Genomic DNA, 144,179 nt, shown 5'->3' with positions numbered 1-144,179 from the left:
TATATATATATATATATATATATATATATATATATATATAAAAGAAGAAAGTAGAAGAATGCAGGAAAATATGTTGGAGGTTGGATCTCCCTTTGCTGTAGCAACAGAGGGTCAATCCTGCTATATGCAGGTTGATCCTCTCCATTATGCTGTAAAAAGAAAAAAAAAAACTTAAACAAAGCAAGGAAAAGAAATCTGATAATAAAGGATTTCTAAAAAAAATTTAAGTAGTGGAAAGAAGGAGAAAAATCAGAAAAACTTAGAGAGGAATACGATGATCAAATAGGGAATAGGGGGAATGTATCACTTACCTCTCGCTGCAAGGATTCTAAAGAGAGGATTCTCTCTTTTACTGAGTTTTACAGAGACTCTGGCCTGCTTATTTTCTAAGAGAGAATGGGCGGAGGCCTTGGAAGGGATTCTGCCGACGCTATTGACCCTTTACTAATAGCCTTTCACAGGGATGCTGAAGGAGAGAAAAGTCGACCTTATATGGTTTCCAAGGAGAATACCAGAGAGATTAGGAGGGGATTTGGAAAAGAAGAGAAGGGCGTGGATGGAGAAGATGAAGTAAGAGAAATCTTCGTGAAAGAAGGATATGGGGGTAATAACGGATGAAGAAAAATGGATTTCTGGATGTCTTTTTAAGGGAAAACAAGAAGGCTCGAGAAGGGTGAGGCTGTTGAAGATGAGCGGTTGAGGCGAATGACCATGGCGATCGATCGAGTCCGATGGGGAGGAGGCTTCCAGAAGGTTTTGGGGATGGAGGGAAGGAAAGAGGGGAAGATGGCTGAGGGTTTCTTTTGGATGGGAAGAGAAGGAGAAGGCGAGAGTTAGGGTTTTCAAAACCCTAACCCGACTCTTAAACGAAAATAACGTTTTCCCTAAAAGGAGCCTCTTTAAAAAGTCTTTTTCAAAAACGGGTTTATCTTAAAAACCATTTCTATTTTTTGTAATTTTCTTTAATTATTTTTTATTTTTTTGTTCTTTTCTCGGTATTTCTACATTTTTTGTATTTTTGGAATAAAAATCCTAAAATGTACGGCAAAACAAGGATTAAACTAATTTTTGTGTATTTTTGAGAAATATTTACAAAAAGAAGGTTTTCGAGGTTATTTAGAGGAGATTTCTTCAGAAAATGGGTTTGAACCTAGGTTTTGAGAAATGTTCGAGTTTTGACACTCGAATCGAGAAATACAACATGATGGATCCAAACAGATGTCGGATGGACTGTCTGAGCTATTTAAAAACTATTTTTGGTATTTTCTGTAATTTTAATTTAAAAGTTGGACAACGAGGCACATATTTGGATCTGGACAATGGATCCAGATCCGAAATCAATTTAAACATATGAAATGAACTTGAATTTAGATTTGAAATGACTTATTTGCTCAAAAAATGAATTTAGGGGCAAAAACTGAATATTTAAAACATTTTGAAAAATTTGGGGTGTTCACAGACACACACGTGTGCACTTCGGTTCTCCAAAGACATCGTCTTAGGTGCAAACCTATTTTCAAGATGTATAGCTTGTAAAGCAGAGGTAGCGGTCAGACTTCCCAAATCGATGTATTTGGGATAGATGTGTACAACCTTAGTTTGCCTATTCGATACGACTTAGATAACCGTGTTTAGGATCCTGTGCACGAGTAGGGCGGGGATCCTAGCGAGGTACTTGCGCCATCACTAGATCGGCGTTACCTCACCTCTGATACGAGACCTAGTTTCTAGGCTTTCTGGTTCAACCATGTTTGTAGCGCCTTCCTTCGTGAAGGTATTGTTGGATCTCTTACAAAGGATCCATGTTCCTTCTCTTGTAGTAGTACCCTTAGTCACGTATGATATGTTTGGACTACGAAGAGCAGGACGAGTGGTCTATAGAAATCTCTAAGCGTGTATTGACACATTAAGCTAATCCTGTTATATTGTTTTCGCTTAATAGGCAGATTGCTCGCAATTGTCTATAGGATCCGAGCATGATCAGTTGGAACTGGAATGAGTTCACTGTGGGCTTCTATAAAGCAAAAGCATTGGGATTTCCTGCGAGAGATCCATACCCCTCTCATCATGGTTGTACTTTTGAACAGGTACATTGCGTACTACGATGAGTACGATGAGAGGTCTATGTCTGCCTCGAACATGCAATGGCATGTGTTTAAGATCACAATTGTGATGTTTCTACCCTCACTGGGGATTGACCCCTTTCATCGTGATTATACATTTGGATAGGTACGATGCGTACTGCGGTGAGTAGGATGTGAATTGTGTGCTTGCCTCGAACACGCAATGACGCGTATAACTCACCTAAATAATAATCATGTGCCTTCCCAGGCAAGATGCTCGATTGGGTTGAAAGACCAGAGCATGAGAATGAGACGGCGGTTAAGAAGCCCTTCGTCGTGCTCATTCGGGACGGTTCATCAAGAGAGAAGATGGTACAAAACTCTGATGGACAGTCATTAATGGCAATCTCGAGCAAAGATTCGACCTTCGTTGGTCATCGAAGGTTAGGGGAAATCCTTTGGGCCACTTCTGCAGAAGTACGGATGCGCATCCATTGGGCCTTTGTTTGCCTTTGGAGATTTACTCTCTTGGTCACAGACCGTCCCCTTAGGAAGCGGACTCAGTCAGACATTCGGGGTATAATAAAATACATAGCATAATGGACCCCCGAATCGATCTCGGCTGTTTCTACGTTTTGCTTTGTGCATACCCACAACGGCCTACTCAGTAATGAGACAAGATATAACTTATAGACATGATTATGAGATACACATGTTGTGACATGCATTCCTTGCTTGCTTGTTAGCTCGGTAGTTTGGTATACTACTCGTTGAGCTAGGTACGCCTGTCGAGGCATTACCCTTGTTGGTTAAACTGCTTACGTAGTTCCTTGCTTAGTAATAACTAGCTTCTCATACTAGTTGATTGCTTATCCTGTGTAGCTTATGAATTGCTTGTGATGCAATAGCTTGTGCCTCACGATTAATGTAATCACTTGGCGATAGGCTGAACCATATAATGGTACTTGTATATGTATTACGAGTATTATGAATACCTGTCTTATGCAATTGCTTTGCTTGGCTGGTGGATAGAGTTAGTTACTCTTCACCTATTATATCTGTGGGATTGCTATAGTTGTTTGTTTAGCACTTTGCTTTACTAGAGCTTTGCTTACTCCACAACACATTTGGTTAGATCTGCTAGTCTTGCTTGTTTCTGCTTGAGCTAGCGTTTATCTTGCTTATTGTAGCCTTTGCTCTTTCTCTTCCTTTGCACCGCTACTAGTCTGTTGTGAGACTGACCCATTTTCATGGGCAGGTGGTGAACAGGTTGAGACAGCTTGCGATGGCATGATGACGCGATGCATTCAAGGCAGTGCTCTTTCCTGACGTTGCGCGCCTGAGGATACTTTTGATAGATGTGGTATAAGGTTTCTTTAAAAGCATCTATTTTGATTATAACTCTGCATTTCTAAAACTGTATTACCAAAATGTGGTTCTTCTTTTCATTTCAATAAAATATATATTTGAACTGCAAATCGGTTTGTAAGGGGGAATCTGCTTTTGGTTGTAATGCGCCCAAGGTCTAGGGACTTGCTGTTTTGAACCTGATCTTCCGCTGAACTTCTGTTTTAAACTTTGATAAACGATTGATTTCGAAGCTTTCAACCTTTTTCATAAAAGGTTTCAAGTCCACGATTTTGGGGCGTTACAAAAATTGACAAGAAAAAAAAATTTGATAAGGACTGACAAAAGTCTGGGGAAAATTTGGTAAAAATTGGTGGAAAATTTGATGATAAAAGACTTCAGGATTATCCCTTATCCTGAAGGAAGAAGGAGAAATGCCTCGATAAATGAGGTTCAGGTTTATTTTAACCTGAAAGGGAAAAAGAAAATACCTCGAAGGTCGAGGTTCAGGTTTATCCCTTAACCTGAAAAGGGAAAAAAAGGAGAAAGAAATACCTCATGGGAAAGAGGCATCAGGTTTATCACTTAATCTGAAAGGGTAAAGAATAAAATTTATAAAAAGTGGGAAAAGATCGAATAAATTTATGATAATTTGTTTTTGAAAAGAATGCTCACAGATAGCCTTGTTGCTTCTGTGAGGGGTGTCATGATTATCCCTTATCCTGAATGGGAACATCTCGGACAACGAAAGTCAGGTTTATCCCTTAACCTGAAAAGGCAAAGAGTTGATAAAATTGAGGAAAATTTGATAAAACTTGATAAAATTTGATAAAATTGATGTAAATTTGATAAAAATATAAACAAATTGAACGAAACTGATAAAGATAACAAAAATTGACTAAAAATTTATAAGATTTGAGAAAAATTAGTTTTTCTGATCTCGCCTGCATATAGAATCTTGAAAGAAAAAAAAATGTTCATTTAAAAGGTAAGTGAGAAATCATTTTTGGGAAGAAGGTCAACCAAAAGAAGAATGATCAGCGCAAGATCTGATCCTTTAAATCAAACATGAAAGATCATCATGAGGGTCAATTTTTTGAAGATGATGGTTTGAAATCTAATTTTTGAAAAAGAAGATCAACAATAGATCTGATTTCTGAAAATAATAGTTTGAAACTGATAATAAGATTAATACAAGGGTTGATCCTTCAATGCAATGGTTTGAAAACCTATTTTTGAAAACATGATCAACATGAGGGTTGATTTTTCACTGCCATGGTTTGAAAGCCTATTTTTGAAAGATATGATCAACACGAGGGTTGATCTTTCAATGCAATGGTTCGAAAACCTATTTTTTAAAATATGATCAACACGAGGGTTGATCTTTCAATGAAATGGTTCGAAAACCTATTTTTGAAAATATGATCAACACGAAGGTTGATCTTTGACAGAAAAAGAATTTTTGAACTTTTTGTTTATGAAGACTTTCAAAATTTCATGATTTTTGAAAAGACCCTTATAGGTATCATTTCTCTCGTGAATGATGTCTAGATTGTCCCGCATTTTGAAAAAGAACAAGATTTTAATGCGGTTTAAATAGAAGCCGATGACGAAGAAGATTTTTTAAACGAAAATATAAATTTTCAAAAACAAATGCCCTGTGTGGTAGAGGAAGGAAGTATTTTTTATATCAAAGATATGAAGGAAAATTGACATTTCATTGATGAGAAAAACTGATAACAAAAGAGTGAAATATTTATAAGTACTTTAACCAAAAGGTCACAAAAAGACTGGGCTGACTGGCCCCCTACAAGGTGAGGAAAGCAGACAATTCTGGCATGATCAGTCTTCTGAGTAGTCCGGGAGAGGCTTGGTCATGATGGCTAGTTCATCTTCCTCTTCGTCTTCAACAAAGAGACTCTTGTCGACGCAATCCTGAACAATATTTTTGAAGATGAAGCAGTGATCGGTGTCATGCCCCACTGCTCGATGGAACTTGCAGAACTGATTCATGAACCTTCCCATAACTGTAGGAGGATTTGTGACTTTTGGGAGTTTGACCAATTTCTTGGTCAGCATGAATTCAAGGGCTTCTTCGAGCGTTTGCTTCAGAGGAGTGAACTCGCGGTCATTACTCCAACCTTCACGCTTTATCTTTTCCTTTTGTGGAAAGTTAAACTGAGGCGGCTTATTATTCTGCTTGGAAGACTTTTCCCCTTGAGCTGCGTTGTGGTTCTGGCCTCTTTTGCTGTCATTTTTGTTTCTTCTGTTGCTTTCATGATCATTGCTAGAAGTATTAGCTGCATGAGTGAACTGCGCTTTCTTCTTCTGGTCTTGGATGTTTTTGGCCAGAGGCATGCCCTCGTAAAGCTCGCTTTCTATTCATGCCTCGAGCCATTCGGCTCGCTCAATCAATTTGATAAAGGATTTTGTCTGAGAAGTGGCAATGAGGCTTCTCAGGGGCTGAGAGAAATTGTTGAGGATTATTTGCAATGCATGCTCCTCTGGAATGGGAACCTTCATCTTGTTGCAGGTGCTTATCCAACTGTGGATGAATTCTCCTGATCTTTCAGTCTCATTCTGCTTTAAGTTGTAAATGTGATTGAACGTAGGTGCAACCTCAGTATTGAATAAGAAGCGCTCAATGAACAAATTTACTATCTTATCAAACTCTTGTAGTTCGATAGGATTGATGTGGTCGGCATACCATCTGGCTGCTACACCCTCTAGACTGCGGGGAAAACAGATGAACAGAGCTCTGCTGTCTTTTCTGAAACGGCAACATTCTGCATAAAAGGTGGCTAAGTGGGCTTTAGGGTTGCCAGTTCCGTCAAATTTGAGAAACTTGCGAGGAAGATTCTACAGGTTATCATCCCCATCTAGGCCATCGTAAAAATCCTCGCCAGTGTAGGTCTGTTTTCCCTTACTCTTGGCTTGAATGTCCTTGATTGCTCGATTCATCTCCTTCATTTGCTCGCTCATCGGGTCCTCTGCCGGAATCCCAGACTTGGGCTTGTTGACGGATTCAGGCTCTTCTGCAGCGGACTGTCTCGGAGGATTCTGTTTATAGACAATCTACTCTCCTTCTTCTGATTCTTCCTCGACTAACTTTGATTCCTCAGAAGTAGTGTCTGGTTGTACCTTCTTTCTGATGATTTTGACTTGCTTTTTTACAGGCTTCTTCCTCAGTTTGCTTTTAGGAACTGCCTCTTTCAGATTAGCCTCGGCTTGCTCCGACATCATCCTCGCCATCATCTTTTGGAACATACCATACATAGTGGGGTCAATGTCATCTCCTTTGTTCTGACCCTGTCCCTTGACCAACTTAGGAGAGTTCATCCCTTCTGTCTCACTGTCGCTGTGTCGAGGAACTGTTTCTTTTCCTGCTCTTGTCTGAACCATTTTCGGATATCAGCGTTCTCTGTAGAGGAAAGTGGAGGTTTTTAGACCGAAGAAACTTTTGGAGATGTTTTGACAAGAGGAAGGATTAGGTTGAAATTTTGTAAAAAAAATTATATCCCATTACTAAGGATTGAGTCGCCACAAAATTTGTGACAATTGTGTTGTTTACTCTACGAGGGAGAGTAACCAATTAAAATACAAAGAAAATGCTATTTTGAAAAGGATATCTCTTGACGGAAAGAGATTTTATTTATGAAAATATAAACAAGAATATAAAATTAGAAGAAAAATAAGAGAAAAAATGAAATTTGAGAAAGAAATGGTAAAGATTTAAAATTTGAAGAACTTGCAGGCAGGATCAGAAGAATTTGAAGATTTTTTAGAAAAAGAAAAGAAGAAGAAAAACACACCTGGGTTTTAAAAAAAAGAGGAAGTTTTGAATAATATATACCCAGGGTTTTGAAAAATATAAGTAAGATATAAAATATCATACAATCACAGATATACAAGCAAAGATACACAAACAACACTCCCTAATGCTGACTCTAAACACAATATTTGAAATGGCTTGTAGGACCTTAATCCTAACTTTAAGGCTCAGATCATCTGATTCCAATCAAGATACGCCGATATACTTAAGCCGAAGCTCGAAGTACGTGGCATAGAAGTATTTCTCCGGTTCTAAGGTATTGGCTTCCCAACATCCTTGAGCACCTACCGATATACCTCGGACTATGGCCCTTAGGTACGTGGTAGGGGGGCGCGAACACAAATAAGTGGCCTAGTTGTGTGGCTCTCTTCTGAAGTATGGTTCAGTGAGACAGCCCAGCAACGTGAAGACCGGGACAATATAGGTAGGGATGTTTTTTCAAAATATGTTCAACATGCAAGAAAACCAAAAAGCTCTAATGCAAGTCCTAAAGAGATAAAATTTAAATGAATAGAAGCATACACTGTTTTGCATTCAATCCCTAGGATTGAGGAGAGTTGTATTTCAGACCTAGATCTTATGTGAATATGGAATAATCTCCTCAATATGGTCCTACAAAACCATACTTAAATTCTATATGTAATGATGTCAGCTTAGGACAAAGTCTAGGCTCCTAAGGTTTGCATGGAAATGAGGCTGACATATGTTAGAAATAAAGACTTAGATAATATCAAAGCAAAGCAAAGGCATAGATCCGACCGGACGAAGACGATGTCCCATCACGGTCGCCAAAACTCTGATCATCGCAAAAATTTTCCTCTCTTGGTGTTTCCCCTCTCTTTCTTCTGTTTTTCCTTTCTAGCCTCTATTTCCTCCTTTTTGAAGGAAGAAAATAAAAGACAAAAAAAGAAGAGAGAAGAGAAAAGAAAAGAAAGAAGAGAGAGAGGAACTCTTTTGTGGGGTCTCACTTGACCTTGATTTAAAAATATTTAAGAAAATTACTCGCCTCCATTTTAAAATATATTGTGGGAAAATGAAGAGACAGGATTCGCTCGTCAGTACAAGGTTCGATCGTTCCTGGCGCCTTTACCAGGGGTAATCGAACCAATGATCGAATTTATGCCTTTTTGCTTTGCCTAAATACTATCTAAGAATTTATTTTAAGTCTAAATGCACAAAGAATCATGCTTGTGCAATGCAAGGATGTATGCTCTTTTGAGAAAATATTTTGAAAATTTCTAAGTTTTCTGAGATGAACTTGATGATGGAGTGAAGAAATGGTTGAATCTAGTTTTAGAACTTGAGATAGATCAGGACAAATATCTTGAAGTTCTAAGTCTTTGAAATAATCAGAGTTGGAAGAATAAATCTTTGGATTTTGGAAAGAATGATTTAAAGCTGAGATAAAAGGAAAAGGAATGAATTTTCAAGGTCAGGAATGGACATTGAATTCAAATTTGTGAACCCAAAGAAGAGATGAATTTTGAGATGGAATTGAATTTCAGATTTTAAAATTTGAAATCAGGATAGAATTTGGATTTGAAATCTAGAATTGGATTTGAAATCTGGGTTTAAAAATGGAGTCTGAATCCTAAATGAAATTTGGATCTGAAGTCTAAGATCCATAATGAAGTTGAATTCTGGGATCCTAAATGAATTTTGGATCTGAAGTCTGAGATCCAAGATGGAATCAGATTCTGGATCTAGGATCCTAAATGGGGATTGGACCTGAAATCTGAGGTCCAAAGATGTGATTTGGTTCTGGATCCTAGAACAGATTTAGGATCTGAAGTTTGAGATTCAAAATGGAGTTGGATTCTGAATTTTAAATGAAATTTGGATCTGAAGTCTGACATCCAAGGTGAAATTGGATTCTGGATCTTATACTGGATTTTGGATCTGAAGTCTGAGATCCAAGGTGGAATTGGATTCAAGATCTGGAATTCAAGATGAGATTGGGTTCTAACTTTAGATTGAGATTTTTGGAGATGAGTCTGGGTTTTGAAAACCCAGATTGAATAAGAAAATAAATCTGGTTCTGAATAAACTTTGATTTTGAAGAATAAACTTGATTCAGAATTTGAAATCAGAAGATGAATCAGAGGTTTAAAATTTAAATTGAACTTTGAAAATGGAATTTTGATATATTGAATTGAATTTGAAATTTGAATTTGAATCTTGACAATGAACTTGAAATTTCAAAGTTGATTTGAGAATTGAATTTTGAATAAATATAGGAATTTCAAAGTCAAATTGGACTTTGAAAAATGAGATAGAATTGACGAATTGAAAATAGAAAAAGATATTCAAGATCACTTGGATTTTTGAAGAAGCATTTTTGAAAATATGATGCAATTCTATCCTAAATGTGAATGAATTTAAAGAACTTGAATTTTAATTTGTCAATCTTATTTCATTCTTTAAGTGAATAAAAATAAGATTGAGGATATAATACACTCCTGACTATGGTCATTGAATGTATTATATAATAATCTATATTTAAATTCAGGTGAAGAATGAAACATATTTTGGTGCTTTTATAGAGTTTAAAATGAAATTAACTCTCAATATATCCTGACTATTGCCATTGATATATGTATTGAATCAACTTTAGACTAAACTCTGATAAAAGAGGAAAGTATTTAAAGAAAATATGATGAATTTTGAAAAGGACCCAGTGTGGATCCAGTGTTATTTTATAAAAGATAAAAATACTAAGTTTTGTTCACATCCTGACTATGGCCATTGATGTAAATCATCAACTTAGGATTAATTACCTCTTACAAAATGGTGCACGTGCCATTCATGTTTCACCATTGTGAGATTTTCAAAAATAAAGGCAAAAGCATGAAAACAAGCAGTTTATGATATTTACAATGCTCATATATCCTAATCTATGCTTGAAAAAACAAAATTCGCTTTAATATCTAACTATTACAACCCTGAAATTGAAAATGATATGATAGAATCCTAATCTAAGAGAGAATTTCAACAAATTCTAGAGATTTCTGCAAAACAGAGTTAGTATGGAGCAAGATTGCAAAAAAAAAAAAATATGAAAGATGATAGAAGATATTAAACCAAATCTAAGATGCTATGCTCATATGAAAAATATACATAGAGATGCCCTTATTCAAAATAAAAAGGTGATACTTACCTCAACCGGTGGAGCATACTTGTGGAAGATGGGTAATGTTGCTGTATATAGAGAGTATATAAAAAAAATGGATGAGTAACATGTGGGTGGTATGTTGAAAATGCAATCTGTGAAGCAGTGGAGGTGTTTATGACTATATGTACAGCTATAGATGCAAACATAGAGTAGATATGTGCTGTATTGAATTGGGTAACAAGGTGTGAAGAATGGCAACAAGAGCTAATGGGGATATGGTGGATTGATAGGGTGTCGCGGCAGGAAGTGGAAGATGGTAGTGTAGAGTGGATGCATATGAAACTACTGTAATGCTGCAAAAGGGCTAATATACTAGTACAACAATATAGGTGTGTGTGCTTGCAAGTATTGCTTCTAGGAGCCCCTAGAATGCTTTTGTATGTATTTAAATATGTCACTGCAAAATAAGCACCAAAATAATTTATCCTGCAAGAGCTATGAAATTATGCATGCTTGATTAAATACAAATACAATTTCTTCAATGAGCCAATTAGGCAGATTGCTTGCGATTGTCTAAAGGACCCAAGCACGATCAGTTGGAACTGGAATGAGTTCACTGTAGGATTCTATAAAGTAGAAGCATTGGGATTTCCTGCGAGAGATCCATACCCCTCTCATCGTGGTTGTACTTTTGAACAGATACGTTGCATACCACGATGAGTAGGATGAGAGGCCTATGTCTGCCTCGAACATGCAATGGCATGTGTTTGAGATCACAAGTCCACGATGGGCCTTTGTTTGCCTTTGGGGATTTACTCTCTTGGTTACAGACCGTCCCCTTAGGAAGCGGACTCAGTCAGTCATTCGGGGTATAATAAAATACATAGCATAATGAACCTCCGAATTGATCTCGGCTGTTTCTACGTTTTTCCTTGTGCGTACCCACAACGACCTGCTCAGTAATGAGACAAGATATAACTTATACATATGATCATGAGATATGCATGTTGTGACGTGCATTGCTTGCTTGCTTGTTAGCTCGGTAGTTCGGTATGCTACTCGTTGAGCTAGGTATGCCTGTCGAGGCGTTACCCTTGTTGGTTAAACTACTTACGCAGTTTCTTGCTTAGTAATAACTAGCTTCTCCTACTAGTTGATTGCTTATCCTGTGTAGCTTATGAATTGCTTGTGATGCAATAGCTTGTGCCTCACGATTAATGTAATCACTTGTCGATGGACTGAGCCATCCTATGATACTTGTATTATGAGTGTTGTCATGAATACTTGTCTTATGCAATTGCTTTGCTTGGCTGGTGGATAGAGTTAGTTACTCTTCACCTATTATATACGTGGGATTGCTATAGTTGTTTGTTTAGCACTTTGATCCTTCCTGCTCTTGTGTGTAGCTGTTTGCTTTACTAGAGCTTTGCTTACTCCACAACACATTTGGTTAGATCTGCTAGTCTTGCTTGTTTCTGCTTGAGCTAGCGTTTATCTTGCTTATTGTAGCCTTTGCTCTTTCTCTTCCTTTGCACCGCTACTAGTCTGTTGTGAGACTGACCCATTTTCATGGGCAGGTGGTGAACAGGTTGAGACAGCTTGCGATGGCATGATGACGCGATGCATTCAAGGCAGTGCTCTTTCCTGACGTTGCGCGCCTGAGGATACTTTTGATAGATGTGGTATAAGGTTTCTTTAAAAGCATCTATTTTGATTATAACTCTGCATTTCTAAAACTGTATTACCAAAATGTGGTTCTTCTTTTCATTTCAATAAAATATATATTTGAACTGCAAATCGGTTTGTAAGGGGGAATCTACTTTTGGTTGTAATGCGCCCAAGGTGTAGGGACTTGTTGTTTTGAACCTGATCTTCCGCTGAACTTCTGTTTTAAACTTTGATAAATGATTGATTTCAAAGCTTTCAACCTTTTTCATAAAAGGTTTTCAAGTCCACGATTTTGGGGCGTTACAAAAAGGCCGAAAGAAGTTGATCGATTATCCCAGCAACTAGGAGTCTCTGCAAATCAGGAACCTCCAACAACTGGAAGTCGATCAGCCATTGCAGAAGTGCCTCTTTCTCCTAACTGGAGTATAGACTGCGATAGCAGAGGATATTGAAAGACCAAATCCAACCATCTGCAATCGGATTTTCATCCAATCACGATAGGTAGCCCCTTTCCTTTCCCACTCTTTACATTGCTCACTGCTGTTCCGATTTTGCATTATTCCTTTTGAAGTTCTCCTTCTGAGTTTCTTTCTGTTTTTGGTTTTAATCTTCTATAGAAATTTTACTTTTATCATTTTTATCCTCCCATCTCATTTTATCAAGATGCATAAAAGGATTGGGTCGACCTGCATATAGCAGGATCAAACCATCTAGTGCAGTATCAACAGGAATCATCATATTCTGACATCTTCTTTCTTTTAAGGCAAAAACGCATTTTCCCTAATCTCTCGCATTCTCTCTTTCTTTAGATCGCCTTTTACATATCTGTGTTGTTTGTTATAGTGTTTCTGTTGTTTTCTTTTTTTTTCTTTTTCTTTTTGTTTTGTTTCTCTTTTCTTTCCCCTGTTCCCATCTTATGGCATTTTCATTTTAACCCTCTTTTGCTACAATCCTTTCATTTTGAGTTTCTCGTCGATTATCGACTGCCTGTTTAAACCTCGGTTTTCCCTCTAAATCCTGATTTTACATCTTGGCATTTCGGACTGCATGATACCCATATCATCAACATCTGTATACTCATTCGGTTTATCATCGTATTGTGCATTGTAACTTTGATCTGAATCATGTTTTCATCATGGCCTTTTATTCCGTTCTCCTGTTTATGTTTGACTTTTGATCCTGTTTTGATTGCATATTGCATTACATGAACACATTTAATCATCATATTGTTGCTTTGCTCCTTAAACATCGTGTTCACCCTGTGTTAGATTAGTCCAATTTCTTTGTAAATTTCAGTTAACAATTTTGTCATGTTTTGTGTCATCACCTCCCAATTCAGCATTGGGGTCCATCCCCATAGCATTAGTACCTCACAACAAATGTTTCCCATCAAGTCAAACATTACACAGAGTTAAAACTTTGGAGCAGAAAGGTTACGCAGGGAGTCTTTGATTGAACCTGCATCTGTTACACTGATAGATATAATCCCCGATAAGGAAACTAAGAATGACTAGTTTTTTTTTCTGGAATTTCGCTTTAAATTAATGCATTGTGTGTCCTTTTCTTCTTTTTTTCATTTTCACCACTTAGCATGCTAATGGACAGGTCTGTCGTGGAAACAGATTCAGGTATGTGATCTGTGTTGTTGTAGTTGTGTTTACCTCCAATCGTTTCATGCCACCTTTTACTTTCGCATATCTAATGGGTTAGAAAGTCTTGTTTTAAAAATGTTGTGAAAATAATAGTGAGGTTGGCGTTCTCAATGTTATATGTCCTTGTCATCTCGCTCATGTTAACGGGTGTATTCATCATCTGGGTAATCTTACATTTGTAAATGAACCCTGTTGATTGTTCTCGGTATAGTTATGTTGCCTACGACCCTCTGATTGAATGAGGATGAACAGAGGTGTTGGTCACAGCATAAGAAGGGATGGAAAACATGCATCTTCTGATCATCGACCTCTTCAAGATGAGTGTCTGTGAGCTTGTTAGGTTCTTAAAGAGGAAGTAGCAGTATGATCCATAGGAGGCATTCACCTCATGCCTTTTTCATTCTATCAACTCTTGATTAGTATTATGTCATCTCTGCACATCTATTTTGTTAACATTTGCAATACCTGCAAAGTGTTATTGAATATACAACTCAGGCTGCTAAATCACAGTATGGTATGACTTCATTCGGGAAGGTTGGAAACTTGAATCATGGGTATCATGAAAGTCCTGCTTTTTGGTCGTGGCCTGCCTTGTCCTAGAAATCCACTGTCTGGTTCATTAAACCCTGCAAGTCCTAACAGGCAGATTGATAGAAATCCACATATTCTTTCTTCGATGAGGGGCTCAAATGGGCATATGGGATCTTAGTATTATGAAAATGATGGGAACATGGAGGGTGATTTTGTCTCCTCATTATTGGAAGAGTTCAAGAGTAACGGGACCAAATGTTTTGGACCTTCAGAAACTGCAAATCATGTAGTTGAATGTAATGCAGATCAGCATAGGAGTTGATTCGTTCAATGGAAACTGGGAACGGCTACTGATGAAGAGAAAAACATGGTTTTCTATGAGATCGCCTCTCATAGCCATTCTCTAAATTCGCCTTGTGCTAATTAATCTAAGCTAAATGACTTCGCGATGTCTGTTTGTCTTGCAGGTATTCTATTTAAATTTCGTGGTGCTGGACGCCACCTGTTCGCAAATGAACTACTAATGCTGAGCTGTTAATTCCTCATTCCATCACTGCACTCATCTGTGTATTTCTGCAGCACCAACACGACAGCTACACCCGCTGCACCTGTCATGGGTTAAATTTTCTGGTGGGTATTTTTGATGGTGAAATTCTCTCTAAAGCAATAAAGTGCGTTGGGAGCATCAACCAATGTTTGGGACAAAGCTACTGCCTTCCATGAATCACTGGCTGGTCCTCTTTATATTTCTCTCGACTGCGTCTTGTCTTATGTCGTGAAGGATCACTATACCAAAAGCATGGAACAGCATGCCTGCATGAGCTGGTGAAGGTATTTGTGCTAATAGTTGAGCATATTTTGCTTATATGACTTTAGGTTTTTCACTTAATTTATTCTATGCTGATAAAAGATCTCATTTCGTGCCTTGTTATCTTTTAATTGTATCTTACTGTCATATTTGTTGATAAGATTGAAATGACTGATATTTTCCCAAAATAAATTATGACTCCGTTCTTTCATTTTATCCACAAACTCTCGGCATGCTAGCATCTTCAAACATTTGTTATATTTGTTAATAACTACTTCATACTTTACTGTTATATCTTCTTGCCCACCCACCTCTTATTATACATTCAGGCCAGTTTGAGATATTATTATATCTCAGCCTCATTTCTGCTAAAGGATTTCAACCAGGTTGTCAAGCCTGTGTTATCATCGCAAAATTTTACTTTTGCAAATCAAACTGACCTTTGAAAAAGATTTTGAAAATAACTCGTCTCCGTTTTTAAAATGCGGGATTATTCCGAAGAATGGGACTCGCCTGTCGGTACGAGATTCAACCGTTCCTGGCGCCTTTACCAGGGGTAATTGAACCAAGGATCAATCTACTGCTCTGCTCTATTCAACTTGTCTAAACCATATTCTAATTCCTAAATGCACAGAGAATCAGGCATGTGCTATGAATTTTCTGAAAATGCACATTTGAAAACATGATGTTTGCTTCAAAGATTGGAAAATATTTGGAAAATAAACCCTTTTGAAATCATGAATCATGATTGAGATACTGTATTTGAGAAAGTGAAAATCGATTTCTGAAGTATTCAAGAGATTTTTGTGAAAATCGATTTTGAGAAATGTGAAATAACTTTGAAAAACTTGATTTCTTTGAATTCAAACTTTGAAATTGAAAATCTAACTTAGAAAATCGAATTTGGAACTTGGGAAATACTTGAAATATCATTGGCAAATCCATATTTTGAGAAAATCAATTTTTGAATAAGACTTAGAGAATTTTGAGAAAATAAACTTCTTTGAATTGAGATTTGAATTGGAATTGGCAAATGCATAAAATGAATGAATATGGATTTGAGGAATTGAGAAATACTTTTTGTATTTTTGAAAAATGCAGTGCATTTTGAAGTTAGCCTAAGAGTGTAGGCTGAATGTGGCTAATGTGAAGATCATAAATCTGGGTATCATTCATATTCTGACTATGGCCATAAATACAAACTCCACCAAGTTTATAAACTTCATAAAAGCTAGTGTATGTGTCATTCGTGTAGACCATAGTGAGTTTGAATATGCATGAATCATCATCCATCACACATTAACATTATTTAAAAAAATAAACTATATGCAATGCTGCCTAAGCTAAGCAGAAAATGTAAATTCTTATTCCAAAGTTTAATTTAGTTTACATCACTATTGAAATTTAAATACATGAAAAATAAAGTCTTCAATGTACCTTCAAAACTAGAAAAACTTGGTTAATGAATATATGTTGGCTTTTCTAGATTTATCCAGCAATATCAGGAAATTACTGGATTTTGCTAGATATAAGCCTTTTTGTCATGATTCCCTTAAATCAAAATTGATAAAATATGAAATAAAATTGAATGAATAAGGAAGATAAGATATGAAATTTCGAAATTGGGGTCAAAATGACCAAAATACCCCTAATAACAAGACTATGCCCTTGAAATTAGGGTTTCCAGAAAGATATTTGGTAAATGCAAGTTTTGAAATACAAATAAAAATAAATCAAACTAAATATGCTATGACATGATTAAAAATATGAAAATTAGGGTTAGGGATTTCGAAATTTAGGTCAAATGACCAAATTGCCCCCGATAGCAAGACTATGGCCTTGAAATCAGGGTTTTTAGAAAATATTTTGGTAAAAACTTAGGTTTTATGCACTAAATGAAATCAAATGAACATCAAATTTAACCTAAAGTATTCTAATATGATTATGAATATGATTAAACCCTAAAAATATATGCTTATACACGAAAATCCAAGAATATCACAAATTTTGTGATTTTTGCAGTGTTTTGGAATTCTTCGGGTGCCCTGTTTTGCAATTCAAGCCATTCAAACATCAAACAGATTGTAAAAATCCTCAAAATTGGTACCTGAATTTGTTATAACCCTAATATCAAATTGGAATTATAAAAATAATTTTTTGGCATTAAATGAATCCGAAAATAGCATCGAACCCTAAAAATATGCTATTTTTGACCTAGTTCACCAACCAGTCTCAGTCCAGGACCTGAACCAGGGGTCAAACCTCCATGGAAATCTATGAAATTTTACAAAGAACAAACATACAAGAAAACAGAACTTTTACTTTTTACAGATCTGAAAAAGCCTTTAAAACCAGGGAGATACCCATCCGACAATCCGGACTTGAATATATTGATTTTAACTTTGGTCCTGACTGATACTTTCAATTGAAAATTACGGGATAAATAGCATAACGCATTCAAAATATCTGATATTTTAACAGTGAATAGTTGACAGAAAAATAATAATACTCACTTTTTACATATCATGAATCAGATCTGTGGTTTGGGATTTATAAACAACACAAGTCTGATTAGGGTTTTGGAAAACCCTAACGAGTTTTAAATTGAAAATCAGAGTTTCTGACAGAGGAAAAATACTAAACAGTAATAAAAAATTCTGAAAATTTCACAGTAGCTATATCTAATCAATATGAATCCATGGCACTTTACATAACTAAAATCGAATATAAGATGAGAAAAATATCATAACAGCAAGTTACCTTCTTGATTTTAACAACGATTTTAAAGTTTTAAAAACCCGATTTGATGTCTGATTTTTCTGACAGGGTTCCCGAGGTCCAAAACCTCTGATTTTTTTACAGTAGTTTCTTTAGATATGCATGCATCACATATAAAAAAATCAGGAATAAACAATGAATATTTCAATCCAAAACAGCATGCTTTTTACTGTTCTAAAATAAAAAACACACAGAAATCTAAGAAACTTAAGAAATCATGTCTTAACTAATGAAAAACAATAAAACAAACCATAAAACAGTAAATAAAAATTATTTCTATGCTGGAAAACGTAAAATAAACATAAATAAACAAATAAATAAAATAAAATCAAGGAATCAATGGCTAGAATTTGATTTTACCTTTAAAGACATGGATTTAACCCATAAAAAGGGTAAATCACGTTTTATTGGTTAATAATAAAAAGAATAGTGCTAAAATCAATTCTAATGGATTAGAATCCCTGGAAAACACTAAAAACAGTGTTATATCATCTTCTTGGACCGTTCTTGATGGTTCTTGAGGTTGAATCATGGTTGAATCCATGAAATAGATGGTACCAATGGTTAAACTAGCATTAAATCATGAAAAATATTAAATAAAACTAAAGAAATTAATAAAATTTCTCACCTTGGAGTTGCAACAATGGAGGAAGGGCTGGAGAGAAGAGAGAAGCTCCAAGATTTGCTCTAAAGGTGGCTGGAAAAATCGACCCCCTATGGGTCTCAATTTATAGAAACTTTTTAGGTTTTGAAAATTAGCAATTTTGAAATTTTTGGACTTCTAAAGGGGGGGGGGGGCGATTTTGGTGTGGAATGACCTATATACCCCTAGCCTAAATTATCCTAAACAATGCCTAATTAACCCCTAGCTAATCCTAAAAAATCCCCAAATGTGATGCCACTTGGCATTTTCCACATTTGGGTTTTTAAAGTTCTTTAAAAACCTTTTAAAACCTTTTAAAACACTAGTTTTAAAATCCAAACTTCAAAATGAGTTTTTAAAATAACTTTTGACCCATCTAAACCTCTAACACTAACCAAGACACTGACTAACCCTAGTCTAGCCCTGACTTACTCGAATATGGCACCACCCCGAGTGGGCCCTACTTGAGTTTCAAAAAAAAATGATTTTAAAACTTGAAATTGAGAAAGTTTTCAAAAGATTTTCAAAAGTAAGCTTGAAATTAAAAGTTTTGAAATGACATAGAGTTCCAACTGGGTTAGAACTCCTCTGGATGTGGCGCCGACTGAGTGGGCCCACATCAGGTTTTGAGAAATTTGAAATAAACACTAAAAATAACTTTGAAAAGGGGTTAAAATCAATAATTGAAATTCAGAATCTTTGAAAATAGGGTCTCAAGCGAACTGGAACTCCGAGTTAGAGTCCTGAACTCTCAGGACTCTGAGATTTTAGATTTTAAAAAGCCAAATGAAAGGTTTTTGAAAGATTTTATCAGAAAATGGTGAAATGAGTCAAAAAAACACAGTCAGGGTTAGACTCCTAACTCGATCAGAACTCTGAAATAGAATCCTGAACTAACTGGACTCTGCAAAATGACCTAATTTTTTAAAACAAATGGAAATAAATGAAAATGGAATAAAAATAGACTTCAAAACAGACTCCTGACTGGACTAGGACTCCGGGACAGAGTCCTGATCGGATTAAAACTCTAGATTTTTTTTTGGTATTTTCTAAAAAAATAGTTAAAAGAACTTGTGAAAACAGTTAAAATAATAACAAATATTGGAATAAACCAGAGTTCTGATTCAACTGAGACTCTGAGAACAGAGTCCTGATTGAACTAGGACTCTTATATTGTTGGATTTTCTGATAAGTAAGTGATGGAATTTAAGCAAAGCTTTTGAAAACCAATGAAAATGAAGTGAGAAAATCAATTTTGGATAGAATCCTACTTCGATCAGGACTCTAGGGTAGAGTCTTGATTTGATCAGGACTCTGAGATAAAACCTCAGAATTTTAAAATTCTTTGATAAAAGCGCAACAATTTTGATAGATGAAAAGATTTTTGAAAGATTCTTTCAAAGTTTGAAATCAGGATCGGAGTCCTGATCCAACTAGGACTCTCTGAACAGAGTCTTGTTTTGACTAAAACTCTGAGTTTCTGACTCATTTTGAAAGATTTGATTGAAAATGGTTGTGAAAGATTAGAGTTCTAATCCGATTAAAACTCTGAAGAAGAGTCCTGATCCGACTGGACTCTTGAAGAAGAGTCCTGATCCAACCAGGACTCTGGGATTTTGGCCAAAACAGAAGATTTTAAAAGGTTTTCTTCAAAGACAGATAAAAAGGTAGTGAAAAGTAGAGTTTTGATCCGACTAGGACTCTGGAAAAAGAGTCCTGATCCAATTAGGACTCTAAGATTTTTGATAAGTGAAGGAATCCAGAAGCGACACCACCTAAATGGGTCTCATCTGAGAATTGAAATCAATTGAAATTGAGTTTGAAATGAATCCAGATTGTTTTCTGAGAAAATACTTCAAAATATAAGGTCCTGGGGGTTGGCAAATGACACAATGTTGATTAAAAACCCAAGTTTTAAAATTGAATTTTGAAAGAAAAGTTTTAAAACTCAAATCTGGATTGAATATTTTGAAAACAGGAGTGTTGGATCTCGAAGATGAGATGTAATGACATGCAATGCAATGATATGCTAAATTCATGCAATGATAAGCAATGACACATGAAATGTAAGCACTGGATAAGGGTGAAAATTTGGGGTGTTTACAGATGCCCCTCTTTGCTACTAAGCTGGTTGTAAGCCGAGCTTAGTGGCAAAGAAAAACACACCAAATTCAGACTATAAAAATGCCCCAGTTAGATAGATTTGACTGGGTATGAAAGAATTAGTTCAAATGATGGTAGTAGATATGGCATAAAGAATAAAGAAGAAGATTCACCTCATCGAAATGAGGCTCAGGCTTAGCCCTTAACCTGGATGGGATGACAAATGAAATACCTCATCAGAATGAGGCTCAGGTTTAACCCCTTGACCTGAAAGGGGACGATACCTCGTGGAAAAACGAGGCTCAGGCTTAATGTTTAACCTGAAAGGGGACAATACCTCATGGAAAAACGAGGCTCAAGCTTAACCCTTAACCTGAAAGGGGACAATACCTCGTGGAAAAATGAGGTTCAGGCTTGACCCTTAACCTGAAAGGGGACAATACCTCGTGGAAAAACGAGGCTCAGGCTTAACCCTTAACCTGAAAGGGGACGATACCTCGTGGAAAAACGAGGCTCAGGCTTAACCCTTAACCTGAAAGGGGACGATATACGGAGTCCTCGAATGAAGAAACCATGATGGGACCTTCGAATTTTGCACAATAAATCCGAGAGGGGTTTGCAAAAAGAGGAAAGGGGGTTCCCTAAAGCTTGAAAAGGGATTGATCTTGGGCGTCTCATCGTTGAGACTGAATGGCTTTTAAGACAGATGACCTTTTTGCAGAAAATTCAGGTTTAACCCTTAACCTGAACGGGAACTGTCTATGGTGGGACAGTGGGGAGCACAGAGAAGTGTGCGGATCTGAGAGCCCAGGCGCTTAGATCAAAACAAGAAGGGAAGGATCTTGGACAACTCCCATCATCCGATCCTAAAAGGGATAACAACAACGCCTGGATACATCAAAATAAACATCAAGTTCTCACTTCATGTCAGGATAATTTGAAAAGATTGCCAATAAGATAAAAAATTGTAGTTAATTCAAGAATGATAAGCACATATATGTATGAAAAATATTCCCTCTTTTCTACCTGAAGTATTACCTCCGAATGGGCTTAACTCCGTAGAATCAAGATTCGAATTCAAATGACTTGCAATTGACTTTCCTTCAAGGAGGCTATCAATTTCCTTGATATGGACGGAAAAAAATGTATTCTTGATATTGCGAGAGCTATTAGCGAAAGGATATTGATAAAAGAATTTCACAAAATTAAAAAAGATTCTTGATAAATTCGGCAGTCTGATATCCTGGGATTCTTTTGTCATGATGATCTTTCTGCACTCCTTTTTTTTTTTAGCAGATTGGAGCTCTCTTGGATTTTCCGGAAATTACATCATCCTTCATTTTGGAGATGTCCTGACTTGTCTCTCTCCTTTTTTTTTTGGAAGGGTACGTCACAAACTCCTTCATCTCAGAGATGTTCCGATCCTTCTTTTCTCTCAGAGATTATATTGACGGTTATTGGCTCATTGGTTGGAAATCTCTTGATGATAGCTGGAATTAAATATCTTTTAGGGTTTGTCGGTAGGCTCATCACACTCGCCTTCATCTCGACGGTGATCTGAACTTTCCCTGGAAGGATCCGTCACAAACTCCGTCATCTTGGAGATGATCCAAATCTTCTTTGGCCCCGGGGGTCGACTCATCTAATTCGCCTTCATCTTGACGACAGTTGAGAGATCCCTTTTGCAGATATTTAATTGCAGCTTAGGTGATTGAGGAGATATAGAGATGGTATGGATTTTTCTGTGTCACCCAGGATATTTCGACTGCTTTTATTTTCCAAGAATGGTCTTTAAAAATGTGCCATTGATTGCGATCAATATCAATCATTCATGGCTTTGCAACAACATTGAATTTTCTTTGCTGGCCATATCGCGGATTTATTCTTCATCCTTTTGGTTGGCCAATAGAAAGATTTTGAATTTTGAATCCTTTTTCGCAAAAGCTTTGTCCTTTTGGAAGTAATACTAAAGGTATTCTGAGGTACAATTTTATGCGATAAAATTTTTGAAATCAACAACTATTTTTCATGACAAATTGGCAAAATATTCCTGAAATCCTTGGTGAAAGAAATCACTTGAGATCTAAATGACACATCTGTGGCTAGATTCTCCTCTCCTTTCCCCAAAGGAGAGACTGAGGCTTGACCCTTACCTGAACGGGTAACAAAAGATACTCCTCTCTTCCCTAAAGAGGAGGTGTTTGCAAAACGAACTTTCGAAGAGAAATAGAGTTTTCGTCAAAACTCCCTATTTCTAGGCTTCTCTTATGGAAAGGGGGCCGCTAACAAAGATTGAAAGGATATCATAGAGGAACGAGTCCATCACACTATCCCTGGAAAAAGGGTCCTCGACGACGGGGGTGGCCTAACAAAAGACATTTAGGGTTACAAGGAGGACGAGCTTCCGTCGAAACTCTCCCTGGAAAAAGGGTTCCTTGTGTGATAATAAAGATTGTTTTGCAAACTGTTCGTGAAGCACGAGTCCCTTCAAACTCTCCCTAGAAAAAGGGGTTCAACGAACGAACAATAAAGACATGCGAAAAGAAACGAGCTCCCTCGAACTCTCCCTGGAAAAAGGGTCCCTCGCAAGAGAAATACTTGACGATTGATTTCGATAGCTTTTGATAACTCAAAGAACTGCTTGATAACACGAATGACTAGAGGTCTGACAAAATCGGCAACCCGAATGTCAGATTAACAGAATGGAACGACCCAAGGGTCTGATACAGATTGTTTGGTTCGCAGGTTTGAAGATTAACATCGAGTCTGAACCTCAATGTGAGAGTCATGTTGCGACCAGTATGAAGACCGAATTAAAATACCAGTACGAGTACTGGGTTTTAAAGGATTACCAATACGAGCACTGGATTTTGGAAGATCACTAATACAAGCATTGGATTTCAAAAGATTTACCAGTACGAGCGCTAGATTTAAAAAGATTACCAGTACGAGCACTGGATTTTAAAAGATTACCAATACGAGATTTGGTAAAGCAACCAAGGCAAGATTGGATTTCATAAAAGGACCAATTTTGAAAATTGGATTTAACCAGACCGGTGTAAGACTGGGTTCGGTTTGAAGGTTCGAATCGAAATTCAAATCTTCAAGGAAAGACTAGATGAATTGGATTTTGAAAGACAATTCGAGTCGGAACTCTGATTTTCTAGACCAATTCTGAATTGGATTTGGAAGAAGATTCAAATCGGAACTCGACTCTTCTACACCAATTCTAGAATCTAGAGGAAAGAAAATTATACGAATTGGATTTGTAAGAAAATTCAAGTCGGGACTTGGATTTTCTAGACCAATTCTGAATTGGATTTGGAAGAAGATTCGAATCGGAACTCGACTCTTCTAGACCAATTCTAGAATCTAGAGGAAAGAAAATTATACGAATTGGATTTGTAAGAAAATTCAAGTCGGGACTTGGATTTTCTAGACCAATTCTGAATTGGATTTGGAAGAAGATTCGAATCGGAACTCGACTCTTCTAGACCAATTCTAGAATCTAGAGGAAAAAAAATTATACGAATTGGATTTGTAAGAAAATTCAAGTCGGGACTTGGATTTTCTAGACCAATTCTGAATTGGATTTGGAAGAAGATTCAAATCGGAACAGGAATCTTCTACACCAATTCTAGACATTTAAAGGAAAGAAAAGTTGATAAGTATAAAGATGACATTTGGGACTAGTTTTACTAGTACGAGCATCAGATTTTGAAAGAGTACCAGTACGAGCACTGGATTTTGGAAGATTACCAGTACGAACACTGGGTTTTAAAAGGTTACCAGTACGAGCACTAGGTTTTTTTTTTTTTTTTAAAGATTACCAGTACGAGTACTGGGTTTTAAAGATTACCAGTACGAGCACTGGGTTTTAAAAGATTACCAGTACGAGCGCTGGGTTTTAAAAAATTACCAGTACGAGCACTGGGTTTTAAAAGATTACCAGTACGAGCACTGGGTTTTAAAAGGTTACCAGTACGAGCACTGGATTTTAAAAGGTTACCAGTACGAGCACTGGGTCTTAAAAGGTTACCAGTACGAGCACTGGGTTTTAAAGGGTCATCAATTGATGATGACTTGGATGACTTGCCGGGGTCTCAGGATTTATCCCTTATCCTGAATGGGTGATTCAATGCAAATTGATGCAGATGAATGCGAATGAATGCATGCAAATGCAAATGCAAATGCAAATGGATGCAACTGAGTGCACATGCGTGCAAAATGAGAGATTTATTAGATCCTGCCTGCACACAGATTGTTTTGGATAAAAGGCAACTTTAACAAGAATGCCCCAGTATATTCTGAGGAAGAGAGATATTTTGACAAAAGAATAATTGATCATTTATTGAAAGAAATTTTTGAAGAATACAAAAGATAGAATAGAGATTTTCTAGGTATAGAATTTCTTCAGATGTCGAGCATTAATGGGGTCGGATAGTTCTACCCCGTCTGCATTAATCAGACGATATGAATTACGGGGCAACGCTTCTTTCACCACGTAGGGACCTTCCCAGTTTGGTGACCATTTGCCACGTGGACGATGCTTGAGATGAGTCGTTGATCTAAGGACCGAGTCATTAACTTGGAAGCTCCTTTCGATGACTGACTTGGCATATTGCCTTGCTATCCTTTGACGATAAGACTGAGCGTGCTCTGCTGCTTTGAGTCTTTTCTCATCGAGTAAATCTAACTGTACCAATCTCTGTTGTTGATACTGATCGAGTGGTAACTCTAAAAGAGATGCGAACTTAAGGACGGGCTTCTGAACATGAAGGGGTAACACCACCTCAGTCCCATAAACAAGTTCTGAAGGAGTCGCATTGGTTGGGGTTCGAATGGTAGTTCGATATGCCCAAAGTGCATCATGGATTTTCTCGTGCCAATCACGACCCGTCTTAACGGTTCTTTCCAAGATGCGAATCAAACTCTTGTTTGTTGCTTCTGCCTGACCATTTCCTTGTGGATAATAAGGAGCTGAAAAATGATGATGAATTCTGAATTTTGAACAAAAGATCTTCATTCTCTCATTCTTGAAATGAGTACCATTATCTGACACGATGTCGTGCGGTATACCGAAACGACAAAGAATGTTCTTATGAATGAACGAAACTACATGTTGACCTTCCACTGTACGCAGAGTGACGATTTCAACCCATTTAGTGAAATACTCTGTTGCGGCAAGGAAATATTTATGACCATTAGAAGCTGAAGGAGAGATGGGTCCTACAACGTCGAAGGCCCACATAGAAAATGGCCATGGAGACACAACTGATTGTAAGTACGTGGCTGGCGCATGAATGGAAGGTGCGTGTATCTGACACTGAATGCACTTCTTCACAAAACGGTAGCAGTCTTGCTGCATGGTTCTCCAATAGTATCCTGCCCGAATGATTTGTTTAACAAGGGTTTGGTAGCCGACATGACCACCGCAAATACCTTCATGCGCTTCTCGCACGATTTCTTTGGCTTCTTCTTCGTCTAAGCACCTGGAATACTCAGAACTGAACCCACGATGATAAAGAACATTGGCAAGGATAAAATAGCGGGCAGACATATGCTGAATTGCTTTTTGCTCCTTCTTTGATAGTTCTGGTGGAAGCTCACCAGTTTCAATAAAGTTTTTGATATCTTGATACCAAGGCTTCTTTTTCTGTTCCGCCTGGTTGACTTGCATTACCGGAACGAAGGTAGGTTGGTCAAGTCTACCGATTTCAAAAGAGCGACAGGATTCTCCATTTCTGAAAGACATAATGGAGCCCAAACTGGCCAAACCATCAGCTATTTGATTAAACTCTCTTTTGATATGGAAAAGCTGAAATTCCTCGAAATTGTTGATAAGGGCTAAAACGATCTTTTGGTAAGGGAGCAACTTCTGATCTTTTACCTGCCATTCAGCTTTGACTTGGCTAACTACGATCAATGAATCACCGAAAGTGTGTACCCTCTTAACATTGAAGTCTTGCAAAATTCTCATACCTTGTATTAAAGCTTCATACTCAGCCATATTATGGGTACATTGAAAATCTAGTTTCAGAGAAAAGGGGATCATCTCTTTCTCTGGTGTGATCAGCAAGATTCCGACCCCTATGTCGGCCATGTTCTTGGATCCATCGAAAAATAGATTCTAAACTGGGGATTGTTGAACATTACAGATCCGCTCATCGGGAAAACTATCCTCGATTTTAACATCTTCTGCTAAAGGAAAATCTGCCAATTGGTCTGCAATTGCTTGACCTTTGATAGATTGCTGAGAAACATACCCCAGATCATACTGCATTAACAGGACTTTCCACTTAGCAATCCGTCCACTGAGAAATGGTTGTTCGAGAATATACTTGAGAGGATTAAGTTTTGAGAGAATCTTAACTTCTGATGCTAACAAGTAATGTCTCAACTTCTGACACATCCATACTAGTGCTAGGCATGTCTTTTCTATCTGAGAATATTTCTTCTCGTAATCAATGAAGGTCTTGCTTACATAATAGATGGCATGTTCAATCAAACTGCCTTCCTCATACTGTGCCAAGAATCCACCACAAGCGGCTTGGTTAACTGAAACATATAGCAAGAGAGGCTTTCCCAATTCTGGTGGCTTCAGAACGGGCGGATTAAGAAGATATTTCTTGATACGTTCAAACGATTGCTGACACTCTGGTCCCCACTCAAATTTCACTCCTTTTCTGAGTAGATGATTGAAAGGTTCACATCTCATGGCAAGGTTGGATATGAATCTCTGAATTGATTGCATACGTCCCTGAAGACTACGCAATTCCTTAAGAGTAGTTGGAGGTGGCATGTCAATGATGGCCTTTGCTTTAGCGGGATCCATTTCTATACCCTTTTTGCTGACCAAGAAGCCTAGCAATTTGCCTGATTCAACCCCGAAGACACATTTCTGAGGATTGAGTCTCATTTTGTAAAGAATGAGTCACTTGAAGACTTGACTTAAAGCATCGATATGATCTTCTTCTTCTTTGGATTTGACCAGGATGTCATCAACATATGCATCCATAGTCTTGTGCATCTGATCATGGAAAATGGCAGCCATTGCACGCTGATAGGTTGCCCCAGCATTCTTGAGCCCAAACGGCATGACTGTATAACAGAAAGTGCCCCATGGCGTAGTGAAGGATGTTTTGGATTGATCACGAGCGACCAACTTGATCTGATTATATCCGGAGTATCCGTCCATGAAGGAGAACATGGCATGCCCAGCCGTGCTATCAACTAGGAGATCAATATTTGGGAGTGGATAGTCATCCTTCGGCGTAGCTTTATTGAGATCGCGAAAGTCGATACAAATTCGCACTTTGTCGTTTTTCTTGGGAACTGCAACGATATTCGCCAACCAGTCTGGATAATCTATTGCTCGAATGAATCCTGCTTTAAGCAAGTCCTCAAGTCCTTCCTTGACCTGTTGCTCGATTCGAGGATCCATTTTTCTTAACTTCTGCTTAACAGGTTTCGCATCAGGCTTCAGAACGAGTCGATGTTCCACCAATTTAGGATTTAAACCTGGCATATCTTTATAAGTCCATGCGAACACTTCTTGGTACTGCTTGAGAAAGTCAATGAGCCTTTCCTTCTCATTTGTACTTAGGCTGGTGCCGATCTTGAGAATTTTCGGACTATCTTCTGAACCAATATTGATGTCCTCAGTCGGATCCTGGACTAGGGTCGATGGTTCATCTTGTTTCTGAATCGCTGCAAACTCTGGCAACTCTGGAAGCGACAAATCAAATTCTGTCATTTCTTCTGACTGCTTTGTGACTTTACTGTCCTCTGCTCTTACCCGGACCTGATGTATCTTTGCCGGTTTCGATAGGATTGAAGGATTGGTGACTAATCTTTTTATCGGTTGAGAAGACATTCTGAAATTTTTGAAAAAGAATAGCTTTTAGAAAAAGTTCATTCACTATGACATAAATTGTATGAGAATAAAAAAGATAAGAATAATGAATTTTAAAGACAAATTACAGAGGAATAAGAGAAAGATGACATCCAGATAGACGAGAAAATTGATAACTTTATTGAAGACTTGGAATGAAATAAGGACATTTAAAATGAGCTGAAATGGGACATTGTCCCTACAAACTGCAGAAATAGAAAAGACAGATGGTAGAAAATTTTTAATGGATCCCTTTAATGAAAACAGTATTTTTGTGAGATCTTTTGCCCATGAATCCTAATCCTGCCCTGCGCGGATGATGATCAGGGACCACTGGCTCTAGTCGGCCATCTTCGTTCTTGCCCAATCCTTTGAAAGGCTGATAACCATGCTTCAGTAACAGGTCAAACCCTTTCTTGGTTCTAACAAACTGCGGGAAAAGAGGATGGTCCTTAAAAGTATTGTAATCGAGACGACCTCCGATCTTAAAGAAATGCGGTCCTTGCCATTGGACCATCGCTGTTGTGTGGTTTGTCTTTGATGCTCTCTGCAAGATAGAACTGATTGATTAGGTTTTTGAAGGAAATTTGGTTTGGAGGAAAATATTTATTGAGAATTTTGGTAGACAATTGAAAGAGTATCCCATTACTAGGGATTGAGTCATCGCTGGGATTACGACAATTGCGCTGCTATTCCTTTGCAAAAATAAACAACTGAAAAATATGCCTTGTTACCTAGGTGAGGTCGTCAAACCAAGATAGGATGAAATTTAAAGGAATTTTATTGAAGAAAAAAAAGACATGATTTTATTAATAATAGACTCGACAAAGGGGAGGGGGACACTCGAGGACCAGGAAATCAGAGGACACTCGAGGACCATTTTCCACCACTCCTGATAATCAGAGGACACTCGAGGACCAGGAAAAATAGTAAGAGTAATAAAGGAATCCCAGCTATGTCTGGCAGAATGGTATGCTCCGGACCACTGATCTGATGTGAGATCGAACTCTGGCAAGACCCCCGATAATAGACGAATCTCTACACGTTTTTGCCTCTGAGAGAACTGCCTGACACACCGCTCTGGATGAAAGTATGCGCAGAAGAATGGGCCAAGTAGCCTGAATCGCTTGCCATATGCATAAGTATATCTGAGAGGTGATTCCTGACGATCAAAGTAGTCCCATATGACTTCTTCCTCCTGAAGATTATCGATCAAGAATTGGTATCGCGCAATTGGCAGAAGCTTTTTACCATTGTATCTGAATGAACTGGCTCGAGCTGGCACATGCCGGAGGAACCAAGATTGCAATGCATAGGTGCACCCTTCGACTAAAATGGATTCTCCGAGTGTGAAACGGGTCAACCCTCGGTATAGAAAAGCGAGTGCGGCCATGGCTATCGAGAGGCGGCTGGTCTGTCGACTTCCCCATCTTCGCAGAAGTTGAACTATCCTGATATCCATGTAATTCTGTCCGTCTGGAAAGAGAGCGAATCCCACAGTGCACAGAACCATCGCATGCTGGATTCTCTCTCGAGCTGTCCTGGACAATGAGCTGACCTCTGCAAATGTTCCATACTGTTTGTAGATTTCGAGCAGGTCCACATATTCGTTTCCATCCTCCTCTATCAATGGCCAAGACTTGTGTCCTGTCATGCGAGCTAAAGCGTCTCGGGGGTCTAGACCCTTGACATTGATCAAAAATTGTTTCTCCAATGGATCTCCAGGCTGACCGGCTGGCTCGGGCAATCCCATAATCTCTGAAAATTCATCTATCAGCACCGTCATCTCGCCCCACGGGAACCAGAAGGTAGAAGTGCTCGGATTCCACCGCTCTGCTAGTGCATGGATCAAGTTGTCGTTGACTGTCTGCTTTCCCACTGCGGACGCCAGTTCTAACCCACAATCGTCCAAGTGGTCCGGAAACATACGAGAGAAATTCTTGAACCATAAATAGTACCACCGGGGAAAGAAGGATCCGGTGCTGAGGACTCGATGTTCGGGAAGACTTTGTCGCACCTCGTAGGAGATGTGACCCTCAGGAAAGACTGAATCAAGCTGACTGGATGCCATCAGACTGGAAAACATGGAAAATTGGAATAAGACTTGGGAAAATACAGGAAATTTGAGGAAAATGCAGGCAAGATAAAAATAAAGTAGGAAATTCGAGATCCAGAAGACAGGAAAGATGGAAAATCACCTGGAGTTTTGAAGGAAATTAAGGGAAATTTGGAAAATCGTCCAGGGTTTGATGAAATATGAAGAAATAAATGGAAAATGAAGTATTTGGAAAATTGTCCAAGGTTTAAAACATGGACAGTACATGGACATAGATTGGGGAATTTTGAGAAAATCGTCTAGTATTTTAGAAAATTGGGAAAATATGGAAAATAAAAAGGAAATAACACATTCAATCACATTCTGCATAAACAAGTATGCACATACAGCATTCCCTAAAAGCTGACTCTAGATGCACAAATTTTGAAATAGCTGTAGGACCTTAATCCTAACTCTAAGGTTCAGATCAACTGTGTTCAATCATGCTATGCCTATATACTCAAGCCGAGGCTCGATGTACGTGGCATAAAATCAATTTCTCTGGTTCTAGGTTCAAGTTTTCCAACATCCTTGAGCACCTGCCGATATACGTTGGACTATGGCCCTTGGTACGTGGCAGGGGGGTTTTCACCCAAATAGGTGGCCCAGTTGTGAGGCTCTGTCCCGAACTATGGTTCTGGAAGAGAGCCCAGCAATGTGAAGACCGGGACAATATAGGTAGGGTGGTTTTTGAAAACATGAGCACATGCAATCAAATCAGAAGGCTCTAAAACCTAAAGAGATAGAGATTTTGAAAAATTTGAAGAAGCAAACATTGTTTTCAATCAAACCTAGATTGAGGAGGGTTGTATTAGACCTAAGTCTATGTGAGCATGAATAATTCTCCTCAATATGGTCCTACCAAACCATACTTAGTCTATATGCATTCCATGTCAGCTGGGTTCAAGTCTAGGCTCCTAGGTTCACATGATATCATAAAGCAAAGCTGACATTCCATGGAAATCGATTTTGACAATTTGAACTAAGTAGAGCATTAGATTGATCAGGCGAAGACATGTCCCATCTCGGTCGCCAAACCTGTTATCATCGCAAAATTTTACTTTTGCAAATCAAACTAACCTTTGAAAAAGATTTTGAAAATAACTCGCCTCCGTTTTTAAAATGCGGGATTATTCCGAAGAATGGGACTCGCCTGTCGGTACGAGATTCAACCGTTCCTGGCGCCTTTACCAGGGGTAATTGAACCAAGGATCAATCTACTGCTCTGCTCTATTCAACTTGTCTAAACCATATTCTAATTCCTAAATGCACAGAGAATCAAGCATGTGCTATGAATTTTCTGAAAAGGCACATTTGAAAACATGATGTTTGCTTCAAAGATTGGAAAATATTTGGAAAATAAACCCTTTTGAAATCATGAATCATGATTGAGATACTGTATTTGAGAAAGTGAAAATCGATTTCTGAAGTATTCAAGAGATTTTTGTGAAAATCGATTTTGAGAAATGTGAAATAACTTTGAAAAACTCGATTTCTTTGAATTCAAACTTTGAAATTGAAAATCTAACTTAGAAAATCGAATTTGGAACTTGGGAAATACTTGAAATATCATTGGCAAATCCATATTTTGAGAAAATCGATTTTTGAATAAGACTTAAAGAATTTTGAGAAAATGAACTTCTTTGAATTGAGATTTGAATTGGAATTGGCAAATGCATAAAATGAATGAATATGGATTTGAGGAATTGAGAAATACTTTTTGTATTTTTGAAAAATGCAGTGCATTTTGAAGTTAGCCTAAGAGTGTAGGCTGAATGTGGCTAATGTGAAGATCATAAATCTAGGTCTCATTCATATTCTGACTATGGCCATAAATACAAATTCCACCAAGTTTATAAACTTCATAAAAGCTAGTGTATGTGCCATTCGTGTAGACCATAGTGAGTTTGAATATGCATGAATCATCATCCATCACACATTAACATTATTTAAAAAAATAAACTATATGCAATGCTGCCTAAGCTAAGCAGGAAATGTAAATTCTTATTCCAAAGTTTAATTTAGTTTACATCACTATTGAAATTTAAATACATGAAAAATAAAGTCTTCAATGTACCTGCAAAACTAGAAAAACTTGGTTAATGAATATATGTTGGCTTTTCTAGATTTATCCAGCAATATCAGGAAATTACTGGATTTTGCTAGATATAAGCCTTTTTGCCATGATTCCCTTAAATCAAAATTGATAAAATATGAAATAAAATTGAATGAATAAGGAAGATAAGATATGAAATTTCGAAATTCGGGTCAAAATGACCAAAATACCCCTAATAACAAGACTATGGCCTTGAAATTAGGGTTTTCAGAAAGATATTTGGTAAATGCAAGTTTTGAAATACAAATAAAAATAAATCAAACTAAATATGCTATGACATGATTAAAAATATGAAAATTAGGGTTAGGGATTTCGAAATTTAGGTCAAAGGACCAAATTGCCCCGGTAGCAAGACTATGGCCTTGAAATCAGGGTTTTTAGAAAATATTTTGGTAAAAACTTAGGTTTTATGCACTAAATGAAATCAAATGAACATCAAATTTAACCTAAAGTATTCTAATATGATTATGAATATGATTAAACCCTAAAAATATATGCTTATACACAAAAATCCAAGAATATCACAAATTTTGTGATTTTTGCAGTGTTTTGGAATTCTTCGGATGCCCTGTTTTGCAATTCAAGCCATTCAAACATCAAACAGATTCTAAAAATCCTCAAAATTGGTACCTGCATTTGTTATAACCCTAATATCAAATTGGAATTATAAAAATAAATTTTTTGCATTAAATGAATCCGAAAATAGCATCAAACCCTAAAAATATGCTATTTTTGACCTAGTTCACCAACCAGTCTCAGTCCAGGACCTGAATCAGGGATCAAACCTCCATGGAAATCTATGAAATTTTACAGAGAACAAATATACAAGAAAACAGAAATTTTACTTTTTACAGATCTTAAAAAGCCTTTAAAACCAGGGAGATACCCATCCGACAATCCAGACTTGAATATATTTATTTTAACTTTGGTCCTGACTGATACTTTCAATTGAAAATTCCGGGATAAATAACATAACTCATTCAAAATATCTGATATTTTAACAGTGAATAGTTAACGGAAAAATAACAATACTCACTTTTTACATATCATGAATCGGATCTGTGGTTTGGGATTTATAAACAACACAAGTCTGATTAGGGTTTTGGAAAACCCTAACGAGTTTTAAATTGAAAATCAGAGTTTCTGACAGAAGAAAAATACTAAACAGTAATAAAAAATTCTGAAAATTTCACAGTAGCTATATCTAATCAATATGAATCCATGGCACTTTACATATCTAAAATCGAATATAAGATGAGAAAAATATCATAACAGCAAGTTACCTTCTTGATTTTAACAACGATTTTAAAGTTTTAAAAACCCGATTTGATGTCTGATTTTTCTGACAGGGTTCTCGAGGTCCAAAACCTCTGATTTGTTTACAGTAGTTCCTTTAGATATGCATGCATCACATATAAAAAAATCAGGAATAAACAACGAATATTTCAATCCGAAACATCATGCTTTTTACTGTTCTAAAATAAAAAACACACAGAAATCTAAGAAACTTAAGAAATCATGCCTTAACTAATGAAAAACAATAAAAAAAACCATAAAACAGTAAATAAAAATTATTTCTATGCTGGAAAACGTAAAATAAACATAAATAAACAAATAAATAAAATAAAATAAAGGAATCAATGGCTGGAATTTGATTTTACCTTTAAAGACATGGATTTAACCCATAAAAAGGGTAAATCACATGTTTTATTGGTTAATAATAAAAAGAATAGTGCTAAAATCAATTCTAATGGATTAGAATCCCTGGAAAACACTAAAAACAGTGTTAGATCATCTTATTGGATCGTTCTTGATGGTTCTTGAGGTTGAATCATGGTTGAATCCATGAAATAGATGGTACCAATGGTTAAACTAGCATTAAATCATGAAAAATATTAAATAAAACTAAAGAAATTAATAAAATTTCTCACCTTGGAGTTGCAGCAATGGAGGAAGGGCTGGAGAGGAGAGAGAATCTCCAAGACTTTCTCTAAAGGTGGCTGGAAAAATCGACCCCCTATGGGTCTCAATTTATAGAAACTTTTTAGGTTTTGAAAATTAGCAATTTTGAAATTTTTGGACTTCTAAAGGGGGGGGCGATTTTGGGGTGGAATGACCTATATACCCCTAGCCTAAATTATCCTAAACAATGCCTAATTAACCCCTAGCTAATCCTAAAAAATCCCCAAATGTGATGCCACTTGGCATTTTCCACATTTGGGTTTTTAAAGTTCTTTAAAAACCTTTAAAAACACTAGTTTTAAAATCCAAACTTCAAAATGGGTTTTTAAAATAACTTTTGGCCCTTCTAAACCTCTAACACTAACCAAGACACTGACTAACCCTAGTCTATCCCTGACTTACTCGAATATGGCACCACCCCGAGTGGGCCCTACTTGAGTTTAAAAAAAAATGATTTTAAAACTTGAAATTGAGAAAGTTTTCAAAAGATTTTCAAAAGTAAGCTTGAAATTAAAAGTTTTGAAATGACATAGAGTTCCAACTGGGTTAGAACTCCTCTGGATGTGGCGCCGACTGAGTGGGCCCACATCAGGTTTTGAGAAATTTGAAATAAACACTAAAAATAACTTTGAAAATGGGTTAAAATCAATAATTGAAATTCAGAATCTTTGAAAATAGGGTCTCAAGCGAACTGGAACTCCGAGTTAGAGTCCTGAACTCTAAGGACTCTGAGATTTTAGATTGTTAAAAGCCAAATGAAAGGTTTTTGAAAGATTTTATCAGAAAATGGTGAAATGAGTCAAAAAAACACAGTCAGGGTTAGACTCCTACTCGATCAGAACTCTGAAATAGAATCCTGAACTAACTGGACTCTGCAAAATGACCTAATTTTTTAAAACAAATGGAAATAAATGAAAATGGAATAAAAACAGACTTCAAAACAGACTCCTGACTAGACTAGGACTGCGGGACAGAGTCCTGATCGGATTAAAACTCTAGATTTTTTTTTGGTATTTTCTAAAAAAACAGTTAAAAGAACTTGTGAAAACAGTTAAAATAATAACAAATATTGGAATAAACCAGAGTTCTGATTCAACTGAGACTCTGAGAACAGAGTCCTGATTGAACTAGGACTCTTATATTGTTGGATTTTCTGATAAGTAAGTGATGTAATTTAAGCAAAGCTTTTGAAAACCAGTGAAAATGAAGTGAGAAAATCAATTTTGGATAGAATCCTACTTCGATCAGGACTCTGGGGTAGAGTCTTGATTTGATCAGGACTCTGAGATAAAACCTCAGAATTTTAAAATTCTTTGATAAAAGCGCAACAATTTTGATAGATGAAAAGATTTTTGAAAGATTCTTTCAAAATTTGAAATCAGGATCAGAGTCCTTATCCAACTAGGACTCTCTGAACAGAGTCTTGTTTTGACTAAAACTCTGAGTTTCTGACTCATTTTGAAAGATTTTGAAAGATTTGATTGAAAATGGTTGTGAAAGATTAGAGTTCTAATCCGATTAAAACTCTGAAGAAGAATCCTGATCCGACTGGACTCTTGAAGAAGAGTCCTGATCCAACCAGGACTTTGGGATTTTGGCCAAAACAGAAGATTTTAAAAGGTTTTCTTCAAAGACAGATAAAAAGGTAGTGAAAAGTAGAGTTTTGATCCGACTAGGACTCTGAAAAAAGAGTCCTGATCCAATTAGGACTCTAAGATTTTTGATAAGTGAAGGAATTCAGAAGCGACACCACCTAAATGGGTCTCATCTGAGAATTGAAATCAATTGAAATTGAGTTTGAAATGAATCCAGATTGTTTTCTGAGAAAATACTTCAAAATATAAGGTCCTGGGGTTGGCAAATGACACAATGTTGATTAAAAACCCAGGTTTTAAAATTGAATTTTGAAAGAAAAGTTTTAAAACTCAAATCTGGATTGAATATTTTAAAAACAGGAGTGTTGGATCTCGAAGATGAGATGTAATGACAAGCAATGCTATGCTATGCAATGCAATGATATGCTGAATTCATGCAATGATAAGCAATGACACATGAAATGTAAGCACTGGATAAGGGTGAAAATTTGGGGTGTTTACAGCCCGTTGCTGGTCTAATTGAAAAACAACACCAAGAGTCAGGTGTATAGCAGGGAGGAGAGAAAGAGAGATATTACCCCTTCAAACATGAGAGTTATGATTGTCATCATTGTTATCAAGGTATGCTTCTATCCGATTATGCAGATCTGCAAGGTTTTATTCACTAAATATCTTTAATTTTGGTATAAAATTCCCAAATTTCTCTGTTGCTCCCCATTTGACATAAACACTTTTATTGTTGCAGGGTTGGTTTTACTTTAACTCATCTGGTGCTTGGAATTTGTTTCTTCCTATATAGTAGACCCTCCATATGCTGACCTTTTCATAAAGACTCTAAGAAAAGCAAAACTTTAGGTCCTACAGCGAGAAGGCTGAATCTTTCCAGAGTTTCTGTTTCTGTGAGTTAAATCAGGGTTCAAAAGATTACAAATATTTTGCACCAATTGAAATCAAGATTCCTTCTCAATTCACTTTTAAATGCTAGTGAGAAGACATAGGTTTGTAGCCTAAAATTTCAGCTGGAATTGATTGAAAAACTAAAGCTAAGGTAAATAACCCCATAACATGATTTTGTACCAGTGAGGCCTTGTGCAGAATGTATATATACAACATATATATATATATATATATATATATATATATATATATATATATATTTCTATGTTTTTATGAATATAGATATGCACCACTGACATATCCTATAGATCGTTAATTTTGGTCTTCATATGTATCCATATGTGTCCCTTCTTAGCAAATTCATTTAGTTTCAGTTCAAGACCTAACCTTTCTCTTTATGTTAGATTATTTTGTTTTGCAGCTAACTCAATTCTTGCAGGAAATGTCATTTAGCTTTAAAGACTACAATTTCAAACTCAATTCAAGTTGCAATAATCATATCATAATGATAATTTACATTTCCTATTTTAGATAGAATGAATGAATATTGTAAATATCATAAATTGCTTATTTTCATGCTTTTTGCCTTTATTTCTCAAAATCTCACAATGGAGAAACACGAATGGCACGTGCACCATTTTGTGAGAGGTAATTAATCCTAAGTTGATGATTTACATCAATGGCCATAGTCAGGATGTAAACAAAACTTAGCATTTTTATCTTTTATAAAATAACACTGGATCCACACTGGATCCTTTTAAAAAATCATCATATTTTCTTTAAATATTTTCCTCTTTTATCAGAATTTAATTTAAAATTAATTCAATATATATACCAATGGCCATAGTCAAGGTATATTAAGAGTTAATTTCATTTTAAATTCTATAAAAGCACCAGAATGTACTTTATTCTTCACTTGAATTTAAATGTGGTCATTATATAATATATTCAATGACCATAGTCAGGGATATATTATATCTTCAACCTCATTCTTAATTCATTTAAGGAATGGAATAGCTTTTCAAAAACCAATCTAAAAAATTATTTAAATTCATTCATCATTTAGGATGAAATTGCATCATATTTTCAAATTTTCCTTTTTCAAAATTCCAAGTGATCTCAAATATCTTTCTTCAATCTCTATTTCAATTTATTCTTCTATCTTATTTCAAAGATTTAGATTTCAAATTTCAAAATCCAATTTGACTTTGAGATTTCAAAAATTCAATTTTATATTTAAAATTTCATTTTCAAAGTTCAATTCAACTTTGAAACCTCTGATTCATTTTCTGATTTCAAATTCAAAACCAAGATTATCTTTCTCACCTTCAAAATTCAAAATCAAGGCTTGAGTTTGATCTTAAATCTCAAAACTTAACCCTTCTTAAATTCTATATTTAAATCTGGGTTTTCAAAACCCAGATTCACCTTTGAAGGTCCTATTTAGACTTTTCAGAATCCAAATCCAAAGTTAGATCCTAATCCCAACTTGGATCCAGATTTCCAAATACAATATCCACTTTTGATCTCAGACTTCAGATCCAAATTCAATTTAGAATCCAGAATCCAACTTCATCTTGGATCTCAGACTTCAGATCCAAAAATCCATCTTAGGATCCAGAATCCGATTTCATTTGGATCTTAGATTTCAGATCCAAAATCCATTCTAGGATCTAGAAACCAACCTCATCTTGGATCTCAAATTTCAGATCCAAAACTCATTTTAGGATTCAGAATTCAATTCCATTTTGGATCTTAGACTTCAGATCCAAATTTCATTTAGGATCCAGAATTCATTTTCATTTCGGATCTCAGATTTCAGATCCGAATTCCATTCCTTCGGATCCAATTCCATCCTAGATCTCATATTTCAGATCCAAATTCCCTTTAGGATCCCAAATCCAGAATTTAGTTCATCTTGGATTTCAACTCTATTTAGAGTCCAAACTTTTGATTCAAAATTCCATTCTGAACTCCAAATTTCAAATCAAAATTCTATCTCCGAATCTGAATTCCATTCCAAGTTTACCTTGAATCCAAAAAATCAATTCTATTCCTCAATTCTATTTTGATTTCTCAAATCTTATTTCAATTTCAAGCTTTACAATTGAAATTGAAATTCAAATTACATCTCTATCCTGATTCAAAATCCTAATTCAAAGTCCATTTATGACTTTGAATTTTCCTTTCTTCTCCTTTTATTTCAACTTCAAAAACCATTCTTCTTAAGATCCAGATTTATTTTCCCAAGCTTTGATTATTCTAAAAACTTAGAACTTTAAATTTTAAGTTCTAAAGTTAAAAACCATTTCTTCACTCTATCATCAGATTCATCTCAGGAACACTTGGAAAATTTCCAAAATCATTTTTTGAAAGAGCATACATCCTTACATTTTCACAAGCATGATTCTTTGTGCATTTAGACTTAGGATAAATTCTTAGATAATATTTTAGCAAATCAAAAGGCATGAATTTGACCCTTGGTTCGATTACCCTTGGTAAAGGCACCAGGAACGGTCGAACCTCGTACCGACGTGCAAATCCTGTCTCCCAGTTTTCCCACAAAAATTTCAAAACAGAGGCGAGTTATTTTCTTAAATATCTTCAAAAATTAAGGTCAAGTGAGACCCCGCAAAAGAGTTTCTCTTCTCTTCTTTTCTTTTTCTCTTATCTCTTTCTTTCTGCCTTTTATTTTCTCCCTTCAAAAAGGAGGAAATAGAGGTTAGAAAGGAAAAGAGAAGGAAGAGAGAGAAAATTACGAGAGGAAAAAATTTTGCGATGATCACAAGGTGGAGCCTCAGTATTAAAAAGGAATCTCTCGATGAACAGGTTGATGACTTTGTCAAAGTCTCGCAGTTCAATCAGGTTGATATGATCGGCATACCATCTTGCTGCAATTCCCTCTAGACTGCGCGGAAAGCATAGGAATAAAGCCATGTTGCTCTTTCTGAATTGGTTGCACTCAGCAAAAAATGTAGCCAGATGGGCCTTGGGGTTGCCGGTCCCATCAAATTTTATGAATTTACGAGGAAGATCCTCCCAGTTGTCATCCCCTTCTAAGCCGTCATAAAAGTCTGCATCGGTGTAGGTCTTTTTGCCTTTGTTCTGGGCTTGTAAGTCTTTGATTGCACGAGCTACTTCTCTGAGTTGTTCATGCATCAGATCTTCTGCTGGGATCTAACATTTGGCTTTGCTTGCTGACTCGTGTCCCTCACTGATTTTCTTGGGCCGATACAAGGGGTTATGAAAATATGTCGGCTGCAATTCCTTTGAGTCCTCTTCTGCTGACTCTGAAGTGCTGTCATACTGAACTTGCTTTTTGCTGACTTTTCCCTTGGTTTTGCTTTTAGAAGATATTTTCTCAGGGTTTTCCTCAGCCTGTTCAGACATTATTTTGGCCATCACCCTTTGAAACAACTTGTATGTAGTTGGATCAACATTGTTTTCTGCTTCTTGGCCTTGCTGCTTGGATGACCTGATGGAGTTCATTTCCTCTCCTTCACTGTCGCTTTGCTGTGGAACTATCTCATTTCCAGTCCTTGTCCGAACCATGATGAAATATCAATGCTCTCTTTGTAGGATAAAATGGGATATTTAGAAAAACTTTGGAGGAAGTTTTGATAAAAGAGAAATCAAGTTGATAGAAGATATCCCATTGCTAGGGATTGAGTTGTCACAGGAAATTTATGACAATCGCATTGTTTCTCTATGAGAAAGAATAAACAATTTTGAATATGAACAGATGTTATTTTGAAAAGGATATCTCTCGACAAAAAGAGACTTTATTTGTGAAAAATGTAAAAGAATTCTTGGAATAGAATCAGAAGATTCATTGGAAAGATAAGAGGAAAAAGAATTTTAAAATAGATGGTAAAGATTTAAAATTTAAAGAATTGCAGGCATGATAAAAAAAATTTGAAGAAATCAGAGGAAAAGAAAATACACCTAGGTTTTAAAAATAAAGAGGAAATTTTGAATAATATATACCCAGGTGTGAACACCCCAAATTTTCCAAAAAACCCAAAAATTTCTTCTTTGCCCCTGACCTCCGTCTTCTGAACAATCGGGTCAATTTTCAACCAAAATGCCATTCATTCCTCGGATTCGCTGGAATCCAAACTCAATTTTTATGCTTGACCCAATTTCTGATCCAAATCGGACCCAGATCCATTCTGGAATCCTAATTTTCAAATTTAAACCAATAGTTTCCTAAAACCTCATTTCTCAGAGAATCTTACAATTTCAAAACAAAAATTTTATAAAATTGCTTCAAATGACTCACGTGGATCTCGATTGCTAAAACCCGCACATTTTCGGATTATCTTCAAAAAAATTTAGAAAAAAAGTAGCTTCATTAACTTTTAAAATCCCTTTTTGCTAAAAACCTCATTTGAAAAACTATTTTATGAAAAATCCTTTTTGAAGGAGCCTCTTTTTGGAAAATCAATTTTTTTTTTACAAACAAAGCTTCACAGGAAACCCTCCTCTTTCTTCCAAAACCCTTTCTCTCTTCTCTATCCCTCTCTCAGCTTCCCTTCACGAACCTTCTGAAACCCTCTTTCCCATCGCACCTCTCCACCGCCAATCGCTGATCATCTCCCCTTCATTTCCACCCTCGATCCATAACCGTTGCTCCCCTTCTCAAACCTCCTTCTCCCCTTTAAAGGAATCACGCATGGGAACCCTAAACTCACTGCTTCTTCACCCCAGCATCTTTCTTCCTTTCGATCTCCTCTATTCCCTTTCTTTTCAGCCTTGCTCCCAATCGGCTGAACCAGAGTCGCTTTCAACCTCCAGAGCTCCAAGCAACCACGCAAAACTCTGCAAAAACAAAGAAAATCCTCCTTCCTCCTTCAGAGTTTCTGCAAAACTAAGGTAAGGAATCCCATCTTTCTTTTTCTTCTTTGGATCTCTTTGAAGTTTAACGTATATTCAGAATCGGATTTCTTCCGTTTTCAATTTCTCTATGCCATTCCTAATCTGCATTTTGATTTCTAGTGTTTATTTTTGTAGATCTTAGATTTCTGATTGAACCGCTTTCCTTATATGCTGATGATCGACGATGCCTCGCAATGGCATCGTCGATCTATCCATACTTCAGTTTCATCTATGTATTTGTTTTACTATTTTCATTTATTTTCTCTGATTTATTTTTAAATTTTCTGTTTTCCTCATTAAACGCACCATCAATCCCTCTTGTGCAACAACAAAAGGAATTTCCTAATTTCGAAATTCATTTTCTTCTGCTCTACGATTCATTTTATTGAATTTCTTCAGTTTATGTAAGGATCTATATGTATTCTAACGTTTATTCTTCTATTCTATCGTGATCTGCATTTTTCTTTCTTCTTTTAGATTCAATAGACCATTATTTTTTTTCTCTGCATCTTCTCTTCATTTTTGCTTTGCATAGGCACCAATTTATAGATGGTCATTTATGACTAACAACAGCGGTGGGAATTTAACGTGTCAAGAGCTAATACCCAGCGATAACATTGTAATGCCTCTGGTTCAATCTCATTGAGAATTTCGTCTGCTTTAATTTGCTGTGAGAATCAATATTTGATTCACCTTGAAAATACGTTATTCAGTTTTAAAATCATACTCACGGTCCCTTGGGAATGGCCATGAGATCAACATTTATCAGATTCAAATCAGATCGGTAAGTCTTCCTCTTCCTGTAAGTCTTTGTTATATTCATTATACCAATGATTTTCTGCATCTAAAGGCAAATCAATATCATCTACATCATTTGTCGTGCATCTTGCTGCTATATATATACTATCGATTTCCTGCATTTTTTTTTTTGCATAGCTTCTACTCTAACGTCACAAGATAAGCATTGCTTGGTTTCTCATACATCATTGTATTTTCACATCTTCAGTTGCATTGCATTTTCTCTTGTTGCCATTCTGTATTTCCCACTCGTACTTGGTTTTCTTGCATTTTAGTGGTTAGAATTTTGTATATTTGCGGTTAGTTATTAAAATTTATAACATGTTGCGATCTCATTTTGTCACTTTCTTTGTTGCACTGCATCCCATCTTGCTATAGAATTGAATAAATCAAAATCTACTTATCTACATTCATCATCCATCCCTGCATTTGGTGTTTTATGTGCATCATATTTCCTACAAAACACATCATTCATCCCCTGATATACCTCTCATCTGACCCCAATTGAGTTCGCGGACCATTCATCCAGGCCTACCGAAGTGTGAACCGAGGCCTCTGCAACGCGAATGTGAATTACAGTCACTAGTACTGTATGAATTCAAATCTGTTGGAGGTGATGGCTATAATCGGGCATTGATGTTAACTCGCATTTATGGGTCTTAATTCATGGTGGTCTGATGTATCAGGGTAATTTGATCATGTAAGACCAAGCAATTTGGTCATATAAAACTGTGGTAAAGATTCAATTTAATACCCATCTGATCATGTGTATAGGTATGGCCCAGACTAAGCAATGCACTACATTTAGGTATCTGTTAACTGGAGTTTTTGCAGGAATTCATGAGCATTACAGCAGTTCTGAAATAACTTGTTAGCATTAGATGGCATGATGTCGTATATAGGTTTTGGTTTAGAATGATTGGAGATGGATTAAGTCCATTTCCAATGCTCCATTTCAGCGTGCATATACCCTCATGAAGCCTCTGTTAAAATCTCGTCTGATGCACAACAGTCATCATCCACCTCCATATTTACATCATTGCGTTATTCCGATTCAGCACCTATTGTAGTAGTCTCTAGTATAAAGCATCTCAGCAGCATGACTATAATAATTTTTCTTTCTCTCTCTCACCAGCCAGCAGACTATGAAATGGAGTTTGAGATTTATACTCGTGAACACATCAACTGATTAATTATAGCATCTATGTGCCTCTTCCACTTCTGATTGGTTTTTTCTAATTTACTGTAAAATTATGTATGGTTCTATTCTACTGCTAAAATTTGACTTGATATTGTTTGGTTATATAGGTAAAATCTCAAAGTGCTTTTCAGAAACCAAACACGAAGTGAAGAAATATTTTTTTTTTATACTGTTGTACTGGAGAAGCACTGGAAGCTTCTTGTTAACAATTTATTCTCTTGGCTCACTGATAATTGCCATCTTCGAGGGTGACCCTTCCTTAGATGCTGAGATACAACCATTCGCAGAAGCCTTCCTCTTAATGTATGAGGGGATATTGTGTAAGCATGAAAGGGAGCCTAGTTCCTTGAAAACGCAAAATATGTCCTTCCTGCTAACTTCCTGTAAGTACACCTCTCCCATGGCTCCCTAGGTTCATGATTAAAAGGTTGCAGGATTTTTTTTTTCTTGGTCTTAAAATGGTGTCTTTAGTTCGCTAATGATAGTGTGCTTCTAAGCCAAGCTGCTTGCTTTTTTGTAGTTTAAGAAGCTTGTGTTTCATCAACCAATATATAGTATGTAGTGCTCAGAATTGCTCTATTTGCTGTTTATATCGAAATTTGACTGCTGAATTTCCTTTGCCCATCTCAATTTATTGCTTTTCCTGATTTTCTGTCAAGTTATTCTGCGTGCTCTAACAGTTGCCTTTTGTGTCTCTTCGACGTTCAAGCGTATCCCCTCTGAATTTGTCCATCAAAATCTAGAATGTCATGCTTAGAGCATTAAATACCACAACCACTTCTTAAAGCAAACACCTGAGTTTCAGTACAATAACTGGTCATGTCATTCATTCAGTTAAAGATGAGATATTATTGGGTAGATTTATAATGGATCATGTCTAGTGGAAGCTCTGATCACATTGTTTCTGTTTTACAAGTGGATGTGGCTATGAAAATAAAATAGGATTTGTGGTACAGGATAAGCTACCACCTTTGGAATAGCTCTAGAGTGGTTACATGATGTCTTCTTATAGTTTGTGTTGCAGCAATATACTATAACATGCAGGTGGAAACCTGAGCTTTGTGCATGATGTACGTTGTTGCTAGAAACAATAGGAGAGAGAGTGGAACAGAAGCATAAATCGGGAAAAGGAAATCTAGTGGTGTTGCTATTGTAAAATCTTTTCGGTCTGCTGTCTGGATGCCAGGTAAAGCCGTTTTCACTGTCTTCATCTTTTCACCTGTCAACCCCAACATAGTGTAGTTGTCACTCATGTCAAACAAACTGGAAATTCTCTAGTAGGTTCAGTAACAGATACTGAAATTATAACTGTTGTCTCAAGACTGATCGTTCCTTAATGTTTGGTATGTAATATCAAGTAAAGCACCATGGTGCAAAACCCCCAACTAGTTCACTGCTGTCATAGGGACCTCGTAACACATTACCCACTGTCATACATTCACTGCTATCTTTAGCACACTCCATCTACGCCACCCATTCTCAACACCCCATGTATGCTCACAACAGTGGTAAACACTGTTGCGATTCCCTATACACCACCAATGCTCAGCACCCTGCTACAATACTATTTGCAGCAACATCATCGTGCTTACAGCAGTAGGTACAAGGTCATCTTCACTCCCATTTCAAACACAGCCACTACTCATTGCTTTGCAAAGTGATAGACAATCCACTTTTCACTGAAAGTCGTTTCATATGAAAATTATGTTTAGGCAATATGTGGATAATCCTTCATTAAACATGTACATATGTTTAGGCAGATATCCATGGATTTCTATTTTTAAGTTGTGAATATGTTTTTCCTATATGTGGGTTTTCATTAGCATAATATATATTCATTTCCTCCTACGTATATATATTTCATCATTGACATGAGTACAAATCTTCTAGCATTTGCCTTATAAATTCAAGATTATATCTTACAAACCTCTTTTTATATGCATCTTTTACTTTGTGTTAACTTACATTTTGCAGGAATTAGGCTATTTTCCTTCTTAAATTAAGAACGTGAATCTCAATTTCATTCTGGTAAATAGCTTGATATTAATGCAAACCTTACATTTCCAGTTCTAGATTAGAATGAATGAGAGTTATAAATATCATAAATTACTTGTTCGCATATCATTTTACCCTTTATTCCAAAAATTCACGAATGGGAACACAAATGGCACGTGCACCATTCTAATAAGAGGTAATTAATTCTAAGCAAATGACCCACATTGATGGCCATAGTCAAAATGTGGACAATGCTTAGGATTTTTATCTTTTATGGAATAACACTGGATCCACACCGGATTGCTTTTAAAAAATCATTAGATTTTTCTAAATATTTTTCTCTTTTATGAGAGTTTAACTTAAAATTAACTCAAAACATATATCAATGGCCATAGTCAGGATATATTGAGAGCTAATTTCATTTTAAACTCTATAAAGGCACTGAAATGTGTTTTATTCTTCATATGAATTTAAATATAGATTATTATATAATACATTCAATGACCATAGTCAGGAATGTATTATGTCTTCAATCTTATTTCCATTCATTTAAAGAATTGAATATCCTTTTCAAAAACCAGATTTCAAATTCTTTCATTTCATCATTTAGGATAGAACTATATCATATTTTCAATATTCTTATGATAATTCTTCAAATACCTTCTTCATTTCTTAAATCAATTCTCATTTATAAATTCAATTTTTTTTTCTCAATTTTATCTCATTTTTAAATTCAATTTTCAATTTCAAAGTCCAATTTGACTTTGAAATTTCAAGTTCATTTTTTTACATTTAAAAATTCAATTTCTCATTCAAATCGAATTTCAAAGTTCACTTCAACTTTGAAATTCCAAATTCATCTTCAGAATTCGAATTCAAATTTGATTCAACATTTCAGATCAAAACCAAAAGATCAATTTAACTTTGCAATTTTTCAGATTCATGGCCTAATTCAAAGTTTTATTCTCTGTCCTTCCTTTCAAAATTTCAAAAGATAACTTAGATCTCACAGATCCAATTCCAGGTTTCATCCGAGTTATCGAAAACTAATTCTATTCTCAAAACCCATCTAGATGCCCTAGGTCCAGATCCATCTTCTAATTTCATATTTGATTCAGAATTCAACTTTTATTTTAGATTCCAGACTTCAGATCCAATTCCCTTTAGTGTCCTAGACTCCAGATTCAACTCCATTATGGATTCCAGACATTGGATTCAACTCTATCTAGGACTCTAAATTTTAGATATAATTCTATTTCTTTAAAATCCCATCTTAAATTCTAGAACCAATTCCATCTCAGGTTTTAGATTTCAGATCCAATTTCGTCATGGATTCCAGATCTCACACCCAATTTTAAATTCCAAATCCCATCTAGATTTCTTCCATCTTTTATTCTGATTTCAAAATTTTTAATATAGAGTTTCACTCTATCCTCAAATTCCATCTTGACTCTCAATTCTAGATCCATTTTGAAGTCCATATTCAACTTTCAACTCTTATTTCTTAAACTCCCTTCTTCAAATTCAGGTTCATCTCAATCTATGATTATTTCAAAACCCAAGATCTATTCTAAATCCTAAAGTTTGAAAATCTAACTTCTCCAAGCCTGTCTTCAACTTTCAAAACCCATCTCTTCATCATATTCTTCATAAATTTCAAAATCACTTGAAAATTTCTAAATCATCTTCTCAAAAGAGCATGCATCTTTGCATTTGCACAAGCATGATTCTTTGTGCATTTAGACTTAGAATAAATTCTTAGATAATCTTTTAGCAAAGCAAAGAGGCATAAATTCGACCCTTGGTTCGATTACCTCTGGTAAAGGTGTTAGGAACGGTCGAACCTCGTACCGACGAGTGAATCCCGTCTCCCGATTTTCCCGAAAATATTTCAAAAACGGAGGTGAGTTATTTTCTTAAACATTTTAAAAAATTAAGGTCAAGTGAGACCTCACAAAAGAGTTCCTCTCTCTTCTTCCTTTTCTCATTCTCTCTTCTTTTCTATCTTTCATTCTCCTTCAAAAGAGGGGAATAGAGGTTAGAAAGGCAATGAGAAAAGAAAAGAGGAATGAGAGGAAAATTTTTTGCGATGATCACAGTTTTGGCGACTGAGATGAGACTCGTCTTCGTCCGGTTGGATTTATGCTTTTGCTTTGCTTTGATATTATCTAAGTCTTTATTGTAACAAATGTCAGCTTCATTTTCATGAAAAACTTAGCAGCCTAGACTCTGTCCTAAGCTGACATCATTGCATATAGGATTTAAGTATGGTTTGGTAGGACCATATTAAGGAGATTATTCCATGTTCACATTAGACTTAGGTCTGAAATACAACTCTCCTCAATTCTAGGGATTGAATGTAAACCATGTATGCAAGTGTATGCTTCTCTTTATTTTAAATCTATCTCTTTTGGACTTGCATTAGAGACATCTGATTTTTTTCATGTTGAGCATGTTTTTGAAAACCTCCCTGCCTATATTATCCTGGTCTTCATGTTGTTGGGTTGTCTCACTGAACTATAGTTCGGGAGAAAGCCTCACAATTGGGCCACTTATTTGGGTTCGTGCCCCCCTACCACGTACCTAAGGGCCATATTCTGAGGTATATCGGTAGATGCTCAAGGATGTTGGGAAGCCATTACCTTAGAACTGGAGAAATACTTCTATGCCACGTACTTCGAGCTTTGACTTGAGTATATTGGCATATCTTGATTGGAATCAGATGATCTAAACCTTAGAGTTAGGATTAAGGTCCTACGAGCCTTTTCAAATATTGCATTTAGAGTCAGCTTCTAGAGAGTGCTATTTTGTGCATCATTGCTTGTATAAATTGATTCTTTTGTAGATATTATCTTGAAAATTTTTATTTTTCAAAACCCTGGATGTTTATTTCACAAAAATTCTTTTATTTTCTCAAAATCAGAATTGTATATTTCTCATTTCTTTATTCTTTCATAAAATTCTTAAACCCTGGACATTCTCTATCTTTCAAAGTCCAGGCGTATTTTTCTTTTTCCTTTTTCTAATTTATTCAATTCTACTGATCCTGCCTGCTTTTTCAAAATATTCAGGTCTTGTCATCAATTTTTCAAAAATATGTCTTTTTAAATTCTATCTTCCCATCCAAGATCCCTTTTTATCAAAGAGATCTCTTCTCAGAACCTTTTAAAAATCTTCTTCATCGTCTCTTTTTCCCAAAAAACTCATCGAGTTTTAATCCTTTCTTTATTCTACAGAAAGCATCAACATTTCATCATGGTTCAAACAAGAGCAGGAAGAAGGGCAGCTCAGCAGCACAATGGCAGCGAAGTGGAAGAAATGAACTCTTCCAGGTTGTCCCGAAAATATGATTCAGAGAAAGATGATGTTGACCCGGCGATGTATAAGATCTTTCAAAAGATGATGGCAAAAATGATGTCTGAACAAGCTGAGGCAGGTTCAAAGAAAACATCCTCTAAAAATAAAATCAAGAGAAAGCCAGTAAAGAAACATGTCAGGATCAACAAGAAGAAAATTCAACAAGACAGCACCTCAGAGGGTTCAGAATCAACAGGAGAGGATTCCGAAGAAGAGCAGTTTGTATTCGTCCCAAAACATCTGCGACAGCCCAAGAAGGTGACAGAAGAACCTGATTCAGTCAAGAACCCTAAAGATGGGGTCCCGACAGAAGATTCAATTCAAGTATTGACAAAGATGGTCAAAGATCTGCATATTCGAGATAAGGGAAATAAGGTATATACCAGACAAGATTTCTACCTCGGTCTAGATGGGGACAACAGCCTGAAAGATCTCCCCCAAAAGTTTATTAAGTTCGATGGGTCCGGCAACCCAAAGGCTCATCTTGCAATATTTTTCGCAAAATATGCCAGATTCAGTGAAGACAATCGGGCCCTCTTTTTGTTCTTTCCTCGTAGTTTAGAAGGCGTAGCAACAAAATGGTACGCAGAGCATATCAACCCCGTTGAGCTACAAAATTTTGATAAAGTTGTTAATCTGTTTATAGAACGGTTCATGTTCAACACTGAGGCACTGCCAACCCTCAATCACTTATACAACCTGAAACAAGAAGATAAGGAGAAGGCCGTAGACTTCATTCGGAAGTGGAGAGATACCTGCAACAAGATGAGAACCCCCACTTCAGAAGAGCATGCGCTCCAGGTCATTCTGAACAATTTCTCTCAACCTCTCAGGAGCCTTATTTCCACTTACCCATCAAAATCATTCATAGAGCTTATTGAACGAGCTGAGTGGCTCAAGATGAGGATGGACAATGGAAATTATGAGGGCATCACTCTCATCAAGAGCGGTCAAGACCTCAAAAAGAAGGCAAATTATACCTTCTCAGCTAACTCTGGGGGCAGTAGCAGCAAGGACAACAAGAACAAGCAGACCGATCAGCGAGATAAACCCTTCAAACAGAATGACAAGCCAGTTCCAGCCAAGCAGAGGGAGAAAATAAAACATGAAAGTTGGGGTTATGACCACCAATTCACTGCTCTTGAACAGTCCCTCGAGCAAGTTTTGGAGTACATGTTAAGCAAAGATATGATTAAACTTCCGAGAGTTGTTGATCCTCCGGTCTCCCTGAGAAAATGGAAGGACAAATTCTGCAAGTTTCACCAAGCAGTGGGGCACGATACCGAGCACTGCTTCGTCCTAAAGAACATCATCCATGATTGCATTGATAAAAACCTTTTGATAGAGGATGAAGATGAAGAGCAGCCCACCGTCATGACCAAGCCTTTCCAAGACCATTCAAAAAACTGACAATGCTAGAGTCCTTTTGCTTTCCTCCATCTCCTTTACCAAACCATCTTGTAAGGGCAAGTCAGCCTGAGTCTTTTGTGAGCTTTTGATTAAGATACTTGTAAATATTTTTAGTTTTTGTTATGAGTTTTGTTGATAAATGAAATGTCAATCTCCTTCTTATCTTTGATTCTTATTTCTTTTAGTGTTAAAATTTCATTTACAACTTCAAAATATTCTTTTACCATCAAATTCTTAAGGAGCAATCCCGACATCATCCATGAGAGAAATGATATTACCTATGAGGGTTTTTCAAAAATCATAAAAATCTGAAAAATTTCTGCAAAGTCTCCGTCATGATCACCAAAAGTTCAAAACTTTGGTCCAACCTTTTTCAAAATCAACCAGCGCATTGATCCTCCTTTCTAAAATCAATTTTTAACCACTATTTTCAAAGAATCGACCCACATGATGATCTCTCCTCAAAGATCAACCCTTGTGTTGATTCTTCTTCAAAGATCAGCTCTCGTGTTGATCATTCTTTGAAATCAACCTCACGGTTGATTCTCTTTTCAAAAATGATTTTCTCATAAACATTCTCATCTCATTTTAAAGATCTCAGATGCAGGCAGGATCAAACAAACTCTTTTTCTCAACTTTTTTTCGTTTATCAATCTTTATCAGTTTTATTTATCTTTATCAATTTTATCAATCTTATTGATTTTTTATCCATTTTTTTAATTCTTCTTGTCATTCTTATTTTAGTTACCCTTTCAGGTTAAAGGATAAACCTGATGCCTCTTTCCCACGAGGTATTCCTTTTTCCTTCTTTTTTTCCCACTCAGGTTAAGGGATAAACCTGAATTTCCCACTCAGGTTAAGGGATAAACCTGAACCTCGTCCTACGAGGTCCTTTTTCCTTCAGAATAAGGGATACTCCTAAAGTCTCTCATCATCTTCCAAGTATCCTCAATTTTTTCACTAAATTTTACCAATTTTTACTAGATCTTCGTCATTCTTTGTCAATTCTTTATTAATCCTTATTCTTTATCAATTTTATTGATTCTTTATCATTTTGTTATCAATTCTTTTAAATTCTTTATCAACCTTTTTATCAATTTTGTTAAATTTGTCAATCTATTCTAGTTCCCTTTCAGGTTAAGGGATAAACCTGAATCATCTTCCATAATTTTTTTAATTTTCATTCATTCTTAATTTTCTTTTTATCTTTTCCTTTTAAAGATTCGGGTTCCGACTCAGGTCTTCCTTTTATCCTCTGTTTTGAAGTTTTGAGTTCTGACTCGGGCTTCCTTTTGGTTCTTATGCTCGCATCGGACCAATGGTTTTCTTTTATCTTTTCCTTTTAAAAGATTCGGGTTCCGACTCGGGTCTTCCTTTTATCTTCTCTTTTGAAGTTTTGAGTTCCGACTCGGGCTTCCCTTTGGTTCTAATTGGACCAATCGTTTTCTTTTATCTTTTATCTTTTATCTTTTAAAGATTCGGGTTTCGACTTGGGTCTTCCTTTTATCTTTTCTTTTGAAGTTTCGAGTTCCGACTCGGGCTTTCCTTTGGTCCTAATGCTCGCATTGGACCGATCGTTTTCTTTTATCTTTTATCTTTTCTTTTTAAAGATTCGGGTTCCGACTCGGGTCTTCCTTTTATCTTTTTGTTTGAAGTTTCGAGTTCCGACTCAGACTTTCTTTTGGATGCAATGCTCGTATTGGAACCAATCGTTGCTTCGAAAATTCGAGTTTTCAAACTCGATTTTCCCTTTTATCCATTATCTTGAAGATCCGAGTTCCGACTCGGGTTTTCCCCCTTTATTCTTTTGTTTGAGGTTCCGAGTTCCGACTCAGACTTCTTTTTGGATCGAATGCTAGTGTTGCAACCAATCGTTGCATCGAAAATTCGAGTTTTCAAACTCAATTTTCTCTTTTATCTTGAAGATCCGAGTTCCGACTCGGGTTTTCTCTTTTATCTTTCGTTTGAAGTTTCGGGTTTTGACTCGAACTTCCTTTTGGATCTAATGCTCGTGTTGGAACCAATCGTTGCTTCGAAAATTCAAGTGTTCAAACTCTATTTTTTATCTTGAAGATCCGGGTTCCGACTCAGGTTTTCCCCTTTATATATTCCATCTTCTTGAATATTCGAATTCAGGTCTATTCTCTTTAAAATTCCTTCATTCCCCTTCAGGTTAAGGAATAAACCTGAGTTTCCCATTCAGGATAAGAGATAATCTTGAAACCATTCATAAAAGCAGCGCAACCTTCTATAATGGTCCTTCCAAATCCAATCTCACACTGGTCCTTCATCAAAATCCAATTCTCACATTAGTCCTTCCAAATCCAGTCTCACACTGGTCTTTCATTAAAATCCAATTCTCACATTGGTCCTTCCAAATCCAGTCTCACACTGGTCCTTCACCAAAATCCAATTATCACATTGGTCCTAACAAATCCGGTCTAACCTTGGTCCTTCATCAAATCCAATTCTCACATTGGTCCTTCCAAATCTAGTCTAACACTGGTCCTCCATCAAAATCCTTCTAAATTCCAATTTCTCAAATTGGTCCTTCAAAATTCCAGTTTTACACTGGTCCTTCAAAATTCCAATGTTTACATTGGTCCTTCAAAATTCCAATTTGCTCAAATTGGTCCTTAAAAGTTCCAGTTTTACACTGATCCTTCAAAATTCCAATGTTTACATTGGTCCTTCCAAATTCCAATTGCTTAAATTGGTCCTTCAAAATTCCAGTTTTACACTGGTCCTTCAAAATTTCAATGTTTTCATTGGTCCTTCCAAATTCCAGTTTTACACTGGTCCTTCAAAATTCCAGTTTTACACTGGTCCTTCAAAATTCCAATGTTTACATTGGTCCTTTCAAATTCCAATTGCTCAAATTTGTCCTTCAAAATTCCAGTTTTACACTGGTCCTTCAAAATTCTAATGTTTTCATTAGTCCTTCCAAATTCCAATTGCTCAAATTGGTCCTTCAATATTCCAGTTTTACACTGGTCCTTCAAAATTCCAATGTTTACATTGGTCCTTCCAAATTCCAATTGCTCAAATTGGTCCTTCAAAATTCCAGTTTTACACTGGTCCTTCAAAATTCCAATGTTTACATTGGTCCTTCAAAAATTCCAATTTTCACAAGTTGGTCCTTCAAATTCCAGTTTTTACACTGGTCCTTCAAAAATTCCAATTTTCACAAGTTGGTCCTTCAAATTCCAGTTTTTACATTGGTCCTTCAAAATTCCAATGTTTACATTGGTCCTTCAAAATTCCAATTTTCTCAAATTGGTCCTTCAATTTTTTTTTTTCCAATCTTACACTGGTCCTTCAAAATTCCAATGTTTACATTGGTCCTTCAAAATTCCAATTTTTTCAAATTGGTCCTTCAAAATGCTAGTTTTACATTGCTCCCTCAAAGATTCCAATTTTCTCCAAATTGATCCTTCAAACTTCAGTTCTTCAAAATTCCAATATGTACCTTGGTCCTTCAAAAATCCCAATCTTCTCAAAATTGATCTTCCAAAATTCCAATTTTTCTCAAATTCATCCTTCAAATTCCAGTTTAACACTGATCCTTTACCAAAATCCTTTACCAAAATCTTTTTACCAAAAATTCCTTTATCAAAATCTTTTTACCAAAGTCCTTTTCCAAAATTCTTTACTTAACCTCATTTTTTAAGTCGATCTTGCAAAATCCAGTTTTACTGATCAAAATTGCCAAAGAATCAAAATTCTTCAGCCCGAAGTCCTGTCAAAATCTATATTGAGTGATTTTTTCACAAAGGATTCTCAAAAACTTTGCCAATCTGTTAAAAATGTGTTGATTCTAATATTTTATTGCATGAAAGAATCACCTCAGATTACCTCTAGTATTCTTTTCAAAAGGGTGAAGCTTTTTGCAAAAAAGAGTAAAATTCAAATCTTCTCTCTGTTGGTCAACCAAGAGGATGTAAGAAATATCCTTGGTATGATTAGCGAAAGAAATATTCAATGATGTTGAAAAGCCAGAAGCAAATCGATATTGATCATAGCTATGACGCATGTTTAAAGACAATTTTCTGGCAATCAGGCAGTGGAAATATCCTGAGCGATAAAAAAAATCCACTCAATCAATATCTCCTCATTCATTCATTTAAGCTTCAATCAAATATCCACAAAGGGGATCTCTCAATTGTCGTCAAAATGAAGACGAATATGCGAGTTCGACCCCCGGGGCCAAAGAAGATTTGGATCATCTTCGAGATGAAAGAGTTTGTGATGGATCCTTCCAGGGAACGTTCAGATCACCGTCAAGATGAAGGCGACTGCGTTGAACCTCTCGACAAACCCTAAAAGATATTTGATTGCCGCTATCATCTAGAGATTTTTACCAACAAGCCAATATCACCCCTATAATTCCTGAGAAAAAGAAGGATCGGAGCATCTTCAAGATAAAGGAGTTTGTGACGTACCCTTCCCCGAAGAAAAAGAGAAAAACCAGGACATCTCCAGAATGAAGGATGATGTAATAAACTTCCCCCTGAAACCTAAGAAAGTTTAATGTCTCAAAAAGAGTGCTAAAAAGATCATTATGGAAAAAGCCTCAGGATATCAAACTGTCAAAATTGCCAGGAATCATCTTTTCTTATGCGAAATCCTTTCATCAATATCTTTTCACTGCTTGCTTTTATGAAATTAAGAGTATTTCTTCTCTATTCATATCAAGGAAATAGATAACTTCATTGAAGAAACTCAACAGCTTTAAAATTTGAATCTGACTCCAGAATTCAGGAAGTTAACTTCATTTTGGAAGAAATACTCTAGGTAAAAAGAGGAAATATCTTTCGCATATACGTGCACATTTTCAAGCATATGGAATTAATTGCAATGTCATCTTATTGGCAAAATTTTCTAGTTATCCAAAAATGAAATAAATGCTCAATATCTATTTTGATTCAACCTAGCATTGTTTGTATTTTTCAAAGAGAATTGCTTCATTCTGGTGAGATATTTCTCCCAGTCCCATCATGGTTTTCCCCATCAAGAAATCCATGCTTTGTATATCCATTCAAATAGGAATTATACCTGAACCTCGTCTCACGAGGTATTTTTCAAAAATGTCCCATCTATGTTAAGGGCTAAACTTGAGTCTTTTCAAAAATTCTTATCTTTGTCTCAACCTTGAGACTTCTTTCAAAAATCTCTCCTTTTTACCATTTCGGGATATTCATCCCAAAGTCCCATTCCGATTTCCTCATTTTCTTCTGTCCAAATTACTTTCTTCTCGAGGATCTCATTTTTTCCCAAAAAAACCTTTCAGGATGAGGTATAAAACCTGAAAAATAAAGCTTTTCAAAGCAAAATTCTTCCACACCCAGTTCATACATTCTGACTGGGGCATTTTTTTAAGAAAATTTGGTGTGTCTTCTTTGTCGCTAAGCTCGGCTTACAACCGGCTTAGCAGCAAAGAGGGGCATCTGTGAACACCTCAAATTTTCCAAAAAACCCAAAAATTCCTTCTTTGCCCCTGACCTCCGCCTTCTGAACAATCGGGTCAATTTTCAACCAAAATTCCATTCATTCCTCGGACTCGCTGGAATCCAAACTCAATTTTTATGCTAGACCCAATTTCTGATCCAAATCGGACCCGGATCCATTCTGGAATCCTAATTTTCAAATTTAAACCAATGGTTTCCGAAGACCTCATTTCTCAAAGAATCATACAATTTCAAAACAAATTTTTTATAAAATTACTTCAAATAATTCATGTGAATCCCGATTGCTAAAACCCGCACATTTTCGGATTATCTTCAAAAAAAATTGAGAAAAAAAGTAGCTTCACTAACTTTTTAAAATCCCTTTTTGCTAAAAACCTCAATTGAAAAACTATTTTATGAAAAATCCTTTTTGAAGGAGGCTCTTTTTGGAAAATCATTTTTTTTTTTACAAACAAAGCTTCGCAGGAAACCCTCCTCTTTCTTCCAAAACCCTTTCTCTCTTCTCTATCACTCTCTCGGCTTCCCTTCACGAACCTTCTGAAACCCTCTTCCCCATCGCACCTCTCCACAACCATCGTCGATCATCTCCCCTTCATTTCCACCCTCGATTCTTAACCGTTGCTCCCCTTCTCAAACCTCCTTCTCCCCCTTTAAAGGAATCACGCGTGGGAACCCTAAACTCACCGCTTCTTCACCCCAACATCTACCTTCCTTTCGATCTCCTCTATTCCCTTTCTTTTCGGCCTTCCTCCCAATCGGCTGAACCAGAGTCGCTTTCAACCTCCAAAGCTCCAAGCAACCACGCAAAACTCTGCAAAAACAAAGAAAATCCTCCTTTCTCCTTTAGAGTTTCTGCAAAACTAAGGTAAGGAATCCCATCTTTCTTTTTCTTCTTTGGATCTCTTTGAAGTTTAACATATATTCAGAATCGAATTTCTTCTGTTTTCAATTTCTCTATGCCATTCCTAATCTGCATTTTGATTTCTAGTGTTTATTTTTATAGATCTTAGATTTCTGATTGAACTGCTTTCCTTATATGCTGATGATCGACGATGCCTCACAATGGCATCGTCGATCCATTCAGACTTCAGTTTCATCTTCGTATTTGTTTTACTATTTTCATTTATTTTCTCTGTTTTATTTTTAAATTTTCTATTTTCCCCATTAAACGCACCATCGAGTTGCAATTGGGTTGCTTATAGCACAATCAATACCTCTTGTGCAACAGCAAAAGGAATTTCCTAATTACGAAATTCATTTTCTTCTGCTCTGCGATTCATTTTATTGAATTTCTTCAGTTTATGTAAGGATCTATATGTATTTTAACGTTTATTCTTCTATTCTACTGAGATCTGCATTTTTCCTTCTTCTTTTAGATTCAATAGACCATCATTTTTTTTCTCTGCATCTTCGCTTCCTTTTTGTTTTGCATCGACACCAATCCACAGATGGTCATTTATGACTAACAACAGCGGTGGGAATTTAACGTGTCAAGAGCTAATACCCAACGATAACATTGTAATGCCTCTGGTTCAATCTCATTGAGAATTCTGTCTGCTTTAATTTGCTGTGAGAATCAATATTTGATTCACCTTGAAAATACGTTATTCAGTTTTAAAATCATACTCACGGTCCCTTGGGAATGGCCATGAGATCAACATTTATCAGATTCATATCAGATCGGTAAGTCTTCCTCTTCCTGTAAGTCTTTGTTATCTTCGTTATACTGGTGTGAGTTTTATGAAAACACTTTTTAAAACAATATTTTTGATAAAATCTAAGTGAAAGCCAGACACCAAAAATATAAAAACCGCTCACACAAGTGGTGGAGTCCGGGTCGATCTCAGGGAACGAAAAATACTTCGTATTCAAACACACAATCTACACTACTCTTTATTGCCTTGATGAATAAAAAATAAATTAAATAAGATAACTAAGGGAGTATGGCCCTATGCAGAGGGCTTAAACAAAATAAATAAATGATTTTATTACAAACCTAATTAAATAAATAAATATCAGAAATAAAGCCCTAATCTAAAAAGAAAAGAAAATGCTTCAGTGCTTGTGTCCTTTTGAATTGATTTGTTTCCCTTTATCCTTCCCTCTGTGTACCCTTTAGGTACTTAGGTTGAACACTTTTGTATGGTTTGCTAAAGGGCTTCCTGAGGGCACTTCTGGGGGCTTGAGGGAACCTCTGAGGTACTTTGATGGCACGAAAAGGGCTCTACTGCACATTCCAACGCTTCCCTGCAAAACACAAAACACAAAACACAAAACACAAAACAAACAGAACCACAAAAAGATGCACTACTAAAATCTAATAATTTAATTAAGCAAAATCAAGAAATTAACTCTAACAAACTTTAACAAACTAAGAACTAACATGTGACAAACTAAAGTACTAAATCACAAAATAGCAAAACTAATTAACAATCAAGAAAATAATCAATGTAACAAACTAACGATGGTAACTTCCTAACTACAAAATAGGTCAAAACAACTCTAATTAAGTGTCAAAAATAAAAGTAACAACCTAACGTTAAATCAACATGCTAACCTAAGGTAGTAAAATAACTTCTAGTCTAATCTAATTAACCCAAAAAGCAAGAGTAGACTTATCTATTTGACTACTTACGTACTAAAAAAATCGAAGTCACACTAACCGAATACACAAGGCAAAAAAAAATATTTCTGATCTAAACTATTGACTTTTTTTTGTTTTTAAATCATTAACTAACTGCCTCATCAAAGACTAATTACCAACTAGGATACTAAAATTATTGACACATTTAAACTATGCTAAACTGGTTAATTGGTGCACACTTGTTGTTAAAAAAAACTTTTACCAATGTCAACCATATGCATGAGTAACGTCAACACATGTGGACTGGTCACGGGTAAATATATGATGATGCGTGATCTGGTAGTGCTTCAATTCAGTCGTGCATCCAGCAATCAAAGAAATTACATCTACTCAACGACCGTGATTCTGCTGAATTAGGCAAATCAGATTCTAGTCGGTTTTATAAATTTCTGAACCGACTCTAATCTGATTTGAACTATCTTGCGTGCAAACAAAGCAAATCCGAATGTAGCAAAAACGTGATCTGATAATCAGGCTATTCTGCACTTCAATAACTGAATCAAGTTAGTTGTGGTATTAAATCTGGTAAAACAAAAAATATGATTCTTGGACGTGCAGCTCCACAACACTTGGCTAATGCGAAAATGAAAAGCAAGAAAGAGACACCCTGCTATGCTTATTCAAGTATGATCATGATCCGACCTAGTTTCGCGTTGCTATCACAAGACGATCAGATTTGTCAATGATGATAGATTTGATACTCCTTTCCCACAAGTTTCATTGCAACAACGTGCACCAAGAAGTTAATGAAATAACCTAACTGCGAAAAACAATATCACTATCTACGACTTAAATAAAAAGTTCTCTTTTTTTATGCAATGCACGCCTAATCTACTATGCACGAATCATGAATCAACTACTCTAGATGAAATAAAAGTTACTGAATACGATGCTAGAAAAATATTTTTAAACAATCAATAAAATACTCTAATTTTATCTATATGCAAAACCTTAAAAGAGATGGGAGAGAAGAGACTCACCGAACAGCTCGCCTCTGACGGATGGGTTGAGAGAAGAAGATGGTGAGTCCAGCTGCATCCATACTGCCCCGATGAAGAAGAAGAGGTTGCCAATGACGAAAGGGTTTGAAGCTTGAATTAAAAGAGGAACAAGAAGAAGAAGAGGAGAACAAGAAGAGAAAGAAATCAGTAAAAGAGAGAGGAGAAGCAAGGGAGAGAGAGAAGAGGGAGGCAAGAAGGAGGGGAAGCAAGAAGGCTGCTGGAAAAACAGCCTCCATGGCTGGAAAAGATGAGTTTATAATGATCTAATTAAGTTAAAACAGGCTTTTCAAAAAGAGACCGAAGATTTTTGCTGATTTCCAAAACAAGGTCTCTTATGAAAAATATGTTTTTATAAAAATCAAAACTTACTGAACCAATTAAATTTTAGCTAATACAAGCCTAAACTAATTTAACTACAATTAAAAAAATCTAAATCTAATAAAAACACTAAAACTGCTGGGAAAGCTTTGAAAAACCTGATTTTCTGATAAAATTCAATCCAATGCGGTTTCTCAAAACTAACGATAAAAATGAGTTTTTATAGTAATTTTAACATGGATCATGCATAAATAATGATTATTAAAATGCAAATATTATGCATGATCAAATACCCCCATGCTTATCGTTTGCTAGTCCTCGAGCAAACTGAAGCAAAAACAAAAATACTAAACTAGACACAATAAAAACCTAACTCACTTTCGTAGGAATCACAGTTGAATTTAGCATATGCAACAAGCCCTTTCAACCCCTGGGTTACCTCAGTGGACGAGTAAGGTATCGTGAGGGTTTGCAGTGATGCTACCCACAAATATCTATGTCATGTATGCATAAAAATTTTAAAACACAAAGCATTAGGCAATTAAGGAGTTTATTTTCACAAATATTTCATGCCATTACATTATCAAAACATGATTAGAGTATTTTACCTGCCACCACAGAATAAAATATTTCCTTTCACTATTCTAAATAGCATAATCATTTATGTTTCAGTCTCAGAAATTCACACACATACATGTTATTATTTACTTATCCTCACTCATATGTGTTCTGCACAGGTTTTCTCAATATTTGCTTCTAAGCAGTAAACTTTTCTCTTTTTCGCTCTTTTCTTTTTTTTGATTTTCAATTTTTCACACATTTTCTTTTCTTTTCTTTTATTGAGCACTATATCAAATTTCCAGTTTTCGAGACCCGTGTAACGAGCTTTGAGTCAGTGACTCCCAAGCCAAACGACCTTAGGGCACCATATACAAAGTATCCCTCGAACTTAATGAAATTCCACTAGAGGGGGGTGAATAGTGAAATATGATAATGATCTATAAAATAAAATAATTAAGCAATAAGGCACAACACATAAAACACAGAATTTATACTGGTTCGGTCAGTATCCAGACCTACATCCAGTCCCCAAGCAAACCACTTGAGCTTTCCACTATAACATCCGAGTCACCGGATAAATAGTACAACACCCTCTTCCCCAGAGGTCTTCTTCTCTCAATAGAGAAGGGGCACACCCTCTTCCCAAGAGGTCTTCTTCTCTCAACAGAGAAGGGCAACACCCTCTTTCACAGAGGTCTACTTCTTTCAACAAAGAAGGAATACAGTGAATAACAGAGTTACAATACTTCCTATAGAACCTTCAAAATGATATGAATGCACGAATGAAGGATTCTCAGAATGTTCTGTTTGTCACTCAGAGGATACTCTTTGTCAAAGAGCTGGACTTGACTTTTTCTCTTTTCTTTCTTCCCTTTTTCTCTTTCTTTTTCAAGGCTCTCTTTTCAAATATCGAATAGAAATTTTTCTCGTTGTAAGCTCACACGTCTATTCCATTCCATTATTTGAATAGTTTATTTGAGTGTGTTTATATAGCTTTTAAAAAGTAGTCGTTACATTTTTGGAAATGTAACTTTTTGAAATGTGAAATGTTATGTCATTTCAAAAAATATCTTTTAGATAAATTCGAGAATACCTTTTTCCATAAAAGTAGAATAGAGGGTACACTAGTCGTTGTAATATTTTAGGTAATACATATTTTATGTAAAAAGTCTATTTCTTACAATAGTACATTGAACGTTGGGTTGTAGTTTTGTCTTTATTCTAATTAATGATTTGAGGTACATTAGTACTTCTTTGCTTTAAATGAGTGTAAGTACAATGAGTGCTTTGAGATATTTATTTGTACATAGTCATGTCAAGTGTTTTCTTTATGTTGTGTATTTCAAAGTCTCCAGAGAGAATGAGGACCAAAAGAAGGTCGACATTCTTTGAGAAGGATATTAACAAGGATTTGTTACAGGAGGCATTTAATGCTTTGTAAAGAGAATGATGACTTCAAGTAAGTCGACATTCTATGGTTATGAAAAAAGTAACTAGAGTCCTTTCAAAAACATATTTTATTTGTTTTTCTTTTGTGTAGCCGATTTATGTTTTTGTCTTCTTCTTATATTAAAAAATATTTCTTTAAAGAAGATAACTAAAGTCTTGTTAAAACATATTTTATTTGTTTTTCTTTTGTAGTCGATTTTATGTTTTTGTCTTCTTCTTATATTAAAAATATTTCTAGAGTCTTTTCAAAAACATATTATATTTGTTTTCTCCATGTAGCCGATTTTATGTTTTTGTCTTTTTCCTATATTCCTTTTCATGTTGTCTTGTATATAGTGTAAGGTACAATTATTATATGACAAAATATCTTTTTCATAAAAGGTTGTAAGAAGGTACAATTATTGGTTTTCAAAAAGAAGCTTTTTGAAACTATTGTATACTTTTATGATATAGTGTTTATGAATGAGTATGTAATATGCAATATGCAAGTTCCTGAAGGTTCTGTTACATATGACTCTAAAGAAAAAAAAAGTCTTCAACTTGAGATAGCCGATCTCTTCATTTGAACTTTAGGAATGCATGGCTCATCAAGCTTTTTCTTCAAGGAGTATGATTGCACCATAGTTGTACTTGAACAGGAAGTTTCCATCCTTATTGGGTGAGATATCCTTGCATCAAATACTCGTTAGATTTAAGGCAAAACATATTCAGTCATAATATAACATTTTTCAAGATGACATATTATCATATCATATAAAATCAAATGAGACAGTGTATCATATTATGTGACATCAAAACCGAATTTCTCAACATTCTCCCCCTTTTTTATGATGACAAAATATGCTCCCCCTGTCAAAAAGACATTATGCATAGAAATAATAATATGATAAAAAATTTGAAAAATGTTTTAAAGAAGAGTATTTCTCCAATAATGGAGACAGGTTTTCTCCCCCTTTGTCATGGACAAAAATGAAGGGATCAGAGTAAAAGAGTTATTACAGACCAAATATTACAGTCCAAAAGTAAAAAAAATGAGTTTATCATTGACAAAGAGTTTTAGTCAGAGTCAGTGGGATTGAGCTTGCGGCGGCGGCGACTTGAATCTTGGCCCATTGTCAAGGAGTCAAAGGCCTGTTGAAGAGAGGCTTGATTCCTGAGAAGTAGAGCCTGTGTATTTTGGATGTCGACGAGGGTAGAGAAGATGTCGTGGTCAGAGCTTGCTGGGGGATCAGCTTCACTGGTGCTTTCATCGTCAGAGTGATCTCGAGGGGACCCTTCCTCAGGGAGGTATGAGTCATCGAATGCATGATCAGACCAGTGAATGATGTCTTGGTGGAGAGGCACCTGGAAGTGCTGAAGGATATGGGTGATGAAGTACCCGAAAGGAAGAGAGTGGAAGGTCCGAAAATTGATCATGTTATTGAAAATGATACTGGACCAGTTGATGGGGAAGTTGCAGAAGATTGCATATAGGAGAAGGGAGATTTCGTTTGCCACGAAACCCTTGGAAGGAAACTTTGGAAAGACGTTGGATGAGAGGATGTGTGAGAGTATTAGAGCATGAGGTTTCAGATTGCTCGTATGCCATGGGAAATGGGTGCAGCGAGTGGAGAGAAGGACTTTCTTAAACACAGTTCGATCTATCAGAACTATGTTAGGAAGCTCAATGCCATAGGAAGAAAGGTTTAGAATGCAGCCTAGTTGAGAGATATTGAAGGAGATGAGTTTTCCATGTACCATGGATGTAATGGTGGTGTGGTCACGGTCTACAGAGAGGTTGGTATAGAAAATTTTGATGAGATGAGGATAGTAGGTCATGGAGTTAGTTGTTCCTAAGATGGGAACAAAATCTTGAAGAGAGGTATGAAGGTCAAGGGATGTGAAAGCGTCGAAGTTTACTAGTTTGCCAGTTTGAATTGGCAAGGTGCTAATGTACTGAAAGTGGTGAATAAGGTCTGGGTAACGTAGATCTGCGGAGGTGATCACATTGGTGGAGGAGGAAGCCATTATCGAATGTCTTGAAAATAAAGCACTGGGAGAGAATGGAGCTTGAAACGAAAGAGAGTTTGTATGAGAATAGAGAATTTCGAATGGAATGGTGAGAGATGAACCAATTGATTAAATAGAAAGAAGAAAATAATTGTTGATATGAAATGAATGACATTGGAAGTGGGTGATTTTTAGATTTTAGTCAAATAAGGAAATCCGTGAGAAGTAAGTTAAGAGGCTTGTGAATGACAAATCAAATCAAGTTTGGAGGAAAGTGTATTATATTTGAGAAGAAGTCAAGGAGAACATGGTTTTGAATTATTCTTTTATGTAAGAAAGAATTGTTATGTGAGAGTTTTATCGAGTTGTGAGTTTGTGTCATGTATGGAGTGGCTTGATGTGTGATAAAGCCAAAAGAGTGAATTGTTCTATGGTTTTTAAAGAGAGGTGAAATAATGGCCTAATAAAAACAAATATCCTTTTATAAGATATTTTTACTTTATGGAGAGTATTCGTGAAGAGAGAGAGAGAGAGAAAGTGAGAAATGATGGCCTACTAAAACAAGAAACAAGTGGGAGTTATTAAAATATAGTGCATGAGTTGAAGTGTAGAAGAGTATTATTCGTATGAGGGGTTTTTACAAGAGGACAAAAGGTGATGAAAGGATGTTATGAGATGAGTGATATGAAAGAGTGTCATAATTACTTGTAATTAAAGAAGGTAGTACTCATGGGTATGCGTGGAGGAGGATAGGACAAAGTGTGATTATTAATGTGTACTTGAAAGGTGACATAAAGAATGTGTTGTTATTCATAGAAGTTTTAGTTTGAGGAACAAGGTTTTTGGAGGAATTCGATTGAAGGAGTTCATAGTTTCTTTAGGAGAATAGTAAAGAAGTCAAAGTAATGAATGGAGATTCAAATCGTATGTGTGAGAGAAAGGTAACTAAAGTAACTATATAGTAAAGAGAAAGTCAAGTTATGAGAGACAATAATTGTGAAAGTCATGTAAAAGATGATATGACAAAAATGTACTTTGACATAAAGTTTCAACTTTTAAGGCAGTATGTGGTATTCGAGACCCTTAGAAGTGATTCTATTTAAAAAATGTAAAAGAAAGATACGATTATTAAATTTTTAAGGTTCTTTTAGTATCCTTATTAAGATGAATTTTGTAAATATTATGAACTCGAGTGAACTTAAGTTTTATATATCATTCAATTTACATATTCCTAGTTCTCTTCTTATTCTTATAAAATCTTCATTTTTTAAAGGTTTAGTAAAGATGTCTGCTAGTTGTTTATTGGTGGGTATAAATTCTAGTTTAATTATACTATTTAAGACTTGTTCTCTTAGGAAGTGATGTCTAATTTGAATGTGTTTAGTTCGAGAATGTAAAACAGGATTTTTGAAAAGGTTTATAGCACTTGTGTTATCACATAAAATAGTTGTATTTTCGAATTTTAAACCAAAATCTTTCAAAGTTTGTTTCATCCAGATGACTTGTGTACAGGCTAGGCTAGCAGCAATGTATTCGGCTTCAGTAGTTGATAAGGATACACAGTTTTGTTTCTTACTGAACCATGATACTAGTGAGTGCCCTAGCATGTGACATGTTCCACTTGTGCTTTTTCTGTCAGATTTACTTCCAGCAAAGTCAGCATCGCTGTATGAGATTAGATCAAATGTAGAGGATTTTGAATAGAATAATCCAAAATCAACTGTGTCTTTTAAATATCTCATTATTCTTTTTACAGCTTTAAGATGTGATTCTTTTGGATTTGACTGAAATCTAGCACACAAGCAAACACTAAACATTATATCTGGACGGCTAGCAGTTAAATAAAGAAGTGATCCTATCATACCTCGGTATACCTTTGTATCAACAGACTTACCATCTTCATCTTTGTCCAACACAGTAGTAGTGCTCATAGGAGTAGATTTTGAAGCAGTTGAGTTCATGTTGAACCTCTTCAGAAGTTCACGAGCATACTTAGATTGATTGATGAAAACTCCATCCTTGGTTTGCTTGATATGCAGTCCAAGAAAGTAGGTGAGTTCTCCCATCATACTCATTTCGAATTCCTTCTGCATGGACTTAGAAAAATCTTCACAAAGAGTGCTGTTAGAAGATCCAAAGATGATGTCGTCGACATATATTTGAACAATTAGGGTATGATTATTCACTATTTTAACAAATAATGTAGAGTCTGCTTTGCCAACAGAAAAACCAATTTTTAATAAAAAAGTTTTAAGCCTATCATACCAAGCACGAGGTGCTTGTTTTAAACCATATAAAGCACGTTTGAGTTTAAAAACACGATCTGGGTATTTTTCATTTTCAAATCCTGGAGGTTGTTTTACATAAACTTCTTCATTTATAAAACCATTTAAGAAAGCACTTTTAACATCCATTTGATATAATTTGAAATCCATATAGCTTGCATATGCTAAGAGTATTCTAATAGATTCAAGTCTAGCAACAGGAGCAAATGTTTCATCAAAATCAATACCTTCCTCCTGGTTGTATCCTTGAGCTACTAGTCTGGCCTTGTTTCTTATAACATTACCTGTTTCGTCTAGCTTGTTTCTGAAGATCCATCTTGTCCCAATGATTGGATGATCCTTTGGTCTAGGTACAAGATCCCAAACGTCATTTCTTTGGAATTGATTCAGTTCTTCAGTCATGGCTAGCATCCAGAACTCATCAATGATGGCTTCATCAATCTTCTTTGGTTCAAGTTGAGAAATGAATGCCATGTTTGCAATTCGTTCTAGCTGAGCTCTAGTTTGAACCCCCTTGGTTAGATCTCCCAAAATCTGCTTTTGAGGATGATCTTTGATATCGACAAAGGTTCTTTGCTGATCATCTTCATTAGACTTAGCTGTGTTATCTAAAAGTAAATCTGTACTTTCAACATCATCATCATTAGTTTGTGTATGAACAGATTGATCAATAGATTCAAAAAAAAAACTAACATGCATAGATTCTTCAATAGTATTATGACTCTTATTGAAAACTCTGTATGCTTTACTATGACTTGAATATCCTAAGAATATGCCTTCAACAGATTTAGCATCAAACTTATCCAGGCTATCTTTTGTGTTTAGGATAAAGCATTTACATCCAAAGACTTTGAAATAGTCTATTCTTGGAGTTCTGTCATAGAATAGTTCATAGGGAGTTTTATTTAATAAGGGTCTAATGAGAACTCTATTTGTTATGTAGCATGCAATATTAACAGCTTCTGCCCAAAAAGATTTTGCAAGATTATTGTGTTGGAGCATAGTCCTGGCAGATTCCTGAAAGGTTCTATTCTTTCTTTCTACTACACCATTTTGAGGTGCAGCTCTAGGAAAGGCAAAGTTATGAGAAATACCATGCAAGTTACAAAAATTTTCAAAGAGTTCATTTTCAAATTCTCCTCCATGGTCACTACGGATTTTAACAATAGAACAAGATTTTTCGTTTTGTAATTTTTTATATAAGATTTCAAACTGACAAAACGTCTCACTTTTGTTTTTCAAAAATATTACCCAAGTAAATCTTGAGTAATCATCTACAATGACAAAAGCATATCTATTATGATTAAGGCTAGCTACCCTAGAAGGACCAAAAAGGTCCAGGTGGAGAAGCTCTAAAGGTCTTTTACTTGAAATGACATTTTTTGATTTGAAAGAAGATTTTGACAATTTTCCTAATTGACATGCATCACAAAAATAATCCTTTTTGAAAGATATGTTGGGTAACCCACGTATTAACTTGTCTTTAGCTAGTTTAGACATGTATTTAGAATTGACATGGCCCATTCTCATGTGCCATAGATGTTGAGTGTCATTATTAGCTATGAGGCAATGTTCTGAGATGTTTTCTAGGTATAGTTCATATATATTATTCTTTCTTATACCTTTTAAAATGATGTTTTCATTGGTGTCAGCTATGAGGCATGCATCATGATTAAAGCTAACATTATAACCTGTGTCACACATTTGATTGATACTTAGTAGGTTATGTTTTAAGCCTTTAACAAGGAGAACATCTTTGATAAGAGGTTTATCTATGTTACCAATATTTCCAATACCAATTATCAAACCTTTGTTGTTGTCTCCAAAGGTGACGGTTCCTCCTTCTTTATGATGAAGAACAACAAAAAGGTCTGGATGTCCTGTCATGTGCTTTGAACATCCACTATCTAGTATCCATCTGTTCTTCTTCTTTGGAGCCTGCAAAATATTACGTAAATCTCCTTTTTGGTACCCAATCGGGTCCTTTTTTGTTAGACTTTGGAACCCATATCCATTTGGATTTGGGTTTGTCTATCTCTTTAGAGGAGTTAAAAAGATTATCATTATAATACTCCTTATTTGGTTCAGATGAACTTTTCACAAACGTAGTCTTTTGATTCATACAAGAGGGTTTTTTGAAATGAGAATAGCCAATACCATTCTTGTAAAAAGAGACCTTCTGAGAGGATAAGAGTTTATCCAAGTTCTCTTTACCTTTAGTAAACTTGAAAACCGTTTTCATGAGGTTCTCAGTTTTACTTTTTAGCTCTGAAATTTCTACTTGCATATTTTTAGTTTTGGAGCTAGTAGAAGAAATTTCAGACATAAGCATAAGATTTTTCTTTTTCAACTCAGAATTTTCACTGCTGAGTTTTTCATTCTCTTGGGAAAGCTTTAAATTTTCAGATTTTAAAACTTTATTTTTGAAACTCAATTTTCTAGATTCTTCAAATAGTTCTTGAAACGCATCTAGAAGTTCTTCAAAGGAAAAATCAGAGATTTCACTTACCGAACTTTTGTTTGCCATGAAGCACATATTTGCAGTTTCGGCTTCATCATCACTTGACTCTTCACTAGTGGATGGTTCTGAATCATCCCATTGAGCATGCAGAGCCTTTTTCTTGAAGAACCTCTTTTTTGGTTCCTTAGCTTTGGACTTTCTTTTGAGAAGGGAACAGTCACGTTTTAAGTGGCCTGACTTATTACACTGAAAGCACATGGGATCTTCTTTAAGATCTTTTCTTTCCTTGTGCCTGTTTGGAAGCCGGTTCCTTCTCATGAAGCGCTGGAATTTTCTGGTAAGTAGCGCAATTTCTGATTCTTTATCTCAGTCTTCATTCTCAGATAGGGCTGGGAAAGCTAGAGTTTTCTTTACTGGTTGCTCTTCTTCCCTTCTTTCTTTCATGTGGACTTCATAGGCCATAAGATTGCCTATTAAGTCGTCCAATGTAAGCTTAGATAAATCTTGAGCTTCTTCAATAGCAGTAGTCTTTTTCTCCCAATCAGTTGTGAGAGATCTCAAGATTTTCTTCACCTTTTCAGTCTGAGAATATGTTACACCCAGAGATTTCAGATCATTGGTGATGTTGGTGAATCTGGTAAACATCTCTGTGATGGGTTCATCTTTGTTCATTTTGAACAACTCATATTTTCTAACAAGAGATGAGATTTTGGCTTCTTTTACTTTGTTGGTTCCTTCATGAATAACCTCCAAAGAATGCCAAATGTCATATGCAGATTCACATATAGATATTCTGTTGAATTCATTCTGATCAATGGCACAATATAAGGCATTCATAGCCTTTGCATTTAGGTTTGCCATTTTCTTTTCTTCATCAGTCCATAAGTTATAGTCTGCGGATGGAGATGTGTATGGATGCTCAACAATTTTCCATACAGCAAAGTCTATGGATTTGAGAAAGATAGTCATTCTGCACTTCCAATATCCATAGTTGGAGCCATTGAAGAAAGGAGGAAGAGATGCGTGTTGACCTTCAATATCACGAGCATAAGAGGTAGATGCCATTTGTGCTGGAAGACTTGTTACGTCGAAACCAGCAAACCTGCTCTGATACCAAATGAAATTCCACTAGAGGGGGGGTGAATAGTGAAATATGATAATGATCTATAAAATAAAATAATTAAGCAATAAGGCACAACACATAAAACACAGAATTTATACTGGTTCGGTCAGTATCCAGACCTACATCCAGTCCCCAAGCAAACCACTTGAGCTTTCCACTATAACATCCGAGTCACCGGATAAATAGTACAACACCCTCTTCCCCAGAGGTCTTCTTCTCTCAATAGAGAAGGGGCACACCCTCTTCCCAAGAGGTCTTCTTCTCTCAACAGAGAAGGGCAACACCCTCTTTCACAGAGGTCTACTTCTTTCAACAAAGAAGGAATACAGTGAATAACAGAGTTACAATACTTCCTATAGAACCTTCAAAATGATATGAATGCACGAATGAAGGATTTTCAGAATGTTCTGTTTGTCAATCAGAGGATACTCTTTGTCAAAGAGCTGGACTTGATTTTTTCTCTTTTCTTTCTTCCCTTTTTCTCTTTCTTTTTCAAGGCTCTCTTTTCAAATATCGAATAGAAATTTTTCTCGTTGTAAGCTCACACGTCTATTCCATTCCATTATTTGAATAGTTTATTTGAGTGTGTTTATATAGCTTTTAAAAAGTAGTCGTTACATTTTTGGAATTGTAACTTTTTGAAATGTGAAATGTTATGTCATTTCAAAAAATATCTTTTAGATAAATTCGAGAATACCTTTTTCCATAAAAGTAGAATAGAGGGTACACTAGTCGTTGTAATATTTTAGGTAATACATATTTTATGTAAAAAGTCTATTTCTTACAATAGTACATTGAACGTTGGGTTGTAGTTTTGTCTTTATTCTAATTAATGATTTGAGGTACATTAGTACTTCTTTGCTTTAAATGAGTGTAAGTATAATGAGTGCTTTGAGATATTTATTTGTACATAGTCATGTCAAGTGTTTTCTTTATGTTGTGTATTTCAAAGTCTCCAGAGAGAATGAGGACCAAAAGAAGGTCGACATTCTTTGAGAAGGATATTAACAAGGATTTGTTACAGGAGGCATTTAATGTTTTGTAAAGAGAATGATGACTTCAAGTAAGTCGACATTCTATGGTTATGAAAAAAGTAACTAGAGTCCTTTCAAAAACATATTTTATTTGTTTTTCTTTTGTGTAGCCGATTTATGTTTTTGTCTTCTTCTTATATTAAAAAATATTTCTTTAAAGAAGATAACTAAAGTCTTGTTAAAACATATTTTATTTGTTTTTCTTTTGTAGTCGATTTTATGTTTTTGTCTTCTTCTTATATTAAAAATATTTCTAGAGTCTTTTCAAAAACATATTATATTTGTTTTCTCCATATAGCCGATTTTATGTTTTTGTCTTATTCCTATATTCCTTTTCATGTTGTCTTGTATATAGTGTAAGGTACAATTATTATATGACAAAATATCTTTTTCATAAAAGGTTGTAAGAAGGTACAATTATTGGTTTTCAAAAAGAAGCTTTTTGAAACTATCGTATACTTTTATGATATAGTGTTTATGAATGAGTATGTAATATGCAATATGCAAGTTCCTGAAGGTTCTGTTACATATGACTCTAAAGAAAAAAAAAGTCTTCAACTTGAGATAGCCGATCTCTTCATTTGAACTTTAGGAATGCATGGCTCATCAAGCTTTTTCTTCAAAGAGTATGATTGCACCATAGTTGTACTTGAACAGGAAGTCTCCATCCTTATTGGGTGAGATATCCTTGCATCAAATACTCGTTAGATTTAAGGCAAAACATATTCAGTCATAATATAACATTTTTCAAGATGACATATTATCATATCATATAAAATCAAATGAGACAGTGTATCATATTATGTGACATCAAAACCGAATTTCTCAACACTTAATTGCTCGAGTCACTAGACTTTCAATTTTTTATAGTTTACGTATAGTCTACTTCTCTGTCATGTGCAATGTCATTATCTATTAGGCTCTCTATAAAGTCCATGTAACAGGCTTTCGAGCCGGTGGCTCCCAAACCAGATGGCTTTAGGGCACCAGGTGTAAACACTCCTCAGGCTCTACTTGCTCGAACAAAATAGTCCACATATATTAACGTAGACAAAGAATTGACTTCCTTCGTTAACATTTTCGACATGAAACTCAAACACTTCAACTTGTGTCTAAGCCCAGCTACTAGGAAGTACAAAGATATCAAACAACTAAACATATGCTCTTTTTCACTTTTTGAGCTTATACATGCAATATTGTTCATTTGCTTAGTTTTCAAAAATAAAACTATGCATATTCATACTTGTGATTCAAAATAGACTCTAACATGCATCTATAATCATTTCTTTGAAATCCACATAAACAACTATGGTTTTCTAGATTTGTGTCAGAAAAAAAAATTGTGGGGCCTAAAAAATTCTCTAAAAGTATTAGATTATGTAAAGCATTCATATAAGATCAAACTTAGTTCTTAAAAGCCCATTTTTTATGAGTTGACATAAAAAAATGCAAGTACAAAGATATAAAAAAGTTTAGGTGTGCAAACTACACCCTCCCCCATGCTTGAATGACACTGTCCTCAGTGGCACTCCCTCATGCTTGTATGAAACTAAGGGAATGCATATGAAAACAAAAATAAATGAGAGAAAAAAAAGAGTAGAAGTCACCTGAGTCACTTTGTGGAATCTTACCTGATATGACATGTGAATGAGTTTGCATAGGTTCCACCTGTCTCACAGTTCACAACTCATAGAAATATACAAAAGGATACAATGCATACATGATCTAGGCTTGACGCTCATGAAGAAAAACTACCTAAAAAAAAACAGAAAAATATTAAAGCTACTAATGGTACATCACCATAAAGCGCTAAGTTTTACGTCCCCAGCCAGACGGATCCCTAGAAAAACCTTCATCGTCCATGAGATCAATGGATGTGAAGTCTCGCTCAATCAGGCTCTCTATGAAAAAGAGTGTCATCTATGACACTACGCATTGTGTTTCCGCCCACTCGACTCCTAAAGGTAATATCATGACTCCCACTATAGGAAGAACGGAGGTTAGTCTCCTCTGGGAGATTACTCTCAAAAAGAGAGTCTAGGACCGAATGACTATTGATATATGCAACCTCAAACAAGTGGTGGTCATGATCCTGCTTGACTAGGTCAAGCATTTTTTGCATCTGCACCTCTTGCTTGCTTAAAGCAATTGGCGGTCCGAAAGTCTGGGAGACTGGGGCTCGGTGAATATATGATGACTGTAGAAGCTGTGGGCCTTGCCCCTTCTCCTGGGGCCTAATGGAGGAGATCGACTCATCAGTGCATATGACATTAGGTTCATGAATTGATTCCTGAATGGGGTGACACGCCTTCCCATTCCTAAGGGATGCAACAGATTTGACCTGCGCGGGATGTGAATCTGTGGGGTGTAGGTCAAATGACATGGGATCCTTTCCCTTTGGGTTGACAACAGACTGACTAGATAGGCCCCCCTCTCTTTGCCTACTGAAGGCCTGAGCCAACTGTCCCATTTGAGTCTCTAGCTTGGCTATTGACTGTGTATGAGAACAAAGAGTGACCTTAATATCAGAAAAGGCCTCTAACATCTTATGTTGGAATGATGGACTCGATGTGAGCTCTTGAGGAGAAGGTAGACTAGACTGGGGATGAACCTGTGAAAAAATGGGATGCGAGTAACCTTATGAAGGGTTACTGTGTCTAAACTATGTCTAGGAGGGCTGAGGGGATGGGGCAATGGTATGGTTTTGCCAACTTGGGTTATATGATGGTGTAAATGAATCAGGCATGGGTCTAGCGAAACCTTGGGCAACATTTACCTGCTCCTGAACGAATTCAGGATATAGCGGCACTGCCGAACAATCAGAAACACAGTGTGCAGGACTAGCACAAAGCTCACACACTTTTCCTACTGGACTTTTCGAAGAGTTTGCTAGGAATTGATCTAATTTCCTATTCAACTGGTCAACCTTGGTACGCAAATCTAACTCAGACCCAACTTTGGAAATCCCAACTTTCCTAAGACCACTAGACACAGATGTGGTCCTATCGACCCATAAAGACAAGGCATGATGCATCATGTTCTCACTCAAGGTCTCAAATAAAGACCAAGCCTCATCCTCACTCTTGAGCATAAAAGTGCCCCCACACGACGAATCACCCATTTGACGGTTCTTCTCAGTAAGACCGTCATAGAAATATTGCACCAGTTGCCAGTGAGGCACCTGGTGGTGGGGACACTTGCGGAGAAGATTCTTCATCCTCTCCCAAGTTTCGTGAAATTGTTCTCCCTCAATCTGTGAAAAACTGGTGATGGCTTTGCAAAACTGATTCGTCTTACCAATTGGAAAGTACTTTTTAAGGAATTCATGTTGCATTCCTTCCCAAGTGGTAATCTGAACCATCTCAAGAGCCTTTAGCCAATGCTTGGCTTTATCTTTGAGGGAGAATGGAAACAATGTTAACCTTAACGCGTCATCTCCAAAGTTATTGATTCGCACAGTCGAGCAAATATCGAGGAATTTATCAAGATGATGATAGGGGTCTTCGTTGCTAAGGCCAAAAAATGAAGGTAGCATTTGGATAACGTTGGCGTTAATCTGAAAATGGCTTGCTCCTATATCAGGTCTCGTGATGCAGGAGGCGAGAATATACGTATTTGGCATGAAGTACTCCCTTAAAGGATGGATCAAATTATGATCGTCAGCCATTGCATACACCTTGGAGTAGACCGGTGTAGCACATGTCCTAACTTAAGGTTTTCTACCTAACTAACGCGCTAGCGGCCAAACCACGCAAACCACAAAGCGAGTAAACTAAAAAAACAAGAACTAAACAAACACCACGCAATTGCACACAACAGGGATTATGCAAAGAAAATAAAATATGTGTACGGTACCAATCGTACACAGTCACATCTAAGGGGACCCTAGTGGGTGGGTTGTGCAGAAAAGTAAGCTTGTCTCTACGGTATGCACATACGTGGTTCTAAAACCTAAATGCAAAACAAACACTAGGCAATAAAGTGAATACTCGTATTTCGCCGTTCCCCGGCAACGACGCCAAAATTTGGTGTGAGTTTTATGAAAACACTTTTTAAAACAATATTTTTGATAAAATCTAAGTGAAAGCCAGACACCAAAAATATAAAAACCGGCTCACACTAGTGGTGGAGTCAGGGTCGATCTCAGGGAACGGAAAATACTTCGTATTCAAACACACAATCTACACTACTCTTTATTACCTTGATGAATAAAAAATAAATTAAATAAGATAACTAAGGGAGTATGTCCCAATGCAGAGGGCTTAAACAAAATAAATAAATGATTTTATTACAGACCTAATTAAATGAATAAATATCAGAAATAAAGCCCTAATCTAAAAAGAAAAGAAAATGCTTCAGTGCTTGTGTCCTTTTGAATTGATTTGTTTCTCTTTATTCTTCCCTCTGTGTACCCTTTAGGTACTTAGGTTGAACACTTTTGTATGGTTTGCTAAAGGGCTTCCTGAGGGCACTTCTGGGGTCTTGAGGGAACCTCTGAGGTACTTTGATGGCACGAAAAGGGCTCTACTGCACATTCCAACGCTTCCCTTCAAAACACAAAACACAAAACACAAAACAAGCAGAACCACAAAAAGATGCACTACTAAAATCTAATAATTTAATTAAGCAAAATCAAGAAATTAACTCTAACAAACTTTAACAAACTAAGAACTAACATGTGACAAACTAAAGTACTAAATGACAAAATAGCAAAACTAATTAACAATCAAGAAAATAATCAATGTAACAAACTAACGATGCTAACTTCCTAACTACAAAATAGGTCAAAACAACTCTAATTAAGTGTAAAAAATCAACGTAACAACCTAACGTTAAATCAACATGCTAACCTAAGGTAGTAAAATAACTTCTAGTCTAATCTAATTAACCCAAAAAGCAAGAGTAGACTTATCTTTTTGACTACTTACGTACTAAAAAAATCGAAGTCACACTAACCGAATACACAAGGCAAAAAAAGTATTTCTGATCTAAACTATTGACTTTTTTTTGTTTTTAAATCATTAACTAACTGCCTCATCAAAGACTAATTACCAGCTAGGATACTAAAATTATTGACACATTTAAACTATGCTAAACTGGTTAATTGGTGCACACTTGTTGTTAAAGAAAACTTTTAACAATGTCAACCATATGCATGATTAACGTCAACACATGTGGACTAGTCACGGGTAAATATATGATGATGTGTGATCTGGTAGTGCTTCAATTCAGTCGTGCATCCAGCAATCAAAGAAATTACATATACTTAACGACTGTGATTATGCTGAATTGGGCAAATCAGATTTTAGTCGGTTTTATAAATTTCTGAATCGACTCTAATCTGATTTGAACTATCTTGCGTGCAAACAAAGCAAATCCGAATGTAGCAAAAACGTGATCTGATAATCACGCTATTCTTCACTTCAATGACTGAATCCAGTTAGTTGTGGTATTGAATATGGTAAAACAAAAAATATGATTCTTGGACGTGCAGCTCCACAACACTTGGCTAATGCAAAAATGAAAAGCAAGAAAGAGACACCCTGCTATGCTTATTCAAGTATGATCATGATCCGACCTAGTTTCACGTTGCTACTACAAGACGATTAGATTTGTCAATGATGACAGATTTGATCCTTCTTTCCCACAAGTTTCATTGCAACAACGTGCACCAAGAAGTTAATGAAATAACCTAACTGCGAAAAAAAATATCACTATCTACGACTTAAATAAAAAGTTCTCTTTTTTTTTATGCAATGCACGCCTAATCTACTATGCACGAATCATGAATCAACTACTCTAGATGAAATAAAAGTTACTGAATACGATGCTAGAAAAATATTTTTAAACAATCAATAAAATACTCTAATTTTACCTACATGCAAAACCTTAAAAGAGATGGGAGAGAAGAGACTCACCAAACAGCTCGCCTGTGACGGATGGGTTGAGAGAAGAAGATGGTGAATCCAGCTGCATCCATACTGCCCCAATGAAGAAGAAGAGGTTGCCGATGACGAAAGGGTTCGAAGCTTGAAGAAAAAGAGGAACAAGAAGAAGAAGAGGAGAACAAGAAGAGAAAGAAATCGGCAAAAGAGAGAGGAGAAGCAAGGGAGAGAGAGAAGAGGGAGGCAAGAAGGAGGGGAAGCAAGAAGGCTGCTGGAAAAACAACCTCCATGGCTGGAAAAGATGAGTTTATAATGATCTAATTAGGTTAAAACAGGGTTTTCAAAAAGAGACTGAAGATTTTTGCTAATTTCCAAAACAAGGTCTCTTATGAAAAATATGTTTTTGTAAAAATCAAAACTAACTAAACCAATTAAATTTTAGCTAATACAAGCCTAAACTAATTGAACTACAATTAAAAAAATCTAATAAAAACACTAAAAATGCAGGGAAAGCTTTGAAAAACCTGATTTTCTAATAAAATTCAATTCAATGCGGTTTCTCAAAACTAACGATAAAAATGGGTTTTTATAGTAATTTTAACATGGATCATGCATAAATAATGATTATTAAAATGCAAATATTATGCATGATCATATACCAATGATTTTATGCATCTAAAGGCAAATCAATATCATCTACATCATTTGTCGTGCATCTTGCTGCTATATATATACTATTGATTTCCTGCATTTTTTTTTTTCATAGCTTCTGCTCTAACGTCACAAGATAAACATTGCTTAGTTTCTCATACATCATTCTATTTTCACATCTTCGGTTGCATTGCATTTTCTCTTTTACTTGCTGCCATTCTGTATTTCCCACTCGTACTTGGTTTTCTTGCATTTTAGTGGTTAGAATTCTGTATATTTGCGGTTAGTTATTAAAATTTATAACATGTTGCGATCTCATTTTGTTACTTTCTTTGCTACACTGCATCCCATCTTGCTATAAAATTGAATAAATCACAATCTACTTATCTACATTCATCATCCATCCCTGCATTTGGTGTTTCATGTGCATCATATTTCCTACAAAACACATCATTCATCCCCTGTTGTACCCCTCATCTGACCCCAATTGAGTTCGCGGACCATTCATCCTGGCCTACTGAAGTGTGAATCGAGGCCTCTGCAACGCGAATGTGAATTACATTCACTAGTACTGTATGAATTCAAATATGTTGGAGGTGATGGCTATAATCGGGCATTGATGTTAACTCACATTTATGGGTCTTAATTCATGGTGGTCTGATGTATCAGGGTAATTTGATCATGTAAGACCAAGCAATTTGGTCATATAAAACTGTGGCAAAGATTCAATTTAATACCCATCTGATCATGTGTATACGTATGTCCCAGACTAAGCAACGCACTACATTTAGGTATCTGTTAACTGGAGTTTTTGCAGGAATTCATGAGCATTACAGCAGTTATGAAATAACTTGTTAGCATTACATGGCATGATGTCGTAAGTAGGTTTTGGTTCAGAATGATCGGAGATGGATTAAGTCCTTTTCCAATGCTCCATTTCAGCGTGCATATACCCTCATGAAGCCTCTGTTAAAGTCTTGTCTGATGCACAACAGTCATCATCCACCTCCATATTTAGATCATTGTGTTATTCTGATTCAGCATCTATTGTAGTAGTCTCTAGTATAAAGCATCTCAGCAGCAGGACTATAATAATTTTTCTTTCTCTCTCTCACCAGCCAGCAAGCTATGAAAGGGAGTTTGAGATTTATACTCGTGAACACATCAACTGATTAATTACAGCATCTATGTGCCTCTTCCACTTCTGATTGGTTTTTTCTAATTTATTGTAAAATTATGTATGGTTCTATTCTACTGCTAAAATCTGACTTGATATTGTTTGGTTATATAGGTAAAATCTCAAAGTGTTTTTCAAGAACCAAACACGAAGTGAAGAAATCATTTTTTTATACTGTTGTTATGGAGAAGCACTGGAAGCTTCTTGTTAACAGTTTATTCTCTTGACTCACTGATAATTGCCATCTTCGAGGGTGACCCTTCGTTAGATGCTGAGATACAGCCATTCGCAGAAGCCTTCCTCTTGGTGTATGAGGGGATATTGTGTAAGCATGAAAGGGAGCCTAGTTCCATGAAAACGCAAAATACGTCCTTCCTGCTAACTTCATGTAAGTACACCTCTCCTCTGGCTCCCTAGGTTCATGATTTAAAGGTTGCAGAAATATTTTTTTTTCTTTTGTTTTCTTGGTCTTAAAATGGTGTCTTTAGTTCGCTAATGATAGTGTGCTTCTAAGCCAAGCTGCTTGTTTTTTTTTTGTAGTTTAAGAAACTTGTGTTTCATCGACCAATATATAGTATGTAGTGCTCAGAATTGCTCTATTCGTTGTTTATATTGAAATTTGACTGCTGAATTGCCTTTGCCCATCTCAATTTATTGCTTTCCCTGATTTTCTGTCAAGTTATTCTGCGTGCTCTAACAGGTGCCTTTTGTATCTCTTCGACGTTCAAGCATATCCCCTCTGAATTTGTCCATCAAAATCTAGAATGTCATGCTTAGAGCATTAAATACCACAACCACTTCTTAGAGCAAACACCTGAGTTTCAGTACAATAGCTGGTCATGTCATTCATTCAGTTAAAGATGAGATATTATTGGGTAGATTTATAATGGATCATGTCTAGTGGAAGTTCTGATCACATTGTTTTTGTTTTATAAGTGGATGTGGCTATGAAAATAAAATAGGATTTGCACTACAAGATAAGCTACCACCTTTGGAATAGCTCTAGAGTGGTTATATGATGTCTTCTTATGGTTTGTGTTGCAGCAATATACTATAACATGCAGATGGAAACCTGAGCTTTGTGCATGATGTACATTGTTGCTAGAAACAATAGGAGAGAGAGTCGAACAGAAGCAGAAATCGGGAAAAGGTAATCTAGTGGTGTTTCTATTGTAAAATCTTTTTGGTTTGTTGTCTAGATGCCAGGTAAAGCCGCTTTCACTGTCTTCATCTTTTCACCTGTCAGCCCCAACATAGTGTAGTTGTCACTCATGTCAAACAAACTGGAAATTCTCTAGTAGCTTCAGTAACAGATACTGAAATTATAACTGTTGTCTCAAGACTGATCGTTCCTTAATGTTTGGTATGTAATATCAAGTAAAGCACCATGGTGCAAAACGCCCAACTAGTTCACTGCTGTCATAGGGACCTCGTAACACATTACCCATTGTCATACATCACAGCCCCTTATATATTTAGCACACTCCATCTACGCCACCCATTCTCAACACCCCATGTATGCTCACAACAGTGGTAAACACTGTTGTGGTTCCCTATACACCACCAATGCCCAGCACCCTGCTACAATACTATTTGCAGCAACATCATCGTGCTTACAACAATAGGTACAAGGTCATCTTCACTCCCATTTCAAACACAACCACTACTCATTGCTTTGCAAAGTGATAGACAGTCCACTTTTCACTGAAAGTCGTTTCATATAAAAATTATGTTTAGGCAATATGTGGATAATTCTTTAATAAACATGTACATATGCTTAGGCAGATATCCATGGATTTCTATTTTTAAGTTGTGAATATGTTTTTCCTATATGTGGGTTTTCATTAGCATAATATATATTCATTTCCTCCTACGTATATACATTTCATCATTGACATGAGTACAAATCTTCTAGCATTTGCCTTATAGATTCAAGATTATATCTTACAAACCTCTTTTTATATTTATCTTTTACTCTGTGCTAACTTACATTTTGCAGGAATTAGGCTATTTTCCTTCTTAAATTAAGAACGTGAATCTCAATTTCATTATGGTAAACAGTTAGATATTAATGCAAACCTTACATTTCCAGTTCTAGATTAGAATGAATGAGCATTGTAAATATCATAAATTACTTGTTCTTATATCATTTTACCCTTTATTCAAAAAATACACGAATGGCACGTGCTTCATTCTAATAAGAGGTAATTAATTCTAAGCAAATGACCCACATTGATGGCCATAGTCAAAATGTGGACAATGCTTAGGATTTTTATCTTTTATGGAATAACACTGGATCCACACCGGATCTCTTTTCAAAAATCATCCGATTTTTCTAAATATTTTTCTCTTTTATCAGAGTTTAACTTAAAATTAACTCAAAACATATATCAATGACCATAGTCAGGATATATTGAGAGCTAATTTCATTTTAAACTCTATAAAGGCACTGAAATGTGTTTTATTCTTCATATGAATTTAAATATAGATTATTATATAATACATTCAATGACCATAGTCCGTAATGTATTATGTCTTCAATCTTATTTCCATTCATTTAAAGAATTGAATATCCTTTTCAAAAACCAGATTTCAAATTCTTTCATTTCATCATTTAGGATAGAACTATATCATATTTTCAATATTCTTGTGATAATTCTTCAAATACCTTCTTCATTTCTTAAATCAATTCTCATTTATAAATTCAATTTCTTTTTTTCTCAATTCTATCTCATTTTTAAATTCAAATTTCAATTTCAAAGTCCAATTTGACTTTGAAATTTCAAGTTCATTTTTTTATATTTAAAAATTCAATTTCTCATTCAAATCGAATTTCAAAGTTCAATTCAACTTTGAAATTCCAAATTCATCTTCAGAATTTGAATTCAAATTTGATTCAACATTTTAGATCAAAACCAAAAGTTCAATTTGACTTTGCAAATTTTCAGATTCATGTCCTAATTCAAAGTTTCATTCTCTGTCCTTCCTTTCAAAATTTCAAAAGACAACTTAGATCTCACATATCCAATTCCAGGTTTCATCCGAGTTATCGAAAACCAATTCTATTCTCAAAACCCATCTAGATGCCCTAGGTCCAGATCCATCTTCTAATTCCATATTTGATTCCGGATTCAACTTTTATTTTGGATTCCAGACTTCGGATCCAATTCCCTTTAGGGTCCTAGACTCCAGATTCAACTCCATCTTGGATTTCAGACTTCGGATCCAACTCTATCTAGGACTCTAAATTTTAGATATAATTCTATTTCTTTAAAATCCCATCTTAAATTCTAGATCCAATTCCATCTCAGGTTCCGGATTTCGAATCCAATTTCGTCATGGATTCCAGATCTCACACCCAATTCTAAATTCCAAATCCCATCTAGATTTCTTCCATCTTTTATTCTGATTTCAAAATTTTTAATCTAGAGTTTCATTGTATCCTCAAATTCTATCTTGACTCTCAATTCTAGATCCATTTTGAAGTCCATATTCAACTTTCAACTCTTATTTCTTAAACTCCCTTCTTCAAATTCAGGTTCATCTCAATCTATGATTATTTTAAAACCCAAGATCTATTCTAAATCCTAAAGTTAGAAAATCTAACTTCTCCAAGCCTGTCTTCAACTTTCAAAACCCATCTCTTCATCATATTCTTCATAAACTTCAAAATCACTTTGGAATTTCCAAATCATCTTCTCAAAAGAGCATGCATCTTTGCATTTGCACAAGCATGATTCTTTGTGCATTTAGACTTAGAATAAATTCTTAGATAATCTTTTAGCAAAGCAAAGAGGCATAAATTCGACCCTTGATTCGATTACCTCTGGTAAAGGTGTTAGGAACGGTCGAACCTCGTACCGACGAGCGAATCCCGTCTCCCAATTTTCCCGCAAATATTTAAAAAACGGAGGCAAGTTATTTTCCTAAACATTTTCAAAAATTAAGGTCAAGTGAGACCTCGCAAAAGAGTTCCTCTCTCTTCTTCCTTTTCTCATTCTCTCTTCTTTTCTATCTTTCATTCTCCTTCAAAAGAGGGGAATAGAGGTTAGAAAGGCGAAGAGAAAGGAAAAGAGGAACGAGAGGAAAAAAAATTGCGATGATCATAGAATATATAAGGAAAATATAAAATATCACACAATCACAGATGTACAAACAAGGATGCAAAAACAACACTCCCTAGAGCTGACTCTAAATGCAATGTTTGAAATGGCTGATAGGACCTTAATCCTAACTCTAAGATTTAGATCATTTGATTCCAATCAAGGTATGCCGATATACTCAAGCCGAAGCTCGAAGTACGTGGCATAAAATATTTCTTCGGTTCTAATGTAATGGCTTTCCAACATCCTTGAGCACCTACCGATATACCTCGGACTATGGCCCTTAGGTACGTGGTAGGGGGGCGCGAACCCAAATAAGTGGTCCAGTTGTGAGGCTCTCTCCCGAACTATATTTCAGTGAGACAACCCAGCAACGTGAAGACCAGGACAATATAGGTAGGGATGTTTTTGAAAACATGTTCAACATGCAGATAAAACCTGAAAGCTCTAATGCAAGGCCTAAAGAGATAGATTAAAAATGAAAAAGAAGCACACACTTGCATACATTGTTTTTATTCAATCCCTAAAATTGAGGAGAGTTGTATTTCTAAATCTAATGTGAACATGGAATAATCTCCTTAATATGGTCCTACCAAACCAAACTTAGATTCTATATGCAATGATGTCAACTTAGGACTGAGTCTAGGCTCCTAAGGTTTGCATGGAAATGAAGCTGACATTTATAGAATAAAGACTTAGATAATATCAAAGCAAAGCAAAAGGCAAAAAATCGACCAGACAGAGACGTGTCCCATCACGGTCGCCAAAACTGTGATCATCGCAAAAAAATTTCTCTCTTGTATTTCTCTCTCTTCCTTCTCTTTTCCTTTTCTAACCTCTATTTTCCTTTTTTTGAAGGGGAAAATAAAAGACAGAAAAAGAAGAGAGATGAGAAAAGAAAAGAAGAGAGAAGAGGAACTCTTTTACGGGGTCTCACTTTACCTTAATTTTGAAGATATCTAAGAAAATAACTCACCTCCGTTTTGAAAATATTGCAGGAAAATTGGGAGACGGAATTCGCTCGTCGGTACGAGGTTCGACCGTTCCTGGTGCCTTTACTAGGGGTAATCGAACCAAGGATCGAATTTATGCCTTTTTGCTTTGCTAAAATATTATCTAAGAATTTATTCTAGGTCTAAAAAATGCACAAAGAATCATGCTTGTTCAATGCAAGGATGTATGCTCTTTTGAAAAGAATGATTTTGAAAATCTAAGATTTTCCAAGTAAAAATGTGATGATGAAAGGAAGATGTGATTTCTAAATAATTGAATCTAACTTAGAACTTTGAGATAGATTAGGAAGATAAATTTTGAAAAGAATGATTTTGAAACTGAGATAAAAGCAAAGTCAGAAATGGGCTTTGAATTTTGAATTTTGAATTTAGGAGAGGGAATTGAATTTTATATTTGAAGCTTCAAATCAAAATGAGATTTGAGAAATCCAAGTTAAGTTTGAGAAATAGAATTGGATTTAAGAGATCTAGATGTGAATGTGAAAAATGGAATTGGTTTTTGGAATTTGGGAATCAAGATAAACTGGGATTTGAGATATGATATCCTAAGTGGAGTTTGGATCTGAAGGCTGAGATCTAAGATGGAATTTGGGTCTGAAGTCTGAGATAAAAAATGAAGTTGAATTCTGGAATCCTAAATGGAATTTGATCTGAAGTCTGAGATCCAAAAATGAAGTTGAATTCGAAATCTGAAACCTTAAAAGGGAATTGGATATGAAGTCTGAGATCCAAGATGGATTGGATCCGGAATCTGGAATCCTAAATTGAATTGGAGCCTAATTTTGGAATTGGATTTCGAAAATCTAAATGGGATTTTTGAAGATGGATCTGGGTTTTTGAAAACCTAGTATTTGAATTTAAAACTTGAGAGAAATTGAATTTTGAAATCCAGAATCAATCTCAAACTTTGATTTGTGGACTTTGAGAATCAAAACTTTTGAAGATAAGGAACAAAACTTGATTTTAAATTTTGAATTTAAAATCAGAAAATGAATAAGAAATTTCAAAGTTAAATTAAACTTTGAATTTGATTTTGAGATATTGATTTGAATTTGAATTTTGAATCTTGAAAATGAATTCGGAATCTCAAAGTTGGTTTGAACTTTTGATTTTTTAATACAAAATGAATTGGAAAATTCAAAGTCAATTTGGACTTTGAAATAAAATTTTGAGTCTTGAAGAATGAGATAGAATTGAATTTGAATTGAAATAGAAACTTGAAGAAAGATATTCAAGATCACTTGGGTTTTGAAAAAAAGAATTGTTGAAATATGATGCAACTCTGTCCTAAATGATGAACTGAATTTAAAGAATTTGAAAATCATATTTCATTCTTTAAATGAATTGAAATAAGATTGAAGATATGATACATTCCTGACTATGGTCATTGAATGTATCATATAGTAATCATATTTAAATTCAGGTGAAGAACAAAACATATTTTGGTGCTCTTATAGAGTTTAAAATGAAATTAACTCTCAATACATCCTGACTATGGCCATTGATATATATTTTGAGTTAATTTTAATTTAAGCTCTGATAAAAGAAGAAAAATATTTAAAATATGATGGTTTTTGAAGAGGGATTCAGTGTGGATCCAATGTTATTCCATAAAAGATGAAAATCCTAAGTTTAGTTCACTTCCTGACTATGGCCATTGATGCAAATCATCAACTTAGGATTAATCACCTCCTATTAGAATAGTTCACGTGCCATTCGTGTTCCCATTTGTGAATTTTTCAGAAATAAAGGAGAATAATGAAACAAATGTTATTTACATGCTCATTCATTCTAATCTAAGACTGGAAGTGTAAAATTTTCATTAATATCTAGCTTATTACAACATTGAAAATCTATAATTCAAGCTTTTCTCGTGTTCCTGCGAGATGGGATGAATACAAAAAGAAATTAAAAAAAAAATGTGAATGTAAATGACTATCCCAAATCTTACACAAGGTGCTTTACTCACATTTGAATGAGAAAGGCATATAGCATGCCCTGCTTTTGTTGGCAAATGTGCATATATATAGTTATATATATATATATATACATATATATAGGCAATGCCATAGTCAAATGAAAATCTATATGCAATGGATGAAGGCAAAGGCCAGGATGGTCCAAGGTGAACCATCATGAAATGTGGTAGTTCCTGATGAACCACCATAGAAAGGAAGAGACCCGGTGGTTCATTGTGAACCACTGTGAAACACGGCAGCTATGATAGTTCTTGATGAACTACCATAGAAGAAAGGGGACATAGTGGTTCATTGTGAACCACTGTGAAAACACAGCAACTATGGTGGTTTTTTGCTGAACTTTCATAAAAGAAAAAAGAACACAGTGACTATGTCAGTTTTTGCTGAACTACCATAGAAGAAAAGAGAACACAGTGGTTCATTGTGAACCACTGTGAAAACGCAGCAACTATGGCAGTTTTTGCTAAACTACCATAGAAGAAAAGAGAACACAGTGGTTCATTGTGAACCACTGTGAAAACACAGCAGTGATATATTGGGATGAATATTGCAATTAGCATGCTACGTAGTGGAGCACACATGAGGATAGAAGAGAAACACAGTGTGTTCCAAGCAATTATCAAAGAAGCTAGCCATTCATGAATGGAGGTTACCTCTACTGGTGAAACAAATTCATATTCAGCTAATGTACAACCCTCCTGCTCCCAGATTTTGGCTGTATAACATCATAGGTTGTTGATTCATGCTGACATACCGAAAGTCCACTAAGATAATAACAAGAATGATAACAGTCTCTATATTCTTCAGGTTTGTCCTTGAATCCACCTTCCAAAACCTGAGGAAATATATACTACTGCAATGTAATGGAATCAAACAAGGGGCCAGATTCAGTGCCTTCCTCAAGGAAAGAAAACCCGTCTGTAGGAGTTACCATATCATCTCACAAAAGGCCAACTACCACTTTGCAGTTTCTTTAAAGGAGCAAATGAGCACCCATGAAAATACGAGATGCGCTTTTACAGAAGCCATCGTGGATTAAGATATCCAGGACAACAACCTTCATGCCAGAAACACAAAAAATGGCAGAAACAGAACATCGAAGTAGAGTCAGAAACATGTACGCACGCACCAGACACATGGAAGTGCATACATAAGACACACACCTACACTCGAAAGAATAAACATAGACCACGAAAACTGCTTGATGTTGCTGTAAGATAGTGCTAACAGTGAGAAGTGAAGATGGGTATGTGCATTTGTGAAGGTGCAGAAGGTGGTGATGCACCATGTGATTTGCAGGTGTTTGCAATAAATGAACAAATGCATCAATGAATCAGATCAACACATAAATTAGGCAACTGTCAGATGATTGAAATAATGGGATTAAATCTATAACACGATGTAACACTGCAATATTGTGATAATTACAACTCAGTAAGATGAAATACAAGTGCTTGTTGAAAACCTGCATAAGTACAATGACAAGGCATGATAAGGGGCAATGATTTACAGGAATCTAACATGATATAAAGATGATATTCATTATGCTAAAGAGGTAAAACATACCTTCTAGCAAGCAATTCAGATGACCTGTTTTGATGAATCACCATGCGACTAGATACATCAATAGCTCGACTTCACCAAACCAAATTGTATGAAAGGGTTTTTGGGAATTAACCCAGTCATCTTCAAGAGGATACAGTGATGGATTATGACAGTTTCAGCAGCAACATGGGCTATTTGCTATCAAAACTTAAGGTTGTCATATTGCCCATAACCTTCCCTCAGAATTAGCTCGCTGCCGAATGGGAGTTGGCGAATCCTTTTGTTAGGATTGGGACAACAAGCTTTTTTAAGATTTCTGGGGTCACAACATTAGGATTCTCTCCTCTCTTTACTACATATGAGGCATTTCTGATATGCTCATAAAACCTCCTGAACTAACATGAGAGATGCCTGCACAACGATTGCTAACAGCCCATAAGTAACGAGTTTGAATAAGCAATTGCTATGCAAATGGTAGAAAAACATAATATGCCGGATGCTTAACAGGGGATATGTGACGTGAGATGATAAATGCTAAAATACTCAAGGATGCATAATTGAGTCAAAAGTAATTACATGATAATGACATTGTATAATATAGATGAGAGAAAGCTTGTAACGAGAGTAAAAGCAAAATCAGATCAGACAAAAACAAAAAAAAAATGTGTAGATCAAACACAGAGGCTCAAATCAATATATGAAACAAAATGAAATCAAAGGGGTGTGGTGTTGATGGGGATTTTGCAGTGCAAGCACAGATATACAGGTTCAAAAGTAGCTAACTGATATACCCTTGGCAACTGATCTGTAATTTTCTCATTTCATCAACCTGATGTTACTAGTGGAGTACTAGATGAGTGGGGTTTTCACAAGAAACCCATACCTTATGCACCATTAATTCATTTCCTTGAGAAATCCTGTCCTTCCCAATCACTTATCATGCACCCTTACATCACCATCTACCATATGTTCAACCCACATTTTTATTCTGATCGCCATCCAGATAGCAACAAATTAAAGAAGGGCAGATCAGCACATGGGTCTTAGCAAACCCATGGACACATCGACCAATACTTTTAATCAAAGAATTCCTTACGTTATTGAGATGAATATCACAACATGACCTCAGTTTAACAGGTTGATTTCAGCCAAAGAATCAGCAAACGAAAAGCAAATTGATTTGTCAGGTGGCCTTGCAAACTAATTTCAGAAATAGACATTAATATAACGGAAATACATAGAGACAACTTTAGAAATCAAATGAGAATGGCAATACCTAGATATACCATCTTCATTTTTTTTAATATATTTTGAATCAGGAGCATCAGCACCCATAAAAGAATTAAAACAATCGGGTTAACCCTCAGCTACAAAACTCTAAACCTTCTAACTGAAAAGCAATCTATCCCCTGTAAGGTCTCAACTTAGCATGATAGTGTAGAAGACTTGAAGCAGGATGCACAAGTATCCAACAATTTTTAGCAAAAAAAAAAATGATGCTAACCGAAATGATAATATATCATCATCAAACTCTAACATAGGAGAGTTTGATGATGATATAGGACGAATGATGTAATGAGTGCAAAGGGAATGCATGTGTTTATCTAAAACATGATATAGTAAAAGACGTTGAAAAAGATGTTGCAGGAAATGCTTTAAATGGAACAGGAGATGTGACACTCAGAGCAGCTTTCAAGACCTCTGGTGAGAAAACTGGCTTCACTATGTTGTTCATCTTAACTAGATATTTCTGCAACTTCTTGATCCACCTTATATAGTCCTGATCTTCCACATAGAATGTTGTGATCTTTGAATCAAAGTCCGGACCTTCAAACTGAAGGAGACCAGGGGTCCTGCAAATGTCAGCGCTGCATTTTGCCTCATGTTCCAATTTTGAAACCAGAATTTTAGATTTCCTGTTAAGAGTGAGATGATAATGAATGCCTTTACAACTGAAAATAGGCATCATCCTGTGGCTAGGGCCCTCATGGCACAGAGCTATGCCTTCTCAGGGACACATTGGCTATCTTTTAGGATTCCATAAGACTTTAACACAACAAAGATCTACAGAAACGTTGCTCACTTGGCTGGAACAAAACTCTCGCCTGCTTGATGGGTGCCTCACCGTGATCTCCTTGGTAACCATCGCATCTTGCATGGCATTCACAGACATCTTGGGTCAGTTCGACCCACGGTATCCTTATTTATCAGTGTTATCTCACGTTTCTCACACATAGTGATCAGTTATCTCATTTGCCTTTAGTATAAGAATTGGGAACATAAAAATGGTTTATGATGAACAGCCTGTCTGAATTATAACTTGCAGAAACATATCCCAAAAGGATGGAAATCATCAAAACAGCTTGCAAATCACACCGATGGAATTTTAAAAAACATAAATCACCAAATCAAACGATATCCCCATTCACAAATTACATAAACATCAAAGGAATAACAAAGAGAAATACGTTGGACTAATTAATATTCAAATCATTTTAAACTATGAAAATTTTAAAAGGAAAACAAAATGAATATTGGAATCAGAGATTCCAGTTGCTGTAGCACAGAGGAAGATCAAAGTTGCTACAAGCAACCCAACGTTCACCTGTAGTGCGTTGATGGAGGGGAAAACAAAAAATTTAGAAACAAGACAGAGAAAGTAAATGACAGCGGTAAAACAAATACGAAGATGAGACTGAAGTTTAGATGGGTCGATGATGCCATTGTGAGGCATCGTCGATCATCAGCGTATAAGGAAAGAGATTCAATCAGAAATCTAAGATCTACAGAAATAAACACTAAAATGCAGATCAGGAATTACATAGAGAAATTGAAAATAGAAGAAATCTAGTTCTGAATATACTTTAAAATTCAAAGAGATCCATAAAAGAAGAAAAAAAACAACAAAAAGGAAGAAGGGATTCCTTACCTTAGTTTTGCAGAAACTCTGAAGGATGAAAGAGGATTTTCTTTGTTTTTGCAGAGTTTTGCTAGAGGATTGAGAGGGCTCTCTTTAGTAGAGAGGGGAAAAAGAAAGAGGGATTCGGGTGGAGTGGTCGATAATGGATCATGTGAAGAGCAGAGGGATGCTGGGGTGGAAAGCAGTGCCTGAGCCCTTCCCCTTTGCCCATTTTTAAAGAGGATGAAGAAGAGTCCAGAAGGGGCTTCTGTTGCAGATGGATGGAGGAGAATCGAATGGGTTGGCGATCGACAGTTTGGAGGATGGCCATGGGGGGTTCGGTGATGGAGGGAGAAGGCGATGGAAGCTTCGTGAAGGAGGGTCGAGAGTGTGCGAAAGAGAGAGAGAGAGAGAGGGTTTTGCGAAAAAGGGAGAGAGAGCTGCTGAGGGTTTTTGTTTATGGAGGACTTTTCCGAATTTTTCCAAAAAGGGACCTCTTTAAAAAGTTCTTTCTCAAAACGAGTTTTTTTTAAACCATTTTTTGTAATTTCCTTTATTATTTTGATTTTTTTGTTCTTTTCTCGGCATTTTCTGATTTTTTTTGTTATTTTGGAAATAAGACACTAAAACCTAAGCAAATACGAGAGACAAGACTAATTTTTTTGTATTTTTGAAAAATATTTACAAAAAGAGAGGTTTTCTGAAAATTTGGGTTTTATTTATTCAGAAAATGGGTTTGGATTCAAAATTTTAGAAGTTTTTTGAGTTTTTAACCTCGAATTGAGAAATATAGAGCAATGAATCCAAACGAATGCCGGATGGACTGTCTGAGCCTTTCAACAAGTTACTTTGGTAATTTTGAGAATCTGGTTTAAAAATTCGATGACTAAACTAAGATTTGGATTCTGATATTGAATCCGGATCCGAAATCAAGTCAAATATATAAAATGAATTTAATTTCAGCAAAATTTGAGAAATAAACTGGTATTTAGATTTAAAACTGACTCAATTACCCAAAAAAATAGAGTTATGGGCAAAAAGGGAATATTTACAAAATTTTGAAAATTTTGGGGTGTTCACAAGAGAAGGTGTTTGCAAAATGAAACTTTTGAAGAGAAATTAAGCTTTCATCAAAACTCTCTAATCTTAGGCTTCTCTTATGGAAAGGTGGCCGGTGGGTAAGATTGATGAATATCACAGAGGAACGAGTCCATCACACTCTCCCTGGAAAAAGGGGTCCTCTATGACGGGGAGGCCAAAATGAGAAATTGGGAGCTATAAAAGAAACGAGCTTTCGTCGAAACTCTCTCTAGAAAAAGGGTTCCTTGTGTAAAAATTGATTGTTTTTTTGCAAATAGTTCACGAAGAAACAAGTCCCTTCAAACTCTCCCTAGAAAAAGGATTCTTGCGAACAAAAATTGATTGCATGCAAAAGGAACGAGCTCCCTTGAACTCTCTCTAGAAAAAGAGTCCTTCGCAAGAGAAAATTGATTGATATTTGAAAAGTTTGGCCAATTGGAAAATGAGTTCAACCCGAGGGTCGAATCTTTTGAAAAAGATTGGTATTTGACAAATTGGATTTAATGAAAAAAATATTAGATTAAGAGAGATTCAACCTATAAACCGCATCTTTTCAGAAACAAGATTGGTTCAAGAGGGATTGAACCTAAGAACCGCCAAGAAAACTGGATCAGGAGGGATTCAACCTATAGATCGAATTTTTGAAAATAAGATTGGTTCAAGAGGGATTCAACCTAAGAACCGCCATATTTTTGAGAAAAGAGATTGGTTCAAGAGGGATTCAACCTAAGAACCATATTGGTTCGACAGGGGTTCAACCTATGAATCACATTGGTCCAGCAAAGAACAACATCGGTTCACTGAGAGCAACATTGGTTTACTGGAAACAACATCGGTTCAATTAAGAACAACATCAGTTCACTGAGAACAACATCAGTTCAATTAAGAACAACATCGGTTCTCTGGGAACAACATCGGTTCTCTGGGAACAACATCGATTCAATTAAGAGCATCGGTTCACTGGGAACAACATCGGTTCAATTAAGAACAACATCGGTTCACTAGGAACAACATCGGTTCAATTATGAACAACATTGGTTCAATGAGAACAACATCGGTTCAATTAAGAACAACATCGGTTCATTGGGAACAACATCGGTTCAATTAAGAACAACATCGGTTCAATAAAAAACAACATCGGTTCACTGAGAACAACATCGGTTCAATTAAGAACAACATAGGTTCAATTAAGAACAACATCGGTTCATTGGGAACAATATCGGTTCAGTAGGGGTTCAACCTACAAACTATTGGTTCCATAAGGGTATGATCATGCAAATTTTTTTCTTTCGTTTCTCTTTTCCTTCTCTTTGCCTTTCTAGCCTCTATTCCCTTTTGAAGAGAAATAAAAGATAGAAAAGAAGAGAGAAGAGAAAAGGAAGAAGAGAGAGAAAACTCTTTGCAAGGTCTCATTTGACCAAAGAAATATTTTTTTAAAAATCACTCGCCTCTGTTTTGAAAATTTGCGAGAAAATAGAGAGACGGGGTTTGTTCGTCAGTACGAGATTCGATCATTCCTAGCGCCTTTACCAGGGGTAATCAAACCAAGGATCAAATTTATGCCTTTTTGCTTTGCCTAAACATTATTTAAGAATTTATTCTAAGTCTAAAAATACACAAAGAATCATGCTTGTGCAATGCAAGTGCAGATATGTATGCTTTTGAGAAAATAGATTAGAAATTTGGGGTTTTTCCAAGTGATTATAAAATAAATGGAATAAAAAAATGATTCAAAGGTTTGAAATTGGTTTGAAAAAGTTAGATTTTGAATCTAACTTGAAATTCGAAATAAATCTGGGAGAAAAGACTTGAAATTACAAGTCTTGGAGTGATCAAAATTTGAAAAGATAAGCTTTTAGGTGAAGAGAGAGGAATTTAGAATTGAAATGAATGAATTTTCAAAGTCAGAATGGACTTTGAATTTGGATCAATTTTCAAGAATCGATTTTGAAAAAAAAAAGGAATTTTGAATTCAGAATTAAAACAGGAATTAAATTTGAATTCAGATTTGAGAAATAGATTTGAAATTAGCTTTGGAAATGGAATTAGATTTGAAATCTAGAATGAAATTTTGATCTGAAATCTGGAATGCATTTTTTATCTGAAATCTGGCATCTAAGATGGAAATGAATTCAAAATCTGGAATCCTAAATGGAATTGGATCCGAAGTCTAGGATCCAAAATGGAGTTGAATCTGAAATCTGGAATCCTAAATGGAATTGGATCTGAAGTCTGGAATCCAAAAAATATAGTTTGGATTTAAAAATCTGAATCCAAGGTGGAACTAGGTTCTAAATCTAGAATCCAAGCTGGAATTAGATTTTGAAAATCCAAATGGGACTTTGTTGATGGATCTGGGTTTTGAAAATCCAGATTTGAATTTAAAACTTTAGAAAAAAAATCGAATTTTGAGATTCAGAATCAATCTCAAGACTTTGATTTTGAATTGAGAATCAATACTCAATGAAAAATAAAGGATAATCTTGATTTAAAGCTTGAGTTTTGAAATCAGAAGATGAATCGAGAATTTCAAAGTTAAATTGAACTTTGAAATTTGATTCAAAATGCAAAATTGAATTTGAATATGAATTCTAGAGACGAAAATAAATTTGAATTTTTAAAGTTGAATTGATCTTTGAAATTGGATTTGGATTGAATTTAGAATACAGGAATGAATTTGAAATCTCAAAATCAAATTGGACTTTGAAATTGAAATTTGAATCTTTGAAATAAGATAGAAGGATGAATTCAAATAAGATTTGAAAGATTGATTTGAGAAATGAAGAAGATATTTGAAGAGTTATCTCAAAATCACTTGAGTTTTGGAAAAGAATTTTGAAAATATGATGTAATTTTATCCTAAATGATGAATGAATTAAAAGAATTTAAAATTGGATTTTGAAAAGCTTATTTCATTTTTTAAATGAATTCAAATAAGATTGAAGATATAATACACTCATGACTATGGTCATTGAATGTATTATTTAGTAATCATATTTAAATTCAAATGAAGAATAAAATACATTTTGGTGCCTTCATAGAGTTTAAAATGAAATTAACTCTCAATATATATTTTGAGTTAATTTTAAATTAAACCCTGATAAAGGAAGAAAATATTTGAAAATATATTGATTTTTGAAAAGGGATCCAGTGTTATTCCATAAAAGATGAAAATCCTAAGTTTTGTTCACATTTTGACTAAGGCCATAAATGCAAATCATCAACTTAGGATTTAATCACCTCTTATTAGAATGGTTCATGTGCCATTCATGTTTCACCATTTGTGATTTTCCAAAAAAAGAAAATGAAACAAATGATATTTACATGCTCATCCACTCTAATCTAGTGCAAAGAATGTAAATTTTCATTAATATCTAACTATTACAATCTTCAAATTAAATTTTGAAATTGAAATCAACGTCTCTAAGTTAAGAGGGCAAATAACACTTTCCATATGTTTTCTGCAAAACAAAGTTAATAAAGTAGAGAGAAATAGAAGGTATCATGCAAATGTACATACCTATTCTAATCGAGAATACACATACAAAATACCATCCTCATGTTTTAATTAGAAGGGCAAGATGACACACCTCATGTCAAGGGGAAATTATATGCATGAGAATACTTAGGCTTATGAAAACCTGTATTCGAGAAGGAATCCAACATGTCATAGGTGAATGAAAGTATGCACAATGAATGATGAGTTGTATATTTACATAGCAATTTACTGAGAAAGTGAGTAATTCAAAAAACAATGGAGGACAAATGCTATGAAAATGCAGTGGGTATGTAAGCATAGCCGATGCTTTGTGCTAGTGATAGTACCTAGTGGAGTGGTATGCTGAATATAGGGGGAATGACAGTGATATGATAAGTGGTGTGTGATAAATATGCAGGTGGAAGGGTTTTGCCGAGAATCTGCAATAGATGGTTCAGTAGTAGATAATGGTCAGCAGCATGGGCATTAGGTGACAGTAGGGGCAGAGGATAATTTCCTGCAAGAAGGTAACAACAATGTGGCTGGAAAAGGGTGTTGGCAATCAAGTGAATGTAGGTGGATGAAGTATTTCAGCAGTGTGCTGATGTAAGTGCAGTGAATGTGGGTGGCAATGGACCAAGGCAGCATGTGCACAGTAGGTGCGAGACAGTGAGAGTTGAAAACAATGATATCTCGTTGTATGATTTAATGAAAATAACTAATGGAGATGAGAGCATTAAGGTGGATGGGCAAACAAAGGTTAATGGGTAGTGTTTTACTGTTGTGATATGCATAAGCAAAAACATTGCTGGGGAAGGTGGGTGCTAGTTATGGAGAAAAGGGTGGCTGGGGAGCCATTATAGGGATGGCTGTAGGAAAGATAAACTGAATATTTTCTTTATACAATGAGGATTTTTTTTTTGATAGCCAAGGATTCTTGATAGCAAATTTAGGCTAAATTTGATTTCCCAAAAGAATTTAGGGGAAACAAATTCATGATGAAAGTAACAGAGACTTTCACAGTAGAATCAGAAAACTCTATGATAAAATAAATGTACATTTGATTTTCAAATCAATGGCTTGAAAAATGCAGATGAAGGCAACGAATTAGGCAATATAATACATAATGATGTATAGAACAACTAGCATGATATGATAGACAAAAGAAAGAAATAAAACTTAGACTCAAACCTGACGTTCATTCTACATAAGATGTAGGGAATAAGTGTGAATGCTTGTGAAAGTGATGCGTACTACAGTGTGCTGGAGATGATCATCACCTCTGCAAATGCCCCTAAGGAGACTAGAGCGGTAAGGTAGTGAGGGTTTTTACTGAACCGCGAGTGTAGGATAGGCCACTTGAGGTTGTGGCATGGGTCGTGAGGGAGTAAAGAACAGGGTATGACTAAAGGAAATGGTGATGGTATAGCAATATTTTCACTCAAGTCATAGGTAAAGCTAAAACCCATGGAATTATCAACTATAAGATCTGTAGGTAAACCATGAAGAAGGCAACCTTGCTACCCAAATATTAGCAGACTAAAATCTTTCAAGTCGATGTTGCATCAGTTATCACACCCACTGTCCGTAACTGACATCCCCAAAAAAAATGCAGCATAGCTTAATACTTACCTGTTGGTGATCAACATCTGCTTCTGTGAGGATGCAGCATAGGTATTTGAAGAGTTACAGCAAGAAGGATTTGCAGAAGCCCTATTACTACATGCTTTGACAATTGGAATAGATTCTTTGAATTCCAATGGACAAACCTTGTTGACTTTACATCCAAAAAAAATCTTAAATGCAATATTGGTAGCATCAACAAAGAGATTATTTGAAAACCACACATAAATAACCCCTTTACAACCATTCAAGATATCTATTTCTGAGTTCCCTCCAAGTACGTTGGTATTCGCAAGCAAGACTGAACCACTCAAAGCTAGACGAACTACAACATCAAGGATAGTAGGTTGGTGAACAGGTCTACAACATTCCTTAAGTGGATCAACCATACTGCAAGCATCTAACAACCTAGTTATATTAACAAATTTATGTTTAAATGTGGTCCCACCCTTTACTGATCAAGAATCATCTGTAGGATTGGATAATTTGACAGAGCTAATAGAAGGAATTGTATCATTTACCCCTCTGCTTAGCTAAAATACTCATGATATACTCATCAACTGCAGGATCTTTCAGTACCGATAGGCCAGTATCTATGGTGTAGTTGTAACCAAAATTTTCTGAATTAGACTAGAGGGATACTGAGACAAAATTAAAATGAATGATGTTGGGAAAACAAATGAAATGTCTCAAGATATTGACAGCCACGAACCCAAAACATACAATGTGTTAGGCTATGCTTCTGATGAAGTAGAACACATACAAATGCCATGTTGAATGTGCTAGTCTGATGTAATGGATGTATATGAAAAGAATAGTTCATTGCATAATAGATGCATATATCGTTGAATGGGTATACCATGCACATAAGAATTGATGAAAACCACAACAAATAGAAAATGTAGCTGATGACAATGAATGTGGCTAAGGACATGATCCCAACCTTGGGCCGGATCCCAAGGTAGATGGAGGGGATATACATGAAGGCTAGCTCGATCAAAAAAAAAAATCAAGGGCTATATAACGAGAAACCAGTGCGTATCTGATGAAGCAAACATACAATGAGCAAAATATTACAAAGAAACTGAAATACAATCAGCTAAAAAAAAAAAGATCAAATATTAACAGGTATTCAGAGAAAATCAAAATCGAAATGAGAGATGGCAATGGGATCTGAGTAACAGTTGATCAGCAAAAGGATTAACAATTTTAACAATTAACCAATGAGTGAACAACGTAAGCAAATGAATCAAGGGATGACTCAAACAGTTATCTTCTGAAATCTCCTGTCATAAAATCTGGATTTCTTATGTCTACCAACTAATAGTGATCAAAGTAAACATGGGCGCTCAAAGAAGATGAAATAAAACTGATGGTAATCAAAGCAAACGGCCAAATACCCAAACCAATGGAAATGGATCAAACCAAACATAGTTTGATGCTATGTCACATGGGTGCGGGTGCGGGTGCGACACGGGTGCGACACAATTTTAAAATTTTTGGACACGGGGACTTGGCAAAAAATATATATATATATATATATATATATATATATATATATATATATATATATATTTTATTTTATTTTTAAAATACCACAGCACAGTCTGTGTGACTGTGCACAGTCACAGACTGTGCACTGTGCACAGTCACAGACTGTGCACTGTGCACAGTCACAGACTGTGCACTGTGCACAGTCACAGACTGTGCACTGTGCACACTACACAGATTGTGCACAGTCTGTGACTGCAGCACAGTCATAGTTTGTGACTGCAGCACTGTCACTCTTTTTATATATATTTTTTTAAATAAAAAATATAAAAAATTAGTTTTTTAGGGACATTTTTGGACTCTGTCAAAGTTGACCGAGTCCAAAATGTGGACGGACTCGGTGATGTCTTCTTTTAAATCGTTGTAATTTTGAAAAGATTTTTAAATGAAAAACATGTGAAAACCAGACATCAAATAATAAAAACCGGTTCTCACTAGTAGATGAGACTGGGTCGAACTCAGGGAACGGGAATATATCGTATTCAAGCACACAATTCTAAACTATTCTTTATTGCCGAATTATTGAAATGTAAAAATGTTCAAGAAATGTAAAATCAACTAGCTATTACAACAAATGAATACCCTTCGCAGAGGGCGTAAAGTGCAATATTTACAACCCAATTAAATTCCTAATTCTAAATTGAAAAGTAAAAAGAAACTTTATTCTTCGTACTTCGTGTCATGCAATCACTTCCGCTCTAGTATGGTGCTATCCTGCACAAATCAAATGAACACAAACAGTACCAAAGAAAGAAGAAATAGAATGTACTAAACAAAATATACTAACTAAATGCTAAGAATAAGAAAGAAATCATTAAAGAAATCTAAATGACAATTTTAAATGCAAATGATATATTTTTTTATTTTTATTAAGTCTAACTAACTAATTGCAAAGTAATTGACAATGCTGATTATCTTTTTTTTTTTAACTAAACTATTTTTAATAGCAAAATGATTAGCAACTAAGTAATCTAACAATTAATGAATCAATTAACTAAGTAATCTACTATCAACACACTAAGTAATCTAAGTACTAAGTAATTTTTATCAAAAGAAAACTCAGCAAAGTATTATCATCCTAACAGATAACAAAGGGATAATTTTGACAGACTGATTTTTTTTTTTTAAAAATATCATTACATTGTCAATCCGATGAAAAAAATATGTGGATTCATGATATTATGCAATAGAATCAAATCATGGCTCATTCAATATCAGAGGTCAAATTGATTCACATTCAGATATTATTTCAGTTTCTGATGAATCCCATAAAAAAAAATTGATTCCAATTGACATTCACTGGATATATAACAGGATTTTCAATTTCTGTTCAAATGACTCAGCCGGAATATCCAATTCCGCTCACTTGACTCTGCCGGATGTGAAATTCAGGTAAACTTAAAGTTCAGGTGAAAATAACATTTCATCACTGCTGAAACAAGCGGTGACCTGCAGAATGTGAAATTCCGATATATGATTCCGATGGAATGACCAGAACTTAAAAAAAACGCAGGTCAATTAGAGAACACAATGGTCAAGGTTTTCAATTTAATCTGGAAATCCGATTCAATCAAAGAACTAGTGATCGATTATTATCAACCTATGCCAAATTTCTCTTGAGAATCTTTAAAACTCACCTAACCTCGTTCAGATGAAAATCACACAAATGCTCGCCAGAATTTTAATGAAGTCTTTGCCGGAATGTAGTTTTCACGCTGGATCACATGATTTCATAGAATTATTCTGTGAATATCTTACCTGAACACCGTAGATAGCAATTTCACACAGGAAAAAGAGGATTCACGGTAGAACCGTGGTTCGATTTATGCCTTTTCACCGATTTCAAATATCTTGACAGAGAGGAATCTCGATTCCTCTGTAAATCTTGATGGAAACCCTTGGTTTCACGGTGGATCTTGAAAATATTTCACTGTTTTCCTACTGCCACAGTAATTTTTGAAAATTTAATCCACTTTGTTAACGTTTTTGACAAATCTTCAAAGTCTTTGTGAAATTAACTGGAATGTTGCCGGAATTCAGTTGCAAACTGAAGTTCTTACGCAAGCACAAAGCTCACTGATCGATAACTGTGATCAAAAAAGAAACTTTAATACAACGATCAATCCAGATGATCGATCATTAGTTCTTTTTTTTTTAAACCAAGATCTGATCCAGATGATCAAGCTAAGATCTGATCCAGATGATCAAGCCAAGATCTGATCCAGATGATCAAACATTCTTATTATCTAACAAAGCACTTTATTAAGTTTTCTTTTTGTTTTTATTGATACAGAAAAATTAATACGATCCACTAGAAATGCATATGAACTACTATTAAAATCTATTCTAAAGATTTCTGAAACAAAAACAGTAAATCAAATCAAATTTCTTTTAACATGAGTTATGAATGCTTAACAGAAAATAACGTAAAAATTCAGAAAGAAAAAGAAGAAGAAGAAGAAGAAGAAGAAGAAGAAGAAGAAGAAGAAGATAAGAAGAAGAACTCACCGGAGGGATTAGAACAGAAGTGAAATCCTCTCTCTTGCTTCAGCCGTTTGTTGGAATTATCCACCGGAAAGAGGATGAGAAAAAGAGGGGAAAATAGGGAGAAGGAGAAGAAGAGGTAAGAAGAGGTGGAGAGGAAGGGGAAGAAGAGAGGGCTTGAGCAAAAGAGAGAAGACAAGCCTCTCTTCCTCCTATGTATGGTATTTATAATTTTGAAAGTTTTTCCATAAGTCCATCTTATTTCAAAGAATTCCATTTCAAAACCTCTCTTCAAAAAGTTATTTACAAAACAACTCAAAATGACTATGTTTTAGAAAATACAAACTAAGTCTATTTTAACTCTAATTTTTTTTATGATTTTCAAAAACTAAACTACTACAATTATGTCAAACACTAAAATAGGCATTAAAATGTAAAATAAAACTATTTTTCATGCATTTTCTATTTTTAAATCATTTTAGCACATTTACTCGAAACTAACATAAAATTGGGTTTTTTAAATCATTTTCTCATGAAATCATGCATATTTTTATATGAAATATCCCTAAAATATATGCATGATCACTCGGCCTGGACTCGTTGACCGAGTCTGACTCGGCGTTGACCGAGTCCGGGCGTTATCATTAGCCCATGGATTTTAAAAAAACTTTTAAAAACTTGAATGAAACAGAACTTACAAAATTCTAAAATGCATGAATGCATATATCAAGAAATTACTTCATAATACTAATTAAGCATCTTCATGGTGATGGACTATCATTAGGACATGCAATTCATTCCTCTTTTCATAGAAGCATCATAAAGAAAGTCATGTATCTTGAATAGGGATAATAACAAAGACAAAATCAAAAGCATAATAACAACTCATTTCATAACCCTACATGTGTTATGGAAATACTTGCCTATATGGATGAGAATAGGAATTAGGGAAGGGAATATAAATTGAATAATATCAAGATGCATAAGGGATAACTTCACTTACCTAGGCTTGGACCTCCTCTTACTTGGACTCTTTCAAAGCACTATGAGAATAAGGAAGAGTTCCTAGAGAGGCACCCTTCACTATTCTTAAGTGAAGAAAGAAGAGAACTTAAAAACTAAAAACTAAAACTAAAAGGAGAAAAGAAAACAAGAGAGAAAAGGAAGAGAAGCTTTTGGATGCTTGAAACTCTCCATTTGAGGGCGTATTTATAGGGGGAGAGTCATGATTACTTTGAAAATGGAGGGTTGAGATGAATTTCAAGAAATCAATGGTGGAGATTAACTCATCTTACTTTTTCAACATTTTTCTCCCATGCATAACCCTTGACCCTATTAAGAAGACCTATTAAGCTAGCCTTTTTGGCTTTGTAGGAGATATTTTTAGATTTAATAGATATTTCATTGGATTTTAGAAAATCAATCTAATCATTAGTGTACTTGCTTAGTTTGAATCTAATTGGTAGTTTCTACCTAATGTGTACTTCTTAGTTATTTTGTAGTTACTTTAATTTTTATATTATTTCTTGTAGTTAGATTCTAACCATTTAATTGCCTTTTTCATTTACTCTAACTATGTACTTTTTATTCCTTGAAATATTCTTACTTACCTTATGAAAATCCCATATTGAATCTCATATTTTTCAAAAATTTAATTACAATGCTATACTTTTAAAAATTCATTTGCAAGGTCATACTTTTCAAAAATTCAAATACAAGGTTATATTTTTCCAAAATTCATATAAAAGGTTACATTTTTTCCAAAATTCCAATACAAGGCTATATTCTCCCAAATTTAAATACAAGGTTATATTTTTCCTAAATTTAAATATAAGGCTATATTTCTTAAAAATCTATTTTTGACTAATCATTATAGGTTTAATTAGTTCTATCAATTTCTTATTCTAGATCTTAGAAACCTGAATTATAAATGAAAGAAAAATAATAAAAATACCTGAAATGTTGTGAGTCTTATAGTACAGGGGCTGTAGTAAGCCTCTTCTTCAGCTCTTGGAAGTTCTCTCCACACTGCTGAGTCCAAACAAGCTTGATTCCTTTACGAAGTAGCTTCATCATTGGTGAAGCGATCTTCAAAAAATCCTAAATAAATCTTCGGTAGTTGTGATCGTTGCAAAAATTTTCCTCTTTTCCTTTTTCTCTCTTTCTTTTTCCTTTCTACCCTGGCATCTATTAGCATCATTCATCGCCCAACATTTATATTTTATCTATGCATATTTTTTTTGTGTGTGTTGTGTGTATTTTGAAGATCATAATATGACTAATAGCATTCATCAATTTACCGCAGGGTGCATGCCATATTTTCTGTAACATTCTTCATTCCATTTGTTTCATACATGTTGTGTTATACCCCCCCCTGCATCATCCCTCTCATCTTGGTTTGATTATATCCCATGTCGTGTGATCAATTGACAAGTTGGTGAGTATCACGATTGTTTCTGTTCATTTTTTTTCACTTCTATTTCATTCCTCTGTTTCACATAACATTTAATTTCATTGTAGCAACATCATATTTTGCATCGCACGGCACTTTGTATCCCCATTTACTGTCATCGTCTGTTACAACATTGTCTTCATAACAACTACCTCTTCCCACTTACATTGGTTGCAGATAGGTCTTGGCGCCACACCTAACACTCAACATAGTTTATGCATATGCTACCTATTAGCACATTAACAGTGTCACACATCTCTCATTACTTACATCTTATCGCTAAAATTACACCTGTAATCATAGCCACAATCATTGTCAGCATCCTTCATTTACATCCCTGTGCACCCTACTGTATTTCTACATCATCCCTCTTTCCAACTCCTCATATGGTCTTTCATACTTGTTACCAAATTGCCTTCACTACAACCCTGCTGTCATCATTTCCACCTCCAACTTGCTGTACCCTTTTCACCAGCACTTCACAGTTGCTATGTACACAAACCGCACTAGCATCCCACAGCAGCACCTGTCACCTATAGCATTTACCCAACTTCAGCATACCACTTCACAACATTTCATTACAACGCATGTCCACATTTACCATTATCATCTGCATATATTTCACTGTCTTATATAGTATCACAAGCCCCTCAACTCCAGTGTTAACCACCTGTATGTTACACAGGTCATTTTCCTACACACCTATGCTTTGTCACCATCTATACCAACATCATATCCCATACACCTTTACACTTAGCATTTAGATTTTTAGTGCTGCCTTTTACGTTTTCCTTGCCAGACTTTGTTTACCCTCATCTTCACATAACCCTGTAAGTAGGCCAACTGTTGCCATGTTATTTATCTGCTGCATTACATCTATCATAGCATTGCCTATCTGCACCATTTGTTCCTCACACTGCTGAACCATCAGTCGTATCTCTCCACACAACATCCATCTGCTGAAGGCGTATCTTCTGTAAACATTCCATCATGAGGTAGGAACCCCCTCTGTAATGTGCCATCCACAACATCTTGTTGTCAATACTCCTCCCAGTATGTCTACAACCTCTTTCATGGAGATTTCCTGTGTTAATACTCAACTACCACCTCTATTCACTCACCCACTGCCTTTAGGTACTGCTATAGCACTGTTGACCATCACCACCTTCATCACACTCTTTTCACCACTTGCACATCACTGCATTCATCTCTTTCTTTTTCTTTCCACAGCATATACATGCACAGCCGGTACAATAGCTGCCTACATTCCCTGCCATTTCCTAGCCATTTAATTGTATCATGTGCATGGTTGGCATATTTCATCTACATTGCGTATAAGCCATATATATGTATTATATGCATGTATATATGTATATACACGTATATATATGTACATATACGTATATACATGTGTGTATATAGGCATATATCACTCTTCATATGTCCATATGAGCATCTCATTTTGCATCTTTGAAATCAAGGTGATATTTTCTTCTACTAACCAAGTGTTTTGTAGGGAATATGTGGAGAATATCATTACTTTGTAAATTCAATTTTATGTGTTGTAATAGCTAGATCTTAATGAGAATCTACATTTCCTGTTTTAGATAGAATGAATGAGCATTGTAAATACCATAAATTGATTGTTTTCATGCTTTTTGCCTTCATTCTTCAAAATCTCACAATAGTGAAACACGAATGGCACGTGCACCATTTCGTAAGAGGTAATTAATCCTAAGTTAATGATTTACATCAATGGCCATAGTCAGGATGTAAACAAAACTTAGTATTTTTATCTTTTATAAAATAACATTGGATCCACACTGGATCCTTTTCTAAATTCATCATATTTTCTTTAAATGTTTTCCTCTTTTATCAGAGTTTAGTCTAGAATTGATTCAATATATATATCAAAGGCCATAGTCAGGATATATTGAGAATTAATTTCATTTTAAACTCTATAAAAGCACCAAAAGGTATTTTTCTTCATTTGAATTCAGATATGATTATTATATAATACATTCAATGACCATAGTCAGGAGTGTATTATATCATTAATCTTATTTACATTCATTTAAAGAATGAAATATGATTTGCAAATCCAATTTCAAAAATTATTTAAATTCATTCATCATTTAGGATAAAATTGCATTGTATCTTCAAAATTTCCTTTTCAAAATTCCAAGTGATTCTTTTTCTTCATTTCTCAGATCAAATCTTATTTATAGATTCAAATTCAATCCTATCTCATTTCAAGATTCAAAAATTCAATTTCAAAGTTCAATTTGACTTTGAAATTTCAAAATCATTTTGTATTCAAATTTCAATTTCCCAATCAACATCCAAACTTCAAAGTTCGATTTAACTTTGAAGTCATTTTCTGTTTCAAAATCAAGTTTATTTTTCTCATCTCCAAATTCAAAATCAAAGTTTCAGATTGATTTTGAATCTCAAAACTTGACTCTTCTTAAATTTTAAATTCATTCTGGGTTTTCAAAACCCAGATCCATCTTTAAAAGTCCCATTTTGAACTTTCAGAATCCAAATCCAAAGCTAGATCCTAATCCCAACTTGGATCCAGATTTCCAAGTACAATCTTCACTTTTGGATCTCAGACTTCAGATCCAAAATCCATTTTAGGATCCAGAATCCAATTCCATATTGAATCTCAGACTTCAGATCCAAATTCCATTTAGGATTCAGAATCCAAATCCACCTTGGATCTCAAACTTCAAATCCAAAATCCAGTATAGGATCCAGAATTCACTTCCACCATAGATCTCAGACTTTAGATCCAAACTCCATTTCAAAACCTCAGATCCAATTCCCATTTAGGATTCTAAACCCAGAATTCAATTTCATCTTGGATTTCAACTCTATTTAGGATCCAGACTTTCAGATTCAAATTCCATCTTAAATTCTAGATTTCAAATCAACTTTTATTCCCAATTCCAATTTTTCAAATCCAATTCCATTTCATTCCAGATTTTAAAATCCAAGTTTTGATTCCCAAAAATTCCAAAAACCAATTCCATTTCTCAATTTTATTGGGATCTCTCAGAACTCATTCTGAATTCAAACTTCAAAAACTAGAATTCAATTTCAAACATTCATCCAGGTTTAAAATTCTAAATTCAAAGTCCATTTATGACTTTGAGATTTCCTTTCTTCAAAATCATTCCTTTCAGAGTCCGAATTTATTTTCCCCAAGCTCTGATTATTCCAAAAATTTTGAACTTTAAATCTTAAGTTCTAAGTTAGAAACCATTTCTTCACTCTATTATCAGAAATACTTGGAGATTTCCAAATCATTTTCAAAAAGAGCATACATCCTTGCATTTGCACAAGCATGATTCTTTGTGCATTTAGACTTAAGATAAATTCTTAGATGATATTTTAGCAAAGCAAAAAGGCATAAAATTCGACCCTTGGTTCGATTACCCCTAGTAAAGGCGCCAGGAACGGTCGAACCTCGTACCGATGAGTGAATCCCGTCTCTCAGTTTTCCCGCAAATATTTCAAAACGAAGGTGAGTTATTTTCTTAAATATTTTCAAAATTAAGGTCAAATGAGACCCCGCAAAAGTGTTCCTCTTTCTCTTCTTTCTTCTCTTTTCACTTCTCTCTTCTTTTCTGTCTTTTCATTTCTCCCTTCAAAAAGGAGGAAATAGGGGCTGAAAAGGAAAAGAGAAGGAAGAGAGAGAATATTACGAGAGGAAAAATTTTGCGATGATCACAGTTGCACTGTGGTTCTGTCCACTTTTACTGTTATTTTTGTTTCTTCTACTGCTACTATCATGATCATTGCCGGAGGTATCAGCTGAGTGAGTGAACGGTGCCTTCTTCTTCTGGTCTTGGATATTCTTGACTAGAGGCATGCCCTCGTAGAGCCCATTTCCCATTCCTGACTCGAACCATTCGGCTCACTCAATCAATTTGATGAAGGATTTTGCCGGAGAAGTGACGATGAGGCTCCTCAGGGGTTGAGAGAAATTGTTGAGGATTATCTGCAACCCGTGCTCCTCTAGAATGGGAACCTTCATCTTGCTACAGGTGCTTCTCCACCTATGGATGAATTCTCCTGCTCTTTCGCTTTCATTCTGCTTCAGATTATACAAGTGATTGAGAGTGAGTGAGGCCTCAACATTGAAGATGAAGCGCTTGATAAACAAGTTCACTACTTTATTGAACTCTCATAGTTCGATAGGGTTGATGTGGTCTGCATACCACCTGGCTACTACTCCTTCCAAGTTGCGCGGGAAGCAAATAAACAAAGCCCTGTTATCTTTCCTGAAACGGTTGCACTCCGCATAAAATGTGGCCAAGTGAGCCTTTGGATTACCGGTTTTGTCAAACTTGAGAAATTTACGAGGAAGGTTCTCTAGATTATCATCCCTGTCGAGGCCATCATAGAAATCTTTGCCAGTATAGGTCTGCTTGTCCTTACTTTTAGCCTGAATATCTTTAATTGCTCAAGTCATTTCCCTCAATTACTCGCACATCGAATCCTCAGCTGAAGTAGGCTTGTTCACATATTCGAGCTCCTCAATTGTTATCTTCACAAACTGCCATAGAGGATTCTGACTGAAGACAAGCTACTCTTCCTTCTCTGACTCTTCTTCTGTTGATTCTGTATCTTCAAAAGTAGTGTCTGGTTGAACCTTCTTTCTAACGATTTTGACTTGCTTTTTCACAACCTTCTTCTTCAGTTTGCTTTTAGGAATTGCCTTTTTCAGACTATCCTCGGCTTGATCCGACATCATCCTGGCCATCATCTTCTGAAACAGGCCATACATAGTGGGATCAATATCATCTCCTTTTCCCTGAACCTGTCCTCTGACTGATTTAGGAGAGTTCATTCCTTCCATCTCACTGTTGTTGTATTGCTGAGCAGTCTCTTTTCATGTCCTCGTTTGAACCATATTTTTCTGTGGAGTAAAGGGAGGGTTTAGACTAAAGAAATTTTGGGAGAAGTTTTGACAAGAGAAAGAATCAGGTTAAATAGGTTAAAAAATGGTATCCCATTACTAGGGATTGAGTCGTCACAGAATTTGTGACAATTGCGTTGTTATTTCGTGGGGAGGAATAAACAACTAGAATATGAATAAAAATGCTATTTTAAAAAGGATATCTCTTGACGAAAAGATATTTCATTTATGAAAAGGTAAACAAGAATTTTTGAAATAGAATCAAAAGATACATTGGAAAGATAGGAGGAAAAAGAATTTGAAAATAGATGGTAAAGATTTAAAATTTGAAGAATTGCAGGCAGGATCAAAAGAATTGAAGAAATCAGAAGAAGAAAAGAAAAATACACCCGGGTTTTGAAAATAAAGAGGACATTTCGAATAAAATACCCAGGGTCTTTGAGAAATATAAGAAAATAAAATAGATATCACAAAATCACAGTTGTACAAACAAAGATGCACAAACAACACTCCCTAAAGCTGACTCTAAATGCAATATTTGAAATGGCTTGTAGGACCTTAATCCTAACTCTAGGTTTCAGATCATCTGATTCCAATCAAGATATGCCGATATACTCAAGCCGAAGCTCGAAGTACGTGGCATAGAAATATTCCTCTGGTTCTAAGGTAATGGCTTCCCAACATCCTTGAACACCTACTGATATACTTCGAACTATGGCCCTTAAGTACGTGGTAGGGGGGCATTAACCCAAATAAGTGATCCAGTTGTGAGACTCTCTCCCAAACTATGGTTCAGTGAGAGCCCAACAACGTGAAGACTGAGACAATATAGGTAGGGATGTTTTCAAAAACATGTTCAACATGCCATAAAACCAGATAGCTCTAATGCAAAGTCCTAAAGAGATAAAATTTAAATGAAGAGAAGCATACACTTGCATACATTGTTTGCATTCAATCCCTAGAATTAAGGAGAGTTTGTATTTCAAGCCTAAGTCTAAGTGAGCATGGAATAGTCTCCTTAATATGGTCCTACCAAACCATACTTAAATCCTATATGCATTATATCAGCTAGGACAGAGTCTAGGCTCCTAAGGTTTGCATGGAAATTAAGCTGACATTTGAAGAATAAAGACTTGGATAATATCAAAGCAAAGCAAAAGGCACAAATTCGGTCGGACGGAGACGGGTCTCATCACGGTCGCCAACTCCTGTGATCATTGCAAAAATTTTCCTCTTGTATTCTCTCTTTTCCTTCTCTTAGCCTTTCTAACCTCTATTTTCCTTTTTGAAGGGAAAATAAAAGACAGAAAAGAAGAGAGAAGAGAAAAGAAAGAAGAGAGAGAAACTCTTTTGCAAAGGTCTCACTTGACCTTAATTTTGAAAATGTTTTGAAATTACTCGCCTCCATTTTGAAAATTTATGGGAAAATAGAGACGGGGTTCGCTCGTTGGTACGAGGTTCGACCATTCTTGACGCCTTTACCAAGGGTAATCGAACCAAGGATCAAATTTATGCCTTTTTCTTTGCCTAAATATCATCTAAGAATTTATTTTAAGTCTAAATGCACAAAGAATCATGCTTGTACAAATGTAGAGATGTATGCTCTTTTTGAAAAATAATTTATAAATTTTGGGATTTTCCCAAGTGATTCTGAAATAAATTTGATAATGAAATGAACAAATGATCCAAAGGTTTGAAATCGATTTGAAAAAGTTAGATTTTGAATCTAACTTAGAATTTTGAGATAGATCTAGAAGAAGAGACTTGAAATTCCAAGTCTTGAGATAATCAGAGACTCAAAAATAAATCTTGAATTTAAAGAGATAAAGAAAAGGGGAAGAGATAGAATTCGAAGTCAAAATAAAATTTTCAAAGTCAAAATGAGCTTTGAATTTGAGTTTTGAATCTAGATTTTGAAATTGAGATGGAATTTGAAATGGAATTGAATTTCGGATTTAAAGTTTGAAATCAGAATGGAATTTGGATTTAAGAAATCCAAATGGAATTTGAAAATAAAATTGGATTTAAGAAGTCTAGATGGGATCTGAAAATGGAATTGGTTTTGAAATCTGGAATTCAAAATAGAATTGGATTTGAAATATGGAATTGGGAATGGAATTAGATCCGAAGTTTGGAATCCAAGATGGATTTGGATTCGAAATCTGGAATCCTAAATGAAACTGGATCCGAAGTCTGGAATCCAAGACAGAGTTGAATCCTAAATAGAATTGGATCCGAAGTATGGAATTCAAGATGGAATTGAATCCTAAAATCTGGAATCCTAAGTGGAACTGGATCCGAAGTCTGAAATCCAAGATGGAGTTGAATCTGAAACCTAGAATCCTAAATGGGATTAGATTTGAAAATCTGAATCCAAGATGAAATTAGATTTGAAATTCTGAATCCAAGGTGGAATTGGGTTCTAAATCTAGAATCCAAGATGGAACTGGATTTTGAAAATCCAAAATGGGACTTTGAAAAATGGATCTTGATTTTGAAAATCCAGATTTGAATTTAAAAGTGGGCTTTAAGCTTAGGAAAAAACAAATTTTGAGATTTTAGAATCAATCTCAAAACCTTGATTTTGAATTGAGAATCAAGACTTAATCTTTAGATAGAACTTTGGAGATTTTGAAAAATAAAGGATAAACTTGATTTAAAGCTTGAGTTTTGAAATCAGGAGATGAATCGAGAATTTCAAAGTTAAATTGAACTTTGAAATTTGATCTGAAATGCTAAATTGAATCCTAAAAATAAAAATGAATTTGAATTTTCAAAGTTGAATTGAACTTTGAAATTGGATTTGAATTTTGAATATAAAAGGAATTTGAAATTTCAAAGTCAAATTAGACTTCAAAATTGAAGTTTTAAATTTTTGGAGAATTTGAATAAAAATTGAAGATTGGTCTGAGAAATGAAGAAGGTATTTGAAGAATTATCCCAAAATCACTTGGATTTAAAAAAAAAGATTTTTGAAAATATAATGTAATTTTGAAAAAACGGATATTGAAAAGCATATTTCATTCTTTAAATGAATTGAAATAAGATTGAAGATATAATACATTTCTTACTATGGTCATAAAATGTATTATATAATAATCATATTTAAATTCAAGTGAAGAATAAAACATATTTTGGTATCTTTATAGGGTTTAAAATGAAATTAACTCTTAATATATCCTGACTATGGCCATTAATATATATTTTGAGTTAATTTTAAATTAAACTCTGATAAAGGAAGAAAATATTTGAAAATATGATGATTTTTGAAAAGAGATCCGGTGTGGATCCAATGTTATTCCATAAAAGATGAAAATCATAAGTTTTGTTCACACCTTGACTATGGCCATTGATGCAAATCATCAACTTAGGGTTTAATCACCTCTTATTAGAATGATGCATGTGTCATTCGTGTTTCTCATTCGTGAATTTTTGGGAAAAAAAAGAAGAAAAAATGTTATAAAAATGTATAATCCTGTAAAATATGCATGCTCATACATTCTAATCTAGTGCAAGGAATGTAAAATCTCATTATATCTAGCTATTACATCATTGACTGAAATTACAAAATTTCTAAATTTAAGAAGAGAATGACATCTCTTACATATTCCCTGTTGAAGCCATTGACCCTGTAGCATGAACAACATAGGTTACAGGATGATTGACTGAAAGTCATTAAAACCAGTTCATGAGAGCCCAGACAGATTCATAGGCCTAGCCACAAGCGATTTTCATAGCAACGTTGACATATAACCCTTGATGGTTTTGACAGTGATAGTGAATGTGAATGGACAATAATGACTGCAATGTAGGAGGTGAAGTGAAGCTGATATATAGGTGTTGTAGGTATAAGTGCTAGCATGAATATGTGTAGCAGCTATATTAGCAACAACTTTAGCATCCTCACAATGATGAGACAGTACAACAACACAGATATGCTGTGAAGCACTACAACAAATGAAATCATAGGGGAAAAAGATGGCAAGTAGTGGATTGGAATATGTCATTGAGACTGTGACTATATCAATACCTACAGCTGGGCCTGTATCTGTTGCAGAGCTTGAGGTTGCATCTGTGAAAGGTGAGTTGCTAATGTGATTTTGGTAGTTGTGGGGAGGGATAACAGAAGCAACAATAGGTGTGGTGTTGTAGGAACTGTAGCAACGCCCTATATCACTGTGAATGTTTGAAAACCACGGTAGTGCCTTGGCACTGCTGTGGTGAAACATTTACAGCAATGCATTAGCATTGCTGTAAGTTTTGTGAAAAAGCTACAGGGGAAAATAATGAGGTGGTGAAAATGGAAGGTAAATGCTACTGGTGATGGGTGTAGAAATTGCTAGCAGGTAAAATTGAGGGTGAATGTAAATGCTAAGTGGGTGTATAGCAATAGTGGATTACTATGGGTTGAATGGTGAAGTGGTAATGCTGCCACAAGTTGCAGGGGCTAGGCTGTAGGTGGCAACAACCAATATGGTGATGAGTATTGATAGGTGCTGACAAAGGCAGGTAAGATGGTGCGCATAGGGGATATGCAAGGTGGAGTTGTTGAGGTGTGTTTGGTTGTAGAAATGGTGTTGGAGAAGTAACAGAAAAGAAATGTAGTGCAGTGGTAGTAGTAGAGACTGTGATAGTGGAAATGCACAAGATGTTGTAATCACAGTAAGTGTGTAATGTTGTTGTAATTGCAGCAATGAGGTGAAGCATAATGAAGTATATCAGATAGAGTGTTGCTGGTTGCAGGTAGTGTAAATGGAGTGAGTAGGAGGTCTCAGCAGGTAAAAGGTGTTGATGGAATTGGATTCTAACAAAGCCAATGCCACTAACAGGAAATTTTATAAAATGTTGCTGTCGTGGCATGGTGTTGTGACAGGTATTGGGTGTGCATCAGATGCAGCTAGCAGGAGGGTGTAGTGATGGTATGTTGTGCTGAGATGTATAGCAGTAGGTGATATTCTTTGAAATATTGCCCCTTTGTTAAACTCCCCTTTAAACTCTCTTTGAACGGAAATGGCAGGTCATGGCCCCTCTGGATTCCAATTGCATCAAGACAGACTTACTATGTTGATCATGGGGGGAATCCTGATGGAAGTCTCAAAACATTCACAGCCATTTACTGGATTTCATACAGTGGTAGCAGGTGTAAAACGATTGTATTTAAAACAAAACATAATCTGTGTAAAAAGCAAGCATGCTTAGAGATATCAACATCATACAAAATTATCTATATATGGAATACTAAAAAAAACATAACCCTTGAATTTACTGATCTTAACTAACGAAATAGCTATTTGCAAGCACTGGGATTTAAACAAACCCAACCAGCAATCAAGAGGCAAACTTGAGTTGGGATGAGAGCATGAAAATCAAGCATGAAAATCAAGTCCCCCTTTTGATTATCACCTTCTGGAGAGAACATCAATTCTTTCAATGCAGGAACAATGCACAGAAATCAGGCATCTCAGAACTTATACAATTCGAATTTTCCTATCATGGACTTGGCGTTTTCGGGTTCTGACATGTCTCTGAGTATGTCCTTCTGTTCTGCAAATTTTTATTAGGATCACCATAAAAATCGAGGTAGGTAGCTCTCAAACCCAAGACAGAGACATCTAGTGCTTATTTTCCCATGATTCGATTAATTTATAGGCAACCTTTTAAAGGTAATCAATCATACTGACAAGGATTTTCACAGCAATATCTTTCGAGTCATTTAGCACCACTTGTTTATGCTTATTGCAAACGTAAAACTCTTCACAATATTCATCCATAGAATGATATTGTGGCCTTACAATAGAATGCAGGATAGGCATTTCGGATCAACGACTGTATTATTATAACCGATGTCTTGAGATGAAGTTGACAGCTGAGTGTCATTTCTCAACAGACTTTAGGTATAGGCATTTCGAGGCTGAGCACAGATATAGTCAGATGCTATAACTGCTAATTGCAGACTTAATTCACAAAACAATCCTGGCAGTGGGATGTAAAATTACAGGAGGCTTGCATTGCTAATGACTAGCAATGAACTTGATGGGAGGCAAAATGGCAGAGATTAAATGGGACGATGATGAAAGGGGCACAGAGCATAATACGTTGAGAAGATTTCAAAATACGAGATTAACAAGCAAAATGACCATAGTCAAAAGGAAAACCAGGAATATGAGATTGATTGAAATCCTTTGCAGAATGAACCCGATATGATACTGGATCAGATCGGATATCATTATGGAAAACATTTCAACAAAAAAAAATGTGCAAAAACAAAAATGAAACTAAATTGAAATAGGCAGATAAAGTTATGTGGATGAAGGGTAGGAAATGTTAGCATATTGAAATGTAGAACATAAGAAGTGAAGAATACAAAAAATGCTATAATGAATTGCAAGGGGTATTGGATTTAAACAACACGAACAAAGATTAGCAATTATATGAACAAAAGAAATTTGACAAAAATAAATGGATAAACCGAAGACAAATATTGAAATCGCTTATTCTGTTACTATTGCACAAGGATGTGTTGAAGTTGCTATAGGCAATTCAACGTCGTTCAGGGATGCGTTAACGGGGGCCAAAATAGAAAAGCTAGAGAAAAAAAAAAAAAAAGCAAGAGAGGAGAGGGGCACTTACCGTGGTTTCTGCAGGGATTCTGAAATAACCTCTTTAGAAGGGGGAAGAAATTCTGCCGCAGGATTTCCTCCCGAGAACCCAAAAATAATGCTAGGAGGAGGAAGAGGGGAAGAAGAGATCAGTGAAGAAGAAGGAAGGCGATGGTGAGAAAGGATTGATCGATCGATGAAGGCGCTAATGGATGATCTGAAGAGACCCCTACGCCTCTTGTTTTATAACAGGAGGCCGTTAGGCTCTCTTTCGATATGATCCTTATTTTAAATTTTTTCAAAACAATGACTTTCTATGTGTTGAAATTTTCAAAAGGGGCTCCTCTACAAGTTCTTTTCAAAAAGGGTGGTTTAAAAGCCATTTCTTTTATTTTCTTTTCTATTTTTTTCTTCTTTTTGTATTTTCTATATTTTTTTGTATTTTTGAAATAGAAACTCTAAAAGTAAAAGATTTTAAACTAATTTTGCGAAATTTAAAAATATTTACAAAATAAAGGTTTTTTTGGGAATTCGGTTTGAAATTTGAAAAAAAATTCAGAAAATGGGTTCAAATCCGGGTTTTGAGAAAATATTTGAGTTTTAGACCTCGAGTCAAGAAATACAAAGCATCAGATGCAAATGAATACCGGATCGACTACATGAACCTTTCAGAAATTATTTTTGGTATTTTTGTAATTTTAGTCTGAAAATTAGATAACGAGACTCAAATTTTGATTTTGATATTAGATTCGGATCCAAAATTGAGTCAGATATGTAAAATGAATTTGGATTCCAGTGAATTCAAGAAATATACTAGAATTTTGAGTGAAAATGACTCAATTTACTCAGAAAATGGGGGCCAAGGGCAAAAAGAAAATATTTACAAAATTTTGAAAAAATTGGGGTGTTCACAGTTAGTCAAGGTACGATGACAATACCATGGCATCAAAGATTGTACATGGAAGCCGGAGGCTAGCATAAAAAAAAGTATCCTGACTTGTTTGTATAGCTCGAGATCATATTTCGCGGACGAAATCCTTTTTAAGAGGGGTAGGATCTAAGACCCACAACATTTCAGGTATTCTTATTATTTTTATTTCATTTATAATTGAGGTTTCTAAGATCTAAAATAAGAGACCAATAGAACTAATTAAACCTAGAATGATTAGTCATAAATGAAATTTTAGGAAAATATAGCCTTATATTTGAATTTAGGAAAAATATAACCTTGTATTTAAATTTTGGGAAAATATAGCCTTGTATTGGAATTTTGGAAAAAATGAAACCTTTTATATGAATTTTGGAAAAATATAACCTAGTATTTGAATTTTTGAAAAGTATGACCTTATAAATGAATTTTCAAAAGTATAACATTGTAATTAAATTTTAGAAAAATATGAGATTCAATATGGGATTTTCATAAGGTAAGTAAGAATATTCTAAAGAATAAAAAGTACATAGAGTAAATAGAAAAGGCAACTAAATTGTTAGAATCTAACTACAAGAAATAATATAAAAATTGAAGTAACTAGAAAGTAACTAAGAAGTATACATTAGGTAGAAACTACCAATTAGATTCAAACTAAGCAAGTACACTAATGATTAAATTGATTTTCTAAAATCTAATGAAATATCTATTAAATCTAAAAATATATCTTACAAAGCTAGAAAGGCTAGCTTAATAGGGTCAAGAGTTATGCATGGGAGAAAAATATTGGAAAAGTAAGATGAGTTATTCTTCACCATTGATTCCTTGAAATTCATCTCAACCCTCCATTTTAAAAGTAATCATGACTCTCTCCCTATAAATACCCCTCAAATCAAGAGTTTCAAGCATCTAAGAACTTCTCTCTTCCTTCTTTCTCTTGTTTTCTTCTCTCCTTCTTGTTTTAGTTTTTAAGTTCTCTTCTTTCTTCACTTAAGAATAGTGAAGGCTTCCTCTCTAGGAACTCTTCCCTATTCTCATAGTGCTTTGAAAGAGTCCAAGCAATATGGGGTCCAAGCCTAGGTCCCAAGTCAAGGTAAGTGAAATTATCCCTTATGCGTCTTGATATTATTCAATTTCTATTCTCTTTCCTAATTTCTATTCTCATCCATATAGGCAAGTGTTTCCATAACACATATAGGGTTATAAAATGAGTTGTTATTATGCTTTTGATTTTGTCTGTGCTATTATCCCTAATCAAGATACATGATTTTCTTTATGATGCTTTTATGAAAAGAGGAATGAATTACATGTCCTAATGATAGTCCATCACCATGAAGATGCTTAATTAGTATTATGAAGCAATTTCTTAATATATTCATTCATGCATTTTAGAATTTTGCAAGTTATGTTTCATTCAATTTTTTAAAAGATTTTTGAAAATCCATGGGCTAATGACAAGAGAAAAATTATACTCTTAGAAGTTCGTATGAAAGAATATGTTTTGATCCTAATTCAATTTTTGAATTTGATTCATGTGAATATGAGAGAATGAATGCTCTAAATTTGTGTGATATAAAAATTTGATTTTTTTTGAGAAATCTGTACAACCATGTTCTCTAGAGTCATGCCCCAGCAAAACAATTTGGATAATTGTGGTTCATTCTAATTAAAAACAAGATTCTTGATCACATTCAATAAAAAAAACATTTTTTTTGGAATGACTTGTTTTTTTTTAACTAATAGATTTATGGATTTTAAAATTTGCATCTTGGATCCATCTCAAGTAGATTTGGATTTCTAAATTTGGATCTTGGATCCATCTTAAATGGATTTGGATTTCTAAATTGGATCTTGGATCCATCTAAAATGGATTTGAATTTCAAGATTTGGATCTTGGATCCATCTCAAATGGATTTAGATTTTTAAATTGGATCTTGTATCCATCTAAAATAGATGTGGATTTCAAAATTTGGATCTTGGGTCCATCTCAAATGGATTTGGATTTCAAAATTTGGATCTTAGATCCATCTTAAATGGATTTGGATCTTGGATCCATCTCAAATGGATTTGGATTTCTAAATTTGGATCTTGGATCCATCTCAAATAGATTTGGATTTCAAAATTTGGATCTTGGATCCATCTCAAATTGATTTGGATTTCTAAAATTGGATCTTGGATCCATCTCAAATAGATTTGGATTTCAAAATTTGGATCTTGGATCCATCTTAAATGGATTTGGATTTTCTTAATTGGATCTTGGATCCTTCTCAAATGGATTTGGATTTGGATTTTCTAAATAAGATCTTGGTTCCTTCTCAACTGGATCTTGAATTTGAATCAACTCAGATGAAGTTGGATTTATCAAAGAAAAGCTTTATAAATTGACATTTACTTAATGAATTTCAAAGAGTTCGTATTGGCCCAACCACACCTTGGAAAAATATAAAAAATATTCTACCAAAGAAATCTTGAGGTAATATAAGTCTTGTGCAAATCCTTAGAAAGGATTTGATGCAATACCACGCACCTTGAGGGTTCAATACTCAAAGAATTTAGGCTACCAAGAAGCCTATATTGAAGTTATTATGATTTCAATCACCATATGATTCACGAATATTGTTGCCTTGAGAAGGCTAAGGCTTGTCTATACTTAGACTATAGCCAAATATTACAAAGAGTTTACGTATGCAAATATACGCTATGCCTAACACCACAACAAAGTCGTGGATTAGCGATGACCACATTCCGTCGCTAACAGGATTAACGACGGATTATCGACAACTAGGCGACTGTATGCTTACGTCGTGAATTTTTCGACGCTAACTGGCGACAGAATAAATTTGTCGCTAGGTCCGTCGCTAATTGCGATGGAATAACGAGCGATATATTTCGTCGCCAATCCGCCGGTACTAAACGGCGACCACGGCTTGGCGACGGATTTACGTCCGTCGCTAGATTTATATGCATAGCGACGGATGGTTCCGTCGCTAATCCGTCGCAAACACGAAAAAAAAAATTAAAAAAATATTTAAAAATTAAATACCGAGAACGGTACAATTTATATTTCTTGTACAATTTATATTTCTTGTAAATAAAAAAACAAACCACACAAAAATTCCATATAAAAGGAATCTACAACAATTAATCGTTTCACCTTAAAATTAACAAGTTCAATTAACTACAATTCAATAATTACATTTAAGAAACAAAAAAAATAGAACTTCAACACAGTTCTCTAATCATCGCCAAGATTTTGTGCGTCTTCTTCTTCATTGCCTTTATCTGTCCCTTCAGCTCCGCTACGTTGATTATCGCTAGCAGCCTACACAAGAAAAGAACAGTCAGTATTGATAAACAAAATATAATGAAGTAAATTACACACTATATGTGATTCTATCATGTGCTCATATGTGTTCTAAGGCAATAAAAAAACTTTATATGTGATTCTATCATGCTCATATGTGCTCTAAGGCAGTCAAAAAACTATATATGTGATTCGATCATGCTTATATGTGTGCTAAGGCAGTCAAAAAATTGAATATGTGATTATAGCATGCTCACATGTGTTCTAAGGTAGTCAAAAAAACTTTATATGTGATTCTATCATGCTCATATGTGCTCTAAGGCAGGCAAAGCAAAAAACTTTATATGTGAATATATCATGAATGATATATGTTCTAAGGCAGTAAAAAAAATTTATATGTGATTTTGGCATGCTCATATGTGTTCTCAGGCAGTCAAAAAACTGAATATGTGATTATAACATGCTCATATGTGTTCTCAGGCAGTCAAAAAACTGAATATGTGATTATAGCATGCTCATATGTGTTCTAAGGCAGTCAAAAAAACTTTATATATGATTCTATCATGCTCATATGTGCTCTAAGGCAGGCAAAAAACTTTATATGTGATTATGGCATGCTCATATGTGCTCTAAGGCAGGCCAAAAACTCTATATGTGATTCTATCATGCTCATATGTGCTCTAAGGCAGTCAAAAAAACTTTATATGTGATTCTATCATGCTCATATGTTCTCTAAGGCAGGCAAAAAACTTTATATGCGATTATAGCATGCTCATATGTGCTCTAAGGCAGGCAAAAAACTCTATATGTGATTCTATCATGCTCATATGTGCTCTAAGGTAGACAAAAAGTTATATATGTGATTCGATTATGCTCATATGTGTTCTAAGGCAGACAGACAAATAACTGAATATGTGATTATACCTGAGAGGGACCTGCAATCGAAGATCCCCTGTTCAGCACAAGATTGTTGATCTCATCTCGAAGAAAGGGGGCGACAGTGTCATGGAAGTAGTCATTCATTGTGTCCTTAATGATCTGGCGTACATCATCACCGGAAAGAATATGCTGCTACTTGGAGCTTATGTCGACGGAAGAAGTCGGTGAGCTGTAACTGAAAGAAGCAATAACTGGTGAAGTGTTCAGATTACTCCCAAACCCGAACACGCGACCCTTTTTGGGTTCACCTACTGCAGTCATCCATGCTGCTGGATCAAATGATGGATGCTGAGTAGCGTCATTGCCATATCGCTCTACCATCTGTTGTTCATATGCCTCCTACAAAATAATGTTTAAAGTATGCATTAATAATTAATAATAACATTATGATAACTTGCATATTGCAGTGATTATTAATAGAATAAATACATACTGTTGTTGTTCTCGTCTTCTCTGATACGAATACTCCCGTGGTCTTACGTTTATGTGTTTCAACAAACACATCCTTATATGGTACAATGCCTCCTTTTTCTGCTTCCTGCGAAGTTAAAGGACAAAAGATTTAGTTCACAAGTTTGCAACAATACTTATAAAATTAATATGATATATTGATGAGTTACCATTTTCTTCAGGTGGCTCCCAAATGTCTTAGATTCACCTGTGTGTAGATGGGCTTCGAGCATTTTCGCTCGATTTTGTGCAGCCTTCGTAGAGCGATTTCGAAATGCATCTCCCGCCCACTTATCGCACATTTCATCCCAATAATCTCTCCTGATAGTAATAGGGTCATGGCCCTTCCACTGTAGTGGATCATCTATTATGCCAGATGTTTTTTTTGCTGCAGTCTTCATAGTGTGCAGCATGTCTGCAAATCGATTGGCAGCCACCTTCTGCCACACCTTCCTTGCATCATTTTCTTCCACCGTAGTTGCGAAGCGATTCGAAGCCTACAAATATTTTCAGAAAGTTAGTAGACATTACTTAAATAAATTAAATATAAAACATATTAACTATGAAAAACAACTGTATACCATGAATGATGACCACAATTTGTCTAACACCTCCTTTGAGTACTCTTTACATTGAGCCACCGGTCCTGGTAGATGTTGAAGAAGTGAATTCCTAATCTCTCGTACTACTTCTTGTGGCTCAAACCTCGTATTGCACATGAATTGGTACACAGTAAATATCAATATAAAATATTTATAAGATATGCAATAATTGAAAACAAAATACTTACGGTCGATTATCGATATACACTATTTGAATGAGTCTTCTTGTGGCAGACTGAGAAGACCCTGCTTCCTGTGTTGGCTCATGACTTGTTTGATCAACTGATGTAGGTGGGTCGTGTACAGGCGAAACATCATCTGTAAAAAGATACGTTAGACTTTCTCAGAATACGCATTTGAACTAATCAAGCATCTAATTAGTTAAATGATATACCTATCACAGGAGCCCATGAAGATGAAGGCTGGGCCTGACTACTACTGGATGAGCGACCACTGTAACCTCCACGAACCATATTCTAACAAATAACATATGTCATACAATACATTCAAGTCATTCACATCAAGTATTACAATACATTCAAGTCATTCGCATCAAGTATTACAATAATTCAAATCATTCGCATCAAGTATTACAATAATTCAAATCATTCGCATCAAGTATTACAATACATTCATATCAGGTACTGCAATGCATTCAAGTCATTCACATCAAGCATTGCAATGCATTCAAATCATTCGCATCAAGTATTACAATGCATTCAAATAATTCAAATCATTCACATCAAGTATTGCAATAATTCAAATCATTCGTTGCATAAATTACAATACATTCAAATAATTCAAATCATTCACATCAAGTATTACAATGAATTTAAATAATTCGTATCAAGTATTACAATACATTCAAATAATTTAAATCATTCACATCAAGTATTACAATGCATTCAAATAATTTGTATCAAGTATTACAATACATTCAAATAAAATTTTTAATCATTCACATCAAGTATTGCAATACAACTCATTCATTCACATCAAGTATTACAATACATTCAAATAATTCAAAGCATTCACATAAAGTATTGCAATGCATTTAAATAGAGGTTTGTATTACAAGATTTTGCTCACTAGCTTAAGAATTCTTCCTCATTACTTGATTGACTTTCTTCTTCTTCTTCTTCTTCTTCTTCTTCATTGTTTGCCCATCCACTTGGTACATCATTTGGATCACATTCTTTTATGAATGTTTCATCGGCCAATAGAGATATGACATGCATATCATGTGCAACATCGTGACCATAAGCGAAGTCATAGACATCATCTGATTGATAGTAATCGCTATCTTCAGCTAACTCATCTTCCTGTAACTGATCATACTCAGGGTATAGTTTGAACTTCACCTTGCAAACTGCCCACCATTCATTTCTATCTGACTTTTTTATACTCGGATATGAAGTATAATAAACTTGTTGAGCTTGTGAGGCTAATATGAATGGTTCATATGTTCCAAACCTGGATTTATGATTCACCTCCGAAATGCCTGAAGCTTTGTCGAGTCTTGTTGCAGTTGGATCAAACCAATGACACTTGAATAAAGTAAGTCAACTCCATTATTTCCTCTATAACACCGTAGTAATCATGTTTATTTTCACCGTAGCTGCTACCCTTGACACACACACCACTATTCATCGTTGATTTGTTTATATCGTAATCTTTTTTATGGAATCGATAACCATTTATTATGTAACTGTTGTAGCATTGCACAACTTTGGTCGGACCATTTTCTAAATCACATATTCCTTGATCTTTAACATCACCATGGGGGACCTACGCACAGACATAAACAATGATTGTGATCACGATCAATTAAGTAACTTAGTGTTGTTTATAAGTACGAAATTTATGTTAGCTTCTTTACCAACTGTTTCAACCACTCCACAAACTTAGTTTCACATTCTTTTTGTACTTCTGCATTAGTGAGATGTGAAACTTCTCTTTGCAACTCCAGATCAAATCGTCTGCAAACCACAAATACTTATATTATCGAGCCATGTATCCATATATAAAACATAAAAGGATTTATAATTGTGTTGCGTCTACATATACTTACTCGATGTATGGGTCGATCGCTGAGCAATTAAAAAGAATATAGATGTGTGTTGTGTCTTGCTCTCGATCTGTCAAGAGCTTTGATCGGCAACTACCAAATGCATGCCCAAGTGGTTGAAATATCGATAACTTGTCAGCTACAGTTACTTGTTCTCCATCATCGTTACGGAGCGGGCATGTGTAATGTGTTGGAATATGAGGTTCGAAGTACATAGATGAAAAATTTGAAATCTCTTCTAAAGTGTACACCTCACAAATAGAGCCTTCTACTCTTGCTTTATTACGAACCTTTTTTTTGAGGTCGAACATACATCTGGCAAAAATATACATTTCAAATTTTAAATATCTGTCATTAAAGAGACAAATATAAAAAAACATATACCTTTCAAATGGGTACATCCATCGATATTGCACAGGGCCACCAAACCTTAGTTCATATGGCAGATGTATGATCAAATGTTCCATAACATCGAAAAATGCTGGCAGAAATATATTTTCTAGCAGACAAACAGTGGTGATGACAGAGTCCTCGAGATTCTTTACATCTGATACTACGACCTCCGATGCGCACAATGTTCTGAAAAATCCGCTCAACTCAGACAGTACCCCCCATATAGGTTTGTCTAACATATCATGGAATGCTAGGGGTATCAATCGTTGCATAAAGATATGACAATCATGGCTCTTCAACCCATATAACTGTCCATCGTCAATCTTCACAGCCCGAGCAATGTTAGAGACATATCCATCTGGAAATCTCAATTGTCTCAACCATTGACATACATGTTTTATTTGATCAGGTCCGAGCACGTACTTTGCCTTTGGTTTCAGTACTTTGCCATTATACTCTTTGAGTTCCAATTCTGGTATTTTACATATTAATTTTAAATCTATACGGGCCTTCGGATTATCCTTCATTTTTCCTTTAACATTCATTACTATATTGAACACATTATCAAACACATTTTTCTCCACATGCATCACATCCAAATTATGTCGTATCAATAGGGTCGGCCAATACGATAGTTCCCAAAAAATAGATTTCTTCGTCCAATTGTGATCCTTCCCAAATCCACGAAAGGGTGTAGGACTGCGGGCATCTGTTAATACATCTGGAAAGTATCGCAATCTTCTTAGAATCTCTATGCCAGACAATCTTGAGGATGAACCTTCTGTTTTAGTTGTGCATGCTTTAAACGCATTCTTTTGTCGTCGGAACGGATGGTCGTTGGGTAGAAATCGACGATGGCACTCAAACCAGCAAGGCTTCTTTTCATGCCTCAATCTAAAAGCTTTGGAATCCTCCATGTAGTACGGACATGCCAATCTCCCATGTGTGCTCCAACCAGATAGCATACCATATGCAGGGAAGTCACTGATTGTCCATAGAACAACGACCTTCATGTTGAAATTTTGTTTTTGGTGGGCATCATACGTGGTAACACTGTCATCCCACAATACTTTTAGTTCATCAATCAATGGCCTTAAATATACATCAAGATTTTGGCCAGGTGAGGTCGAACCAGGGATCAACAGAGACAAGAAAAGATTTGAACGTTTCATACACAAGCTTGGTGGAAGGTTGTATGGAGTTACAAATACTGGCCAGCATGAGTATGGAGTTGATCTACCCCCAAATGGATTAAATTCATCTGTACATAGACCAAGTCTAACATTTCGCACTTCCATTGCGAAGTTCTGATGAGTACGATCAAAGTGCTTCCAAGCTTCAGCGTCAACAGGATGTGTGATCTTGTTTTCATCGTGTTGAACTTTATTTGCATGCCATCTCATGTGTTTAGCTGTCCTTGAAGACATATACAATCGCTGCAATCTAGGAGTGATAGGAAAGTAGCGGAGCAACTTGTATGAAACTTCCTTTGATCTCGTACTCTCATTGCCTCTTGTTTTTGGCTTAACCGAGGATGCCCACATGACGGGCATGATATGTTGTTTTCCTGCTCCTTGAAATACAACATGCAGTGATTTGGACATGCATCAATCTTTTTGTAACCTATACCTAGAGCATTGACCATAACTTTCGCACGATAGAATTTTTGTGGCAATTTCTCATCTTTGGGCAACATACTCTTCACAATCATGCACAAACGGTCAAAACATGATTGACTCAAATTATACTCGGACTTCAAATTCATTAGTTGAAGAACTGCAGACAAGATAGTATGACTCTCGCAACCGTTCTAAAGTGACTCATCAGCATCTCTAAGTAAATTATAAAATCTACTAGCTGCATCGTTTGGTGATTCTTCATCTACGGCAGTTCTTACATCACTAGAACTCATAGCAAAACCCAGTTCTGTTCCTGCAACATCAAATATCAAATCCGTATATGGATTATCGTGCACCACATTCACCCGTGCATCAAAATTGTTTCTGAATTCTTCTCCATGAAACGTCCAGTTCTGATAATCACTCACAAAACCCTTCTTGTATAGGTGATGTCTAACGTTATGAGGTTCTACAAATCGATTATTCTTACAAATCTTGCAGGGACACCTAATCTGACCTGTGGGATCCACTATATTGACACTTGCCGTTGCAAATTCTATAAAACTGTCAACATCATCCATATATTCATGCGATAACTCATTGTCCACTATCCTACGGTACATCCATTCACGGTTTGCAGTCATTTTCTTATGATGTTACGAATAATAGCCTAACGAATTAAAAGAGAACAATCAGAATGCTACGATGAAGAAAATATCAAATTTATCATGCAATATATGATGTCATGCAATAACAAGAATTTTGATGCATGCATTGATAACTTAATATTTTTATGTGCAAACTATTAATGACACGATACAATCATTTGAAACATGCATTCATTATATAATTTCACATGGAAATCATAATCAAATTAAAAGTAACTACATGCAAGCATGGATAAAATTACATCAAACATTGCATTACATCGTAATCATTCATATCAAACAAATGACAAACATGTACCTGCAGCATACACACTTCAATATCTCACTAATTACTACTATGCTCAGCATGGACTCTATACTCCAAAAATAAGAACACTTCAATATTCATACATTAAAATCATGCAAAGCATGATCTCCGAACTCCAACAAAGCAACCCTAAGTATCAACAACTAAGTGAGTGTGTGAACAATAAAGTGTTACATCTAAAAAATTAAATAACATGTGATACGCTTGCATCACTTACTTACCACGGGTATTTACCCCATTTGCATTGTTTTTATCAATTACTTACCACAAGTGGTTGAGCACGAGTTGGTTTTGTTGAAAAATCTGAACAAAAAACACAATTTTAAAATGAAGTCACCACGAAAAAAAAAGAGGTTGTTCCGGCAAGGGGTTGACTCCCCTGCTATTCCGGAAGGGGGTCGACCCCCTTACGGAACATAGGGGGTTAACCCCCTTACGAAACATAGGGGGTTAACTGACCCCCTGTTCGGGCAGGGGGTCGACCCCCAGCCTTTCCGCCAGTGAGTCGACCCCCTGCCGGAACAGCAGGGGGTCGCCCCTTTGCCTGATCAGGGAGAGGGTCGACCCCCTGCTTGTTCTGGCAGGGGGTTAAACCCATGCCGGAAAGCCAGGGGGTCGACCCCCGGGGTCGACCCCTTGCCGGAAAGGCAGGGGGTTAACCCCCTGCCAGAGTCGCCCCCTGCCGGAAAAGGCAGGGGTTAAACCCCCTGTCGGAAAGGCAGGGGTTAAACCCCCTGTCGGAAAGGCAGGGGTTAAACCCCCTACCGGAACAGCAGGGGGTTAACCCCCTGCCAAAACCTGCGTTTTTCGGCAGGGGGTTAACCCCCTGCCGGGGGGGGTGCCTTCCTTTACCTGTCTCCAGGGGTTGAGACCGGCGAACGGTGGGACCGGTGGATGGTGGGACCGACAAACGACGAATGGCGAACGACGGGAGCGGCGAATGGGGGGAGCGGCGAACGGCAGGAGCAACGAAAGAAGAAAAGGAAAAGCTGTCTGGGATTAGGGTTATTCGAAAATTAGCGACGGATGAATTCTGTCGCTAAGCCAACGTAAATCAAATTTACGGAACGAGCGACGGACTATATTCTGTTGCCAAGTCTGTCGCTAAGTAGCAACATACTGGATTCGGTCGCCAACGTCGTCGGCAAATGGTGCGACCGTAACGACAAACCATTACGTCGCAAAATCCGTCGCTAAGTAGCGACGGACTGGGCAACGGACTATATTCCGTCGCTATGTTCGTAAACTTCATTAATTATAGCGATGGATGTTTGTCGCTTGGTAATCTGTTGCTAACGAGCAACGGAAAAATTCCGTCGCTAACGTCTGTCGCTAACAACGTATTTTCTTGTAGTGTAAAGGCCAATACAACAAGGTTACATGTAAAACATACATATGTGTGCTTATAAATATAACGAAGGTGCATTGACTTAGACATACAACTTATACTTGAATTATATGCTTATCTATACATTAAAGCCAAATATCATGTGATAATATATGATGCCTACAAACATAAAAGGGGTTAGGCAAGCAAATGATTTTTTGAATTTATAGGTTAGCATTTTTTTCCATTGTTAATCGTGTAGCAAATAAAACTTAAGTACAGTTGATTCGTAAGAGACTCTTCACTGCTCAGAGCCGTCAGAAGAGCTATGTAGATCCAAAGCACCAAGATGTTACATTTGAGGTGGGAGACCACATATTTGTCAGAGTATCGCCTACAAAGAGCGTGTTTCAGTTTGGCAAGAAAGAAAAGTTGATTCTGAGGTATGTAGGACCTTTTCTCATCTTCGAGAGGATCGAAGTCATAGCTTATAGACTGGCACTTTCTTTTTAGTTCTCGAACATCCAGGATGTTTTCTACGTGTCAATGTTTAGAAAGTATGTGTCGGACCCTACACATGTCATTCAGTACGACAAAGTAGAGATTCAGAAGGATCTTACATTTGAGGAGCATCCTATCGAGATAGTACATCGATGATAATAGGTGCTACAACATAAGACGATCCTGCTCGTGAAAGTTCGATGGCAGCAACATGGGCTCAAAGAGTGTACTTGGGAGCTCGAGGCAGATATGAGAGCAAAACATCTATACTTGTTTGGTACATAACCTTAACCAAATTTCAAGGACAAATTTTTTTAACGGGGGTTGGATGTAATACCCATAATTTTTTGAGGAATTTTCTTGAATATTCGTAATTTCCTTATTGGGTGACAAAGAAAATATTTAAATTTTAAGTAGACACTATGCTAAAAGACTTGTAGGAGTTAGAAAAAAACTTTTTAATATGAGAAAATAACCCCTGCACGCCCAAGGGTTCCACCGACCCCATAGAATTCAAATTTGTCAAAAATTATTTCTGAGAATTTTGAATTAACCCTTAAAGGATAATTAAGAAAAAAATAATTTAAATATATAGGAATTAAAAAATTTATGAATAAAATTTAATTATGTGTAGGATTAACTTAAATTTTATATATTGACATTTCATGTAAATTTATATTTTTAATTTGCAAAAGATTTTATTTGAATTTGGTTTAAATTAAGATAGAATTTTATTTGATGGAATGGAATTAAAAAAAATTCTAAATTTAATAAAATGGTAGGAGTCCATAGGTGGGTCATCCCATTCTATGTGGCATCTAATTTAAAACTTTAAATTGTAATAAAAAATAAAGCTTTAAAATTATGTTAGATTAAAAGTTACCAAAAATTTAAAAAGAGGAATTTAAAAGTCAATAGTTGCCTTTTTTCAAAACCAAGCCCCATAAGGGGGGGCATCTAGCCTAGAGGGCTCTAGAAGGGTTTGGACCAAGGAAGGAAGAAGGAAAGAAAGGAAAAGAAATTCAAAAAATAATAATAAATAAAAACTTACCAAGTCAACTTGCTTGCCAAGTAAGCAAGTTGACTTCTATGTAAAATGAAAAGGGGGCCAACCCATGGGGGTCGACCCACCCCCTTCCTTACTTATGTAGCCTAAAGTATATGTATTATACTATGTAATATATATATATAATATGTTATACACTATGCTTAAATTAACAAAAAAAAAGAAACTTACCTAGTCAACTTGCTTGCCATGCAAGCAAGTTGAAAATTTTCAAAAATGGAAAGGGGGTCAACCCATGGGGGTTGACCAACCCTTGCCTCCTAATATAGGATATAAGGTATATATAATGTCTCATGAAATATGAAATTTAAAAAATATATTATATATTAAGCTAACAAACAAAAAAGAGAAAATGGAATTTTAGGAAAAAGAAAAGGGAGGTAGGTTTAGATTTTTTGAAAACTTAAGCTTAGATTAGATCAAGGGCTGAGATTAGCCCCAGCCCTTGACCTAACTAAGAGTCTATAAAAAGGGAGGAGGGGCTCACCCCCCCCCCTCTCTTTTTATTTTTCCCAAGTTTCTTCTCTCTAACAAATTCCTCTTCTCTCTTCCTTTCCCCAATACCAAACTCTTGGTGTTTTCACCCTTGGCTTAGTAAAGGAGACTTCCACATGCTTTAAGGAAGGGTAAGGAGGTCGTGTTCGAGGCCTCTGTATGTGTGGAATGGCCAGTTCGTGCGAGAAGAGCACTCTACGCTCGTAGGATTGAATTTCGCCAAAAGAGGTAGGGGGTTCTATGCTCTACGTGTAGAATGGAATTTGTAGGTACAAATTCCATCAATTTTTCATAAGTATAGACCCTAAACCATGCCTCCTACACATGGATTTGGCTTAGGGCTATCAAAGTATGCAATTGAAAGGGGTTTTAAAAAGAAAAACCCCTTTAAAAATTATATTTTTCTTAAAAATCGGTTTCTCAAAAAATAAAATCGTAAAATTTTGAAATACTTAGGTTATCTAATTATTTTTTTATAAACTTTTATTTGGGTTAGTAGATCATGTTGTTATAGATGCTCTGTGAACTTTTGAATGATTTCCATGTTCGATTTTTTTAGAAATTACGTATTTGGTGTTTTCAGGTTTCTTAGAAAAATAAATTTTGGTAATTTTAGTAAAAACCATGATATATTTAATTAGTTTCATGCAAATTTTAATTATAAATTATAGTGTATGTTCATACTGATATTATGGAATTATTTCATAATTTTCTAATTTTTATTCATAGGAAAATTATATGATTTACTTATTTTATTATGAAACTTACCGAAATTATTTATGAGAAAATAAGCTCTATGAGAGATGGGGTTGTTTTCTGGCCAAACGGATGCAAAAATAAGATTTGTCTATTTTAGATTATTTTAGTTTAGTGTAGTGTAAATCTTATAATTTTTTCTAGTTTAATTCATGCAAAAAAATTTGAATATATGGATTCGGGTGACCCGTTTTGGGTGCACCCGAATGCATATACCAGGTATTTTATGTTTTCGGCCTAACACCCAAACGGTAAATTGCTTGTATCTGCATCATCGAGAGGAGTTTTGATGAGTGGCCTATTGCATTGGAAAGCTAACAAAATTTTACATCTGTTGTGAAATTTTGAGCTTTGTTCATGGAGTGAGCATTGTTCGGTGATAGTCAAAACAGAAAAGTATAGGCCTGCACCAAAACGTTCGTAGCTTTCTTATATGGATGAATATTACAAACAGTTTGTGGCATCAAAAAGCTGACAAAATCTTTTACAATGAAAAAATCAACTCTAACCATTGACTAAAAATTTTTCTGCAGTCTGTGTAATAGTCGGACAGAGTTGAGTTTTTACGAGATAGGAATCTGGTTTCAATCCTGGCTAGTTACTTGTTGCGAGAATTATACGTGTGAATGCATGATGTTTCAAATGGATGTCTATGTGCTATGAACTGTTACGAAGTATGGATTTGCTACAGGAAATGTAAGTGTCCACTCATGGGACACATATTGATAAAAGCATTAAGGCACAAACATGCTCGTGGGCTATATCAAGTGGTTGGACCGAAGTATCCATTATGTGAATGAATGTGAATGTTGTACGATAATGAACATGTTGCAAATCCTTACGTATGACTACAATGTACATGATATGAATGATGTGAATAAATGGATGCATCTAGTGTTTAAAAAAAAATTTATTTTCTTGTTACACATTCATGCACGATTTTGAAAGGAATGAAACACGTACCATGTTCTCAAACCAAAGGTTTCAAAAATGCATCCTTAGTCTCTGAAGTGGTCGGATTTATTGAATGAGATTGCTAAACATATGTTTTATGTAAAGAAATGATTAATGGTTAAACATGTGACATAAAATGACTAATGCTCACTAAAAGAAGGTGAGTGGTACTAATCTGCCTTCGTGGGTATTGTTTTGAGCACGGAAGGTTGCTCCTCCCCAACCACGAAAATAAAGAAACCCTTCATATTAGACTGCAGTGTAGAGAATACAAAACCTCACGAGTAAAGTCTGATTCATCGAAATGGTAACATAGAAACTTCTCTCGCTCTTTGCGTCCCTCACCCGACACTGGCGAATGGTGCCCGACCAAGATAAAAGCTACCCCTTGATTGAAAACGCCATCTGCCTTGTGGCCCTGACCCAGAACTTCTGCCTGTGTTTGTACCCATAGGGTTCTGTTAAAAATTATAACCTAAATAATGTGCCTTAGGTAGGCATGGCATGCATCATATAAGACAGAAAAGATAATTAAAAATAAGAATTGATTCATGCAGAGAAAGGGCTTCTCTATTGGTAAGTATATGCATTTTTAACTATTCATGCATTTTACGTGATTAAGTTTGAATGAATCATGAATATTTATTATTTTTGCAATAGTATGCTTACTTGAGATATTTAAAAGGTATGTTGAATTTGTATGTATCTAATTTGATTAAGTAAATGAAAGGTTAAATGAAATTTCTGCTTTCATATTCTGTTTTACTTGTTTGGTATAGCTCTACCCTACTGAGACATTGTATTTTTGACCCTTTATTTTTAATGTTTTTCAGAAAATAAGTAGATTTACATGCAATGGTGGGAGGCTGCGATGGGGATCGAGCCATACCTTTCCCCAAACCTCTGATATTTTAGACTGGGAGCAATTCTAATTGCTCTAGACTCTGATATTTTTAATTCATTTGTTAATTGAATGTTTGTAATTAATTTTGGGACAATTATGGACTGTTAAATTCAATTTATGGATGCTTTATTTTTCATTTCATTGTTGAATGGTCATGAATGTATACAAGAAGTAGCATGCCAAGTTTTGGTCCTGATAGATTTTCTGTTGTTATTTTGTTAAAGTAATTTAAAAAAAAATTACCATTTTTTATATTTAAAAATTGGGGTGTTACAATCGGCCACCTTGTTCTATTGTTGTTGTATCTGCTATTACTGATGCCATTGGGGCTGACCTCCCTTTGCAACCTACCTCCTCTCATCTGCTTGCTTCTTATAACAGTCCCTCGCATAGTGACCTATCTTCCCACAGTAATGACAGGTTGCATTCTCTGGAGGGCATGTCGATCCACTGTGAAGACAACTACACTTAGGGCATCGCTGATTCAACTCTATTGTTGTTGTATATTTCCGACCTACCACTTCTGCTTCTTGGCAGGTGGGGTGAACTTCTCACTAGAAGAGTGTTGCTTGTGATTCCCACCATTGCCCATTGGCTTCTTGGAGTGATCCTTCTTGAACTTTTTCCACTCCTCAGATAGAGTGGTGGTGGCCTTAATGGCATATGCAAATGTCGATGGCCTGTTGGTCATCACCCAATACCTAAGTTTGTTCTTTAGTCTGCGAACAAACTTAGTAGCTCTCGCCTTATCATTTGCGAAGAGGTTCGGGCAATAACACTATAGGATCCTAAATTTGGTAGTGTAGTCTACCAAACTCATGCTCCTGTGTGCGAGATCCAAAAATTCCTACTTCTTTTTGTCCCGAGCATGTTGAGGAAGTATGTCTCCACAAAAACCTCTTAAAAATCTCCCTAAGAGCGAACTGAACCACATGAACTGTGTCCCACTACTTTCGAGTATCTCAATTCAGTCGATAGGTACTGAAGTTTGTCTACCGATCATTAGGCACTAACAGAACTCGGAAGGTTCATTTGATCTCCTTGAGGCAGCTCTGAGCAACCTTAGGGTCAACTTTCCCTAAGTGCCTAGAGGATCCAGCTTCAAAAATTTCTCATATGTCACTGGACTATGTTGTGCTCCTACTGATGTCGCTTGCCCATTTTGATTCTGAACTTCGGCATTTATTGCCTAGGATAAATTATTGAGGGCAGTCATAACAAAACCACTTTGTGTCTGCCAATCATTGGCAGTTCACATTTGTGTTACCACGATGTGCCATCTACAATTAAATATAAAATATGTGTTATATACCAAGCATCCTTTGTTTCTATGTTATCAATTTGCAAAAAATAAATTTTTCACATACATACAAACATTGAAATCAATCAAATTTAATTAGAACATAGTTACAAAGTGATGCTAGGTTATTGGACTGGTCATGAATCACTAAATTAATTTTTTTGATTCTGATACCAAATATGTAATGCACCAAAATTTTAAACTAAAAATATGATTTTTTTTTAAAACAAGGTCATGGCATCGTCCTATTAGAATTAAGCTTTAAAGAGTCAGCCTGTGCATGCATCGATGTTTAATAGCTCCTAGAATAAAGTTTGGAAAATGACATCCAACTGACAAAACCTTTTTCAAATAAGTTTGAAAACAGAGCAAAAAACACTAATTAAAATCAATTAAACATTCTAGGCGGGTTACAAGTAGTTGCACACATCATCTCATCCAACCATAAAGTAAATCAGAGTAAATTAAATAGTTTATCACATGAATAAAATTCACATATCAAATCTTAAAGTTTAAACATTTAAATAATAAAATAATCAATTCATGTCTCCGAGATTCTCAATTCAATGATTCACATGGCACCCCTGCAACATCCCATAACCACTCCGCAATATCTTACTCATTACCTGTATCTGTTTAAAATAGGGGGTCAGACTTCACAAACTTCAGTAAGTTACATGTTAATCAAGCACATATACATAGTATTAAGCACCCATGTAGCCAACATGAATTTAAAGTAAAAACAAGATAATCATAACAATTCATTTAAGTTGCACATTAATAGAACATATCATTAATTTATACATGAACTTTGTTTAAAAATAGAGGGTCAAACTTCACAAATTTCAGTAAGTTACATGTTAATCAAGTACATATACATAGTATTACACACCCATGTAACCAACATGAATTTAAAGTAAAAACAAGATAATCACAACAATTCATTTAAGTTGCACATTAATAGAACATATCATTAATTTACACACGAACAATAACATAAGCATGATTTCAGTAATATATATTATATGAATGTGAATGCATAATTAAAAATGTGTTCCTAATAAGCTAATGCATTGTTTCACTTGATTATAAAATCTCATATGATACACGTGGGTATATCATTAAACAATTCAAATCACTCAGGTGTTTATTATGCTATGTGTTTTAATTTTGCTCGAATGACTAACTGAGTCGAATCAACTAGGAGCAGTCCCAAACCAAAAGAAATTCCCCTAGTTGGTTGTGGCCTCAAAAAAGGATCAATTCTATATTTTTGCAGAAGGTTGGACGTACCACCTAGAACTTAATATTTGGTAGTCTAGCCTCCCCTAACTCTCTTAGTTCTAGGGACCAACCGAGTTATTGCCACTCGCAACATATTTTACAAATTCTCATGGGTCCAAGAAGTTTGTACAACCTACCCTCTTCAAGGTAGACATAGAACTTTTGGTTCATCGTACCCTTGTGGAGCATACTCGAAATCTAAAAAAGGTTATCTTCATTAGATCATGGGTCGATGCAACTATCACACAGAAATAACCCATTGTATCAATTTAATCCTAATTCTTATTTAAAATCCCATGTCGCACATGCAATATTATATGCTTGCATAACCTTGTATGCATCTCATATGCACACTACATGTTATCCAATTATATGCATCATGACATGTTATGCACATCATAAACATGCTATTCATCATAAATACATGTAGTGAGATATAAGTGTATGTTGAACATTGAATGAGTATGCATGCATAAACACATGCAATATATCATCACCACATGATAAATAACATAACATAAAGGCATGTATAATCGTCATATTGTATCACATAAACATTATTAGAATTTGCACTAATCTCTAATAATTAGTGTGTTCATTAGGTTCATTTCTGGAACCAAACCATATCTTATTAGTCCACTTTTGAAACCAGGACACCGAAATCACAAGAGTGTCAACTTAGAACTACAGAGACTACTTTTTATCAGTCAATATAAATTATGTTCTGGTCAGATTATAGTGAGAAAAAATTTAAAAACTCAATAGTAGATATTCAAATGTGTTAGCTAAATATATCCGCAAACCCTACCTTAATCGGAGTTCGGAACAGGAAAAAATAAATATTTTACTGAAACTGTTTTTTTTTTACTCCAGGACTAATCTGTCTAATTTAGTCCCTCTGAAGAAGCATTAATTCAATAACTTTACAGAATGAGAAAAAATTTGTAAAAATTACTGTAGATAGATAGACAAGTTTTGAGCAATATCTTATAAAGATTAGGATCAAACTCCATCCAAGCTATGAATTAAATTTACAAATTGCAACTAGTTTAGGTTTAGATATGCAGTGCTCTAGAAATTTTCAGGTTTTAGAGTCAACTTCCATGATTTTTAACTCGCAATGAATATATGCATCAAATTTTTATTGGAGGTTCATCAACATTAAACTAACTAACATATATAATTTTTTTAGCTATAAACATGAAACAAAATAAGAGAAATAAAATTCACAAAACACTGTAGTCGAATACAAGATTTCTGTCAGGACATCGAACAAAGCCATTTCTCCTAGGACTTCCTCAATGAGTCTGAAACGTCCCTCTAAAGTTTTAAAATTTTTGGCCTTACTCTTTGGACAAAAGATAAAGTTCTTAAAAAGTGTGTGAGCTCGTGAACTTAAGAAAAAATGTTATTTTTGTTGAAAACCATGTATGTTTCACATTTTCATAAAATAAACTACATAAACACGTCATTCATGATTTGATTCATCATATTAGATCAATAACAGTCATCAACATAATTTTATGCTGCATACAAAATAATCTTGTACATGGAATCAAATCTGAAATACATAAAAAAAAAATTATTTAAAAAATGAGCATGTGTACACCTAAATACACATTGAAAAAATAGACATAAATTTTGAATCGAATACGAAACATACACATATGTATTAGACATATCAATGCATGAATCTCAACACAAAATATAACCACAACCTTAAACATCCATTTTTCCAAAAAGAACCCTAAATCCCCTAAAATCGATTTAGGGTTTAGCTTTTTTTCATACATTAATTCAATAAATATAAATTTAAAAAGGTTTTCTCATGTTGATTATATTGATTACACATTCATCGTAGATTTAGAATATTGAACATGAAATCAATTCCGTAAAAATACACATGAATCTCTCCAAAACTGATTTTTTCTAAAATTGTTTTTGGATAACCAGTTTTATCAAGATACCAATAATATCATCCCCATCTGTGTGATTGACTGATATTCATGTGTTGTTGAGCATGTGTAGACCATCCACAACATGTACATGCATTCTAAATATATATACACACGCTAGATTATGTGTATCTACCTTAAAAAGTCAAAAAAATACAATATTGAACACCGAAATGTGATTCTGGCACTGTAGCAGGTTTCTTTTCTTTTTATGCACACCATACACCAACGTGTGCAGCTCTAGTGGAGACTGAACCTGCTTGAGACCAGTCTCCTAAGAGTTGCGAGCTAGGGAGAAAGAATAAGAAGAGAGAGAAAGAGATAGTTTTAGAGAGAGAAAGAGGTTTCCAATGGGAGGGTCGAGTAGGGGTTTTCCCCCTCTTATGCACACCACATGGGATATCCCAATCCCATATGGTCTCTCCTTCCTAAGACTCCTACTCACATCTCTACCTAATTAATATTTTTCCTAACTAATTGGACTCTAAACCAATTAAGTAACCTAGCTAACTAGGACACTTAAGAAAATTTCAGCCCAATGTGAATCATCTAGAGAGATAAGGAGAGCCCACCTAGGGGATGTCCCACCCTAGGAAGAGTCCTATTTAATTAACTTACATCATATTTTTATAAATTAATTAATTAATTATTTTAAATTCAATTTGGATTGAGATCACATCCAAATCTGAATCCATATTCGTTTCAATTCCAAATCCATGTATTGGATCTTAATTGACACTCAATTATATCCAAATTCGGATCCATAACTCAATTAAATCCAACTTTAAATTCAAATTAAATGAGATTTTAAATTCTTTCTTTTAATTTTGAATTATTGTTTTTTATCAAATTAAATTGTAATTAAATTTAGTTGCGAACCAATTTCACTCATGATTAACATGCATGCTAAATTAACACACCTTATATTTTTCATATATATAGTAATGTTTTAGTAATGATGTCATTACATACAAACACCTCTAGATCTTCTATACACAAGTTTTTGATCCAATTCGACCTCATAAATGGATTTAGCATGTTCAAAATGGTAGAAACTAGCTTTCAGATCATGTTTTTTTTTATGAAAAGACATGATTTTATGACATGAAAAAGTATCGCACATTATAGGCCATCATTTTTTGAAGTCTTATAAAATCCTGGCTAGATGTCAAAACATCTTGCATCATGAGATTCAAACTGGATTGGATCGCCTTTGGTGATCCAAAAGCCAGTTTTCAGTAAACAAAACATGTAGATCACATGTATAATGTTAGATGTGAGAAAAAAACAAGACCGTCCCACCCCATTTTGTAGGTCGATTAAACTTACAATCGACTTTAGTAAATTTTAACCCATATATATATATATATATATATATATATATATATATATAGACAGAGAGAGAGAGAGAGAGCATAACTCCTTAATGTTTAGGTGCTTAACCACAACATAAGCATATGCTAGAGCACATATGAGTATAATAACTTTTTGCCTGTCTTAGAGCACATATAGAGTTTTTTGCCTGCCTTAGAGCATATATGAGCATGCTATAATCACATATAAAGTTTTTTGCCTGCCTTAGAGCACATATGAGCATGATAGAATCACATATAAAGTTTTTTTGACTGCCTTAGAACACATATGAGCATGCTACAATCACATATTAACTTTTTTGACTGCCTTAGAACACATATGAACATACTATAATCACATATTCAGTTTTTTGACTACCTTAAAACACATATCATTCATGATAGAATCACATATAAAGTTTTTTGCTTTGCCTGTTTTAGAGCACATATGAGCATGATAGAATCACATATAGAGTTTTTTTTACTGCCTTAGAACACATATGAGCATGCTATAATCGCATATTCAATTTTTTGACTGCCTTAGCACACATATGAGCATGATCAAATCACATATATAGCTTTTTTCTGCCTTAGAGCACATATGAGCATGGTACAATCACATATAGAGTTTTTCTAGCTGCCTTAGAACACATATGAGCATGATATAATCATATATAGAGTTTTTTTACTGCCTTAGAATACATATCATTCATGATAGAATCACATATAAAGTTTTTTGCCTGCCTTAGAGTACATATGAGCATGATAGAATCACATATAAAGTTTTTGTACTGCCTTAGAACACATATGAGAACATGATAGAATCACATGTAGTGCATAATTTATTTCAATATATTTTGTTTATCAATATTGACTGTTCTTTTCTTGTGTAGGTTGCTAGCGATAATCAGTGTAGCGGAGCTGAAGGAACAGATCAAGGCAATGAACAAGAAGACACACAAAATCTTGGCGATGATTAGATTAATGTGTTGAAGAAGTTCTGTTTTTTTTTGTTTCGAAATTGTAATTGTTGAATTGTAAATAATTAAACTTGTTAATTTTAAAGTGGAACGATTAATTGTTGTAGATTCCTTTTATATGAAATTTTATGTGTACTTTGTTTTTTATTTACAGGAAATATAAATTGTACAGGAAATATAAATTGTAGCGTTCTCGATATTTAATTTTCAAATTATTTTTTTTATTTTTTTTGTGTTTGCGACGGATTTTTCGGTCGCTATACATATAAATCTAGCGACGGCTTAGCGACGGATGTAAATCCATCGCCAAGCCGATGTCGCCGTTTAGAACCAACGGATTTGCGACGGAATCCGTCGTTCGTTATTCGGCGACGAATTTATTCCATCGCCAGTTAGCGTCGAAAAATTTGTGACGTAAGTTGTCCATCGCCTCTTCGTCGCTAATCCATCGCTAACCCGGTTAGCGACAGAATAAGGTCGTCGCTATTCCAGTGCTTTGTTGTGGTGCATGCTGGCCATCCATGACACGCGTTGGTGGACAGTCAACATGAAAAAGAGGGGAAAATGCTAAAACACAAAAACCGTGCAAAAATAACCCTTTAAAGGTGCTTCTAAAGCACTGCTAAAGGTCCAAATCCTACTAGAACCTTTAGTGGCGCTTCAAAAGCATCGTTAAAGGGTCCAGGGATGTGCACGACATTAAAAAATTCTAATGCTGCACATATCCCTTGGAGCTTTAGCAGTGCTTTTGAAGCGGCAAGCGCCGGTAAAGTTCCCAGCGGGATTTGGACCTTTAGCGACACTCCAAGTGCTCTGCTAAAGCCCAATTCACATTTTTTGACATGATTTTTTTTGCGCGCTGACCATCCATCGACGCGGGTGATGGACGACCAGCGTGCTTAAGTTGCGGTTAAGCAACTATATATATATATATATATATATATATATATATATATATATATATATATATATATATATATATATATATATATATATATATATATATATATATATATATATATAGGGAAACGAAAACCTCCTCAAACCTCTCCATTGGAAAATTTTTAGTGGTTTTTTTCAAAATTCTTACCGTGATGTGTTCAAAATTGACACTTGGATCATGAATTTTGGATATAAAAAATGGTATTTGAAGCCTCAAAAATTTATAAAAATTGCATGCCATTGATTTTGAAACTTATAAAAACCTATCAATGTGTCGCAATCAAATGATCCAATAACTGTACGGTCAGAATTTTCAAAAACTACCAAAAATCTAATAATACATTTATTTGGGAGGGTTTTCCATTGAAAGTCTCTCTCTCTCTCTCTCTCTCTATATATATATATATATATATATATATATAGATAGATAGATAGACAGATAGATAGATATTCATCACCGCCAAAAGGCCAGTGGCGTGGTCGACAAGGAATTACCTTGCATTATATTTCTCCTTTGTGGGCTCAGTAAAGCAACTACAGTTCACGTAGCGTTCAGAATGCGGCAGTCTTCAACCACGCATTTACTGCAAAAGCCATGTTTCTTTGGACCTGCCAGCAGTAGTGCTTGAGACCACACCATACTTCTCCCACTTTTACAGCAAAAGGTGAAAGGCTCCAGGTTAGCCATGGGCAGAGTAGGGGTTACACATGATTGAGTCAGGCAAACAAAGATCCCCCTCTGTCCTCTCCTTTTCTTTTCCAAAAAAGAGCAGATGGAGCAGGCGTTGTAAAGGACAAGCCTCATTAACAGGGCTTGTAAGACGAGTCAATTTTAGTCATGCATTTTGGTACAAGGCCCATGCAACGATGACGACGTTACGCCCTTACCAACTGCAGCACGTATGTACCCCACGCTGTTTAATGGTCCCCAACATGCAAATTGAGAGTGAAACTACGTTCTCAAACGTCCACAGCCCTAATCCAAAATTGACTGCCACCAATCTGGGAACACTTCTCAATCCATCATCCTTGTTATCATCTTAGTGTATGAGAACCGGGTCACTTAATGGGCTAGTCCTCTCTTGTGAGGTAAACCCTGGGTGAGGTCATCTACACCCAAGCACTGAGCCCACCAGTTGAAGGCACTTGAACACCCGGTGGGAAGTGCTTTGGGGGTATTTTGAATGGCATTATATTGGTTAGAAATAGTGATGGCATGTCAATTGCTTGTTAGATTATGTCATTTGTGTTTCGTTATTTTTTTATATTGTTTTCTTGTTTATGTGGTCGAATTCTTTTGAAATTCGACACATTTTTTAGATAAAGAGGAGACTCCCCCTGCTCGCTGAGATTTTTTTTTCTGTTTGCTTCAACCTTGCGACAATATTGAACTCATGAGTCTTTCAACTTGAATGCCTTAAGCTACGAGAGGGTGGTGTGTGTTCTCCCCCAAAGATGGCCGTTAGCTACATCACATGTTCATGGGGTCTCAATGAGCTTCACGTATGTAAGCACATGGGGCTCGTATCCCCATGTTTGTCAACATCAGTTAGCATCGGAGTTCGGTACAGTTGCAAAGACTTAAGTACCTTTTCTTGCTATTCTTGCCATGAAATGACGGTTCAAGAAAATGACAAAAGTGTCTTCCATTCAAAAAAGGGAAAACGACGGTTCAAAAAAAGAACAAAAATATCCTCCATCCAGAAAGTCGAGGATGATGTTAACTCTTCAAAGTCCAAACAGCGAAACAAACCTGAAACGCTCTCTCTTTCTTTTCCGTTTTAACTTTCCGTCGTAATCTTCTTCTTCTTCCTTTTCCGTGAAACATTGTATTAAGGGAGGCAAAGAGTCGGCGATCCGATGGTGATCGTCGTCCTTTTTCTGCTAGCAGTGATCGGAATGCTGCCCTCATTCAGCGGAAAACCGACTGCGGCGGCCCCTCCACTACCTTCGAGGGACACCTACAACTAAATCTTCCTCCAGTACACCTACAACGAAGTCTTTCAAAGTATAATCCGTCTACCCCTACGCCGACAATACTTCCAATCAGGGCTATGCCTTTCAGGACACCCTGACACTGCTCAACATGGGCGTCCGCACCCTCAAGTCATGGTGGGCATTCATGTGGTTCTGGCCCTGCGAGGTCCTCATCTCGACCTCCGGTGCCGTGCTCTCCGACAGGACCCACCTTCCCACCAAATCAATGGCAAATCACTATGCAATTTTCATAAGTCGCTATATCAAGTAGCTATTTATGAAAACCGTGTAGCAAAAATAAATGGCAAATCGCTATGCAATTCTCGTAAATCGCTAAATCGAATAGTGATTTACGAAAATCGCATAGCAAAAAAAAATGAAAATTCGCTAAATCGAGTAGCGATTTATGAAAATTGCGTAGCAAAAAAAAAATGAAAAATCGCTAAATCAAGTAGCGAAAAAAAATAGAAAATCACCGAAAAGGGTGTTACGAAAACCTCGAGCAAAAAACAACCGAAGGAAACATATGAGGGCACCGATCAAACAAAACACTTTATTGCTCTTTTTCGACAGTTACAAGAAGGAAAGAAAAAAAAGAATTTATACAAGGCCCCAAAAAAAATGCTTTAAACTTCTGCGAGACCCACGCCAGGGGGAGCCCCCGGACCCCTCTCATGTAAGAGCAAAAACTCTGAATCAGGCTCCACAACTCATCAAGTTGAACCATGCTACAGTATAGGATTGTCTGCTGGATGTGCACAGAGGCAGTGTGCAGGTCAGTCAATGCTTGATGGAGCAATGTAGGATTGTATGTTGGATGTGCATAGAGGCATAAAGAGAAGGGAGAGAGTAAGAGAGGGTTGATGTTCATGGCCTTTTTTTAGGAGGGATTCCTTTCTTGGATAATCCTGCAGTGCAGGGACTGGATCTTAAATAACCATCTTTGGGGTACTTAAGTCTTTGCAACCACTCCTTTTCTAGAATCATCATTTTTATGGCACCAATGGAGGAAAGGGTACTTAAGTCTTTGCAACCGCATCGGACTTCAACACTAATTGATGCTGACAAACATGGGGATACAAGCCACACATGCTTACATACATGGCGCTCATTGGGACCCCCAAACATGCGATGTAGCTAACGACCGTCTTCGGGGGGGGCATATAACCTGCTTCGTTAAGCTACTCACTTAGTCAATATGATTGATTCTTTCAACTTTTTTTTTGATATTTACATGAAGAAACCACCCTCAAGAACAAAGACCTTGTTGGAACAGTTAGTGACCAAAAATAAGATTTAGGAAAATTGACATCCTAAGCCTAGAGGCACGCTTTTAAGATTGCTATCTTAAGAACTATAATCACCCTATTTGGAGATTTTTGATGATACAAAATGGGTTTGTTTGTGATTGAGTTTACAGGATACAATTAGGCTTGAACCTCAAGAGCATCACTGTTTTGCAAGATCAGGTGACCTCTCCCACACATGAACTTTTGCAAGCCAAGCGAAAGCAAAAGAAGAAAAATAGCAAAAGTTTTGAGAATCAGAAAATCTAATGATCCAAAAGACAAAAATGAAGAGATTTATAGGCTTTTGGAATACCAGTACGATTTTTGTGATAAATGAAATTAAAGGCTATAAATCCAACAGTTTGAAAATTAGACAAAAATGATCTTAAATGGTCACCTACCTTTGACCAATGGTCAAGGACCTCCAAAATTGTCTAACAGTCACAAGCCTCATAAACACCATATAAATGCTTTTTAAAGTCATCCAAACGGCCAAATCAATGGAGAAACAAAATGTCAAAATGGCTTGGTCAAAGATTAAGGTATAGCCAAAACAGACCTCAGCGCCTCACATGTGCCTCACGCCACTGTGAAGTGAAAAGTGCGCCATCAAAGTGCCACATTGTGCCTCAAGCGCCCTTGCGCACACACGCGTGTGCACATGTGCATGTGCGTGAAGGACACATCTTTTCCTATGTGAAGCACAATAACATCAACATGCCACCCTAACACATAGGAGTTACTAAAGTAAATGATAAAGAACAAAGACTCTATTTAAACCATCAGAAAATCCACTCCTTAGATATGGGACAAAACCATTTCAACGCACTTTTGGTGGGAAGCAATAAAGAACCAAAACTTTACAAAATAAGTTATATTTTAAAACTTTTTCCAATAATCCTGCACTAGTTTCAAAATATGGTTGTCTTGCATAGAAAATGTATACATCAGTGAGAGTGGTTGTAGGACTTGAACCTCCACTTAGCGAAAGAAAACCTAAATTAACGAAGGCACTAAATGGACTTACCTTGAACTTAGCATCTTATATTGTTAACCAAATTTTCAATCACATAAGTTTTCAAATGCTCAATTGTGTAGATTTCAAGTTGACACATTTAGGGCCTAGTTCTTGTCTGGATTCAAGAGTGCTCTAGAGAATTGTTAATTCTTATAAGAAGTGACTTGCACTTCTACACACAAATAGGTGAGTTTGTCTAAGTGTTCTGTGACACACACTCTAGCTTTAAGGCCTACAAACTCATTAAGAGCTATTAACTCAACCCTCACATTAGTTATCACTCATGA

General features: G+C 35.5%; 1 long non-coding RNA gene across 1 annotated transcript; it reads left to right on the top strand.

The window, feature by feature from the left end:
• The first annotated feature begins 44,086 nt into the window (after positions 1 to 44,086).
• Positions 44,087 to 131,840, top strand: LOC149845364 (uncharacterized). Its single transcript, XR_016430435.1, has 3 exons — positions 44,087 to 44,356; positions 78,896 to 79,169; positions 131,725 to 131,840. It is a non-coding gene; the product is annotated as an uncharacterized LOC149845364 (long non-coding RNA).
• Positions 131,841 to 144,179: the final 12,339 nt, after the last annotated feature.

Source organism: Nuphar pumila, chromosome 2, assembly GCF_984573655.1.
Source record: "Nuphar pumila chromosome 2, dmNupPumi1.hap1.1, whole genome shotgun sequence".
Taxonomy (NCBI): domain Eukaryota; kingdom Viridiplantae; phylum Streptophyta; class Magnoliopsida; order Nymphaeales; family Nymphaeaceae; genus Nuphar; species Nuphar pumila.
This window is presented reverse-complemented; position numbering and strand designations above follow the sequence as displayed.